The sequence below is a fragment of the Haliotis rubra genome, unplaced genomic scaffold (assembly GCF_003918875.1).
Source record: "Haliotis rubra isolate DU_JTF1 unplaced genomic scaffold, ASM391887v1 Scf221, whole genome shotgun sequence".
Taxonomy (NCBI): Eukaryota; Metazoa; Mollusca; class Gastropoda; order Lepetellida; family Haliotidae; genus Haliotis; species Haliotis rubra.
The window spans coordinates 239,369-383,547 of NW_025766237.1; the positions used below are offsets into that span (position 1 = coordinate 239,369).

The following is a 144,179-nucleotide window of genomic DNA, read 5'->3' on the forward strand; positions in this document are numbered from 1 at the left end:
ACGTTTTGAGAATGTAACGGTAAATGTAACTATTTCGTCAAGATTAAGAAAAAAATATGAAGCTGCTAAATATTGGACTATTTCTTTCATTTCCTTCTCGCTTCAGCAAAGTAAATTTAACAAGCATTAATCGACTTAATCAGTGGCAATAAAATAAGGTTGTTGTTTATTTATTTTATGCTCTCTGGCTTATTAATAATGTGTCAGTAATCTTACAGTGAAAACCCCTCCTTGTTTTCTTTATGGGGTTGAGCCTCTCTAGACGGGTCACAGTGATATTATGTTTGTATTTGTGCATACAGACACGAATTAGTGTTATTTATCCTTAGAAGGGACTGTATTGCAACAGAGACCATATAATAGATTGCAAGTAGCCCACCCGTCTCCAGAGTGTTTACACGTGAATATCGTTTAACGCCACTCTCAGCAACGCATCAAAATCAGGGTGGGATGCAGAAAATGAACCATGAATCTGGACAGGCGGGCAAGTGGTTGATAGCTTGAGCAAATGTCTAACGATGCTGTCGAGTTTGTAGTTTGTAAACCCAATAGAATAAATTGGAAAAGTGCCCAACTCAAGTATTGATTGCCCCAGCTGTAGCCCGAAATAAAGATCCCTATCTCTGGGACCCATTTGGATTTTAATTTATTTCATACATGTGTATATAGTTATATGTTTTTTAAATAAGATAACTTCATTTATGGGACTAAATGTCAGTCTCAATAGAGAATCCTCCTAGACCCTATCTTTTTGTAGCTTGAAGTGCTTGTTAGACTAAAGTCTCTGAACACATTTTACGAAGCTTCCAAGCATAGTTCTTGGGTGATGCTAAATTATTTGCATAAAAGATAATGTCCAATATAAACGTATGTAGTCTTCACTAGGACTTTAGAAAGCCTTTTCATCTTGACACATCTCGAGACTTGCATGGGCTGTTATTAAGTCTCTGAACACATTTTACGGTATTTTCATGGGTCTGTATGCAAGGGTCTGTATGCAAACAATCAGCTAATATCACCCTAAGGGACCGTTAATAAATTATGGCTATGTGTGTGTGTTGTGTGTTTGTGTGTGTGCGCGCGCGCGTGCGTGTGTGTGTGAGAGAGAGAGATGGTTTAAAGGGGTCACCCATTTTGTTTCTTGGGGGTAGGGGGTCAACAATTTGTACATAAAATATTTTTAAATTATGCTTAAAAAATTATGGGAAGGGGGGGTTCATTGATTTGGTACATGAAATATGCAGGGGGGGTCACTTACTTTGTATGTAATTTTTTAATTTTTTTATTATTATTTTTTTTATTTTGGGGGAGGGGGGGTGTCATTCATATTGCACAGGCTTCTGCATAAAAATCATCATCATCCCCCCTTGCCATAAATTATGAACGGTCCCTAATTAGTAACCATTCGAATCCGATAATGGTGGATGGACTATGCTTAACATCAACCATGTGTGTGACGGGTCGATGCACAACGTCATTTCAGAGGATATCATCATTGATAACTACAATTCGTAAACCGAATTACGTCACTCTCTCAGCCGTTTACCCATCCAAACACGACGTTCGTCCATAATTCTTCGCATTTCTGTAACCATAGAGACGTCTGTAGAGCGAGTCAAATAGGATTCCATGCATTTTATGGTCGACTCTTGAGAAAATCGTGGTGTGTTTCAGAAGAATTCTGATTTGTGATCTCCTCTGTTTTTGTAGTCAATTATGTATGCACGATTAATTTAATCCAAACGTGAATTCTAAAATGTAAATCCACATTAACGACACGTTCGACATAGCTGAAGCAGATAGCTGAAACATTCAACACATATTTGACCATCCAAACATTCAACAGAAACAATATCTTAATGTCGATAAATAGATGATATGGGTTTACTAACACACAATCTCCAAATATTCAACAGACATAAGAATGTATTTGTATAAGTATTTAAGATAAATAACCAGCTCTCAACACCTAGGGGTAGCCTAGTGGTTAAGGCGTTCGCTCGTCATGCCGAACACCCGGGTTCGATTCCCCACATCGGTACAATGTGTTAAGCCCATTTCTGGTGTTCCCCGGCGTGATATTGCTGGAATATTGCTAAAAGCGGCGTAAAACCAAACTCACTCACTCACTCACTCTCAAACACGTGCAGTTCACAAACATTCAACACAGGTAACATGTCGGAACACATGCAGCAATACTGATGATGTTAGTTACAACTCTTGTGTTGAGCAATGTTTGGGGTTTTTTTCAGTAAAAAATAGCGAAATCAATGTTTTTATCTTGCTGGTGCTGCTATATTTCGGAATAGTTTTCTGGTTTCCTTTGATGTTGGTTGGTTGGTTGTTTAATGCTGCACTCAGCAATATTCAAGCTATATACGGCTGTCCGTAAATAATCAGGTCTGGACTAGACAATCCAGTGATCACCAACATGAGCATAGCGATCTACGCAACTGGGATACGATGGCATGTGTTAACCAAATTCAGCGAACCTGACCACCCGATCCCGTCAGTCGCCTCTTACGACAAGCATGGGTTGCTGAAGACCAATTCAACTTGTGTGACCCGGATCTTCACCGTAAAAAATATTACAGAATTTACTCAACACGTTTCCCTGTATCGACAATCCTGTATAGTTATTTCCATAAATATATCTATTTAGTAATGCACGTTTTGTTTTGATAAAAGTTCTGACCATCCATTACAAAATAGTAATTTCAAATGTTGCCCTCTATATATCTCAAACCATCTTTGAAGGATGACTGACTCCTATATCACAACATTCTTCCAAGGTGACATCATCGCAGCGTTTGTCGACATCAGTTTGCTATAATATGCAGTTAAGGTATGAATTATACTTCTAAATGTCTATTAACCTAGTTGTTGGATGATACAGATGATAATGTAAATTTCACATCACAGTCTTGAAATAGACATGCTGCACATGCAAGCGTGACTTTCAACAACCAATAAAAACGTCGAAAAGCTAATATTGACCAATCAGAGTTTATATAGTTTTGGAGGAAAGACGATACGTCCTGAAATGGCGCAATTGACAAGCAAATAAACGCTATGTCTACCTGTTATTTTTGCACTGGGTGACACAATAAGAGTCATGGGGTGAGTAAATTGGATCTTTTCCCACGTGTATCCTTGTCGCTTCGTTGAAAATGTGTATATCATTTGCGACCTGACGCGCATTGTGTGGACATCACGCAGAGCGTCTGCAATGACTTAATGCAGTCATGTAATAGATATTCCATTGAGCATGAATATATTTTTTCATCTTTTATTGTCAGGGAAATTGTGATTGAGGATTGCTTTCGGCTGCTGTCAAAGAACTGTTTGTATTGTATGCGTCCCGAACTAGTCACTTTAATTCGCATGTCGAGCGCCACTCATCTGGAATATAACTGGTTTTGCTGTAAAATATTTTGATTTGACATTAGGTTATTATTGTGCGAACAAAAGGAGACTGTATCTGGAGAAATAGGCACGATTGTCATGGGTGGCATAACATCGCGTTCAATAAAGCGTATGTAATGCCCCGTGTTTCCTCTTATTCTCTTGTGTGGACCCCAATGTTGTCCCTCACCGTGATATTGTTGGAATATTGCTAAGAGCGGCGTAAAACTAAACTCACTCACTCTAATTCACCCCTGACCTCCAAATTGACGCTGTATTGATCTCTCTTTTAACAAATAGGTTTAAAATACAACGTAAAACTCATTTGCTCAAATACATTAAATAGTTTACGCTCTGAGACTACAACATTTAGCATTTTGAACATATTATAAACCAATGAACTCAGATAAATTGTTCCGTCTCTCATCTTAATCTTAATATTGAAAAATATATTTTTTTAGAAAACAGCACGAAAATCAATGGTCAATGGGAATGCCTTTGATTTCACCAATCCAGTTTTCATTATACCCACCCAACCCCGACAATCCGCTACATGTCCACTCCTCTTTCCTACACCATTATTATATATAGTTCTTTATATTTCAGTACAGTTTAGTCTACGAAATATAAAAGGGAGTCGCCAGTTTCTGTGTCGAATTTCAAGCATTTTTCGTTGTTGTCCGCCACACCTAGGAATATTCCAGCTATAAATAACCCGTGAAGGTCCGGTTAGAATGAACTTTGAGCAACCCATGCTTGTCGTAAGAGGCGACTAACGGGATCGGGTGGTCAGGCTCGCTGACTTGGTTGACACATGTCATCGGTTCCCAATTGCGCAGATCGATGTTCATGCTGTTGATCACTGGATTGTCTGGTACAGACTCGAATATTTACAGACCGCCGCCATGCATATAGCTGGAATATTACTGAGTGCGACGTAAAACTCAACTCACTCACTCCAGCTATAAATATAGATAATCACATGATTGACATAATGAGATTCGATCTACGCAAATGGAATACGATGACATGCGCCGCCCAATTCTGTTAGTCGCCTCTTGCAACAAGTACGGGTTGTGGGAGACCTACACTAACAACTAGTCTCTGAAATGAACATATTTTACAGGAAAAAAAGTTCAAAGTAAACAAAATAAAATATAATGAAAAGGAGCCCTGAGACTTAAATTTCTTCATCCTGAATCTGTGGAAATCTAGACTTGCCACATTTTCTAGACTTGCGTGGGCTTTCTTAGATATATTTGCTTCAGGGTCTACATGACAGACTATGGGAGGCCAAAAACCCACATCTTCAAAGGTTCAATGCCGATTGATGAAGAAATCTATTGGAAGAACAAGTTGTTGTTTTAGTGTCGTAAAACATTGAAGAAATGATTCTAATACAGAAACCATACGATGAATAGTTTGCCAGTTTATGGTGGATTTTCAGTAACAGCGATCCACGTCTCGTGGGTACGATTACCCGTAATTTTACCAAATCTGTCTGACCACACCATTAAGTTGGTTGGTTGGCTTGTTGGTTAATATTTAAGTTGGTTGCTTGGCTTGTTGGTTAATATTTAAGCAATATTCAAGCTACATGGCGGTGCTCTGACCACCATATAATCGAGTCTGGATCAGACAATCCAGTGATCAACTATCTTGTCGTAAGAGCGACTAACGGGATCGGGTGGCGTCGATCTACACAGTTGGGATACGATGACATGTGTCCAGACTCGATTATTTTACAACCAAGTCAGTGAGTCTGACCACCATGACCACCATGAAGCCATCAAGTCGTCTCTAACGACCGCATGGCTGCTGCTGTGTATTTCTATTATCACGGAATCCACCAGTCACGACCAACTCGGTTATCCAGGTTACCACCACAGGCCCTCGTGTCTTTGCCAGGATTAAAGATGTTTAAAAATTATAAAACATTTGAAACGAACCCCGACTCGAAATGCTTCACGGTACATATACATTATGACAAGGCCATCATAATGTATTGTACTGTATAGCATTTCGAGTCGGGGGTCATCTCAAAAAACTATTTTTTTAAATCTTAATCTTCGCAAAGTCACGAGGGCCTGTGATTACCACACGTTTCCTTTTCGTAACCTGTCCCGGAATAAGACGAGTGTGTCATGAGTGAAGTTTCCATTGATCTGTAAGTTAGAGTGAGTGAGTGAGTGAGTTTAGTTTTACGACGCTCTCAGCAATATTCCAGCTATATGGCGGCGGGTACCCGTGAAGGTTCGGGTTAGAATATTGATCATCAGTAACCCATGCTTGTCGTAAGAGGCGACTAACGGGATCGGGTGGTCAGGCTCGCTGACTTGGTTGACACATGTCATCGGTTCCCAATTGCGCAGATCGATGCTCATGCTGCTGATCACTGGATTGTCTGTTCCAGACTCGATTATTTCCAGACCGCCGCCATAAAGCTGGAATATTGCTGGATGCGGCGTAAATCTAAACTCACTCACTCAGTCACTGAAGATCAATATTCTAACCCGGTCCTTCACGGGTTCTGTAAGTTAGAGTTGACGGATACTTGAAATAATATTTGATAATCGATCAATAGGTATTGACACAACAAATCAACCACTTCATGTCTAGCATTATCCTCGCTTATCCCCTATATTAAATTCTCCTATGTTGTACAAACTCTGGGTCAATCCGCCACAGAGTTTCGTTTGGGATATGACGTCACTATTTCATTCGTAAGAAACTTCACACAGGATAGTTCTCGCTCATATGTTGAATTTGATTGGTCGGCATTACTCGAAGTTGACACAAAACGGGGCTATTGTGGTACATGAATCAGTGCAAGGAATTGTAAGCACATTGTCATGACGGAGTGGAGATTATTACTAAGCACTGGATTATTGTTATCAGGTCGAAGTTTGTTTCTCCAACATATGCATGTAGGTACCGTGACCCATCAGTAGGTTTATAACTGTAACAAACATAATATAATATACGTAGGTGTAAACTGCAATCTGTTTATGAAAATATAGGTGAGGTTAAGTGCAATGGAGTTTAACTGGACAAGTGCAATTTGAGGCATTCCCACTGACTATGGCATTCCAAACAACATAACAGCATGACAACATCCGTGCACACTACGGACAGCATGACAACATCCGCACACACTACGGACAGCATGACAACGTCCGTACATACTACGGACAGCATGACAACGTCCGTACACACTACGGACAGCATGACAACGTCCGTACATTCTACGGACTGCATGACAACATCCGTACACACTACGGACAGCATGACAACGTCCGTACACACAACGGACAACATTACAACGTCCGTACACACTACGGACAGCATGACAACGTCCGTACATACTACGGACTGCATGACAACATCCGTACACACTACGGACAGCATGACAACGTCCGTACACACTACGGACATGACAACATCCGTACCGACTACGGACAACATGGCAACATCCGTACCCACTCTGACACAGTGTACGGGGGCACTGGGGTAGCCTAGTAGTTAAAGCGTTCGCTCGTCACGCCAAAGACCCGGGTTCGAATCCCCACATGGGTATATGGGTACAATATGTGAAGCCCATCTCTGGTGTCCCCCCGCTGTGATATTGCTGAAATATTGCTACAAGCGGCGTTAAACTAAACTAACGAACTAACACAGTATACAGACTCAGAGACGATCAGTCCTTGTTTAACCCCCTTGATGCCAAGTACCGCCTTTTAACACATTTTGTATGACTCGTTTCGGGGATCGAATCACCGACCTACCGCTCTCTTGACAGACACTTTAGCTACTACACCGTAGAGGCGGTCGAAGTAAAGGTGAAAGGAGTGCAGGTATATATTTTTATGTTTTTTTTCAACACTTTATTTAAAAAACTATAACTATAGCAATCGAAATATACTTATCAATACAATCAATGGACGTCATATTTGTATTAAACGTTTTAGACGTTATGGGTGATTATCCACCAGCATATGAACCAATTATACCAAAACACAAAACTTTTGTCGGAAGTAATGACTTATTAATTAATATATGAAGGGGCGCCGAAATTAATCGGATGGATAATACAGGTGAGTTGGTTCAGTTATTGTGTAAGTGTGTTTGGTTTTCGCTGTCTTTTAACAATATTTCTGTAATATCACGGCATGGTAGATTAAAGTGGCCCAGGGATCATACATGTTTTACAAGTTTATCACTTTAACGCAAGCAAGGGTTATTCAGAAATGGAGACCAATTGATTCGGACACACATATGAGACGCGACCCGGCAAAACGAATCGTGTAACCCCCTCTGTTACCAATATACTCGCTCGTAATTTTCCTCGTAAAAAGGGGGCGAAAAAGATGAGATCACTGTTAACTACGAAACAGTCATTATATTTTACGAATGATTCATTCAATATCTGTATTCCGCGCCTTGTTCACATTCGCCACTTGACGTCGATGCATGGAGCCATCAGCAATAGACTGGTCCCATGCCTCTGTTGCGCAAGCTGGCTTTTATGATCGCTGTGAGACGAAGCAAGGACAGGGGCCAAGTCTACGGTACACCGGAACTTGATTTTAAAAAGGCCGCCATATTTATACAAGGTGCAAGGCAACGTGAGAAACTCAATCAACTACAAAAATGTCCACAGCATCAATTGATGATGTTACCAAACAGCTTGCCAAGACGTCTGTGGCCCCAATACACGAAGTGAGTTTCAAAGGAAGAGGTCTGAAATTAAACAAAGCTGAAGATGGTAAGTTTTCGTTTCTGAACTTCAACACAAAACATAACCTGGTCGACTTGGCAACTTGGACTCAGACGACTGTCTCAACACTATTGTATATGCTGGCTCATTTTCTTTGAGAATAAGAAGTCTATGCACAAGTAATTGTGATCATGAATAACGGATTACATGGGTTCCGTGAAGATCTACATGAAATAATGCGACGAAACGAAGCCATGAAACAATGGAAGCTGAAGGGGTCATTGTTGGCACAGGTACTACAGATATGTACCCCAGGATATACAGCAACGTACCCTAACCAAAATCAGAATGTAGAAACGTACTCATGGACGAGTGCATTCCGCATTTTTTCGTTTTCTTGATCGGAACTGTGATTTGTATGAGTAGCATTTGATTGCGTTATACAGGAAACGATCATGCTCAGTAACGAACATTTGGTGTTGCACTGTCACTCGCAATCAGGCGACCGGGAACAACTATATACGTTTTATGGTACCATGTACAGATGTAAGTTTCTGTATTTTGACTTTGTTTAGTGTACATTTCTGTATACAGAAACATACCTGGTGTACATATCTGTAGTACCTGTACAGACAATGACCACTTCAGCCAAATTTGAAAGATAATGATCATGATCATAGTAAGAATGTTGATTTACAATTTGACACTCCTCACTAAAAATAGCTATTCTTGGTGTAGCTCATGCGTGAGTTAATTTAGTTTTAAGCCGCATTCAGCAATATTCCAGCTATATATGGTGGTGGTCTGTAAATGATCGAGTCTGGACCAGACAATCCAGTGATCAACAGCATGAGCATCGATCGGCGCAATTGGGAACCAAGTCAGTGAGTCTGACCACCCAATCCTGTTAGTCGCCTCTTATGTCAAGCATGGGTTACGGAAGATCAGTATTCTAACCTGGACCTTCACGGGTGTATAGCTCATGAGTTTTCAAGTGGAAAGAGTTCCTTCCGTTTCCCCATATTATTTTTGTAACATTACTGTGCCTGGGGCCCTTATCATACAACATGGTTCACCCCTATATATTGTAATTATTTTTCGGGCTTGTAGTTATTTTTGTGAGTTCTCTAGTAATTGTTGTGTTAGGTTTTGTTAATAATTTCAGTATATATTAATTTATGCATATTGTTTGGGATGGGGGAATGGGAGGAACTCTTACTGTGGTGTTTATAAATACAGAACATATTTAGCGATGACAAGTATGCCAAACATCTTTGGTAAAATATTCTGTTTAGAAATATTAAAGTGTAAGCAGGGCAGTGGGGTAGATTGTGGTTAAAGCTTTCACTTGTCATGTCCCACATAGGTACAATGTGTGAAGCCCATTTCTGATGTCCCCGTCATGATAGTTCTGGAATATTGCTAAAAGCAGCGTAAAACCATACTCACTCACTAAAGTAAAGTGTAAGCAGTCATAACTGTTGTGAAAACTTTCATATAATTATGTACACCTAATATTGCACTGAAAGAGAACATTCAATGTGGATTCCTTCATACAGTAAGAGCAAATGAGTAAATGTCCCAGTATTTGTCAGTCTCAATGGAAACCAAGGAAAGCTAGACATGCAATGTTTGATGATATGTCTTTTGACATTTATTGTAATTATTTAAATTGGCAGCATAAACCTGCAGGGGAAGTGTAAGTGATCTCATACACAAATATGTTAACATTCTCAATGGTTCAGTTGCTGTAAACATGAATATAACTGTATGTTACTCATTAATGAGTGTGATACCAGGGATTTACCTTGAGGGTACCTGAGACTCATACTCTTTAATTTTCAGGGGTCCTGGACAACAAAGTGGGGGCCCCAGACACTTAAATATTATTATTAATACCATGTTGTAATATTCATCTAATTGAGTACCTGTTATTGTAGGGTTTTACATGACACGTGATTCCTGCGTATTTGACGCAACAATTTTGTTAATGACTCTCAAAATACTATCATACGAGTCAAGCTTGACGCAAGTTTTATAGGTGGCCCTCACAATTCAGTTCAATAAAATCGATTTGATAAGCAAAAAATTATATTGTTTGATGATAGTTTGACTTTTACAGAGCTGTCAGATTGTTCCAGAGAACTCAGAGGAGACAGTAATCCTGGCTGTTTGAACTGAACAATGCTGTAGTTTCATTTGGTGGTGTGACAAACAGTTACATACTGAGAATGATAAACACAAAGAAATATTAAATTTTCAAGACTCCAAAATATTGAAAATGACTCCCAAAAATTAATATTGTGAGTCACCATGACTCCCATTTTTAAAAGTCTGTGTAAAACTCTGTTTTGTATCATGATCATCTCATTGTTACAGTAATTAAATTGCAAAAGATACCAGAACCTGGCTAGTACTCAGTGACAACTTATTGTTACTTATTGTTCGAAATTTGTACAAAGAGTATTTGGACATTTTCTACGTCTCTGTGGACACGCTGATGTATTTTGTTGGGTCCATTGTCAATTTTTTATGGGTATAGGTCTCAGGAATTCGCGTTCCGTAAATTCCTGTGATACAAATATTGGACGATAAATTTTAATGATGAAAAGCATGCATTTCCATGATCTTGTTGATGTATGTGGTGTTTCACTGTTTCCATGGTAGTTCACTGTTTTCATATCTTGCAGCCAAAGAGATTGTGGAGGCAATTGAGAAGAGTGAACAGATGACATCTCTACAGATGATGGGTAACACAATGGGAGTTGAAGCTGCTGAAGTCATATCCAAAGCACTTGCCAAACATCCAGAGTTTGAGGTGAGCAGCATGGTTGAAGTTGAACCCTGTAAAGATAGAGATGCTTGAAAGTATAATAACAGGTGAAATGCTTATGTTCTTGGGTATCATGTAGGGCTGGACTGTGAGTTGAATATGAATTTATGATACATATCACAAATATTGGGAATGAATGAAATAACAACTTATCAGTTGATGTATTATTCATTATATTCAGTGAAACAATAACAAAATAAATTCCTTGACATGGCTTGACCATGTTCACTGTGTTAATTTATCATGATCAAATTAAATATAGAAGACTCTTGGCTATTATCATGTCTGGCTTGTATATATTTGATGTTGCATGTATCGCTTTCATAAATAACAAACAAGGTCAAGTGAAAACACTCTTTTTTACACTTTTTAAAAATGAATATTTGGTTCTTGTTGAATTGAATTCATGAAAGAGATTACAGTTGATTCACCGAATACAGGACTGAATCAGATTCATAACAACCCAAGTATCATGTATGGAAATTACTTCATTGTTTATTTTGTCTTGCAACTGCAAACTGGATAGTGTTTGCCATGGTTTATGTTTATTGGCAAAATGAAAGCTCACTGTGCCCTAACTAATCTTGACTAACACCAAACCAGCTAAAGAATAGATTGTTGTTAATATGAGAATGGTTTTCTGATTCAAGTTCTCTCTTAGGGTAACAAAGTTCCCATTTTTCATCAGTGTAGAAATAAGTGTATTTAAGTGATAGCACTGCACTAGTTGTCCCCCGCCGCAGCGCGGAACGGGGGACTATGTATTCAGCAGCGTCCATACGTATACGTCCATACGTACGTCCCGATTCTTGTTAATGCGATATCTCATGAACTGTTGTACCCAATGTCTTCAAATTTGGTGTCAGCCTACATTGTGGGATTACGCAGACACCAGTCGATTTGCGTGACCTTGACCTTATCTTCAAGGTCACCATGACACTTTGCATGCTTTTAACTCTTATTAACGCGATATTTCATGGACTGTTGTACCCAATGTCTTCAAATTTGGTGACAGCATACATTGGAGTATTACACAGACACCAGTTTATTTGGGTGACCTTGACCTTATCTTCATGGTCACCACGATACTTTGACCGCTTTTTAAAGCGGATATCTCATAAACCATTACCAAGTATGTTGACAGCTTACATTGGGTGATTATGCAGACACAAGTCATTTCAGGTATCTTGTATGTGACCCCAAAATAAAAAGTAGTAAATATAGATATTCCATTCTTTGGGGGGGACATTGCCATATCAGTGGCAAACACTTGTTGTACACAATTATTAGTGGACATGATAGCTTCTCTCTATCTATTTTCAGAGAGCCCGCTGGAGTGATATGTTTACAGGGAGATTAAAGTCTGAAATTCCCAAAGCACTGGTTTGTATTGAGTATTTTGTTTATGTAATATTGTATTCTGTAAATTTTCTTCAGCCTCTTCCCTTAGATCTGCTACATCTTTAGTTTTGTTGAATCACACATCTTGATGTATGTCATGACAGATCAAGATGGGGGTAATGTTTTTGTGTTTCAACATTATTAATTCATCACTGATTGGTATGACAACGGTAATTTTACAGCTAAAACATTCAAGTTTGCACCTGTTAACGTCCAGGTTAGAATTGGTTTTCAGCAATCCATGCTTGTTGTAAGAAGCGAGTAACAGGATTGGGTGGACTGGCTTGCTGGCATGGTTGATGCATGTCAGCCAACACCAGTTGCATAGATAGGTGCTCATAATGTCAATCACTGGATTGTTTGGTCCAGACTCGTTAATTTACAGACTGTCATGATACAGGTTGAAAACTGCATGCGTGGCAGACATACAAAAGACTACTTTCTCACTACTGTGTTTGTCCTGTGTGTAGAAACATCTGGGTGAAGGCATAATAGGAGCTGGAGCCCAGTTGGTGGAGCTGGACCTGAGTGACAATGCCTTTGGCCCCAATGGTGTGCAGGGCTTGGTGGACCTCATAAAGAGCAGCAGCTGTTACACACTACAGGAACTCCGTCTCAACAACAATGGCCTTGGCATCACAGGAGGGAAGGTGTGTAATGGGCTGTCTAGGAATCATTGATCAGTATAAATGTTGTCAACACTGTGTATTACTTATTACTTGGGGTAGCGTCGTGGTTGAAGTGTTCGCTCATCACGCAGAGACATGGGTTCGATTCCCCACATTTCTGGTGACTCCTGTCATGCTATTGCTGGAATATTGCTAAAAGTGGCGTAAAACTAAATTCTCTCACTTCATTAATTTTTCCTACTTGTGTCTCTTAAATGATTTTCATTAAAAAAAATGGTGTTTCAAATTATGATTTCAGGTCTAAAAAGTAAAGGTATAATGCGAATAGTTCATATATGGTAGCATCTCTTTCCTTCAGATGCTGGCGTCCAGCCTTCTTGATTGTCACAAGAGCAGCTGTGCAGCTGGCAGGCCACTTGCTCTGCGAGTCTTCATATCTGGTCGAAACCGGCTCGAGAATGAGGGAGCTACAAAACTTGCAGAGGTTTTCAAGGTAGTGTGAGCTTTTAGTCCTGAAGGAATTGAGAGCTAACATGTCCATAAGAAAACCATGTGTGAGTAATTGACTTGTCACCAACATAATTGTTGCATGATGAAAAGACTGTTCTGTTCCAAATTCAGACATTTTATTTGAAAATGGCTAAAAAAATCCCAATGTTGCAACAATGTGCATCCATATGCTTCGTCATGTGCATCCATATGCTTCGTCATGAGTTTTGCTAAGCCATGTTATGTGCAGTACCACAGTTCCATCCATGCAGATTCAGTACAACATCACTGTAAGACTAAAGTGAAGCTGCTTAAATACTTATCTTATCATCCTCATCTCAGTAGTGTAGGGGAGGTGGGGTAGCCTAGCCTAGTGGTTAAAGCGCTCGCTCGTCACATTGAAGACCTGGGTTCGATTCCCCACATGGGTACAATGTGTGAAGCCCATTTTCTGGTGTCCCCTGCCGTGAAATTGCTGGAATATTGCTAAAAGCGGCGTAAAACCTAACTCACTCACTCACTGATCTCAGTAGCAAAGTGTCAAATATTGAAGCAGGATTCAAGGTTTTGATATTTTGACGGTTGTATAGAAAATGTCAAATATAATATGTATGTGATGTGTATAATCATGTGTGTTATTCTGTCAGGCTATTGGCACACTGGAAGAACTGGCCATGCCCCAGAATGGAATCACCCACCCTGGTATATCAGCTCTTGCCGATGCAGTAGCGGTCAACAAACGTCTCAGAGTACTCAATCTTAACGATAATACGTTTACAGAAAGAGGTGCCAAAGCCATAGCAAAGGTATGTTCAATTTGGTTATTGATATGTATTATTATTTCATCATATCCGCTTTGAATTGGTCTTCAGCAAATCTATGCTTGTTGTAAGAGGCGACTAACGGGATTGAGTGGTCAGGCTTGCTGACTTAGTTGACACATGTGATTCTATCCCAATTGTGTAGATTGATGCTCATGCAGTTAATTACTGGATGGTCTGGTCCAGACTGGATTATCTACAGACAGACAAAAAGCTGGAATATTGCTGAGTGCAGCATTAAACAAGAAACAAATAAACGTTTCATGTTCAAGTGTTATCTATTTCTTTTACAGGCCCTACCTAAACTCGACAATTTAGAAGTAATTAACTTTGGTGACTGTTTACTACGAAATGAAGGTGCAAAAGCCATTGGCAAGGTTTTAAATGAAGGTCATAGAAAACTAAAGGTAAGTGGACTGGTCTATTTAATTTCATTGTATACCATGGTGAGATATATTGCCATATCGTGTATGATATATATATACTGCAAGCCTGTGCATGCTGTTTGAGGGTGTGGGTGTCCCAGCTGTCTGAGGCATCACAGTTAGCTTGCAGAGTTGTGTCCCATGGGCAAGCCAGAAATCTTTGTGTCTTTTTCAACACCATTTGCAACTACTTGTCCCTTTCCGTAGCCTGAAAGAATACTCGTACCCCTCTCGTAGCCATTTTACTGAACTTGACTCTGTATGAGCGCAAAAGCGCAGAGAGAAAGAAATTGTCGAGTTGCCAAACTATTTTCAAAGGCATGTAACTCTAGTTTACTTAGAAAACAAACATGGCATCCATGCCAAGGAAATTTACCTCAAAGGGTATGCTTAACATGCTTAAATACTTTCCTACGCCATAATGTTAATATATCCTGGTTATAAAAATTCAGGAAACCCAGGAGGACTATGCAATAACTAAAATATACTTGAAGTGTCTGGGGAAAATTATGCAAGTCGAAATGAAAATTATTTCAACTAACTATTTTGACCCAATTTCTTCTCTACATACACCCATTCTGATTGGCTGGGGGAATATTTCCCCCGAACATGGCCACGAGTAAGTGGGGTACATGTCTTCTTTCAGGTTACGGAAAGGGACGAGTAGTTACGAATGTGTCAACACTATACCAAAGTGTTCCTGCATCACACTGGGCTTTCCTCCCCCCAGTTGGCTGACCTGCCATAATATAACTGGAATACTGTTAACATTGGCATTAAACATAACTCACTTACTTGACAGTTTGCAGACTGTTTCATACAGAGTGGAAGTGTCCTTATTACCATAATACGTAGATATGACATGTCTCAGGGCTACAGATAAGGGGCATACAGGCGTAATGTACGCCTCAAAATCAATTAAGTACGACATAATATAAGATTTCAAGCGTATCGTGTATGCGCACATAAATACCTTTGTATGTCTAACATTTAATTTCCGTGCGTATCGTGCAAATGGAAATCTATTTCGGATAAATACTTGTCAAGTTTTTTTGCGAAACACGATTTGACACATGAGGAAACCCCGACAGTAGGAATCACTTGCGTTGCAATGCAACGATATGCATCACTATTTTTCGATTGGCTAAAACTACACTGTTCCTATTTATATCCAGTCGGACCTGACATTTCTCGCATCACACTGGTCGCTCAATTATTTCTCACGCGTCTTCAAATACAAATACATGGTTGGAAATAGTGATCGATGAAACGTCCAGACAAACCACATCACCAACTTGCTCACACAAAAACATGTCAGTACTCCTTCAAAATTCTCAGTACACCTCCACTTGCAATATGATGTGTAAGTACACTCGCACCCCCAAAAGTTATCTGGAGCCCTGTGTCTTATGAAATTTTGGGATAGAATAGTTTCCTAGCACCTGATACATGTTGTAAGATTAAAGTTGATGGATCAGGTGGTCAGGTTTTGTGACTGTGGATTGCCTGATAGCTGGGTTCATTCCTCATGTACCAATCACTGGATTGTCTGATCCCAGCTTATTATTGTCAGACCGCTATAATATTGCCAAGTGCAGCATTAAACACGAGAGAAACAAAGAGCAAGATATCTAATACCATCCCACATCCACTCTGTCATCATCTATGTGGTTCACTCAGTTTGTGGGTTCAGACATTGGAAACCGTGAAGGTCCGGGGTAGAATGAACCTTCAGTAACCCATGCTTGTCGTAAGAGGCGACTAACAGGATCGGGTGGTCAGGCTCGCTGACTTAGATGCCACATGTCATTGCGCAGATCGATGTTCATGCTGTTGATCACTGGATTGTCTGGTCCGGACTCGATTATTTCCAGACCGCTGCCATATAGCTGGAATATTTCTGAGTGTGGCATAAAACTTAACTCTCTCACTGACTCACTCAGACATTGGATCAGATGATCACAGACATGTTTAACATGCTTGATCTTAACAAAGTAATTTTGTTTTCAGGAGTTGATATTGTCCGGCAACGAGATTGGCAGTACAGGGGCAAGCAGTGTTGCAGAGAGTCTTGAAGACAAGAAGCATTTAGTGAAGTTAGACCTCAATGGTAAGTAAAAGAACACTAAGGTGATCATACTCAAACAACTACTCATGGGTTTCACGGTTGCCAACCTCAGTACACCACGGCCCTATCACTATTTTCTTCTTTATGGTAACACTATATTGATTTTCAATGAAAATGAACTTTCAACATGGTTTGTCAGCTTGAGTAAGTCCAAATAGTCGACAGTTCATTTATCATTCTGTTTCTGGCTTCTTTTTTTGTTCTATAGATTAATACATTTGAACTGAAAAGACACATTTGATTAAGTCTTAAGTGTGTTTATTTTTGACAGTTGGTGTTCAGATACTATGTTAAAAATGTTGAATCGGGTATGCTTGTAGAATTCAACTAAAGTGGATTAAGTATTTCGCTGGGTGACCATTGTTTGACGACTGATATGGGATGGTACTCATAGCATCAACCACTGTCTTTATAGCCAGACTCAAATTTCTTTTTCAAAAGAGATCCTCCTTGGGGTACTTATAAGCATTAAAATGTCCATTTTAAAATCCTACGACAGTTGTAATTATATTTTTCAATAAAATAATTACAAAACAAAAACTTGTTTTTGTCTTGTTGAGCCACCCCTACAGGCCCCCTGGGGGCCCCCAACAGCCAAGAGCAGGTACCTCTAAGCGTGAACCTCGTACCTCACTTTTCATGCTGTCATTCTTCATACAAGACGTGTGCATGTGTTCAGTGATATTTCCTACATTGGCTAAGGGGTGGTGGGGTAGCCTAGTGGTTAAAGTGTTGGCTTGTCATGCGGAAGACCCGGGTTCGATTCCCCACATGGGCACAATGTGTGAAGCCCATTTCTGGTGTTCCTGCCGTGATATTGCTGGAATATTGCTAAAAGCAGCGTAAAGCCACACTCACTCACTCACTCACTCACTCACTCACTCACTCACTCACTCACTCACTCACTCACTCACTCACTCCTACATGGCTGGGTGACCATTGTTTGAGCAACCACTGTCTATATAGCCAGACTCAAATATTTACATGCCCGCTGTGATATAGTTGGAGTAATGCGAACTACAACATTGAAGAACATTCACTCACTGACTCTTGTCACTTTCAGCCAACATGCTCGGGGAGGATGGCATTGAACTGGTGCAAGGAGCAAAGCAAGTTGTAGGCAAAGAGAATGTGCTTGCGTCTTTCAGGTAGGTAGACCGCTGAGATAATGAGACTAATTGTAGGCTTAACACCATGGGGACTTCTGGGTCCACTGCATGATGTGAGCATTAAGTCTCTAGTAGACCTGGTCTCCTGCATGCCGTGTGTCTTGTTGGAGCCGACTGGTGAAGATCTATCAATTGCTGTCTATTCAGGAATAGGAAATATGAATGTAGTAGAACACACATATAACGAAATTGGATATAGAGAACAAACAGAGAACATTGCAGTATCAGTACTATCATGGTATACTATCGTCATAATCAGTGTTTCATCTCTTGCTAAACTTGCTTTATGTTCATCTTCCCTGTATTTGACGTAATCTTGTGTGTGACACAAACATTACACATATAAATAGGGCAATTATTGTTTTGTTTAAGCTGAGATGGCAGACATTTCTGGGAGAAAATGTATATGTAAGGGACTGATTTCTCTAATTCCTTGAAGTTTGTTACATCCATGTTCACTGCAATTTGTTGTTAGTTCAATTTTTATCTTGATGAGGATGTAAATATACTGAACAACATTAGAAACACACCACCCATATAATACAAAAAAGTTTCCTTATCCTGACTCATGCTCTTTTGCTTGTCTTCTTCTTCTTGCGAACATAGTGGAACACTTGTATCTCCTTAATTGAAGCTCCCTTCAATGTAAAATCACTAATTAGTACTCACCAAGAGTTGCCTCCCTTTGCCCCTGCGCGGGAAAGGCGGCGCCACCTTCTGGCCTCATGCTTCACTCTCTCCTTCTTCGCCCAGTGAGCAGGATGTGAGAGCGCCTGTGTCTCCTTACACACTATATCCTTTGGTTATTCTTAGTTAGTTACCTCCTATAGGTTACTATAGAGGTGTAGCTAGTATCCTTCATTAATATGTATTGATAATTATTTGTATTTCTACTGTTTATTCACGAGATTTCGTGATTGTTCAGCTAGTTTACGTTGATGAGAATCTGTACTATTTGTAGATTACGTTTTTCTGCTGCTGACCCGCATGTAATATGCCCTAGCTGTACTACGCCTTGTGCGTTTGATTCACGTTGCAGTTACTGTATTAATCTATCTAATTCTGCTTTTAATAAATATCATCTTTGCGTCTTGAGACGTGCAGCAGATAGGTCACGCCAAACAAGGGTTAGACATGGCGATACGCCGGAACCCTAGCCAGTCAGCTGCTGTCGGACGACCCCCTCCCGTCTGGTGTTCCGCTAGAGTTTCCCTCGGAGGAGGGGCGTGGGATGCAGTCCGCCGCCTCCAAGAAGCGTCCTGCTTCCCCAGACATCCCGTCGTCGCAGCCAAAGTCTAAGAGGGCCTCGACATCTACTCAACAGACTCCTTTGACCCCCAGGGCAGCGCGTCTACCTCCAAGGGAAAGTCACGAAGTCGTCAAGAACCTTCTCAGACGAGATTGTTCCAGCCGCTGAACTGGGCCTCTACGATGACCAGCCGATCATCATCCCCGACCTACGCCACAAGAGACGACCGGTGTCGGCAACTGTGACGTCAGCGCAGATCACCATGCAGCCTGATGTATCTACACCGATGTCGGACGATCTTCCTGAGGGCCCCGTCGCTAACATCGCAGAGAGGGCACCAACTACATCGTCGTAGACCGTCCCAGACGACCTGATGCGGCAAATCATGATGATGATGGAGGACCGTTACAGACTGGAGAGACAACCAGCCCAGGACCTGAGCCTTAGCGAAAGCTCCAACGTAGACGACACCCCAGAGGGACCCCCCGTCAACGTAGCGGCCACGACGAAGCCACCTTCGCGAAGGAAGTCACAGACCACCTCGACGAAGGACCCAGATGTACAGCCTTCGCGAAGGCGGGATAGATCATCACCTACCTCGGCTTCATCCTTAGATGCGGACTCGGACCACCAGACTTCACGAAAGCCTTCGCGAAGGTCAAGTCATCGTTCCCCAGGACCGGACGCAGAGGAAGCTTCGCGAAGGCCTTCGCGAAGGGCACCTTTATCAGGCTCTAAATCATCGTCGTCCAGAAGGTCATCGAGGGATTCCACAAGAGCTTCGCGAAGCTATCAACATTCACCTCACAGATCTCCGCGAAGGTCAACCTATAGACGCAGATCATCAGGCCGTTCACCAAGACAATCCCCTCGCCATTCGCCATGCCGATCACCTCGCCGTTCACCGCGCCGATCTCCTCGTACATCACCACGTCGATCTCCACGCAGGTCACCACACAAGTCTTCACAGAAGTCCACAGTCAGGTCTCCTTTAACGTCACCTTGTACAGTGGTAGAAGCACAGAGTCCACCATCTGAAGAGCAGCAACCTCTTATCAGCGATCCCGTGGTAGAAGATGATGGAGGCATCATTTTCTCAGACGCTGAGATACGGTATTGGATGGTTAACAACCTAGACCTTTCTTCACCTTCCAAGAGTGGTAACTCGGCGCATACTTACCTGATGAAGGAGGACGATGCAGACGCCGTCACCTTACCTCCGATCGACCCGATTGCTGCGGTGCCACAGAATTTGGACACAGCCTTCCATAAAGCCCACGAAGTTCAAAGCGCCACACCTACCGCGACTTTCACGCTAAAGAAGTTTTCAACTCATAATATGGACCCCTTCCTCAAGGCACAAGACATCGATGATAATTACAAGATGATCAACGATGTCAAGAATAAGAACTATAAGATTGATGATCGCAAGCTGGTTCAGATAGAAACCATGACGAGACGTATGTTCTTTGGCCTTAATAGATCTAGAACGATCAATGAGACTCTTATCACCAGATTTCGTGACACGACTTCTGAAGATGATAGGATGATCTGCTCGGCCCTACTGATGCAAAAGAAGCAGTTCCTAACGGATCATCTCACATCAGTCTCAGCAGCGCTAACCTTAGCCGTCGTCAAGGCCTCCTCGCTTCCTGCAGCTGGGGTGAGCAGTTTACAGCTCCACTCTATACAGCCCCGTGGTCCTCACCATCCATCTTTGACGGAGGGATAGAGAAAGTCTCCAAGGAAGTCACTAAGGATTCTAGAGAAGTCCTTATGATAAAGTCGATGGACACGCTAGCCAGCGTCATCAGGCAGACTTCACAAAGATATTCAGGGATATCTAAATTCACTGGATTACAGAGAGCACAGGATAGGAAGATGGCCAGCTCCAGGGGAAAAGATTCTTTTCGTCGCCCATATGGCAACTACAGAGGAGGATCAGGAAGAGGCAGGGCACCCAGAGGTTCCCGCAACTATAAACGATGAAAAACAGGTTCGGAACGACTGGAGTCTTCCACCCCCAGCCGTTCCAGTACAACCGTCACAAGTGGGTGGACGCCTTCAACTACACTGGGAGAAATACAGACTCATTTACAACATGAGCATATTCAACAGAGATTATCTACGCAAACCGCCAACGTTTCGCATGATACATCTACCTCAATTACGACAACCTCGACGACAGGATACAAGTAGATCAAGATCCACAGCGTCTCAAACTACAGTTAAACTACATCATAAAGCTACTAACACAGCTAGGATGGTTAGTAAACTTACTCAAGTCGGACCTAGTACCCTCGCAAGATCTGCAATTTCTAGGCATTCGATTTATCACGACTCTCAACCGTATCGTTGTACCAGAAGACCGATGGCTCAAGATCCAACAGACCATTCCTCTAGCCCTACTCTCTCCGTTACCACTATGACAATGGCAGAGCCTGTTGGGTCTCCTCACGTCAGCTCAAGACATGACAGTCAGAGGCAGACTACAGTTACGTCCGTTACAGGTCTTCATCAATGCTCATCTCGACGACCTGCAACCATTCAGTCTACCGAAACACCTCAGACCTCATCTACTATGGTGGACCAGGAGGTCGAATGTCTGCGAAGGTATTTGTTTAACAGAGCAGGAATTCAAAACCCATCTATATGTAGACGCGTCGCTCCAGGGTTGGGGAGCTCATCTCGCCAACCGGACGGCTTCAGGGTTATGGAATCAGCAAGAAAGCAAGCTCCATATAAACATGTTAGAGATGAAAGCGGTAATCAACGCCATACTTCATTGGAGCACCATTCTACAAAAGGCGCATCTGATGATTCATACCGACAACTCGACAGTGGCGTTTTATGTGAACAAACAAGACTCAACGAGATCACTGAACCTATTGACTTAATGCTTTCAACTGTTCCATCTAATCGACGATCTCAACTTACATGTCAGAGCATGTCACATTCCCGGAGCCAAGAATGTACTAGCAGACGCACTCTCTCGGCCACATCTACCGTCACCCGACAGAATGGATGCTCCATACAGAAATTTTGCACAGATTATCAAGCAAATAGGAGCCGCTAGTAGATCTATTAAGCCACTTTCGCTTCAACAATCAGCTACCGACATTAAGTATCGCCAGTCCGGACCCACAAGCATGGGCAGCGGGCGCTCTAAGCATATCCTGGGAAGGCCTCAATGCGTGCAGCGTTTCGCGCCAGCGATAATCCCTCAAGTGTTACAGAAAATCAGACAAACACAGAGCCTCCAACTCACTTTGGTGCAGCCCTACTGGCCAGCCAGAGCGTGGTTTCCCATTCTAATTCAAGAAATCAGTCAACCAACACTAGAGCTACCAAAGCGCTCGAATCTATTAGTACATCCACACACCAAACAGGTGCACGGAAACCCAGAAGTATTCCAACTTCACGTATGGACTGTATTAAAATGTGTTTAAACAAGAGGATATTCAACCAGAGCGGCAAAAGCAGTCCGCGCGCTTTGCGCTATTCTACCGTAACTTGTAATGCGGCGACAAGTGGCACAGTTTCGAAAATTACGCAGCAAATAAGGGATTTACAGCGAGAGATGCTACACATCCACAAGTGGCAGATTATTTGTGTTACCTACGCCAAAACAAACATTTAAAAGGCTCGACACTGTCAACATATCTTGCCGCGCTTAGTTCTGTGATAACTATGAGAACGGGTGTCAAGCTAACCAAGATGCCAGAGTTACTGGCCTTACTACGTGCTTTCCGATTGGAAGATCAGAAGCGGAAGTTCCATGCCCCAGCTTGGGATCTGAATATAGTGCTCCAACACCTCACAAGTGAGGCTTATGAACCGTTGGAATCGACAACCTTTGAATTTCTCTCACAGAAAACATTATTCCTGTTATCTCTAGCGACGGCAGCCAGGATGTCAGAAATTCACGCACTAGATTATGAGAGGATACAGTTTGATGACAATCAAAACACAGTGCACTTGGGACTAAGATGGGATTTCATCGCCAAAAATCAATTGCCAGGTCAACCAGACAGATTATTCCATATTCCTGCACTCTCCTCGATTCTCGGATCTCAAGATACACTGGACTTATCTCTATGCCCAGTCAGAGCTCTCAAAATCTATTTACGACGTTCCAAAACAAGGCGACGACTTCTCAAACGATTATTCATCCCCTTATCGGCAACAACTCAGACAGAAGTCTCTCGTACCACCATATCTATATGGATAAGAACTGTCATACTTCGCGCCTACAAGGCTGCAGGACTAGACCTTCCAAAAGCATCAAATCCCCATGAGATCAGGGCATTGGCTTCCACACTCGCGCTACATGGTAACTGTTCCTTAAATACCATCATGGAAGGCTGCTTTTGGAAATCCGACATGGTGTTTGCTAATCACTATCTGAGAGATATCACCACCGAGGACGTCTCAGGTATTCACCATTTCGGTCCCATGGTCCTCGCACAGCAGTTGACAGTCCCTCGTAGACGTTAACACATAGTCTTACGAGATTATTATGTATATTTCATACCAGTATTATCTAGCTTATAACTCTACGGAGTTTTAGGGCTATTTATATACTTAGCTTAAGTCTACTCAGCCTTAAGCTTGTACTGATGATTATGTTCAGTTGGGTAGCTTCTCCATATGGGAGTCGGTTTGATATCTTTATTGCTATTATGATAGTATATTATTTTTGTAATACCCCATCTATGGCAGTGTATAAACTTATGGTTTATAGTAGCAGGAATTATCCTAAGTCAGTGCCATTATGAAGTTCCCGTTAGGGGGTTATTACAGTTATATATATATAAATCACTAATTAATTTTATAAATCCAAAGTATTCTGTTCTTTCCCACCTCCGTTTCGGTAAGGATTCTACAAACAAAAGAGCATGAGTCAGGATAAGGAAAAATATGTAATTTTTGAGTAAAATTGATATTTTATACTTATCCTGACTCATGAGGTAAGCCCTCCCATCCTCCCCACATAACACTTTGGATTTCCCTGTAAATTCAAGTGTTGGGCTCGCTATATCAGGAGAGAGTGAAGCATGAGGCCAGAAGGTGGCGCCGCCTTTCCCGCGCAGGGGCAAAGGGAGGAAACTCTTGGTGAGTACTAATTAGTGATTTTACATTGAAGGGAGCTTCAATTAAGGAGATACAAGTGTTCCACTATGTTCGCAAGAAGAAGAAGACAAGCAAAAGAGCATGAGTCAGGATAAGTATAAAATATCAATTTTACTCAAAAAATTACATTATCCCCGTCTGACTGAAATGTACCCATGATACCTGAGCATCGTCTGTGCATTTTAGTGTGGTGCGTTTCTAATGTTGTTGAGTATAGTTGTATGGTAAATGACATAAATGGTTGTTGAAATTTGTTGTGACTGTGTTCTAATTATTTCAGTGATGATGAAGGATGTGATGAGGAGGAGGATGAAGATGAGGAAGAGGAGGAAGAAGTAAGTGGATTTGCTCATGATAAAGCAGTAAACCTCAGAAAAGCTGCAACATTGATAAATTATTTGGCTCTAATTTTTAAGTTGTTTTTTTTGTTTGTTTTTTATTTATTTTATTTTATTTATTTTTTTATCTCAGTCAAATCAAGGTGTATATATAACGTTAGTGTTTATATATATTGTATCAGTTCAAGAAATTAAAAGAAATTTTTGAGGTTTTATTACATAGTATTATATTTTAGGGATCCATGATTAGCAGAATGACGTGCCTTCTTTCAAACACTGGATATATAACTTGATGACAGGGACTTTGTAGAAACTAAGTGCTCTTGGGACACAAATTTGGATGAGAAAAAGGGGTATTTAAACATTTCATTCAAAGCAAAACTGGAAGTATTACCATTATCATTGTTTATTAGTCATGTTACCTCTGACTCTGAGCAAAATCTACCCATAGACAATTTGACATATTTGGATATGCATCAAGTAGAGTATTTGACAGTGAAACCACTGATTTTAGACAGCAACCACATGTTTGATGGTCAGAGAAAGGAGCTGGTCAGCAGTTTTACATGAGGCTTCTGGGGGATTTACATTCAATGTAATTAAATATAAGCGAAAATATGTACTCTATTGTGAATGTTATCTCCAGTATTTGTATGAAAATAGCATAGTGAATAATCTGCTTGACACTCAAAATACTCTGTTGTGCCACAGCTGTAACACACTCAAAATACTCTCTGTAACACACTCAAAATACTCTGTTGTGCCACAGCTGTAACACACTCAAAATACTCTCTGTAACACTCAAAATACTGTTGTGCCACAGCTGTAACACACTCAAAATACTCTCTGTAACACACTCAAAATACTCTGTTGTTGTGCCACAGCTGTAACACACTGCTGTACCACAGCTGCTGTAACTCAAACACTCAAAATACTGTTGTGCCACAGCTGTAACACACTCAAAATACTCTGTTGTGCCACAGCTGTAACACACTCAAAATACTCTTGTGCCACAGCTGTAACACACTCAAAATACTGTTGTGCCACAGCTGTAAACACTCAAAATACACTGTTGTGCCACAGCTGTAACACACTCAAAATACTCTGTTGTGCCACAGCTGTAACACACTCAAAATACTCTGTTGTGCCACAGCTGTAACACACTCAAAATACTCTGTTGTGCCACAGCTGTAACAGCTCAAAAACTGTTGTGCTCAAAACACTCTTCTGTTGTGCCACAGCTGTAACACACTCAAAATACTCTGTTGTGCCACAGCTGTAACACTCAAAATACACTGTTGTGCCACAGCTGTAACACACTCAAAAATACTCTGTTGTGCCACAGCAAAACACTCAAAATACTGTTGTGCCACAGCTGCCTTGTGCCACAGCTGTAACACACTCAAAAAACTCTGTTGTGCCACAGCTGTAACACTGCTGTGCCACAATTGCCAGCTGTAACACACTCAAAATACTGTTGTTGTTCCACAGCTGTAACACTCAAAATACTCTGTTGTGCCACATAACACACTCAAAATATACTGTTGTGCCACAGCTGTAACACACTCAAAATACTCTGTTGTGCCACAGCTGTAAACACTCAAAATACTTTGTTGTGCCACAGCTGTAACACACTCAAAATACTGTTGTGCCACAGCTGTAACACACTCAAAATACTTGTTGTGCCACAGCTGTAACACACTCAAAATACTCTGTTGTGCCACAGCTGTAACACACTCAAAATACTCTGTTGTGCCACAGCTGTAACACAATCAAAATACTCTGTTGTGCCACAGCTGTAACACACTCAAAATACTCTGTAGTGCCACAGCTGTAACACTCAAAATCATCTGTTATGCCACAGCTGTAACACACTCAAAATACTCTGTTGTGCCTCAGCTGTAACACTCAAAATACTGTTGTACCACAGCTGTAACACTCAAAGTTGTGTAGCTGTAACACTCAAAATACTGTTGTTGTGCCACAGCTGTTGTGCCAACACTCAAAATACACTGTTGTGCCACAGCTGTAAACACTCAAAATACTTTGTTGTGCCACAGCTGTAACACTCAAAATACACTGTTGTGCCACAGCTGTAACACACTCAAAATACTGCTGTGCCACAGCTGTGCCACAGCTGTAACACAGCTGTCACTCAAAATACTTTGTTGTGCCACAGCTGTAACAAAATACTCAAAATACTGTTGTGCCACAGCTGTAACACTCAAAATCAAAATGCCACAGCTGTACACACTCAAAATACTCTGTTGTAACAGCTGTAACACAAAATACTCAAAAATGCCACAGCTGTAACACTCAAAATACTGTTGTGCCACAGCTGTAACACACTCAAAATACTTTGTTGTGCCACAGCTGTAACACACTCAAAATTCTGTTGTGCCACAGCTGTAACACACTCAAAATACTCTGTTGTGCCACAGCTGTAACACTCAAAATACTTTGTTGTGCCACAGCTGTAACACACTCAAAATACTCTGTTGTGCCACAGCTGTAACACACTCAAAATACTTTGTTGTGCCACAGCTGTAACACACTCAAAATACTCTGTTGTGCCACAGCTGTAACACACTCAAAATACATTGTTGTGCCACAGCTGTAACACACTCAAAATACTTTGTTGTGCCACAGCTGTTGTTGTGCCACAGCTGTAACACACTCAAAATACTTTGTTGTGCCACAGCTGTAACACACTCAAAATACACTGTTGTGCCACAGCTGTAACACACTCAAAATACTTTGTTGTGCCACAGCTGTAACACACTCAAAATACACTGTTGTGCCACAGCTGTAACACACTCAAAATACTCTGTTGTGCCACAGCTGTAACACACTCAAAATACTGTGTAGTGCCACAGCTGTAACACACTCAAAATACACTGTTGTACCACAGCTGTAACACACTCAAAATACTCTGTTGTGCCACAGCTATAACTCAAAATGCACTGTTGTGCCACAGCTGTAACACTCAAAATACTCTGTTGTGCCACAGCTGTAACACACTCAAAATACTCTGTTGTGCCACAGCTGTAACACTCAAAATACTCTGTTGTGCCACAGCTGTAACACACTCAAAATACTCTGTTGTGCCACAGCTGTAACATACTCAAAATACTCTGTTGTGCCACAGCTGTGAAAGTTGTATTTTCATGCCCTTCTTTCTAACAGAAAGAATCGCTCATGGGTGTGAGGAGATCATTTCAACAATTATTTTTGTAATTTTTTTCATTGTATCATTTTCATGGTTATTACAGGAAGCTGAGGATGATGAGGAAGGGGAACTAAATGAGGATCCTGGACTACAGGTCAAAGGTCAAGCAGTCACACCCGTCAAACAGGTGAGTAATTATATGTATCTGAGATGCATCATTCTACCACTGGACAGGGCCTGTTTAGTGGTGGTGTAGCCTTGTGCTTAAAGCATTCGCTTGCTTGGAAGACTCAGGTTCGATTGGGTACAATGTGTAAACCCCATGTCTGGTGTTCCCTGCCGTGATATTGCTGGAATATTGCTAAAAGCGGAGGAAAACTAAACTCCGGGTCCTCGGCATCATGAGCCTACGCTTTAACCACTAGGCTACCCCACCGTCCCTAAATCTGCTTTGTGGCATAATCTGTCCATGTGACCTGTTCATTGCTGAAGGTAAGTTCATGATAACCATCTATAATCAGGAAAATATTATTGTACTCTATATGTCATTAACCAATAGACTTTGTGGTGACTTCTCCCATAATGCAAATAGGCTGGAATTATAGATGATTTAATTCACGTTAATGGAGGAATTGATATCCTTCAGTGAACTAATACTGTCTCAATTAGTCTGAAACTGACAGACTGCCTTTCTGGTTTCAGGGAGAAGTTGCCACAAATGACTTGGCTGATGACTTGAAGACTCTCTCGATATCATGACAGATTTGTGCCTAGCGACAATCAGAAAAACGTCCACTTACACAATATAAGATTTCTCTTATAGTCAGTGACTTGCAAGTGATAGGTTTCTTTTCATTCCAAATCTGGGAACAGGCTGTAAACTCAGTCAGTCAAATGATTCATGTGTATGGTTTAGTGTGAAATGCTTTTTTCTAATTTTTACATGTTTAGAAGTTAGCTGACTTGTTTTCTGATGTTCTCAGATTCTTAAATGATTTCAGTATCTGAAGAATATATTCTTGTTTTAGAAGTGTTATTTGAGAATTAGACGTGGAAAGTAATGAATGTTGACCATTCCTTATTTTAATTTGAGAAAACTTGACTGTGATATTGCAAGGTTATGATGGTATGTTGTACTGGGATGAGTCAAAATTAACTTCCTGGTTCCCAGCCCTATCATGTAATCCTGCACAGATACCCACTGTAGGTCTCAAGAGTTGGGTGCAAAATGTCTGACTTGAAATTGTTTTATGGAGCCTGGCAAAGTTATGAAACGAATGAAATGATCGGATCCTGCGTTCATTGAAGTTGAAGATAACTATATCTTGACTCAAATGTCCTCATGTTATGGGTTTTTTGGCTGCTTTAGAACATCCTTTGTATTTTTGATTATCGAATGAAATTTATGAATGTGTCACTAAGTTATTGAACACAACTTAATTTTAAAACACAAGCCACCACCCAAGTAAAACTGTTTTGTTTTGCATATGATGGTGAATTTACAAATGAAGGAAAAAGAATGTACCTTTTCATGCTTTAAATAAACGTGTTAAATACAAGTGCTGGCGAATAAGCCGTGTCATCTTGGCTATATTTCTTATAGATGGCATACATAGTTATCACAAGACAGCAATTAAATTTAATTCTGATTTGCATCATTTTGTTTATAACATCAACTCTGTATGCCGTTACTCAACCCAAAATATAAGCAACTATGAAACAGGCATAGAGGCAATCAAGTACAATCCTTAATTCTGTATAATACTTTGTTATTTAAATTTTTGGACTTGCATCATGTCATCTCGAAGGAAGTATGTTTTAATGTGAATATGTTTACGTAATTACACAATAATATTATTGTACATGTTTTTTACGGCCTGTGAAGATCCGGGTTAGAATTGATTGTAAGAACTTATGCTTGTCGTAAGAGGTGGTTAGTGGGGTGGTTAGGCTCGCTGACCTGGTTGACACGTCATCGTATCCCAGTTGCATAGATCGATGCTCATACTGTTCATCACTGACTCAATTATTATACAGATCGCTGCCATATAGTTAATTATATCATTGCTGAGTGTGGCGTAAAACTAAACTCACTCACTGTTATGTTTTATACCTTGATTGCTCCAATCTGAGGGTAGAAAAGAAGAGAATATATACAAAATTGGCATGGACCATAAGGCCGGTTTTTTTAATAATTGGCTTACAGATTTTTTCCAAAATAACTAGGGTCGGTGGTGGAAATAAAAATAAAATTGAAAGTCTTCAATTTTTGTAAGTGTTTTTCTCAACATTTGAGTCGGTAGGATTAAAAAAAAATAATCCAAATTTTGATATTGTAAGAGAAGAGTAATTATTGTGAATCATAAGAGTGAATGACTGAGTTTTCGAACTCTGTAATAATGTCAAAAATATGTTGACATCACCTGTAGAATGCGGTACCTCACTATTACAATCAACCTGAAATCATTTAATAGTCGTTGCTTGGTGACAGTGCAACAATGGTATGGACAGTCTGGACATGCCTCTTTTCTATCTTTGAAGCATCGAATATATAGGATTAGTCATGTTTTCAGTGTAATATCTCTGCAAATATCAGCCTTTCTCCATTTAAGGTTTGCTGTCAAGATTAAAAGTAGTGTAAATCATGATTGAAGTTGTTTGAATAGTTTACATTGTACTTGCTGGATTTGTATGTATTCCCACAATATTTATAGCAGATTCCATTGTATCACTCTAACAGAAGGATCCTGGCCACAATATAAACATGACCAAGTTGTCCATATGATCCTGAAAGTTTGGTTATGCAGAACCAATTTACTGTCAGTTAACTATGCTTGAGTCTGTTTTCGACATTCCTTCCCGGTGGGGAAATGACAATTTTTAAAAGGGCCAAGTAGTTTCACCTCTAGTCTTATTTACATTTTAACAGAGGTTTGTTAAACATGTTAATGTGGCTTTATGTATCAGTTTGTCAACAAAGATAGGTTGACCATGTTGGCACATTTTTTATGATGATTTTTATCAATATTTACTCTACTGTCTGTCTCACTCACAATACTCATAGAAATTCTTCATGCCAAACCATTTATTTTCCATTTGTTTGATTATGTATTCATTTGAAGTATAAACATTTGACCACAATGAATGTGAAGAGGCTAAGTCATTAGTTCCCTCACTCACAACACACAGTGAATCATGTTTCCTTCAATAAGGTGATTGACCCACGTAGTTCCAGGTTAGAATTGGTCTTCAATAACCCATGATTGGCGTAAAAGGCAACGAACGGGATTGGGTAGTCAGGCTTGCTGACTTGGTTGACACATGTCATCGTATCCCAATTGCATAGATCAGTGCTCATGATGTTGATCATGGGATTGTCTGGTCCAGACTCTTATTATTTACAGACTGCTGCCATATAGCTGGAATATTGCTGAGTGCGGCGTTAAACAACAGAAGCAATCAATGAGGTGATAATGCAGGCATGAAGTCTTTTTTTGAAGATTTTATATTCCTGTCTTTTGACTTGAATTTGTGTTTTTAATGTTTCAAGGATTAGATGAATTTTTAATCGGAAACTATGCATCAATATTGTAGTGTATTTTTATTTTTGAACTCAAACCACATGAAAGTTCATTGAAAATGGTAATCAGTCGTGCAGAAGAGACGGTTGTCACCTGTATATGTCTAGTATCAGTATATTGCAGGGTTTAGTAGCCTAGCCTAATGGTTACAATATTGCTTGCTCATGCCAAATGTCCGCTTTTGGTTTTACACATGGGTACGCTGTGTGAATCTCTCATTTGGGGTCCTTTGCTGTGCTAATGTTGGAACATTACTAAAAGCATATATGTAGTACCCATCTGACTGTCACTCACTGCTGCTGCGAGCACTCCTAAATCATTATCATTATCATCAATAGGGTTCCTCAATGTTCCTTCGTCACCCATGTATACATGCCACCTGTGTGGTGTAGTAATGAATCTATTTTAGTTATGTAATGAAATGAGGCTGTGTATTATTTAAGTCAAATGAGACCAACTGTTTTAGAATTTTGTACCCTTACCTAATATTGGAGCAATGCCAAGAGTAGAAGGCCTCACACAAGAAGTATTAGTGATGTAATCAAAGTGCACGTTTGTCTGCTGAACCCAGCTGGGCCTTTGATTGAACCATTGGATATAAATAGTAGTAACTACCTGGTACACTACAAAGCAAATGAATTACTGTACTAGAACAGAGGGATAATCAGGCATGTGCATGTGTCATTTCGTTCATGGTTGTCTGGAAAGAATTGGTATTTTCAAAGGATCTGCACTTGAATTTCTTAGTTCTTGTAAGGCAATTCAAATTTCGTAATAATTTGGTTAGATAATTTTTGTTTTCATGAATATACCCTCTACATACTTTGGTGAAAAGCTTGTAATCAGTCAATTACTTTTTGGCAAATATGGTGAATACAGGAAAAACATAAAACTTCATAGAAACTACTTTGGTAATGATATATTTAGTAAAGTTTTTGTTAAGACTTTGTATTTGTATCTTTGTGAGATTTCTCTGCTTGCAATACCAATCATTGCTATTTGAAAAGTCTATTTAATAAATCTTTTGATTTCTATTGATTTTGTGTTTCAATTACTGCAACAACAAAAAAAAAAACAATTGTGATGTTCGATTTATGAAAACAGCTGTGAAGATGCAGTATGGAAGTTCTTGATACATTTTGTCCTGAGCTGTCCTTGTATTTTAGAAATACAAAAACTACAAGTATAACTTGTTGACTGTATACCTTAAAGAACCACTAAACTTTGTTTTTTGTTACTCTTTTAACCATTACATATGAAAGATTTGTGGTTAGTCTTATGCGGAACACCAAATTTATTCTTTAAAAACTTGTGGTTAATTAATACCGAGCGATTAAAAGTGGCCAAAAAGTCGCCTGTCTCCCTCTCGCCCGCCAACGAAACCACAGACAGGTTACGTAACTCTGTCGCCAGAGCACTGCAGTGACGTCATATGAGGAACGATTTTCAGTTAGTTGTATAGAAAATGTGTAGCACGCTCATCATTTTGATGATTTCTCGACATCAACGACGACATGCCGAATCGTTGCTTTCTCGTGAATTGCTCCTAGGGTCGGGCGATGGTGTCCCCATGCACAGATTTCCACAGGACCCGCAGTTCGTGCTAAATGGGTTATGTTTGTGAGTGCGGCTTAGCGCTGTGGAAGCCTGAAACGATATCTTACTTGTGTTCAGATCGCTTCACGGAAGTTAAAGAATCAAAACTACTTACTAATTCTAGTAAGATATGCATATGATTGATGACCATAAAGATTTTCTATGACACAACTTGTAACATAACGATTTCTTCCTCGAAGTGAGGTTGTGGTCGAAGTAACAATAATATTGTAAGTAGTATTATATTCACACCCACCTCGCTGCCATCGAGAGAAATTGTTATGTTATACGCCATGTCATGCAAAATCCTATTATTATCAATAAAATACATATTTTATTACTAGTAGAAAGTAGTTTTGATTTTTAGCTTCGGTGAAAACAAACCTAAATACCATTTATCCTCAGGCTGGCGGATTTTCCCGACAGGGCCGCCATTTTAAAAAAAAAAAAAATCTGTTAGAATTAATGAGATTATAGTTTGTTTTCATCAAGTTAGAAAATCAAAACTACTTTCTACTCAGAAGTTAAATATGTATTGGAATCATAACCAAACGGATTTTGCATGACACAACTTATAACATAACGATTTCTTCCACGGAAGCGAGGTGGGGGTCGAAGTCACAATACTGCGCGACAAATTCCTTCTACATTCCCATGGTTAATGTCCATCACCAGTATGTAGATACTAGTTAATGTGCGTCTGTATATTTGGTCTTATAATCCTAATTAGTTTATTATCATACTTGTATGCACTTTGAAACTAAATAAAAAGCAGACGATCTGCTGATACTTATAGTGAATTTATAACGGAACTGTAATGTCTAGACATTTGATAGTTTGCCAATGTGAATCATAATTCGCACACACACCCTAGTGCATGTTATCTGTCTCATTACACTTCACGGCGAAAACAATGATTCTGTTGAATGCTACGACAAATGAATAAAAACAAAATGCAAATATTAAAATTAAAACAGATTAAAGTTATAGGAACAATATCAGGCCATTACCTTGTTCGAGGAATGTATCCATCAATATCCACAAAACTGTTCCAAATGATGTGTCTTTTAACAGTTTAATATACGAAAAAGTGATAAATCTTTTCAGGTATTGGTGTATAGTCTCATTGGTCACCCAAGATAGCACACCTGGCAACTAATTGCATAATGTCCGCCTTTCTTTAAAAACAGTAATTTAGTTAGCCAATAATTGGCAATCAATCAATGTATTGCCGGTTAATCCTTTGAAAGAAGGACGTTGTTTTTACGCTAGACATTCCGACCACGACAGAGTGTATTCAGTATAGATTAGTAAATCTACATACATAAACACTACCTTTGACAATTCCGCTGTGTAAGATAAAAGTAATTAATCAATCAGCATGTTATCGGTTAATCCTTTGATCGATGTTTATAATGTTGAATATTTACTCCAGACACAAGAAATGCCAAATGGGAACCTTTGTCGGGTAATCTAAGTGTGTTACCAATAATTATACCTGTTATAAATTCATTAACTGACCATCAAGTGAATGATGACAAATAACATGTGTAGGTTTATACCACCTAACACAGGTAACAACAAGGGAGTATTAATTGCTGTATTGCATGTGAAAACTTATGGGCCGACACTGTTTTGAGAATACAAACAGATTTGTACATGACATGATTAATTATCGGGGTAAAATGGGATCAATTTGGATCAGTCATTATACAAATAGGGACTAACGACACCAATCGATTTTGACAGAATCGTCTATGAAAACAAGTTGTAACTCGAAACTAGGCAAAGCAGGAGACAAAATTAAATGACAGTAGATTGTGAGAACATATAGCTTTAATTTTCCACAACAATTGTCACGATTTCAGGTTTATACAAGCCTGTAAACAAGATAATTTAACCCCTAAAATGTAGATGAATTCTGCATCGGCCCCCAAAGCTATTCCTCATATGACGTCACAGATGCGCGCCGCTCTGATTGGTTGAAATTTCGTTCGCGGGTTAGAATTGTGCACTGTTGTCAAAAAGGTCGATTTAAGTCAATTAAAGGTCGAAATGAGTAGTTTAAATGACGGGGTTTCATTTATAACGATGCCAGTTAGTGATTTATGTATTTGTACCCCCTAGGGTTTATGTGACCTTTAAATACATGTAGTGACCCTCAGAGATTCTGGGTTATAATAAGGGGCGTTCTTTTGGCCTGGTGGTTAAGGTGTTCACTCACCATGCTGAAGGCCTGGGTTCGATTCCCCACATGGCTACAATGTGTGAAGCCAATGTCTGGTGTCCCCCACAGTGATGTTGCTGGAATATTGCTAAAAGCGGCGTATAACCATATTCGCTATCACTGGGTTATAATAGATCATAAAGAGATGATTAAAAGGATCAAGTAGTCAGGCCCAGTGGTGTGGCATATTTTGTATCAATGGGCCGACTGATCCAGTTTTTTCATGGGCCATTGATGTAGGTGGAATATTGCTGAGTGTGGTGTTACACAACAAGCAAACACAAACAAAAGATGGCCAGTTGTCGACAATGTGTTGTGGTCCAAAGTGAAGCATTGTGGGCTAGCCAAGTCGTTTCAATGCTTATTACCTTCACGGAAAAGATGGTCTCAATAAGATATAACATATCAGTGCTATTCAGTCTTTTATGGGGATGTGTGAGTTCAGTTATTTTCTTTCGAAAAAATTGCTGAACATTCCTGAGGTCCAATTCTAATACGGAAGAGATGCATCACCATGGACTGGAGTTCAACATTTGGTCACACAGAATGCAACACAGAAGTCAGAGTACTACCCGCTCCTTCATATAAATACAACTGATCTGCCATGGCAAATTAGCTACAGTAATATGGAAAAATTGGGTGTTCTTTAACTATTTAGGTAGTATAGTTAGTATGTTATTTCATTCAAACATCACATCATGCTTATATATGTTTCTGTTGTGCTGCTGAAATAATGGCAGCAGTGACACACATGATAGGGAAGGGAAGCAAGCCTTGTTACATACATCATTGAGTAAGGTTGAGGATCTGTGACAGTCCATTATTGGAATATTTAAGCATTGCTGCCCCAAACAGTAGTGAACTAAGTCAAACAACACCATGGCACCAAAAATGCCCAGTGCATGAAGCGAACATGGAGGGCTCACAATCTAAGAGTACATGGTCTATATAATATGAATGTACTAGGTGCAATTCATTGGTCACAAACCACAGCTTTGAAGTACAGTAAAATACCTTTATAACGAACACGGATATAACAAACTGACGGCTATAGCGAACTGTTTTAAAAGTCCCGAATAAACCTCTGTATATTATATAAAAAAAGTCGTGAATAACGAATTCTCTATAACGAACTTAGTGGCTATAGCGAACTGATTTGCAATCCCCGGGAGTCCCAGTTAACACTAATTAACGGTGTGAATAACGAACTGAGCGAACTCAATCAGTGTCACTGCCAATTGCTCACTTGAAATCTGACCTATAAGTTAGACGTCAATGGTGAAAAGTTCATCAGTCAACCCTGACCTCGTCAGTGATTGGTTAACTTCTCAGCTGCCTGTTTACCTCAAAGTACGAAGCAAGTGAAACGAATGTAACTGTCGTATGAATGAATGAATAAACTGAGTAGGAATGTGTTTAGGAGATAAACCTACTGTGTGGGAAAATCAGAGGTATATAACGAAATTATAATAGCTCTAAATTTCATTTAAAACCGAACGCGTGTGTACTAAAATAGTGCATTACCGTAAACCATGTATGATTGCGCACGGAAAACAGAGACCTGTATTACGTGATTATATACCTCTGAATGACTTTAATTAACCAATCACAATCCAGTGTTTACTGAAGTCATGGTAGAATTGTTCATTTAAAACCTCACGCTAGGCGTTCGGTTTTAAATGAAATTTAGAGCTATTATAATTTTGTTATATACCTCTGATTTTCCCACACAGTAGGTTTATCTCCATTCTACCATGACAATTTTATGAACAGTTTCACGTGGAGCTCTTTCTTTGGTTACGAGTCAATACGTGAAGCGGCCTCGCATTCCAATCTCAAGTGGCATCGCCCGAAACGGGGTGATTGGTGGCAAACTGTCAATGACTAACAAACTCCAGATTCAGTAATAACAAATCACGTTTTGTTTTTCAATGCATCAATCACCAATCATTAACTGATAAGTTGGAAAACATATATCAAATAAGTTTAAAAGCTTGGTTCACATTTGAAAATTCCAATCAGACCCTTACCCCACCAGAATAATGGCAGCAACCTCATGGCCTTGACCTTTCTCGGAAGTCATTGTTTACATTTACGTGCAAATTTGGAAAGATCGACAGGAGAGCCTCTGACAGTTTGTGCAAGGTTAACCTGATTGTATGACTGAGATAGTCTTTGATATCTAATTACTGGTACTGGTACAAAATTTAAGAGTAGAGGCGCTTTTGCTGTAACGAGAAGTCCGGGTTGTACCGAATTTAGATACTGTTGAATTTTAAGCCCTGTCAACTTGAAGCGATTTCACGCACCTCTCTCGCTCATGCGTCGACAGCTGTGGTGACTCTTACACACTCATGTGTGTACTTTTGTGCTCAAATTCGATTCTCACGGATATTATTTTCTACATTTTGGAAAGTGTTTTGTGTCCCAGTGGCTTCAAAGTGTAGTGAATTCAAATTGAATCGGATTCGCTGGCATGTTTGCGAGTCTGTTGACAAAGAGCCAGATTTGTGGTGATATTTCTGAAAGGATGGATCAGGACATGAGGGTGTACCTCTGGCATAAACACAGTAAGGTAATTAATTATACTTCAATAGACTACTTTAGATCAAGCGGTGTAATGGATAAGAGGGATCATGACTAAGCTAAATAACTTTTTCAACGATATTATACTTTTAGAAAAAAAATATGTTGGGCTAAACAGAATGGTTTGTAGATTCTGTAATTGTGTTTTACTACCGCTAAATTTGAAACAGTACAAATTTCAAAATATCATTTTGTTTGAATTGGATAACCCAACTGTTTATTTATGTGGACGGAAGGCATTAAAATTTCTTCGGCGTTCGATGTGAATACATCCTCCGTTACCGGATCAAGATCAGTGGCGATATTGTTGACATAGGCGCTTGACTCTGATATGTTTATAAGTATGACCTATATATATAAGATATAAGAAAGGTGTGTCAGTAAATCGAAACAAAATGGCGACCCGGCTCGGCTCGGCTGGATTTCGGTCTGACCAACGCTTCCATTATTCCCACCTCTTTTAACGTGCAACTATATTATCCAACATATCAGAGTCAAGCGCCTATGATCGTTGACGAAAGCTGATAATAAATTTAACACGGAAATTATGTAGCAGTCTATTGCTGGATCTATTCTGACGTAACATAGAATCAACGTAAACATATTTGTTTTTGCTGAATTTTTATTCGGAAAGCAGACGATGTTTTGATCTTGTTCGACTGAATATTTGTTTCCATGCTTTCGAAGTACTTTTGTATGTATAAACACCTATTGCTGTGATTTACGCAAGTAGTGAGTCGAGCCCGTCATCGCTAAATCCATCTTTAAAGACATATGTGTAATTTCCGACAGTAAAATCGCCGTAATTTATCGATGCATCGGTAGGTTGTTTGGTGTCCGCCATGTTAGTGGGCAGACAAAAATAGTGCATTACCGTAAACCATGTATGATTGCGCACGGAAAACAGAGACCTGTATAACGTGATTATATACCTCTAAATTACTTTAATTAACCAATCACAATCCCGTGTTTACTGAAGTCATGGTAGAATGTACAGTACAGTACACATGTATGTCTTTATTGTTCTTTAATGGAATTTCATGAATAGTGAACTGCGGATATAACGAACTAATTTCAGTGGTCGACTCCCTTGGAGTTCGTTATAAAGGTATTTTACTGTATTTCGAGGACTCCTCAAACTGACATCTCAAAGGACACACATTTAAGTGACCCCACCTCTGTCTGAGACTTTCGGGTTTTATTATTTTTCTTCTTTCCATTAATTCACATTCAGAGAGAGAAGATAGGGAACAATATATAATTAATTTTAAAGAAAGCTGTACTTTGTTACTGCTGAATATATTTTACCTTAATATGTTTAATTGTATGGCTTGACATAAGTTTACAAAATGCATTTGGACCCAAACTTGTCTTCCTGGAGATAGAGGTGGGGGTTAAAGTGTTAACTTGTCACCGACAGGCTTGAGTTAAATTCCCATCATGGTTACAATGTGTGAAGCCCATTTCTGGTGTACCATGCCATGATATTGCTGGAATATTGCTGAAAGCAGAAACACCCAACTATCTCATTCACTCACTCACTCGCTCACTTCCTGGAGATCTCACTCCAGCTATCTACAGACAGCAGTCTATGTTTAGCCACATCTCTTGTAAACAGACAATTTGGTGAACCTTGGATATAATCAGTGTGGGGGTGTTTACTGAATTTGTGCCTTTTGCCATTCAGGAATAGCATGGGGTTTTTTTTCTTTCTCTTGCTTGAAACTATTAGATGGCAATAATTGTTTTTGTTGTAGGTATCTGCTGCTGAGTTCCTGGCATTTCCATCACCGACAAAATTATTAGGCATGGGTCAGGCAAGAGCTGCAATAATGAAGCAACAGCTTGGGGTAGGTCACTAGACAAAAATAAAATGTCTTTGATACGTTAACTGCACTGCTTTATACATTTATGTTCCCCACATTTACATGTGATTTGATTCAACTCATAGTTACTTCAACTTCCTGTTTCAGTATGAAATCGAAGACGTTGAGAGGGTTGTGGAGACAGTGATGCGGGTCAGTATCCATGGTTACAGTTGCATGCATGTTCCAGTCCTCCATCAGTATGCTCTGGTAGTTGAAAACTAAACACACAGCAGTTTCCTTGTGCAATGAAAAGCTTCAAACTCTTTTCCACATTTCTGGATTCTGTTGAAAAGTAGTTCCTAACATGCACTCACTCGCACACAAAATATTTCAATGTGAAAGTCTCGGTTAATTTAATGTGTAATGCAGGGACGAGAATTCCTGCATCCTATATGCATAAAAATTGACAATGTACGCAACAAAATTTATTAGCGCATCCACAAGGACTCAAAAAAGTCAAAATACTTTTGTAAAAATTCCTATCAAGTGACAATAAGTTATCACAGAGTTTGCTACTAGCTGGGTTATGGTATATTTGCAATTTAATTACTGTAACAATGTGATGATCATGATACACAATACAATAACAGTACTACTAATAATATTTAAGTGTCTGGGACCCCCATTTTGTTGTCCAGGACCCCTCAAATACAGGACTCAAGGTAAATTCCTGGCAATGGAAAGCATTTGTACAGTTCTGATGAATAGAAGTAGAGTAGAGTAATCATTGGATGAATGAAGCCTAAAATATATGCTAAGCACACCATGTATCAGTATGTTTTCAGTCATAATGTATGGACAGTATATTCAGAGCTTGATTCACTCACATCAAATGATCAACTCCCACATAAAGAAGTATGTTTATTATGAATACACTTAACACAAACTAACAGATGCAAGGAACTGTTTTGGGTCCCAGCAATGAGTTCTATATTTTAGTTGAAATGGTTATAATGAACTGCGGTTGTAACAAAGCATTATTTGTGGTCCCTTTGAGTTCATTAGAACCGTAGTTTACTGTATCAGGCCCGTGATATGCACATTCTTCAGAGTAACAAAATGGCTTTGTTTGACTTATAAACTAAATTTAGCAATTAGTTTCTCTTCTTTGTTATATAGGGAGTGGTGGGGTAGCCTAGTGGTTAAAGCGTCCGCTTGTCTCATCAAAGGTCCCTCAGGGGTACAATGTGTGAAGCCCATTTCTGATGTCCCATGCCATGATATTGCTGGAATATTGCTAAAAGCAGTGTAAAACCATACTCACTCTCTCACTCACTTTCTTATGTATACCTTCTGGTTTTAGGTTGCTGCTGTGGTTCGACAGGACGATGACAAGACAAAAGATGCTGCAGTGGAGTGTGCTGGTAAGAATGTCTCCTTCTCCCACATGCCTCAACTAAATCACAAGCCTAGTGGTTAAAGTGTTTGCTTGTCGTGGCAAAGACCTGAGTTCGATTGCTCACATGGGTTCAATGTGTGAAGCTCTTTTCTGGTGTCTCTGCCAGAAGCGGCATAAAACAATTCTTTCTTAGTCTAGCAGAAGATTTCACAATGCCCAACGCTGGTTAAAAGACATATTGAGATTGGGACTTACGTCTGCAGTGGTAGGATGGGATGATGCACACTTTTCAGTGCACATTTCGAGCGTTCTGTACAACTTCCTATCATGGATTTCTGAGCAGTTCTGAACCAAAGGACCCCATGCTGCCTGTATGACTGTCAATTATTAATTCTTGAGTAGATCTTCTGTCTTCATATACTGAGATATAGCTGATGCCCTGATATAAACTCTTTCTTATGTTCCTCTCTGAAGACGCTGACATGATACACAATCATTAGGTTTTAAATCATTGGGTTTGTGGGCTGTGGAACCCCCCTGTTGTTCATGTCTTGCACTCCGCTATGGATTTTCTGGTCATGATTCAGTTAGGATCTGCCATTATAACTGTTGCTGATTGTTATAACACATGTTTACAAATCCCGAAATATTTGCCTATAAACAGTGAATGCACAATAATAAACAATGCATGAAAAACCTCTGCTAACAAACAAATTGATGGATTTATTGTAGATGCTCTTCTTGAGGGAGTGATGAAGCGGGCATATGCTGCCTCCCAGGTTGCCAATGCCATACTGGTGCAGCTTGGACTCATCAAGGTAAGGGAAAACAATTCCTTGTGATTCCTTTGGCAGTTTGACTGACAGATGTGGTGAAACTTTCAGTCAGAGTTATGGGTTCGATTATTTTATCATCATATTCTTAAGAGCCACCAAGATAATTCAAAAGTTTAGAAGCCCTAATTCATACTTTAAGTGGTTTATACAATACCTCATCCTCCAATTTTAGACCTTTTTAAGGCCATACTACCAAATTCAGGACCTGTGTGAATCTTGTATTTAGAAACTTGTTTATCAGCCTTGTGTAAAGTTTATATTAATAATGTCTATTCTGGCTGTATTCTTCTTGACCAATGCATTCAGCATTCTATTTTAAGTTAAGTAAACAATTATAAAGTTTTATGTCATATTCTGTCGCTTTTAAATAAAAACCTTACACATGGAAATCTATTCATTCATCCCCAACCTCTTCCTTTCTTTTAGGGGGTGGTTCCTAGTGGTTAAATATCAAAGACCCGGTTCGATTCCCACATGGGCACAATGTGTGAAGCCCATTTCTGGTGTTGATATTGCTGGAATATTGCCCGTGAAAACCTCAGTCAGTCAGTCTTTTTCAAAGGAGAAGACAAGAAGTTTAAGCCGATGACAGACATCTCTGGAGCTCTCATTGTCCTGGATCATGTTGTCCAGCAGTCCTACTTCCCTAAGCAAGCCCGTGAAATCCTGCAGGTGTTCATCAGCAAGTACGTTCACATTCACTGAACAGTTCCCCTTACACAACAAAAGAGTGAAGGTAGCATCCAAGCCACTTCCAATATATTTTAGGTGACTGTTGGATTCCGCGTAATATATGAGATTGACAAGACCTGTTTTGACACTATGATTATTTTTACAGCATCCAATTAATATGTGAATATGGTGGTTAGAATATGAGATTAGTCGTCCAACTAGCAGTGTTTCCAAAACATCTGCGCCTCACAGTATTAACACTGGAGTATTCTGTTTCAGACCTGGCCGACAGTTCGAGAAGTGTTCCCAAGCCCAGCACAAGCTGCTTCAGACTCTCTACGCATTCTGAACTTGACCCGTCATTGTTGTTAAACTCATCATTCAGGGTTCCCACAGGCATGGCAGGCCAAAATTCCCTGACTTTTCCCTGACAAGTATACATTTTTCCCTGACCATTTAAGTGTAATAACTGGCCTCCTTCCTCCCTTTCAGTCAGTCCTAACCACCGTGTTAAGATATTTCCTTCACACATATCATAAATACACACAGTATTTGTTAATTTATTACATTAACCAAAACATTGATATTTGTGATGAAGAAAAATTTCCTTGACTCTCCTGCCACAATGTTACATAATACTATTAGATACATTTGACCGTGACCATCAAATATATATTCTCAGGTGAAGTCAGTAATATATCATCTGAAAACTTTGTATTTTATATTAAAGGCTTTTGACAAAGAGCATAAATGTGAAACTAATGATTTAATTGAATTGTTTCATTCAAAGTCAGGAACACATTTCTTCATTATCACAAAATGTTGTAATTATCAACGGCGTATTTGGAAAGAATAAACATGCAAGATGTAACTTTACATACAGTTCAGAAATAACAAGAGTGTTATAAATCTGAAATCACATGCTAAGATGGCTCTTATCAAATTTATGTCAGTTTCCCAGAATTTTGGAATTTTAACCCGGAAAATATGTTTCATATTGTTTGATTCACAAATTCAACCGATTGTGCTTCATAGAAGAATGTCTGTTATGTAACCCGTCTGTAGAAGATGAAATTCACATTATGCTGATTTAAGAAAACAATACATGCCAAATAATTATCTGTAAAAATATCCTTCAAGTGACTTTGTTTCCATTCTATCCTCCAGAAATGAAAATGTAATATGTAATCTAGGGCTTTATGTAAAACATGCTGTTATGCTTAAAAGCAATCTCTGACCTGAACTGTAATTTATTTCATGAAATGTCTGTAACGTGTGCTGCATCTTTGACTTTGACTACTACCATACCTGATTAGCGACATTCTGAGTCTTGTTTTTCCCTGACCAAACCCCTAAATTTCCCTGACTTAACCCCCAAATTCCCTGACTTTTGAAAACATATCAAAATTCCCTGACTTTCAGAGAAATGCCAAATTTCCCTGACTTTTCCCTGACCTGTGGGAGCCCTGTCATTGTTAACCTGTAAAATGTACAAATAAAATTGTAAATATATACTTTAAAGATCCATGGTCTGTTGTTCTGGAGACTGAAGCCTACTTTATCAATAAAATATGCTCAATCCCTAATGCTCACATTGGGAGCCTTGCTCTGAAAGATGAATGCGTAAAGGAGAAACACACTTAATGAAAGCTAACTATAGGCCTGCTTCATGACTTCCTGAGTCTATAGACTCTATCACAGAAAAGATGAGGGAGCAGCACATGGTTCTCTCTGGATGGATGGGATCAAGCAAGGGCTGTGTGATATTACATTCAGCAGTTGGTGGTAGTTGTGTCCCTCGGCCATGTCATGATCCTATGATCATGGGTTTAAATCCCGGAGTCATTTACTATGATGATCAGTTTTTCAGCATTATTAGTGTGCTTGTAATTTTCACCCAACTGTTACATCCCAGGACATGCAAATCTTTAGATGTTGCTCCCAGATTAAGGTAAAACATATTGTGATATTACTGAAATACTGATCAAATAGCTCATTTAACAGAATTTCACCCAGAACTTCAAAACACTGTCCGAGTATCTGTATTTTCATGTAACTCTTTCCTCAACAAACCAAGAGGCAAAGTATTCCTGATGAAATGCTGAGCATTTAACAATTATACAGTTACAAACTACAACACATAATCTGATATTTTATTTACAATTGAGTCGAACACATAGGGAGCATATTGTCACCAGAACTGTTCCCAGTCTTGTCAATCTGTACAAATGAAACCATTTAATGTTCAGCTTATCTGTTTGAAAATATCCATTTAAGATATCTGGGCATCAGCTAGCGTTGGAGCCTTGACGATTCCCTTGCCCTCGATTTTAAAAGGTGCACCCTTATAGTTGGCTACTTTGTTGTTGTCAGTGCGGATGTCTGGTTTCAGCGTCTCCCAAATTTTCTTTTTGGGGTTCAGCTGGGCATCTGGGTCACCTGAAAGTTGTTTACGATATTCAGAGAAACCAGTCTATTTTGCAATTATTCTTCAGCAATTTACATGCAGTCAATTACCATGAACTTCTAAATCCTACCAATATAATGAATACAGTAATCATCTAAAACATGCTTGTTCAGAACACCAAAAATTCTGTGAAGGCACAGTACCTTACTCCCAGTGAGGGGTGTTTGTGTTAAGCTACGTTGAGTTTAGGATAACTGTTAGAATCAAAATGGTCTTGACTCCAAAATATGTCAGTGTTTTGGGCATAATGGCACACTCTGATGTTATGTTCTACTATTAGATAACTGTCATCTCTATGAGGGTCAGGAGTGTTCTAGGTCTACACCCACAACAGGTGGGATGAAGAGAGTCCACTCTGTCTGACACAGATTTCACCATCTAACACAATACCATATCGTACACAATAGCTCAGTTTGTTGACTAAATAAATAAGAGATACAAACAAAGCACTAATTTGGAAGCAGACCGGAATTAAACAGGTTATACACATTTTGAGATTCCTGGAATGGCTTGTCACAGTGTTACATGACCGGAATTAATCAGTTCCTTGGCACTGTGGTGAGACTGTTACAAGTTACGGTTTATCACAATTACAACATTTCTTTTTACATCTGCAAGAATAACTGTTGCTCACCAGGATAGCCTTCAAAGGTGACCCTGTCCCCTGGCTGCACTCCGGGGGGTGGCTCCAGGATCTCCACCTTGTCTGCAGAACTGGCACACATGATCATCCCTTGCGACAGGACCCCCCGCATCTTGGCCGGCTTCAGATTGCACATGAACACAGCGATACGATTCTGCATCTGAGGAAAGTCAGAAATATGAATGTAAATTACTAGTAATTTTTTAGAGAAAATGATGCCTGCAGTAATTATCATCTTTGTAAACTCTTTCCGTCCATTGAGCATGGAATTGAGGGAATTCTGGGTAAACATAGGTTAATAATATATGTTTGCCTCAACAAAGGATCGTAATTGTGATGGATCATAATCGGTGAATCCTGGCATGGATGAGAAATGCAACTCAGCAATGCAAGTTCAAGTGGATAACACCACAGGGTCACCTGTGATCCTGAAGATAAACTGCCCCCACCCTGTCGATACTAAATAAGGCTTCTAATAGACAATGTGTAAGTACCTGTTCTAGGGGAATATGCTTGACAAGGCCAGACACCACAGTCCGGGTCTTTTCCTCGCCCACATCCACATCCTCCACGTAAAGAGAGTCTGCGTCAGGGTGCTTCTCAGCAGACAGGATCTTGCCAACTCTCAGGTCCAGTCTTGAGACGTCCATCTTCTCAGGCTCTGTTTCAGCTGCTCCCTTCCCCTTCTTCCCCTTAGCCTCACCTGCATAGAAGACAGTGGGTAGTCACTCTGAAAGATCACTGATAGGATTCCTCACACGTTATTGTTTAACATTCATAGCAAACAGTGCTGGGATTCCTCGCACATGTAGCCACTTTACCATTCACATCATACTTGTTTGATTCATACTTAGCTCAGTTACATCTACATTAACAGCAATCACACAGAAAGAATGTATTACATAATCTATATTATACAGTTTTACAGTAGAACATGGTTATAGCGAACACGGATATAGCGTACAAACGGATATAGCGTACAAATTTAAAAGTCCCGTCAACAGTCCTTTATAATATCATTAAAATTATACGTGAATAACGAACTCGTGAGTAGCGAATTAGCGGCTATAGCGAACTGATTTACTACCCCCAAGACCCAATTTACGATGTGATTAGCGAACTCACTCCGTGTCAGCTCAGCCACTTAGCAGTACAGTATACAGTGAAGCCTTGTTAATCCGGACGGTTGCGTTTCTCAGCAAATTCGTCCGGATTGCGAATAGTCCGGACTACCGAATCAAGACCCAAGTTGCTTCCCTTACTATTACAAAAACGACACGAATCTGGATAAAACAAATAAGCATTTAATGTAAAGCTTATTGAATTCATCACATCAATAATTTTACCGAGTGACATCAGCATGTTGATCCGACGTATCTGATCACGTCCTTCCTCAGCACAGGTGAGGTAATGTCTAACAAGCGATCTATTGTAGTATGCCTTGAATGTCCGAATTATTCCTGCATCCATCGGTTGAATATGATAAGCGGTATTTGGTCACATTTCGCAAAGTTAGCGAAGCACACTTGTGACTTGTTGCGTCACAGGGTTGTCGTAAAGCAAAATCACTTTAAGTCCACGTGACCGCATCTGTCTGTCAAAGTACATTAACCAATCACAAAACAGCTCACTTATCATCCACGCCTTTGTATTGTGGTGTCAATCAAAATGTAAATGTACAGCATCTTGAGTCGGGAGCTTTTAATGTCTTATTAAAACAACAACCCAGTTGGCCAGTTCGCCGGGAGGTGTTGTTATGGTTCGTGAACACGACTTACAGCGTCCGGACTGTGAAGCAATTTACTGTTTATTTTACTAATTGGTGACAGCTACTTACCGTCCGGTTCCAGAAACCGAATTTCCGGATTATCGAGGCAAATTATCTAGGCATAGATTGGTAACAAGCTAAAATCGTCCGGGAGACGAGACATCCGGATTATCGGAGTCCGGACTAACGGGGCTTCACTGTACATCAATCTTGTTGGCGGTGAATCAACATTGTTTGATGGTCATTAATTAATTAACAAAACAAACATATCGTGTTTAACCCATTCAACACCGCAGGCCGAATAATCGGCCACGTTATGAAAAAAGAAAGTTTTCGTTGACGAGGACGGTACCCATTGCCGTAGTTTGATTGGCTGCCTTAGGTCACGTGTCTGATTTTGACCAATCACGATCCTTATAGCAGACTGTGGCGAAAAAGCATCATTAGAAACCAATCTTTATCCAATAAAATCGCTTTTTACAACTGTGAAAATACTACTCGGCAAGGGTACAGTGATATTGTTGATGTTCCAGAGCTGTCGAGCGATACCACACACCACGATTCGCCCTCGCATGTTATTCATCTGAGAAGCCAAAGCGGAGGTATTTCCGTTGTTGTGTCATGTTAGCGAGCGGAAAGCCTAATTACATAAAAATGAAAATATAAAAGAAAAAGGCACGGGCATGTTATGACATGTCACAAATGGAAAAAAAATCGCCACAGTTTTTGCTTCTTTCGTGGTTTATCTGGACATTATAAATGTAAGCTTGCATTTTCATAAAAAAATAAATTTATTTAAGTTGTAGTTGTATTATTTCAATTTTATTATCAAAATAAACTTCATATTTATCAACATGATATAGGTAATGTCTGTGAATGTCTACATCTCTACAATCCAAGATGGCGGTGAATAACGAACAACGGATATAGCGAACTAAATTTCTTGGTCCCTTGGAGTTCGGTATATCCGTGTTCTACTGTATATAGGCGGATCCAGTGGGGGGGTGCACAACACACACACACACACACACACACACACACACACACACACACCTCGTCCTGAAAGTTTATTAAATGACACATGAAAACGGATGAAAATGAAGTGTACACCCTCCCTTTCTCAAGAGTTTGCACCCCCCCATTTCTCAAAGAGCTGTATTCGCAGCTGGTTTTACCATCTTGGGAGTGAGTGAGTGACTTTGGTTTTACGCCACTTTTAGCAATATTCCAGCAATATCACAGAGGGACATCAGAAATGGGCTTCACACTTTGTACCCATGTGGGGAATCGAACCAAGGTCTTTGTTGTACAAGCAAACGCTTTAACCACTTGGCTACCCAACCACCCTAACCATCATGGAACTTGTTCACACAATAACACTGCCATCATTGAATCACACTTGAATCATTCATGATTTAAAACGTGGACCCACCTTCTTTCTTTTCTGGTTTCTTCTTCTCTAGTTTCTCACCCTTCTTCACCTTTGCTGGGCCAGGGGCAGGGGCAGATGCTGGTTCAGCAGCAGGGGTTGCTGATGGGGGTGGGGCACTATTACCCTCCCCTGCACTTGTTGACATTGCTCTCTTTGGGGGGAGGGCAACTTGTCTCACTGTATGTTGGCAACAGGACAATTTATACTCAGAAAAACTTAAACATTTCTTCAATAACAAGCATGATGAAACATTTTACCATAAAAGATATATAGTTGTGTTTTAGTTAATAGTTATTTACTAATAAAACTAAAAAAATCATTAACATAACAAACCTCCATTTCTTATTTCTGCCATGACAAGCTGGGTCTTGATCTGATTTATTTCATTTTTCAACTTCTCATTTTGTTCTCTCAGGATATCTTCCTCTCCTTTGCATGACTGGGACACTGTAATGTAGATACCATCATTTACAGAGCTGCCTTTAATGTGTGTTTGTGTTACTTTAATAAATTTGGACTGGGCTAAATATATTCTTACTACCAAATATGCAGATTAAAAAGTGGTAAGGCATACATGCATATGTTTAGGCATTAACATCAACTAAGAACATATGGCATTCTCTCTTTCTGTAAACAAAGGTTGGTGGAAAAAATGTTCTATTTGTACACTGAAAACTAGAAGGAATTATCAGTCTGGGATCAATTTTTCAGCTTAGAACGGTTAAGAGCTGGTAGAATATTTGGCAAATGATCCTTGGATTAAGTTGGACACAAAGAGGTATCAAAATATCACTGTCAAAGTTGAACGACTTTCTAAGTTAGTTCTCCAACTTGAAGTCATTGATATATACCTGCAGCTGCCTTGAGGAGGTTGATCTGATTCCGCAGCTGTATGAGGATGGTGTCAGCTTGGTCGCCGAGCTTTCATTAAGCTGAATAGCCGGGGAGACAAGGGCGAGGCCATCCTGAAAACACAGGCAAAAACTGTATTTGATTATGCCTCATAAGCTTATCTTTGTAAAATCCAGTCCAATACAGCTTTGCATTTTAATTTCATCAATTTTACTTGAGCTATAAATAATTCTTGTTAATCAAAAAACAATTCAAAACTGATTGGCAAGCACAGAGAATGTAATTTTGTTTAATCTGAGTGAATTAGAAGATTATAAATCTACAAACAAAATAACGCTGAATATAAAAACATGTGTAACTGAGCCACATACAAGATGATACAAATTTATGCATGACAGGAGGCCATGAAGGACATAGTGTACAAAAATTGGTAAGAGTTCCGCCCGTAACCCCTGCTTGATATGTATTCTATTTATTATGATTATTTCAAGGGGTTAGGGTTTAGGGTTTAGATTTAGCACTGTGTAAGGTTTAGGGTAGGCCTTCTATAAAAAACCCATCTATTCTTACTATGAATCTTAGGCATAGAATGAAAAAAATATCTGGGTGTTACGGGCGGAAATCTTTCCCAAAAATTGAAGCACTCTTCATTACTGTGTTTAGAAATAAAGTTTTAAAAAAATACTTTAAATTTTGGGTCAATTTTGAGAGTCCTTGTCATGAGAAACAAAGTTATTCAACTTGCCCATTACAAAACATAATGGATTGACAATGTCTGTATGTCATTAGGGCACGAAGTTAACTGTAATGACATTTGAACACAAACTTCGGTCCACACACTTTTTGAGATGAATGGTGATCAACTGTCAAACAAATTTGATTCTGACAGAGATCCAACGCTATCGATTACTGGTAACATTCAAGGAAGTTTAAAAACTACAATTGTGAACAAGGCCATCACATTTTCTGTCCTCTGCGACAGTGACAGTATACATATCGTGATATTTCGTCACCCAGTACGGTACGGATTCATGACTGTATACATTTTCACTATGCAATATCTCAGACACTACAAGACATGTCAGCGCAATATTTGTTTATGATTAGTTTGTATCGCCCTTTATTATTACGAATAAACTTCACATTACTTCAACAAAAGCTGTCGCATGAAATAGCTGTGCACAACCTGAACTGCCAACGTGCGTTTTTTAACAGGAAGTAACGCTTTGTTTAGATTTTCCATCAAAGAGGCATTCAGGGGAGATAACTTAGTTCCGGGAAAGGGGTGTGAAATTTTGTGTCTGCGTTGAAATGTGTGCATTTGAGCACATTTACTCTTGTAAGATATCACAATTGTCTTCCTTTACTTTCGCAGAGTGGTACTATGTTTTAGTGCAAATATGTCAGTTTTTAAACATTGCAGAAAGTGTTGTTTTTAAATATTGTTTCATCGCTAGTGTTGAGAATCAGCATTTGCTAAAATCAGCTGATCCCGGTCATAGTCCGGATATGTTATCCATGTTGTTGTTTATTTCTACATTGTTGTCAAACATTTCAAATTGTTCAGCTCACCATCGGTATTTATCATTTTCAGAAACCTTGATAGACCTAACTGTCAGTACCTGGGTATCTAGTACTTTTGACTCTTTTCTTTCAGTAAAAGTTTTTGATGTTATAGAAAGTGAATGTTCAGATTCTTAAATGAAACCAAATTCTGAAAATATCAATATTTAGACTGAATGTTATTGCTCATATTTCAGGTGTTAGTCATTCACAAGAGCCGTAAAAGCCGTAACAGTTCTATTAACGCTGAAGGGGGTCGTTTTTTGGCACGGGTACTACAGATGTGTACCCCAGGTACGTCCCTGTATACAGATATGTACCCTAGCCAAAATCAGAATACAGAAACGTACCCTTGGACGATTCCATTCTGCATTGTGGAGTTTTCTGTCATACTGTTAGATGCATTTGATTGCGTTATATAAGAACATACACAGTAACGAATATTTCACGGTGCACAGCGTACACCACTCGCAATCAGCTGAACAGGAACAACTACATACGCTTTTGGTTTTGGGTTGCAGAATATGGACGCGTCCGTCGTTTAGGGTACCGGGTACGTTTCTGTAGTTTGACTTTGTTTAGGGTACATGTGTATACAGAAACGTACCTGGGGTACATATCTGTAGTACCTGTGCTGACAATAACCCCTTCAGCTCTATTAACTTCCATTGCAGGTTATGCCAGGAGCAACAAGCATTTCATAACATAATACAACCATGAGTAGGTTAGGGAAAGCAGAATATGGAGTTTCAACATTCTTTGCGGCAAGTTATCCCAATGACAAATGTGGTGCCAATGGTCTGCCGCTCACACCAAACTCCATAAAAGTCCTGGGACGCTACCAGTACCTGAAAACATTTGAGCATCCTGCTGTTTGCAAGTATCTGGATATAGTTAAAACCAAAAATGGTAGGTGGATGTAGAATTCCATGTTGTTAGTACTTCTACATGCATTCACGGTTTCACTAATGACAAAATTGATAGTATGAAAGAATGCATTAGCTATGCTGTGAGTAAGAATACTTTACAACACAGGGTTACTCATAGAACATAATTTTCATCAAAACAAATAATTTGTTTTAAATTGAAAAGGAGCCCCAGTGAGATGGGAGATTTAGAACCTGATGAAATCTAGACTTGCTTCTTTTGGGGTAACAGCATTGTAGAAAGGACTTGACGTAAGGGGAAATAATGCAGTTTAGGAAGTGTGAGACTAGGTTCCTCAGTCTTTGGAACCTTTACATACAGGTCCACATTGGTACAATACTGAAGCCTGTTAGTGTATTTTAAGCGAACGTGCTATGATATTAGTGGAATATTGCTTGCAATGTAAAACTCATTCTCTTCCCACAGAGGTTACTCCTGTCATATCTTCCTACGTAACCTCTGTTCTAATCGAACGCGTTGAGACTTCGTGATTGCAATCAGATTTTAGTGCAAATATTGTTTCAAAAGTGATCATGCAATGTATGCTTCGAGAAAAACTAAATTTCTTCCCCTGCGTGATGCGCCAAAGCGTTTCTTCTAGACAGAACTCAGTCATGATTCAGGGCCATTAAATGTTTAATGATATTGCCTATTTAGTCAAGTTGAATCTTATGACGTGTTCTGATTGGATAGAAAGAAGGGAGATAATTAGGTGTTGCGAGGTAAATAATACGAGAACGGGAAAATCCCCAAAGTCTAAGTAACTTTGGTGGGAAGAAAGAATGTGTAAAAGTCATGATTCAGGGTTTTTAATGTATTCCTATGTGATTGCATGATTTATTATAGTAAATAAATAAAATCCCCAAAGTCTAAACTTTGATGCGATCAATGATACAGTATTGTGATGCAGTAGTGTAATGATGCGATCATGATACAATGCATCATATATTGCTTCAGAAGTTGATGTTCTTTCATTTTGCGTTTGAAACAAAACCTTGATTCCTTTGTTTTTAAATTCAGAAATTGAAGATCATATTTTATTAGGAAGAAACATATTGGCTTGATGGCATTGTGACTGTTATGCTATTTATAGCCAACCGAGAACTACTAGACAATTTACAATACCTAGTGGTTCCTATTATTATGGTATTTCTTTTACACCAGTATTATTTGCAATGTGATGTATTATGTGTGTGCGGATTTAAGTGTTGTAAATGAATGTATTATACATCACTGAACTGCTTTATCAGAACACTGTGAAAATGTATATTGATTAAATGTGTTTGTTCCAGAGAGACTGATTGTGGTATCAGAACACTACACAGAAAATTTATCCAAAGTCTACCAAACTGGGAAATTTTCCAGGTAAGATATCAACTCGAGAAAAATGAAAACAAGATCTGAAAAGCTCAATAGTTTCAGTACTCCTGTGGCGGTGTGTGGTACACCAGGTCACAAATCAGGTGAAGTTCAGCAGCGTTGGCCACAGAGAGTCCTTGGATGGGTGACCGTGTATGGCAGCTTGATTCCTCAGAGTTTCTTAGACCTGTCTTGTCCCAAAATGAAGCACCTATGTGGTCTCACCTTAGGCAAGTGAGTTTTTGTTCGAAATTGCCTCTGTACACCCAGCAGAAAATGGGTACCCGGTAGGATAAGTCATATTACTATTAACCTAGCGCCTCACAGGCAGCTTGGGTTATCCGGGGTAATAATGTCCATTATGTTGTATGCGCTTAGAGCATGTCCCTGTGTTGTGGATTTCAGTGCTATATAAGTGGCCATATCATTATTTGTATTAATTCTAACTAACTTGTTCATCAGGCAGTATGTTACGTTGAAAGGCTAGGGAGACATAATGAACAGCACATTTGGCAACATATTAAAATATGATGAACTATAATAAAGGTATCACATGTCTTTTATAAAATCCATATCTTTTGAAAAATATATGTATCAACCAAAAAAGAAAAAGCCCAACTATACTCAACCCATGTTTGATATATTTTTGTTGCTATTTTATGTTATTTGGTTTGTTTTTGTAAATGAAATCTGGATGGGTATAGAGCACAATTACTGTGTTCCTCCCTTGCCAGATATATATTTGATGGCTATAACAGTAGGGATTGTATTTTGTTTTAAACATATTTGTATTTTGTAAATGATCTAAAGCTGTGTATAGAGCAAACTATTGCTTTTATTAAAACCTCTTCGGGCAGACAAAAGAATAAATTAATCTGTAACTAAGGACAAAGGTATCCAATTGTATCCAACAGAATACAGCATCACTAACTCAGTATTCAGTTCAACCATGAGTAGGTGTTTGGTTTGGTATGGTTGTTGCTTAAGGCTGCACTCAGCAATATTCCAGCCATAAGGCGCGGTCTGCTAAAAATCAAATCTGGACCAGACAATCCAGTGATCAACAGCATGAGCATCGATCTACGCAATTGGGATATGTGTCAACCAAGTCAGCGAGCCTGACCACCCAATCCTGTTAGTTGCCATGAGTAGGTTATTGATGTGTTGTATATTTTATTATTTTGACATACGATATCTTCTGATTAATTACCATGTTGAAGCAGGGATGGAAATAACCCATTGCCCGACGTCCGAGTCCAGTGTTTTTTTCTGTCGGGCATGCAAATTTGTATATCATGCTGTACCGGTGTCCAGTTGACTTTCCAATGTTAATAATGTTGTTTATTTAAAAAATCAACAAGAAAACGGCCGGTATAGTGGAAAAATGATCAGGGCAAGTGATTTACATGTGCCACTGTACCGGAGTACACTAGCAGTTTTAAAGTTATTTCCACCCCTGTTGAAGTACTAAATAAGTACTGAAGTACTGAAGTACTAAATGAGTTGTAAACTGATTTTAATTTATGCTTATGTAAGTTATGCTTCACAATACTGCATGCAGCTCCTCTGACATTGCAAACATATCTCATGAAGATTTCACGTGGCATCTGTGGCCCATATTGGTCTTCTGAAGACAGTATGGGTTGACTTTGAGTATTCTATGTATATGGCCTTTTTCTTTCAGTGAAACCACCCTCTTGCCACTAATATTTGAAATTCTACAAGGGTTGGAGTATCTGAACGGTCGGGAGTGACACATCATAACCTCTCTCTACACAACATCCTTTTTACATCTGAAGTAAGTGGCAGTCATAGGTTATTAGGGCTGAGACGATTCACCTATGCATCGATGCATCGCGATACATTTAAGTTTGATACAGCTATCGTATCGTGGACTGGTGTATCGATACAAAACGTTACACAACTTTTTTTCAAAACAGTATTATCTTAAACGTGTTACAGTACTTTATTTAGAGAAAAATACGCAAGTATGATGGAGTTACTTGTTTGTTTATTACAATAGTGTTATTGTTAAACACAAATATCTTGAAATATATCATTTTAAATCTTGATACCGTGTCATTCTTTCAAGGTGTATGTATCGTGATACGTATCGTATCACAGGTAAAATATCGCGATATGTATCGTATCGTGATTTAGTGTATCGTCCCAGCCCTATAGGTTATAGTTACCCAACAACATGTTATTGATAATTCTATTGATAAATCCTTAAATCAAATGTAAATTATCAGTTCATTATCACTCTAGTGCAGTTTCAGAGTGGGGTGAACTCCCCGCATTTTTCAGATACTTCAATGTCAACCAATCTTTTATTTTTATTACACTTAGTAATGTAGGTGTGCTCCATATTTCAAAACTGGATCTTCGTTTGTTATTTTGTCATGTGGAATATGTGATCTTAGTTCTCATTATTATTCTGCATTCCCAGAACGTGATGATAGGGGTTGTTTTCTTTAATCAAAAAGGAAGAATCAGTATTGTTACGATGATTACTTTTCTTCTAATTATCATTTAATTGGTACCGTTGTTTGTCTGTCCTGCAGGGGAAGGTGAAGCTGTCTGAATATGGAATGTACTATATGACAGATGCTGGTAGCTCAGTGTCATTCCCCATCGGGTAAGAGATCATGCTTCATTAGCCTTAGCCTATACAATAGGTCTCTCTCTCCCTCTCTCTCTCCAAACCAGTGGTCGATGGCATACATGACTATGTAGCCAGTGGTCGATGGCATACATGACTCTGTAGCCAGTGGTCGATGGCATACATGATCACCAAACCAATGGTCGATGGCATACATGACTATGTAGCCAGTGGTCGATGGCATGCAAGATCACCAAACCAATGGTCGATGGCATACATGACTATGTAGCCAGTGGTCGATGGCATGTAAGATCACCAAACCAATGGTTGATGGCATACATGACTATGTAGCCAGTGGTCGATGGCATGTACGATCACCAAACCAATGGTCGATGGCATACATGACTATGTAGCCAGTGGTCGATGGCATGTAAGATCACCAAACCAATGGTTGATGGCATGTACGATCACCAAACCAATGGTCGATGGCATGTATGACGATCACCAAACCAGTGGTGTCGATGGCAATTGTGATACGATCACCAAACCATTGGTCAATGTCATGTACGATCACCAAACCAATGGTCGATGGCATGTACGATCACCAAACCAATGGTCGATGGCATACATGACTATGTAGCCAGTGGTCGATGGCATGTACGATCACCAAACCAATGGTCGATGGCATACATGACTATGTAGCCACTGGTCGATGGCATGTACGATCACCAAACCAATGGTCGATGGCATACATGACTATGTAGCCAGTGGTCGATGGCATGTACGATCACCAAACCAATGGTTGATGGCATACATGACTATGTAGCCAGTGGTCGATGGCATGTACGATCACCAAACCAATGGTCGATGGCATACCTGACTATGTAGCCAGTGGTCGATGGCATGTAAGATCACCAAACCAGTGGTCGATGGCATGTACGATCACCAAACCATTGGTCTATGTCATGTACGATCACCAAACCAATGGTCGATGGCATGTATGATCACCAAACCTGTGATCAATGGCACGCATGACCACCAAACCAGTGGACAATGGCATGTATGATTACCAAACTCATCGTCTATGGCACGCATGACCTCCAAACCAGTGGTCGATGGCAGGCATGACTACCAAACCAATGGTCGATGGCATGCAAGACCACCAAACCAGTGGTCGATGGCATGCAAGACCACCAAACCAGTGGTCGATGGCATGCAAGACCACCAAACCAGTGGTCGATGGCATGCAAGACCACCAAACCAGTGGTCGATGGCATGCAAGACCACCAAACCAGTGGTCAATGGCATGTGTGACCACCAAATCTTGCTAGGTACACAGATCCACCTACTTAAAAATGTGAAGTTCAGAAAAATGGAATCAGAGAGACAAGGGTGTTTCCACTGGTTGAAATATTGTTTTAATCAATGAAAACAGCCCAAGGGATTGGTGTCAGAGGTTCACACAATTTTTTCCAGTGATGAAAAATATTTCTTTCATTTTTCAACATGGTATTGACCCAAATCAAATTTCAGAATGGTGATAAAATCTTGTACAATGCTTCAATATAAATATTTACACATAAATATTCAAAACAAAACACAATCACTGTAAAAGGGGATATGGGCTATTATATTTTATCATATTAAAAAGTCCCTGCATTGCCTCCAGACATTTTTTGGGAACCTACAGATAGCAAAACATTTGGTTGGTATGTGAAAAATAAATATATAGAATTTATGTTTTTATTCCAATCAGAACGATTGTTCTTTAATTCTATTCCCATAATTTTGCCATTTAGTCACCCAAAGTACATGGCCCCTGAGGTACTGTGTGGAGGCCCCACAGAACTGGACGACACATATGAGACAAATGTCCAGCCTGTACCCTGCTTCAAGGTTGACACATGGTCACTAGGTATCATCGTCATGGAAGCCTTCACGGTAGGGTGATGATGATGATGATGATGATGATGATGATGATGATGATGATGATGATATAGTTATGTCTTTGATATCCATAATAAAGATAACGGGTATTATAAGTATCTACATAAATATCAATTTTTTCTAACTTCTAAGTCGCAAGTTTGTGATAAGCAAGGTTTTGAGTGGCACTGTCTAAATAGCTAAGCTTTAAGTAGCAACATTCTAAACTGCTAAATAGCATGTTTCTGAATATCAAGATTCTAAGCATCCTCGATAATCTCCAGGGTATATGTTACGATAAATCTCCACACTACCCTGGATGCATCTAGGTAATAAAATCATCGGGCCGAGCCGTAGATGCATCCAGGGTATAGTGGAGATTTATCGTAACATATACCCTGAAGATTATCAAGGATGGATTCTAAGTACCAAGTTTCTAAATAGCCAGTTTATTATTAACTAGTTTTCAAATATGCAAGTTTGTAAGTAACAAGTTTTAAATAGTAATGTCAGAGAGGTATAAGATTTATTTTTAAAACTATTTCTTGTTATTGGCAAGACAAATTACTGTTGTGTGGGGTTTAAGAGACTCACTGATATCCAAGAAACTTGCTATTTAGAAAATTACCTTTCTTATTTAATCTAAAACCATGTCTGCTATTTTCAATTTTGATGCTTTTTTTCTGAAAGTCATTATTCGTCTTTCAGGGAAAAGAGTTATGGGAAAACTTACCACTGGAACACATTTTTGAGAAGGTGATGAAGCTTCTAGATTCTGGTAAGTACACTTGTGCATGATTTCCTGATGTTGAACTTTCCTACCTTAATACTGAAATACAATTCAAAATGTAATTTATCCAAGAGAGTTGAGTTGAGCTGCTTCATGATTAAAAGAATTTTTAAAAATTAGTTAATTTTCAGAAATACAATGATATCGGTTTCTCCATATTTGACCTTCACTTTGTGTGATTACGATGGAGTTTGACTTTATCGAGTGCGGACTGAACTGTGTGAACAATGAAGCAAGTTAGCTTCTAGGAGTTTGTATAGCTCTTTCTTGTATGATTTTCCCTCAATTTTATACAGTATGTCTTATTTCAAGTATACTCAGGAACACAACAACTACAGTCCGTTTGAGTCAGAAACGGACCGATGAATAGCAAATTTTATCATTGTACAAAATTGCCACATAAATATAAATAGTATGTATCCTCTCATTTAAGAACTGCAGTAAATAATTATATTTTCTTTTGGGACACCACCAAAATGGATTTCTTTAAAAAAATGTCATCATTATATTACTTTTCAGGGGAAGAGTGCAGAGAAAGGGACAGCCATCTTTATTGATTCATTGCTGTGCCGTCTCCATCCTTTCTACCTGGCTGTCCCTTTCTCTTTAATGAAGTTAATTACTGTTCAAGACTTGGAAAAAGCCAACATGAAGGATGTGAGGGAGAGATTTCAATGTGCTGTGTCTTGATATGACCTTTTCCAAGATATTTGAAAACCAAGACTAAAAAATGAAAGTGTCCAAATAAATTAAACAAATGTTATTACATTATTCCTGCCTGGTTTTTCCCAGGGATGTAGGAACCCTGATGTGTTTACATCTGGACAGCAATCTCAAGAAAAACATGTGAACATCAAAGTAAACTTTTCATACAATTGTGAATCATGACGTCTCATTAAACCACTCTATCATCCTGTCAGATATGATGAAATATTTCTGTCATTGCTTGCATGTTTTTGATGTGTTATTGTATCAGAATCTACATTAACTTTAAAACTGTCAATTTTCAGACATGGATCCTCTGGATGTGATATCACAAGACCAGGGCATCGAGAAACAGCTTCATGTGAGTACAGAGGGTACATACCCCTTCCAGTAACATCATGGGGTGACGTACAAATCTGGGGCTGTTGGGTAGCTCAGTGGTTACAGTGTTTTCTCGTCACGCCGAAGACCTGGGATCAATTCCCCACATGGGTATAATGAGTGAACCCCATTTCTGGTGTCCCCTGCCGTGATATTGCTCGAATATTGCTAACAATGGCGTAAAATCCAACTGACTCACTCCCTTGCATACAAATCAGGTCAACTTTGCCTATCCATAAAGGAAAAAGTGGGGTTTCTAGGTTAGCTTTCATAGTCATGATATGGTTGAATTACTGCCGATGTGACTATAAATTTTAACTCACTCACACTCCCGGCTAAAAGGCCCTGAGGAACTTATGCTTGTCATAAGAGGCAACTAAGTGGATGCAGTGGTCAAGCTTTGTGAAATGGTTGACTGTACATCATGTTATTGTTTCCCAGTTACATGAATTGATATCAATATTTTAGTTGGCCAACAGGCAATATATACTTAGAATATTGCTGAGTGTGGCAAACAAACAGGTGATAAAAAGATGCATCAATCCCCACTTATCTCAGGTTCAATATGCCACTATTGTGTTATGAAAGATTACAGATTGGGCTGGGCGACTAACGGGATCGGATGGTCAGGCTCACTGACTTGGTTGACACATGTCATTGGTTCCCAATTGCGCAGATCGATGCTCATGTTGTTGATCACTGGATTGTCTGGTCCAGCCTCGATTATTTCTAGATGACTGCCATATAGCTGGAATATTGCTGAATGAGGTGTAAAACTAAACTCACTCACTCACTCACAGATTGGGTGACCACAATAATTATCATCATACTCTGATTCCGTGATATGTTCACAAACTCCACACATAAAGGTTTCAGGCAATTTGCTCGTTGTTGAATTAATTCTGACAATTAACCTGAGCAGGGAGAAGAGTGTAGTGATACAGACATTCCCAGTGCAGAACTGCTTTCATTTGGCATGGCAGGATGCTTTCTGTTTACGGATTGAAACATTCACCCTAATTTCGAGCCTTGGTTTCTCTGTGTTCATGGAGGGGCGGTGGGGTAGTCTGGTGGTTAAAGTGTTTGCTCAGGTTCGATTCCCTACAGCGGTACAATGTGTGAAGCCCATTTCTGGTGTCTCCTGCCATGATATTGCTGGAATATTGCTAAAAGTGGTGTAAAACCATACTCACTCACTCACTGTGGTACGCAGTGGAAATTAAACTAAAATACCTATGTTTTGCAGTGGAAGTTAAACTAAACTGCCTAAATTTTGACTTACCTTTCAATCAACTAAGCGTGAAATCCCCTTTGATCAACTAAACGTGAAATCCCCTTTTGATCAACTAAGCGTGAAATCCCTTTTGATCAACTGAAACGCTGAAATCCCTTTTGATCAACTAAACGTGGAATCCCCTTTTGATCAACTGATCAACGCGTGAAATCCCCTTTTGATCAACCCCTTTTGATCAACTAAACGTGAAATCCCTTTTGATCAACTAAACGTGAAATCCCTTTTGATCAACTAAATGTGAAATCCTTTTATTCAACTAAATGTGAAATCCCTTTTGATCAACTAAACGTGAAATCCCTTTGATCAACTAAACGTGAAATCCCCTTTTGATCAACTAAATGTGAAATCCCCTTTTGATCAACTAAACGTGAAATCCCCTTTTGATCAACTAAATGTGAAATCCTCTTTTGATCAACTAAACGTGAAATCCCCTTTTGATCAACTAAACATGAAATCCCCTTTTGATCAACTAAACGTGAAATCCCCTTTTGATCAACTAAATGTGAAATCCCCTTTTAATCAACTAAACGTGAAATCCCCTTTTTAACACACTGAGAAATGTAAAATAAACTAATAAATAATGAAGATTGAACTTGATATGAAGAAACTGTCTTTCTAGTAAATGTTGAATGGTAATGGATAATTCTCCCAACTATGTGTATTTCTATTTCTATTTAATCTATACTATTCTAGTTGAAAACCTATCACTTGGAGCGAGCTACCCATCAACAACCTGTCACCAGCGCCTAAAAACTGAAAGTTTTACATCTGTTAACCGTACGCAGTCTAACTTCGCACAGAATCTCGTGCAGCATGAAAAGCTAATGTCCTTGCCACGCTTCAGGTGTATTCGTGCTATAGCAAGCACTGTGTCCGAGAACATCAGTTCTTCACGGACCCTTCAGAACACACTGTGTTCATGAAAAATATCTGCATCACTTTCACCTGTTTCTCACACTGCTAAGAAGCAGTGATAGAACTGAAACACTGCTCATTGCAGATATAACCTTTCTCACTTGCTCTCAGCAGCCCCATGTATATCTAAGACAGCAGGGCATCATTGATTTGTGGTTTATATGATGCGATTCCTGTCAGGTTAACAGTACTATAAGTATGTTGTATTTTCCTACTTTGAAGTGATTGATGACATATGTTGAAATCCCAGATGGGACTAAATCCTCCAAAACTTCTAGAATCTGTACTTTAGACTCTAGTGTAATCCCAAATATAACACATGCCACATTTGACCACTTCCTAAATGACATTGTATATTCATACATATATATTTGTTTCAATTTCAGGAACTTTCCAAAGATGGTTTAGACTTTCTTCGCCTATGTTTGACTCGGTTGCCATCTAAACGGTGAGAATTCCTCAATGCCTGAAACCAATTCCATGTCTGTTAAGAAACTTGTCTTGCCAAGCTGCCAGCTCTAAATGGTATGTTAATTCTTTTGGTGCCGAAGATATGATTATATTTTATCTTTCTGTGTGAATGTGTACAGCGTGTGAGTAACTTTGATGGTTTTTTCCTTTGTTTGAGACCAACTCCAGCAGTGAGAATATCTCAATGAGAAAGCATCCATTCTTGTTAAGAAACTGCCAAGCGTTTAAAAAAGAGGTGATTATCCACGCCAGGTGTCTGACTGATGAATTATCCACGACTGATGAAGCATTTTTATCATATCAGTTCCCGTTAGTGTGAGACACATTTCAGGCAGTAACAGGAGTGGTGGGATAGCCTAGTGGTTAAAGCATTCGCTCGTCATATCCAAAACGATGGGTACAACGTGTGAAGCCCATTCCTTGTGTACCCCACCGTGAAATTGCTGGAATATTGCTAAAAGCGGAGTAAAACCCAACTCACTCATTCACTCTCACTCACTCACTCACTCACCAACCACATCTTCTTAAATGATTATTTTGTGGCATGAAGATAAAACTCCAGTTATTCAAATGGTCAAGATTAGAGAAATATTATTTTTCCTTATCCTGACTCATGCTTGTCTTTTTCTTCTTGCGAACATAGTGGAACACTTGTATCTCCCTAATTGAAGTTTCCTTCAATTCAAAATCACTAATCAATACTCACCAAGAGTTGCCTCTCTTTGCCCCTTTTGGCGGGAAAGGTGGCGCCACCACAACCCACATGCTTCACTCTCTCCTTCTTCGCCCAGTGAGCAGGATGTGAGAGCGCCTGTGTCTCCCTACGGCACTATATCCTTTGATTATTCTTACTTAGTTACCTCTACAAGTCTCTTATAGAGGTTTAGCTAGTATCCTTCAACAATATGGTTTGATATTTATTCGTATTTACTCGTATTTACTGCTGTTTATTCGCGGTTTACGCCGTGATTGTTCAGTAGATTACGTTGATGAAAATCTGTACTGTTTGCAAGTTATGTTTTTTCTGCTGCTGATCCGCATTTAATATGCCCTAGCTGTACTGTACCATGTGCTTTCAGTTCACGTTGCAGTTTCTGTATTAATTTATCTAATTCTGCTTTTAACAAATATTTACTTTGCGTCCTGAGACGCGCAGCAGATAGGTCACGTAAACAGAGTCTAGGCATGGCTAATGCTACTGAACCCCTTGCAAGTGAACTGCTGTCGGACGACCCCCTCCCATCTGGTGTTCCGCTGGAGTTACCCTCAGAGGAGAGGCGTGGGATGCAGTCCGCCGTCTCCAAGAAGCGTCCTGCATCACTAGACCTCCCGTCGTCGCAGCCTAAGACTAAGAGGGCATCTACGTCACAACGCAGACTCCGCACCCCAGGGCAGCGTCTACTACCAAGGGGAAAACAACGCAGTCAGCAAGAACTTTCTCAGCCGAGATTGTTCCCGCCGCAGAACAGGGCCTGTATGATGAGCAGCCGCTCATCATACCTGATGTTCATCGCAAGAAACGACCGGTGTCAGCTACAGTGACGTCAGCGCAGATCCTCAATCAGCCCGATGTATCAACGCTGAGGACTAGACGAACTTCCCATGGGTCCCGTCGCTACCAACGCAGATAGGGCAGCTACTACAACTTCGCAGACCGTCCCGGGCGACCTGGTTCAACAAATTAAGAAGTTGATGGAAGACCGCTACGGACTGGAGAAGAAACAACCAGCCCAGGACCTGAGCCTTCGCGAAGGACTCCAGTTACAGACTCCAAGTCATCTTCGTCTAGAAGGTCATCGAGGGATTCCCCAAGAGCTTCGCGAGGCTATCGTCGTTCACCACAACGTAGATCTCCGCAAAGGTTACCTTACAGACGCAGCTCGTCAGGGCGTTCTCCACGTCGATCTCCTCGCCGTTCTCCACGTCGATCGCCTCGCCGTTCACCTCGTTGATCGCCTCATACGCGAAAGTCTCCAGTCAGGTCTCCTCATACGTCGCCATGCACAGTTCTTCAAGTATACAGAACTCCACCTCAGTCACCATCGGAAGAGTATCATCGGCCTCTTACCAACGCTCCGGATACCGAAGATGATGGAGGCATCATATTCTCCGACGCAGAGATACGCTACTGGATGGCCAACAACCTGGACCTGGCTTCGCCGTCTAAAGACAACAACCTGGCTCACACCTATCTCATGAGGGAGGACGACACAGACACGATCACCCTACCTCCGATTGACCCTATAGCAACGGTTCCACAGAACTTGGATACAGCTTTCCAAACAGCCACTAAAGCTCAGGCGCCGCACTTACCTCAGTTCAACGCCAAGAAGTTCTTTGCTCATACATGGACCCATTCTACAAAGCTCAAGAAATCGACGATAACTTTAAAGTCATCAACGATGCCAAGGCCAAGACGTACAAGATCGAGGATCGCAAGCTGGCTCAAGTCGAAACTATGACCAGAAGAATGTTTTTCGGCCTCAACAGATCCAGAACTATTAATGAAACTCTCATCACTAGATTCCGAGATTCTACATCAGAAGACGACAGAATGATATACTCGGCCCTCCTTATACAGAAGAAGGACCAGCAATTCTTGACGGATCACCTTTCATCCATCTCAGCAGCTCTTACTCAGGCTCGTCGTCAAGGTCACCTCACCACCTGTAGTTGGGGTGAACAGTTCACAGCACCTCTATTCACAGCCCCATGGTCAACGCCTTCCATCTTCGCTGGAGGAATTGATAAAGTCTCTAAAGAAGTCATCAAGGATTCAAGAGAAGTCCTCATGATTAAATCGATTGACACTCTGACTAGCGTCATCAAGCAGACATCACAGAGATACTCCTCGAAGATCGAAGTTCACTGGTTTACAGAGAGCACGGGACAGGAAGATGGCCAGATCCAGAGGTGGAAAGGACTCTTTTCGCCGCCCATTTGGCAACTACAGGGGAGGATCTGGAAGAGGCAGGGCACCCAGAGGCTCCCACAACTATCGACGATGAAAGACGGGTTCGAAAAGGACTGGAGTCTTCCACCCCCAGCCGTTCCTGTAGAACCTTCACAAGTGGGTGGACGCCTTCAACTGCACTGGGAGAACTGGGGAATACTACAAGATCCATATGTCTCCAACATCCTTCAACACGGATATCGAATCCAACTACAGGCCACACCTCCGCTTACAGTCAACCCTTACAAGTTCGACTTCCAGGCACAACAACTACTAAAGTTACGAGAAGCTGTTTCATCTCTCCTAACCAAGTAGGCCATAGAAATCGTGGATCAAGTAAACATCGAGCCAGGTTTCTACTCCCCAGTTTTCCTAGTGCCCAAGAAAAATTCCAAGGAAAAGTTCCGACTCATCTACAACATGAGCACGTTCAACAGGGATTATCTACGCAAACCGCCAGCGTTTCACATGATACATCTACCTCATCTACTGCACCTCGTTCGTCCGATGGACTACATGGCCAGTATAGATCTACAGGATGCCTACCTGCATATCCCGATACATCCCGACTTGAGGAAGTACCTACGGTTTACTCTAGATGGGCTACATTACCAATGGAAGGTACTACCATTTGGAATATCATCGGCCCCCTGGTTGTTCACAAGAGTAACGAAACCCATCGTCACTTACCTACATCGTCAAGGGCTACGCAGTGCGTTCTACCTCAACGACGGGATTCAAGTAGATCAAGATCCAGAGCGTCTCAAACTACAACTGAATTTCACCATCAAGCTACTAACACAGCTAGGATGGTTAGTGAATCTACTCAAGTCGGACCTAGAACCTACGCAAGACCTGCAATTTCTAGGCATTCGATTCCTCACGACACAGAATCATATCGTCGTACCAGAGGACCGATGGCTCAAGATCCAACAGACCATTCCACAAGCCTAACTCTCTCCGTTACCACTACGACAGTGGCAGAGTCTGTTGGGTCTCCTCACGTCAGCACAAGACATGACAGCCAGAAGCAAACTACAGTTACGCCCGTTACAGGTCCTCATCAATTACCTCAGACCTCATCTACTTTGGTGGACCAGGAGGTCGAATGTTTGCGAAGGCATCTATTGAACAGAGCCGGAGTTCAAAACCCATCTCTATGTAGACGCGTCGCTCCAAGGTTGGGGAGCTCATCTCGCCAACCGGACGGCATCAGGGTTATGGAACCAAGAAGAGAGCAAACTGCACATAAACAGGCTCGAAATGAAAGCAGTAATCAACGCCCTACTTCATTGGAGCACCATTCTACAGAATGCGCACCTAATGATCCACACCGACAACTCAACAGTGGCGTTTTATATAAACAAACAAGGTTCAACGAGATCATTGAACCTATTGACTCTATGCTTCCAACTGTTCGATCTGATCGACGATCTAAACATTCATGTCAGAGCATGCCACATTCCCGGAGCCAAGAATGTACTAGCAGACACACTCTCTCGGCCATATCTACTGTCACCAACGGAATCGAAACTCCACCCAGAAATCTTCGCTCAGATTATCATGGAAATAGGAGCTCCATTAATAGACCTATTCACCACTCGCTTCAACAATCAGCTAACAACATTCGTCTCACCAGTCCCGGATCCACAAGCGTGGGTCACGGACTCTCTAAGCATATCCTGGGAAGGCCTCAACGCGTATGCGTTTCCGGCGCCAGCGCTAATACCAAGGGTGTTACAGAAAATCAGACAAACTCAGAGCCTTCAACTGATTTTGGTCGCGCCCTACTGGCCAGCGAGAACGTGGTTTCCCATTCTAATTCAAGAAATCGGACAACCAATACTACAACTACCAAAGCGCTCGAATCTACTTGTACACCCTCACACAAAACAAGCGCACGAAAACCCAGGAGCATTCCAACTTCACGTATGGACTGTATTAAAGTGTGTTTAAACAAGAGAGGTTATTCAGCCAGAGCGGCAAAAGCAGTCACGCTTGCTTTGCGCAACTCTACGCGCAACTTGTATGATGACAAGTGGCACAGTTTTGAGACATACGCTGCAAAAAAGGGATTTACAGCTAGAAATGCTACACACCCTCAAGTGGCAGACTACCTTTGTCACCTACGACAAACCAAACGTCTAAAAGGCTCGACACTATCTACGTATCTCGCAGTGATAACTATGAGAACGGGTGTCAAGGTAACGAAAACGCCTGAGTTACTGGCCTTGCTACGTTCATTCCGATTGGAGGATCAGAAACAGAGATTTTGCGCTCCAGCATGGGATCTAAATATAGTGCTCCAACACCTCACAAGTGAGGCTTATGAACCACTGAAATCAACATCGTTCGAATTTCTGATGCAGAAAACACTGTTCCTGCTATCCCTAGCAACGGCAGCCAGAGTATCAGAAATCCATGCTCTAGACTACGAGAGAACACGTTTTGATGAGAATCAAAACACAGTGCATATGGGACTGCGATGGGACTTTATCGCCAAGAATCAAATGCCAGGTCAACCAGACAGATTATTCCACGTCCCTGCACTTTCCTCGATACTCGGACCTCATGATACGCTTGATCTATCATTATGCCCAGTGAGAGCACTCAAAGTTTATTTACAACGATCCAAAACGAGGCGAAGAAAACTCAAGCGGTTATTCATCCCTCTATCTACAGCGACTGAGACCGAAGTCTCACGTACCACGATATCGATATGGATCAGAACTGTCATACTTCGAGCCTACAAGGCTGCAGGACTCCAGGAGCATCTAATCCTCACGAAATCAGAGCACTGGCTTGACACTCGTTCTACATGGAAATTGCTCGTTGAATACCATTATGGAGGGCTGCTTTTGGAAATCTAGTCCTACATTAGTCTTAAAACCCAGTACCTATGTTACATGTACTATTGGGTCGCTTCTCCACTTTGGAGTCGCTTATTCCTATATTATTTTAATATTGTAGTACCCCCATCTATGGCAGCTGGTGGAACTTATGTATGATAGCAGCAGAAATTAATTTAATTACAGTGCCATTATGAAGTTCCCGTAGGGGGTTATTACATCTAAATCACTAATTAAAATCCAAAGTATCTGTTCCCACCTCGGATTCCGTCGGATTCTACAAGCAAAAAAGAGCATGAGTCAGGATAAGGAAAAATATGTAATTTTCTGAATAAAATTGATATTTTATACTTATCCTGACTCATGAGGTAAGCCCTCCCATCCTCCCAACATGACACTTTTGGATTTCCCTGAAAATTCAAGTGTCGGGCTCGTTAAACAGGAGAGAGTGAAGCATGTGGGATGTGGAGGCGCCACTTTTCCCGCCAAAAGGGGCAAAGAGAGGCAACTCTTGGTGAGTATTGATTAGTGATTTTGAATTGAAGGGAGCTTCAATTAGGGAGATACAAGTGTTCCACTATGTTCGCAAGAAGAAGAAGACAAGCAAAAAAGAGCATGAGTCAGGATAAGTATTAAATATCAATTTTATTCAGAAAATTACATATTTCCTACAGGAAAAGAGCTTACAATTCAATATAAAATATAAGGACCACAGGATACTGTTCTTGTGCATGATTTGTGTTGTGCTGACTACAGATCCCGTACAAGAATGGATACCCTCTCTTCTCTGCCCACCTGCGATGTGCCGACCTTGAGTTGCCAGTTCTCAATGAAGATGCCAACATCAATGGTCAGGATTACACTTTTGTTTTCCAGGATTTGTTAATTTTAGAAAAAACGTCAGGAAATATGTCCAAGATGTCTAAATGGCTTAAGCCACTGGTCATCGTCAATGATAACCTTATTTTGTTGTGGACAGTTCAGTGTATTTGTTTTGATATTCCAAATATTATGCATTATCATTTGATGATAGCTTATTTTCAAGTAAGCTGGATAATGATGCATGTTTCTGATATCGTGATTGCATATTCATATATGTCCTTATTTTTATACAAAATGAGAAATGATGTATCGTGTAGCCCATCAAATGTAACGAGTATTAGAATGTTTCCTTTTGTCTCAATCCTCAAGATCTATGTGAAGACCATTTGTCGGAAAGAAGCATGGAAGAAGTTTATTACTTGTGGAGACTCGCTGGTGGTGACCTGGAGACGGCGCTGCGGAAAGCTGGCCTCATTAAGACCAACCCTCCCATAACACTACTGCCAAGGTAAGAAACACAAAGACCTACTACGGGATATGAGGAGACAATATGTTTAGTGTAATGACAAGAGACATTGTTGTGAATTATTTGCAAAATGTATGTCAAGCTATAAGTTGGATGTAAAATTTATGAATAATTCTTTGTCATCATATATTCTTAAGGATTTGTATTGTGCAGGTAATAATAAATCCTGCAAACATCACAAAGAAGTGATAGAACATGCCAATTGTTTGCACAAAACAAACCTAATTCATTGAATCATAGGGCAATAGGCTACACTTGAAGTGTCAAGAATCAAAGTGCAGATCCATCCAGATGTGACATCACGTCAGACACAATGACATCATGATGTCTCTTCTCTTCAGCTACCAGTATGTTATGGCTTTTACAGTGATTGGACAATAAGAAAGCGAAATTTTATTATTAGTAATTATAATTTGTATTCCTCTCTGCATTAAGCTACGTGAGTCCCGAAGCGGAAGTGTACGGCAAGCCGAGGGACGATGCAGAACTCCTGGAAAATACTGTTGTCATCTTGTCACAGGAACAGCTCCGAAATGTAGGTGATATTAGTGGAAAAGATATCATTCAAATGCATACATGTAGATAATAATGTAAGGGAGATAACTCATAAGTGTATGTTAGTGTAAGGGAGATTATTCAGGAATATATATGCGATAATGATAAAGGGACACAAGCTGAGTTACAAGGGAAAGGGACAGTTGTTATTCTTCAAATGTGTAAAATTTCTTGCAAGTTCTACCAAGGTTTGTAAATGAGGGATTAGGGAATTCCAAGACAAAATACACCTGTTGCTATTGAATGGTTTTACATAAAATATAATTCTAGCATCAGAGTTTATTTCTTTGACAGAGACTGAAGGACATTGAGGAGACAGCATATTACCCTCTGCTGGAAGATGAGTAAGTTGTCTTCTGCACCACTGTATGCTGATCATTGTGAAGATTTGTTATAGTTTTAACCTGGTACAGTATCATGGTGATTACTGTGATAGACATGACAGGAGAACTTCACAGAGTGCTTATAGTGCTTTTACAATAAGTGAATAAAACAAAAAAGCAGATTGTGGTATATCAGGTCAGATGTTTATTCAATCTCCTAGCAACATCATACCAAAAGACAGTACTTACTATTCCTTGTTTGTCATTCAGAAGTATCCTCATGTCATTTGTTTGGGATGCATAAGAACATCCATTATTTTTTCTTATCCTGACTCATGCTTATTGCTTGTCTTCTTCTTCTTTGCGAACATAGTGGAACACGTGTATTTCCCTATTGAAGTTCCCTTCAATAAAAAATCACTAATTAGAACTCACCACGAGTTACCTCCCTTCCACAAGCGCGGGAACGAGGGCGCCAACTCCACCTATGTGCCTCACACTCTCCTTCTTTGCCCAGTGAGCAAGACGTGAGAGCACCTGTGTCTCCCTGCACACTATATCCTTTATTTATATTTAGTTTGTTACCTCTTATATTCATCTATAGAGGTGTAATTAGTATCCTTATTCAACATGCATTGATAATTATTCGTGTTTCTGCTGCTTGATTCACGGTTCGCCGTGTTTGCTCAGCAGTTTGCGTTAATAAAAAATCTGCACTGTTTGTAAATTACGTTACTCTGCAACCGATCCGCAATTAAAATGCCCTAGTTGCATATCTCCATGCTCTATTGTTTCACGCTGTAAATTATGTATTAATTTGTCTAATTCTGCCTTTGATAAATATTTATATTCCGTCTTGTGACGGATGGCAGATAGATCTCGGAAACAATCTTCAGTCATGGCTAATAGATCAGAGTCAGATATATCCTGAGTTACCTTCGGAGATAAGTTGGGACGAGTCCGCTATATCCTAGAAGCGACCTGCATCCCAGGATGTTCCTTCATCACAATCTAAGACTAGAAGAGCTTCCACGCTCGCCTCAACGTGCGCATTCAACCCCCAGGTCTACAGCCGTCTAAAAGGGAAATCCACGAAGGCTACTAAAAAACTTTGCTTCTGATATTCAGAATTATGTTTATATGATGATGACATTCCGATTATCATTCCAGATGTACGTTATCAGAAGTGACCGGTATCGGCTACCGTCACTTCAGCGCAGATCAACATGCAACCAGAGATGCCTACGCTGACGCCGGAGATTATAACTGAGGGTCCCGTCACTATCACAGAGAGGACACCCTCAACGCCAGCGCAGACCATCCCAGACGACCTGGTCAACCAAATCATGAGACTGATGGAGGACCGTTACGGTTTACAGAGGCCCAAGAGCCACGGGCCCCAGAGCCCAACCCATAATAAGTCATACAGGGCCCCAGAGCCCGCCTTGGCTTCGCGTAGGGCCCCAGAGCCCACAAACACGCCTCCGCGAAGGGCAATCCAGCCCATAGCGAACACTTCGCTAAGGAAGTCCCAGGCCGCCTCCGCGAAGGAGCTAGAGCCTCACCAGTTGCGAGGGACATCGCGGAGGAGGAGCGCTTCGCCTAGCCCACACCCTGTAGAACACAGAGGTCGTTCGCGAAGCAAGCGCTCATATATTGAACCTCCGCGAAGGAGCTAGAGCCTCACCAGTTGCGAGGGACATCGCGGAGGAGGAGCGCTCCGCCGAGCCCACACCCTGTAGAACACAGAGGTCTTTCGCGAAGCAAGCGCTCATATATTGATCGGACTCTAGACACTTCGCTAAGGAAGTCCCAGGCCGCCTCCGCGAAGGAGCTAGAGCCTCACCAGTTGCGAGGGACATCGCGGAGAGGAGCGCTTCGCCGAGCCCACACCCTGTAGAACACAGAGGTCGTTCGCGAAGCAAGAGCTCATATATTGATCGGACTCTGACTAGATACTTTCGCGAAGGTCGCGAAAGGCTAAGTGGCTCCAAGTCTACTTCACCCAGAAGATCTAGAAGGGATACTTCGAGAGCTTCACGAAGTCCCCGGCGTTCGCCGAGGAAGTCTCCTCCAAGGTCTCCATATACTAGCCACTCGTCATATATTTACAACACAGAACGTCGCTGTATTATTTTATCAACAGATGAAGAGCCTAATTAAGGATCTTCAAGCCGACTACCTACACCATGGCATCAACGACGTTTCGTAGATCTTCACAGGAATCAACTTTTCCGTATAGATTGCTAGGTATGCAATCCCGGACTACGATACGATTATCTACATGTGTGACCATTACGCAGATCTGCAGACAATTCAATAACGAAATTGAACAGCAGCCTTGTTACAGCGAGTATAACTCATAATCGTCAACGATTTCTGAGAAGAAATATGTACAAGTTCAGCTTTAATTCTACATTTATGACGATACATTCATGTATACAGTCTACAAGCTGACAATTTGCAAGTTTTATTGGACCTTTATATAAGGAAGTCGGAATTATCTTCAAGACTGAAGTTACTTTCACGACAGCCAGGAAAATAACCTACCCAGCATTAATATTACAGAGCGAGGTATTTCGCTCCGGAGGTTCGCGCGTTTACCATTAACCCTTGAAACACGTGGTCACTCGGGTAACTTCGGGAAGCTACGGTGAAGACCGACGATTGTTCTAATATCAACGACGGCACTATATTATACAAGGTTCCTTTTCCTGCTACACCGGTGACATCACAGCGCGGGTACTCTACAGAATCAAAATGCCTTGTTCTGATTGGACCGCGATGGACAAAGCCCTACGCAGAGGTCGATCATAGTTCACAGTTCAAGACTTAGGTTGCAAGTGACAACAATATATCAGTGAACGAGCAAGCCTCCTTACAGTCCAGCTAATCTGAACCTTCATGATTGGGCTGCCTTCTTGAGTTTAGAGACCTCCCCTGTCAAGTAAGGACGAGGGCACGGCAGTCAGGCGATTTCAACGATGGCAGTCAAACCTGGTTGTGCACCTACATCGTCAAGGACTTCGCAGCGAATTTACCTAGACGACGGGATACAAGTGGATCCAAATCCACAGCATCTCAGACTACAGTTGAATTTCATCATCAAGCTACTAACACAACTAGATGGTTAGTAAACCTACCTAAGTTGGACCTAGAACCTTCGCAAGATCTGCTAATTCTAGGTTTTTGATTTGTAACGGCGCAGAATCGTATAAATGTACCGGAGGACCATGGATCAAGATCCAACAGTCAATTCCACAAGCCTTACTCTCTCCGCTACCACTACGACAGTGGCAGAGCCTGTTGGGGTTACGCACTTCAGCTCAGGCAGAGGCGGAGGAGGCAGACTACAATTACATCCGTTACAAGTCATCATCAATTCGCATCTAGGCTAATCTCTATCGTTCAATTTACCGGTTCAGGTCAAACCTCATCTACTATGGTGGACCAAGAGATCGAATGTTTGAATAGGCCTCGTTAATAGAGCTGGAATCGATAACACTTCTCTACGTAGATGTGTCGCTACAAGGTTGGGGAGCCCATCTTGCCAACAGGATGGCATCAGGGCTATGAGCAATCAAGAGAGCAAATTACACATAAATCTGCTAGAGATGCAAGCAGTGTTAAACGCCTTAATGCACTGGAGCAACTTACTACAGTATACCCAGTGGATGATTCACACAGTCAATTCGACAGTGGCGTTTTTATGTGAACAAACTAAGCTCAACCAGGTCCCCGAACCTATCGACTCTATGTTTTCAATTGTTCGATTTAATCGACAATCTCAACATACATGTCAGAGCATATCACATTCCAGGAGCAAAGAATGTGATAGCAGACGCTCTCCCTCAGCCACACATACCATCGCCGACAGAATGAATGCTCCTTACAGAGATATTCATTCAAATTATCAAGGAAATAGGAACTCCACTAATAGACCTATTTACCACTCGATTCAACAAACAACTGACACATTCGTATCGCCAGTTCCAGACCCACTAGCATTGGCAACAGACGCACTAAGCATATCATGGGAAGGACTCAACGCGTACGCTTTTCCGCCACCAGCGTTAATCTCGCAAGTTTACTCTAAATCAGTCAAACGCAGAGCCTCCATCTGAATTTGGTCGCGGCCTACTGACCAGCGAGAACGTGGTTTCCAACTCTTATTCAAGAAATCGGACAACCAATACTACATCTTACAGAGTGCTCGAATCTGTTAATACATCCGCACGGAAAGCCAGAAATATTCCAACTTCACGAGGGATTGTATCAAAGCGTGTCTGAATAACAAGTTATTCAGCCAGAGCTGCAAAGCAGTCTAGCTTGCCCTGCATGTAACTCAACTTGCAACTTATAACGATGACAAATGGCACAGTTTTGTCAATTATGCTGCAAAGAAAGGATTTACAGCTAGATATGCTACTCATCCTCAAGTGGCTGACTACTTATGTTATCTACATCAGACTAAGATTTTAAAAGGCTCAACTTGTCCACCTATCTTGCAGCAATAGCTCTGTCATAACTGAGAAGCGGTCAAGTTAACCTTAACCCAGTTACTCGCGCCTTGCTACACGAGCTTTCCAATTGGAGGATTAAAACGGAAGTTTCACGCTCCAACTTGGGATCTGAATATAGTGCTCCAACACCTCACAAGTGAAGTTTATGAACACGCTTTGATGATATACTTGGACCCCATGATACGATGAATCTATCACGATGGCCAGTAAGAGCACTGAAAATATATCTCCACCGAGCCAAACAGGAGGGAAAAATTCAAGAGATTTATTTCCTCTATCAACAAGCTACGCAGACTGAAGTCTCACGTACTACTATCTCCTTTGGATCAGAACTGTCATACTACGTGCCTACAAGACTGCAGGACTCGACCCTCCAAGAGCTTCTAATCCTCATGATATTAGAGCGCTAACATCTACACTTGATCTACACGGCAAGTGCTATTGAAATACCATAATGGAGGGTTATTTCTGGAGATCCGATATGGTGTTTGCCAACCACTATCTGAGAGATATCACCACCGAGGATGTCTCAGGTATCCACCAATTCGGTCCCATGGTCCTCGCACAACAGTTGACAGTTCCTCGGAGAAGATAAGTCAATCTTACAGATTTCTACTTATCTTATAACAGTACTAAATAGCTACATGCTATATATATTTTGCTTAAGTTCTTTTATTATCTTAAGCTCAGTACTATGGTTATTATATCATACAATATATAAGCTAACAACTCTACGGAGTTTGTTATTATATATTTAGCTTAAGTTAATCATATCTTAAGCTCAGTACTATGGTTACATTATAAATGTATTAGCTAACAAACTCTACAGAGTTTTTGCTGTTATATATGTAGCTTAAGTTAATTATATCTTAAGCACAGTATCCTTGTGTATTCGGTTTTCGGTCATGTAAGGATTGTCGACCAACGTAACATTAAGTGCATAAATAAATCGATAATAAACAAACCTACCTCGTTTGTTTGTTATTTATTTATGATATTCAAATATCTGACGGATTAACCTCGTGTTTCACCCGCACAGCAGGCCTCGTAGTTCGCTACACAAAGATCCTGAATGCGGAAATGACGTCATCTGTTTTCGTTCACTTCATTGGTTCTCCGTAAAACACGAATCTAATAACAGTATTCGTGCTATGCTGATATTTTTATAATATAAAGTTAATAAACATCCAGTCCAAAAGAATATTTGTAATAATTCCAATAATAATTATTAGAAACTATGGTCGTAATAATTTCATGTCAAAGTTAATCATGATAAGACTTCAGCTAGTTACATCACATGTCCAGGCATGTTTCACTCCTCCGGTTCGTGCTGACAAGGGCACCAAAACTCATCAGAAGATCTCACTACACATACGGAGATGCACAGCTTGAGGTGGACCCAATGACAGCATGCAGGATGACTACACTGGGCCCATGACACAGAAATATATTAACTGCAGTTTGAAAATTAAATGAGTATTTGGAAAATCGTAATAAGAGATGACCCTATCTAGTTTCCATATATTTTTTACGATGGCAACGCCAACGTGATATGTCATGGGATAATAATACGTCATACTATAAGCAAGCAGACGACGCTATACTGAAAAGGTGGAGCTGACGATATTTTAGATATAGCATTTTGATTACATGAAAATTTATGCATTAGTAAACTTGGTTCTAAAACGTAACATTTACGTGTGTTTGCAATCATGTACCTTACTAAATTTCACACGAAGCATTTTGTTAGTCAGAGCTGAAGCAGTCGACCTCCTGCTAAAAATAACCTGTCAGGTGACGTAAAATCTCGCTAATAACCGCGAGAAATGAACACGCAAACGGCCGACCGAAAACAGATGTTGAACGAAAACAGATGACTCGAGGATACTATACTCATATCATAAAAATATATTAGCTAACAAACTCTACGGAGTTTTTGCTATTATATATGTAGCTTAAGTTTATTCATATCTTAAGCTCAGTACTATGTTTATATCATATAAGTATATTAGCTAACAAACTCTAAAGAGTTTTTTGCTATTATATATTTAGCTTCAGTTTCATCATATCTTAAGCATTATGGTTACATTATAAAATGTATTAGCTAACAAACTCTACGGAGTTTTGCTATTATATACATAGCTTAAGTTTAACCATATCTTAAGCTCAGTACTATGTTTATATCATATAAGTATATTAGCTAACAAACTCTAAGGAGTTTTTGCTATTTTATATTTAGCTTAAGTTTAATCATATCTTAAGCTCAGTACTATGTTTATATCATAAAAGTATTTTAGCTAACAAACTCTAAGGAGTTTATGCTATCATATTAACAAGCTTAAGTCTATTAGTCTTAAGCATTGTATTAATGTTATATATACTTTTATCATAATAAGTAAATTGTAATAACCTTTATATGGCAGCTGATAAGTTAGCAGCAGGAATTCATCAGTTCAGTGCCTTTATGAAGTTCCCATAGGGTTATTACAATCATCACAGTTCAAATTACTAATTAATAAAATCCAAAGTATTATATATTCCCACCTCCTTTTCCGTCGGATTCTACAAGCAATATGCATGAGTCAGGATAAGGAAAAATATGTAATTTTTAGAGTAAAATTGATATTTTATACTTATCCTGACTCATGAGGTAAGCCCTCCCATCCTCCCCACATAACACTTTGGATTTCCCTGAAAATTCAAATGTTGGGCTCAGTATATGAGGAGAGAGTGAGGCACATGGGTGGAGGTGGCGCCCTCGTTCCCGCGCTTGTGGAAGGGAGGTAACTCGTGGTGAGTTCTAATTAGTGATTTTTTATTGAAGGGAACTTCAATAGGGAAATACACGTGTTCCACTATGTTCGCAAAGAAGACGAAGACAAGCAATAAGCATGAGTCAGGATAAGTATAAAATATCAATTTTACTCTAAAAATTACATGTTTCTTGATTATTGCATGAACAATTGTGAAAGATGTCACTTACTTGTCAGAAACAACTTCATCTTAAAGACAAGCCATCATCCGAGTATTTGCAATGTCTGTGTGAAGCAACCCACCTTGTTCTGGCATGAGTAAACACTGCCCTCCAAAAATGTATAATGTTCGAAAACATACAGTTGAATAATATTTGGAGAAAATAAAGTGTGGGAGCCAGTAAACTATGTCTGATTTGGGTATCTATGTTAAACCAGGGCATGTTAGTAATGTAGCATTATAAAAGCAGTGAAAGTCCAGACTGGTACAAACAGCGACACTTGTGTACATGTACATTGCTGTGTGGGGGAAGTAATAATGATCATGGCTTCAAAACCTGTTCCGCTCGAGCTACCATAACACATGGAACCATTTTCTCAGGTCCAGCACAACATCTGCTGGGTTGCCAACGTCTCCGAGCAGCGGCGACCTGACCGACACCGCCAGCCTCCCCCTTGTCATCCGTGAGAAGGATGTAGAGTACCAGGTGATTCCTCTTGCCATTTTCTTAAGCATCATGTTTACAGTTTGGAAATGGATCAATGATGTACTTTGAAGGAAAGGGTGTTCAAAGTGTTGTCATTGTTTTATTAGTTAAACCCTAAATGGGCCCCATGCTTAATTGGGCCTTGACCAAGGTCAGTAAAGGGGAAATATCTCCCACTCCCTTGTTGCTAAGTTGAAGTAATGTCGCCAACCAATTTCCTGTGCACAGCAACATTTTGGATTGCTGAATTTTGTTCATGAACTTACATATTTTTAACATTTAATTCCATTTATATAAGACTCTCTCTTGTTACGTTCACTGAGTTATTTGTGTTTTGATGCAGAGATTCATGACAATATCACATCAATATTTTACCGTGAGTGGCATGGCCAAAAAAGAGAAGATATACAGTGAAGCCCCGTTAGTCCGGACTCCGATAACCCGGATGTCTTGCTCCCAGGCGATTTCAGCTTGTTACCAATCTATGCCTATATAATTTGCCTCGATAATCCGGAAATTCGGTTTCGCGAACCGGACGGTAAGTAGCTGTCACCAATCAGTAAAATAAACAGTAAATTGCTTCACAGTCCGGACATGGTAAGTTGTGTTCACGAACCGTAACAACACCTCCCGGCGATGTTTACTTAATTAACTGGCCAACTGGGTAGTTGTTTTAATTAGACATTAAAAGCTCCCGACTGAAGATACTGTACATTTACACTTTGATTGACACCACTATACAAAGGCGTGGATGACAAGTGAGCTGTTTTGTGATTGGTTAATGTACTTTGACAGACAGATGCGGTCACGTGGACTTAAAGTGATTTTGCTTTACGACAATGCAGCAAGTCACAAGTATGCTTCGCTAACTTTGAGAAATGTGACTAAATACCACGTCTCATATTCAACCGATGGATGCAGGAATAATTCGGACATTCAAGGCATACTACAATAGATCGCTTGTTAGACATTACCTCACCTGTGCTGAGGAAGGACGTGATCAGACACGTCGGATCAACATGCGGATGTCACTCGGTAAAATTATTGATGTGATGAATTCAATAAGCTTTACATTAAATGCTTATTTGTTTTATCTAGATTCGTGTCGTTTTTTGTAATAGTTAGGGAAGCATCTTGGGTCTTGATTCAGTAGTCCGGACTATTCGCAATCCGGACGAATTTACTGAGAAACGCAACCGTCCGGATTAACGAGGCTTCACTTATATTCTTCCAAGTTGAACTATTATATTCCTTAGTGACTGAAGTTAGGACAAATAAGGTTTACGTAAGACAAAGATAATTTGATACATATTTATTGATCATTGTTTGAGCTGAGTTATAAATGATGCTCTCCAGTTCCATCGCATCATCCTGTACGAGAGGCTGCTAAAAGCGTACCCATACAAGCGACCACACATCTGGCAGGAGGCACGGGTAGACATTCCTCCTCTAGTCCGTGCTCACGTCTGGGCTGCTCTCCTGGAGGTGGAGGTAGGAAGCTAAGCAGATCATATATTCCACAAAACTATTAGATACATGGATATGTGCGCTATATATATATCCTATTATATATAATTATAACTATCTGTATAAGTTAACAAAAGTAATGAGTAGACATTCCTCCTCTAGTCCGTGCTCATGTCTGGGCCACTCTTCTGGAGGTGGAGGTAGGAAACTGAATAGATCATATATTCCACAAAACCATCTGTATAAGTTAATGAAAGTACTGAGTGGACATCCCTCCTCTAGTACGTGCACATGTCTTGGCCACTCTCCTGGAGGTGGAGGTAGGAAAGTATGCTGATCATATATTCCACAGAACTATCTGTTTAAGTAATCAAATGTAATCAAGGTATAAACTGAGTAGTTGATTTTAAAGTAAGGACTTCAGGGGCATACATAAGTTCAGACTAGTAGAAGCAGCCATATCCTTTCACGCCGCTGTAAAGGCAAAATATTTTTGATTGAAATGTTAAACCGTGACCTCATGTGATCCTGTTTACATGCTGTAACTCCTCTTATGTGCCCACCCAGGGTGACATCGAGGCTCTATATGACTCCATCGACAAAGAAACCCCAACAGCCACAGACAGACAGGTGAGTTATGACACACATCAGCACTGTTAACTTGGGAGGTTCAGAGGGGAGACAGACTTTGTACTGTTGGCAGACTCACTCACTCTGATCCAACAACTTTGATTCAAGTTATTCAAATCATGTGTATTTATCTGTTGAATTCTATGATGTATTTCAAACTAGATATTACATCAATGGAGGTTCACACATTCATTTCTTCCACAGTCCCGGTTCACATTTGTTTCTTTTCATCCACAGATCGAGGTTGACATTCCTCGCTGTCACCAGTACCATGAACTCCTGTCCTCACCAGCAGCTCACACCAAGTTCCGCCGCATCCTCAAGGCATGGGTTGTTAGTCATCCGGAGTATGTCTACTGGCAGGGGCTGGACTCCCTGTGTGCCCCATTCCTGGCCCTCAACTTCAACAATGAAGGTAAACACCCCTCTCAGTGGGGATCCTAGTTAGATCTGCTTCCTCGTAACCCATGCTGGTTGTAACCAGTAGCTTAAGGCATTGGGTGGTCAAACTCAGTGACAGTGTTGATTGCAAAATAGATTTTAAGCATTTGTGTAAAATGACCTACATGGTCCATATTCCATAGTTCATTTACACCCGGGAGATATAAAAGATGAAATCCATCATTTAGTTCAAATCTTTGAAGGGCATTTAGAAGTGGAATGCACAAGAAAAGCAAGATCTTAGGAAGTCAACTTTTTTATTGTGAATAACATGATATTTCAGAATGTATGCTGATGAATTAGCAAGCATACACTCCTAAACGCCATGCTATTCACAATAAAGAAGTTGACATCCATAAATCTTGCTTTTCTCATCATTTGATTGTCTAGTCCAGTCTCAAGGTCACCATCCTTTAGCTAGAATGTTGCACAAACATCTCACCATAGTAACTCACGTTCCCAAACTGCCTCAGTCCTCTTTGTATGTACTGCTGTTTATCTCCCTTTATCTTTATGAAAACAAGCAGGAAATGTGACTTCATGTGTTTCTAATTTTAATATCTATTCAGTATTGTGGTCAGTTTTACAGGTAATCGTCATATAGCTGAAATATTGCTGAATTTCAACATAAAATCACATACAAACAAAGAACTGTCCACGGGCAATTCATTTTTGTTCTAGGACTTTCTGTCTTGTCATATATTACTGTTTGTCGATTTTTATCTTTATGAAAATGGTCAAGCAGTCTGATTACTTCTGCTTTCTCATTTTGATTTATTTTCAATATTATGCCAGTTTGAAATGTCAGTAATGAGTCTTGTTGACTTGTAGTATTTTTAATTGCTGATGATTTTGTTATTCCAGCATTAGCATTCTCCTGCCTGTCTTCGTTCATCCCCAAGTATCTGCACAAGTTCTTCCTCAAGGACAACTCAGCTGTGATCCAGGGTAAGAGTCTCCAGGCACAGTTAACAGAGTGTGCTTATCACCATCTTCAGTTTGAAGAAAGTCCTACTATGTAAATAAGACTCACACTAAAATGGTATGAAGGAGTTGGATATATTATAGTCATTGACTGTATCCACTTACACTGGCATCACAGAATCAAACAGATGTTGAAGACAGAGTATGTACAAGGTCAGTGGGACAAATTTGCATCATGGCTGACTGATGTGTAGAAGTTGCCTGCACTCTCTATAAAAAGCAAGAACAAATTATTTTAATATAACATTTCCTTGTGACTTGGTGTGTGGAGGAGATAAAGGAGACACAAAGTTACATAGTAATTTCCTATCTGTAAAAGACACCTATCTTTTCTTTATTATTACCTGTCATTTGATTGGCTGTCCACAGAGTATCTGGCAGTCTTCACCCACCTCATCTCATTCCATGATCCGGAGCTGGGCAACCACCTGGATGGCATTGGTTTCATCCCTGATGTAAGTATTTCATCCCTGATGTAGGTATTTCATCCCTGATGTAGGTATTTCATCCCTGATGTAAGTATTTCATCCCTGATGTAGGTATTTCATCCCTGATGTAAGTATTTCATCCCTGATGTAAGTATTTCATCCCTGATGTAGGTATTTCATCCCTGATGTAAGTATTTCATCCCTGATGTAAGTATTTCATCCCTGATGTAAGTATTTCATCCCTGATGTAGGTATTGTGGTCTGTACATACATGGATACAGCGGAACGGATGGATTTGGGCAGGGTTTTTAATTTAAAACAACAATTAAGTTTGTTTCAGTTGAAGAATGTGAACTATTTTTCAAATAAATGTACTGGTATCTTTTTAAGGTAAAGGCAGTGCTGTACTTGGGCAGTCTGTCATTTTGACATGTAGTTGTTGCTAGGGTAACCTGTCATGTAGATCTATAGCTGTTGCTAGGGTAACTGTTATGTAGATCTATAGCTGTTTTTAGGGTAGGCTGGCATGAAGGTCTATAGCTGTTGCCAGGATAACCATGTATATAGGTCTGTAGCTGTTACCATGGTAACCTGGTTTGTTGGTCTATTAACTGTCGCCAGTGTAGCCTGGTATTAAGGCATATGGTGGATCTCAGAACATACTGTCCATGCATTGATTTAGGCATATTACATCAAGCATCAAGACATATGGCTGTATTAGTTTCCCTATTCTGGTTGTCCCCCTGCCACAACGCGCAATGGGGCAGTATGTATTCAGAGACGCCTGTTTGTCCGTACGCCCCAATTCTTGTTAACACGATATCTCATGGACTGTTGTACCCAATGTCTTCAAATTTGGTGACAGCCTACATTGGGGGATTACACAGACACCAGTCAATTTGGGTGACCTTGACTTTATTTGCAAGGTCAACACAACACTTTGACCACTTTTCAAACTCTTGTTAACACGATATCTCATGAACTGTTGTACCCAATGTCTTCAAATTTGGTGAAAGTCTACATTGGGGGATTACCCAGACACCAGTCAATTTGGGTGACTTTGACCTTATCTTCAAGGTCACCACAACTCTTTGACTGCTTTTCAAACTTTGTTTAAACGCGATATCTCATAAAATATTGCACTCAATGTTTTCAATTACATTGACAGCCTACATTTCGTGATTATGCAGACACCAGTCATTTCAAGCTTCTTGTATGAGACCAAAAATAAAAAGTAGTAAATATAGATATTCCATTCTTTAGCGACGGGGCACATTGCCATATCAGTGGCAAACACTTGTTCTTGTTGATTTGATTTGTTTACTTTTTCTGTTCCAGCTCTATGCCATTCCGTGGTTCCTTACAATGTATGCCCGTAAGTAGCACTGTTTGAAAAGGCTGGAGGTTAACAGTAATATGTGAGGTGTAATGGATGCAGATATGCTGGACTGGGAATATGTCTGCTTTGCTCAGGCACATCCTGCTGCCATGTCTTGTTGTAAACAGGGATGAACAGTTTCAGAAAATTGTTCTGAGATCAGACTTGCACCAAACAGAAGTCTTGATGATGAGAATGATAATGATGAAGACGACACTGACGATGATTACTTCATGTGACTTTTAAGATGTCTTGACATGGATTTCTTGTACTTGTAGATGTATTTCCACTTCACAAGATCATGCACCTGTGGGACACACTGTTGCTAGGCAACTCATCACTCCCTCTATGCATTGGTGTAGCTATCCTTCAGCAGCTGAGGGATCGTCTTCTCTCGTTCGGGTTCAATGAGTGCATCCTGCTTTTTTCTGATATGCCAGGTAAGTTGTAATGTGTTGTGTGTGTTGTAATATCAGTTGTATCCCAGCAGCCTCTTCACTAATTCTGGACTAGCAAATCAGTGTTTGAATATAATCCACACCATTATGTACTATAACAGGCTCACTGAAAGATTTCTACTTTGAAAGGACACCTCAGCGTGAACAAACTTTCACCATCCAATGAAAACAAAGGATGGTTTCTTCAGCCAATCAGATATCTGCTTTCTCAAACAAACCCGCTTCGTTTCTTTGCCACCTCAATTCAACCATGAAAATTCATAGAATGATGCTCATGACGTCAAGCACTGGATTGTCAAAACCAAACTCGATTAATTACAGATTGCCATGATATATCTAAATGTTTGCTGAGTGTGGCATTGAACACCAAACACACAAAAACTTTGTACTTCTTTTGCTAGAACCGGGGCGGTGGGGTAGCCTAGTGGTTAAAGCGTTAGCTCGTCATGCCGAAGACTTGGGTTCGATTCCCCACATGGGCACAATGTGTGAAGCCCATTTCTGGTGTCCCCCGCTGTGATATTGCTGGAATATTGCTAAAAGCGGCGTAAAACTAAACTCAGTCAGTCAGTCTTGCTAGAACCATCAGGTACATATGTAGATGTTGACAGATTGTTTGGAAATGTTTGTCCATATCTTCCTTGTTATATGGAGTTAAATAACCTAATATATCTGATTCTGTGTCTCCAGAGATTGACATCGAGCGATGTGTTAAAGATTCAGTAAAGATCTTCTGTACTACGCCAAAGAGTGCTACATACCGCCACCATGCACGGCCTGCACGGCCAAGGACGTCTGCTTCTCGTCCTAAACTGTCCTACTACAGCCAGGATTACAATGAATCACCACAGAATGACCTGGTCAGAAAAAGCAATCTTAGCTCTTCACAGTATGATTAGATCACAAGTAATAAGTTTCATATTAGATTTTGATTATATCTTTAAGTCTTAATTTCCTCCTGTAATATGGCACATAAAGTGTTATCCTCAATCGAGAAAGAATCTAACTCTTTGATTCATCTGTCACTATCTTGGAAAAGGGTGGTGGGGTAGCCTAGTGGTTAAAGCATTCGCTCATCACACCGAAGACCCGGGTTCGATTCCCCACATGGGTACAATGTGTGAAGCCCATTTCTGGTGTCCGCCGTCGTAATATTGCTGGAATATTGGTAAAAGCGGCATCAAGCCAATCTCACTCACTCTTGGAAAAAAAGACATACAAGTCTGTTGGCCAGCCTGTTTCTGATATCAGGACATTATAACATTACTTATTTGTCACAATGATTACCGTGTTTGAATAGTTATCATGCTGAGGATTTGATGCCAAACCTCAAAAACACCAGTACATCTAATTGTTATGCCCAAATATTAACTGAAAAATAAGCCTTTGTAATTTGAGAACTCAGCTCATGAAATCCAATACAACCCATGGTGTTGACACAGATCTCTTACTGTGTAGACCCTTGTAGAATGCTGGCTCCTCTCACCGTAGACTCAGTGTTGTCACTGATCTTCTAATTCTTCCTGATTCTGCCTACAGTCTATGGAGGCACTGACATTGGAGGAGCTGAAGTCAGAGAAGGCACCACGGATATCGGCGGAAGACCTGATTGAGCTGGGGGAGCTGATGGGTTCCGCCCCGACACGGAGCCCCACCAAGAAGAAGCAGAACAGCAAGCCCATGATCCTGGTGGTAGATGTGAGAAGTGTGGAGGAGTATCCTTTCTGTCTGGGAGGAAATGTCTTGGGAGGTTTCAGGCAGCAAATTATAACACAGCACTGCTGTCCTGAAACTTAACTCATAGATTTATACACTAATACACCCATGTTAACAGTTTTCATGCTAGGTCCTGTTCCACAGAGTGGTCTTAGTTACAAGTTATCGCAGCTCTTTTACTTAAATATAGGTTTATGATCACTGTAGTGTTGAGACTGATTTCCGTAGAGGAAGCCTGTCGAGTTGCAGCGATATTCTTAGGCCACAGTAAGATTAGTGATGTATCATTTATTAAGGGCAAAATTTGGTTGAACAACCTGCTGTATGATGTGGTCTGTTCAATGTGAGACAGAACAAGAATGCCAGGTATGGGCATGTGAATGACACTGTTGAAAATCCAGGTGTTAAACGACCCTGGTTGTAAGAGACATGTGATCCTGCTTTATGACTTTGTGGATTAAGATTCATCATACCTGAAGGTGTGTATTGTTGTTATTCTTATTTATAGCTAAAATACATGGAATTATCATGAAACGGCCCTCCTATTATCAGAAATTTGCGGGCCGCTGCAAATGATATTGGACCGCTAAACCTTAACGACGGGCCACTATCAGTTCTGTTGTCAAGTGACATCATAGTGGGTGCGTGGGCTTACAGTTCATTCGACTTTGGCTTTGGACTGGCAGATATTCTGGGGCAAACAAGTCAAAGCAACCCGAATTCCCGCTTTAGCGGTAATATTGGCTTTCTTGCTGGTGCTAACCTTAACAATTGCACTATTAACGTTGTTGTTGGACCAAAACCGAACACTGAAAACTGACGTTGTGTCTGACATAGTTTGACATGTTGCAGGCCATGGTCTTGTCAAAGGCCAAGGTCGAATATCGTCACGTTCTGTTTTGATGTCAGTTGAATTGTTCGATGACGTAATTGCATTCGGTCAGTCAAGCCCGTCAGAAGTTGGTTTTGAGTAAACTTACAGTCAAATTCCTTCATTGTTTCCTTTGTCTTTTCAAAACAAATTCCATGTATTTTAGCAATACTAACGGTAATGCTATTTTTGAGGGCATTATCATTTGCAGAAGCCCTCGGTCTTTTTCAACTGCCCTCCTTCGTCGGGCAGTTAATGGAAGACCAAGGGCTTCTGCAAATGATAATGCCCTCAAAAATAGCATTACCCTTATAATATAGGTTATAATTTACATATTACAGTTATAGCTGGAATATTGCTGGATGAGACATTGAACAATAAACACACACATAACACACTGGGTGATCAGGATGATCCCACTTTGCCAAAAGCCAGTGGATGACCACAAGCTGGAGGCAACTGTGTTGCACCATCACAGGGTGGGACTCACTCCTAGGGTGACTGTTAGCCTGTGTAGAAGGGAATCAATGTGATATGACCTTGACCTTGCCCAGATACAAAAGAGGGACTGTCCCCAACAGTATCAACATTCCCTTCCATACGGCCTTCTCCCCTGAAGGTGACCTTGTCATGTGTCCGGCTGTACAGGCCCTCAACGCCAGCAGAGGTCAAGTCAGGGTCATCATTGGCAACAGAGGCAGAAATGCTGCAAATGTAAGTGTTAGGGACCAGTCATTAATACTCAGGAGATATGTTCGGTCAAATGCTTTTGAAAAATTGAATTGTCTTTGTCAGTATTTTTTAGGAACAGAATTGTTTTTCCTTGATAAGTATAGATGTGCTCTTAAGATATTAGAAGTTGAAAATATTTTCTTAGAATGCCAAGTGACACTATAATAATAAGTTATATTTTACTTTTTAGATGACTGTACAGTCCATTGCATATTTGCTGCCAAGCACTTTGTTGTTTTTCATTTGATGTACTTATCGTTTAATTCTAAGCTGCATCACTGCAGCGTAAGTGAAGAATTATAACTTTGTCAAGATGTGCTGATAGCAGGAGAATGACAGTTTGAATAGCCTAGGACACAAAACATAAGTCTCCAGACATCCTTATAATTTGGTTATTTCATGACGGCCTGAGCTCCATTAACACCCATATTTTCACTTAAATCACCTGGGGTGGTGGGGTAGCCTAGTGGTTAAAGCGTTTGCTCGTCAAGCCGAAGACCCGTGTTCGATTCCCCATTTTGGATTGTGTGTCCCAATGTGTTTCCCCCGCCGTGATATTGCTGGAATATCACTAAAAGTGGTGTTAGACTAAACTCACTCACTTATATCATGCTATGCCAAAGCAAATCATTAATATTTATTTATGTGAAAAATGCTACATTTGTAATGATTAACTAACTACTGATGAATGATAGGTCTCAACCACAACATTGACAAGTGGTTTAACCCTGTCATTGAACAGTGTTTCTTCAACATCACAGCATGTCAACTTAGTGTAATGGGAAATTAATGTAGATCATACATGTTTACCAATGTGTTGAAACCCATAAGCGTGGATGTGTTGTGCTGACAAATTAAGTGAGTGAGTGAGTTTAGTTTTACGCTGCACTCAGCAATATTCCTACTATATGGCGGTGGTCTGTAAATAATCGAGTCTGGACCAGACAATCCAGTGATCAACAGCATGAGCATCGATCTGTACAATTGGGAACCGATGACATTTGTCAACCAAGTCAGCGAGTCTGACCATCCGATACCGTTAGTTGCCTCTTACGACAAGCATGGGTTACGGAAGATCAATTCTAACCCGGATCTAAAAGTGACAAATAAAGGATCATACATGTAGATAACTGATTCATTGTACGGCATATGAGTGTGTGATGAATCTTGTTACAGTTTGCTGCGGAGCTGATTCGACTGGGCTACTCACGGACGTGTGTGCTGCACAAAGGTGTGGATGTGTTCCGACAGACAGGACTGCTGACTGTTCCCCCGGCAGACTTGTGAACAGCTGCAGACGCCGGGTTTTGTAAAGTTGGGGGTGCACGTGAATTGACTTGACACAGTGTGCAGATAACATGTAAGGTGTATAGAAAAGGTTGCTCACTTGTGCAAACCCAATATGGGTTGAGCTGTTTGTGAACAACAGTGGACATTTGTATAATGAGAAACCGAGATCAAACTACCGTATTTCCTCTAATAAGCCCCTGGCACTTATTTTTTCAACGGACCTCGAAACCCGGCGCTTATTAGAGGCCCGGCACTTATTAAAATACCCTGTATTTTTAAAAGCGGGGATGAGTATTTTTAGACCAAGGGAGAATACATTTGCGAAAAAATGCAAAGGTCTATACCGGGGCTTCATTAGACACCCGGCACTTATTGGAGGCCCGGCTCTTATTTCTTAAAGCACTGCTTTATCCCCGGCAGTTATTAAAAGCCCGGCGCTTAATAGAGGAAATACGGTATTCATGTCATGTCATCTATTCCAGTATAATTTCAGTGAGGCAGATCCATGTTTTGTAAAGTTGGGGTGTGGAGGGTTGGGGGGTCATACAATACTGAGGTCATGAAGCAGCTCAGCCCAGTTCACATCTATGACCTAAAACCTCACACCCGCAATCTGACTATGCTAGTGAGCTGTTCAAGGGCAGCAATGGGCACTGGTATTGTATAAAACTGAGATCATCTATTCATTTCATCTATTTATTTGTAATGATAGGTTTGCAATCCTTCATGAAGGTCAGGTTGATCCATGTACACAGAGTGGTGGGGTAACCTCGTGGGGTAACCTAGTGGTTAAAACATTCACACTCCAGGTCTGATTCCCCACATGAGTTCGTTATCAGCGATTTCCAAAATGAGGCAACTTAGATTTTGATCCCCTCAAAATGCAAGCAAGTTGCATCTTAACTTGTATTTTTTAATCTTTTGTTTAAACACAAATTATGCAGCGAATATGCCTTCATTAACTATTGATGTGATTCACATGACATTGTTGACAGCTTTCTATGCCATAAGGTGGGAACAATGTCATGCTAGAAATAATGTTACAGCCGAAGATTGCTGAGGTCATTTGTCAGTTGTGTTTTTCTAAGATAGCAGTGTATTTTCCTCAAGGGAAGCGTAAAGGATTCAGAAATAATTGGTAATACAGAAATTATTACACTCAAATGCTTGTCATACTGATCTTACAAAACTCTTGTAAGAGTGAGTGGATTTACTTTTACGCTGCACTCACTCTTGTAAGAATTGTTGTATTAGCGTCACTCTTGCTCAGGAAATACAAGAATGTGGATACCGGTACTCGCTTTGTAAAATCAGTGCTGGTATAGTATTCGGTTTATTTCCTACCTACCAGCCAAAGATATGTTTGTTGGCCTTGTTATTATGACTTTGTCAGTGTCCATGTCCATGCATTGTTTCAGCAACTGTCGTACTGTTAATGTTACGGGAATCATGAAAATATTCTCCCCTGCTTCAAGATGGTGTGACAGGGGGATCATGACTACAACATTGGTAAATCAAACCGTATGCTTGTATCAGCCTTTATCATGCAAGTGCAATATTTTGTGTACATCATTTTTGTTCTGTAACCATAGTAACAAATGCCGTTTGATGATGTGAAAGTCTGAGTGAAACGTTGGTGATGTGAGTGATCTGCTGTTTCATTGACAATCTGATCTATCTACTACCTACTCTCACGTGTGAAGAGATACTATAAGCTTTAAACACATGACAAGGGAGTATTGTCAGCTTGAAAATTTCATGACAGTTCTATATTTTTTCAAGAATTTTAAGAAGTACAAACATTAGGGACTGGTTATATATTATAGGGATAAGGAAACTGTGAACAAATGTTACATGTATTTGGGGAACATGACAAATATGCAATCATATCATGTGGGTAGGAGGTATTCTACCACTCAAATGTTGTCAGAGTTTGCCTTCCACTTAAATTCCTCTGGGATTGAATGTGCATCCTAGATGGAACTTTAAAACAAGCCATCCTTTTGGTGATCTCTAAAAGTATTATATATTTTTTGGTTTCAGTCGGTATCAGATTTGGCACATACGGGTAGATTTGTGTACTTCATAGGATTTTAAACTTCCAAGTATTTTAAGAAGAAAAATTCAAGATATTTCTATTGATTGAATATGTGTCCTTGGATGTTGATAGGTTATGGCCACCATGATGACTAATGGCTGACTTTGGTGGGCAGGACAGTGTGTATGTGAAGAGTGTGGATGTATTGAATATTTTCTTGGTCACATCAGTCCATATTTGCCTTAATGTTGTAGGTAAATAACAATCAGGTGAGCTACAGAGACACATTGATCCATTTCTTAATTCTCCCAAAAATATAAAAGGCGTGATTGCGCATTTTCAATGACCTTTCATTGGTGCAAAAACAGAGACTGGAGTTTGGTTTGTTGGTGAAGAACTGGCTAGAATGTCAGCCTTTATATGGTACGCCAAAATAATGAATTGATGTACATTTCCTATTGAAGGTAATAATTGTGATTATTGTGTTGTAAATAAATGTATCTCAATGGTTTTATTTCTCCTATGTTACATATTGGTGACAAGGGTGGCCCATTTGTATTGTACTTTAGAATTGTGTCCCTCAGGTGGGCTAGAGATCAGATGATCTTTATAGTTAAAAACCCAGATTATGTTCTTGGTTTGTCAGTTATTGTATAAAGAATATATAAGTAAATTAATCTCTTTTCGTGAGATACAGGTTGCAGAAGTCTTAATTTGTCATCAAAATATGACTATGGTCCTGTTATCTTTTGAAAAGTAGTATTGATTTACCTGTTGTTTGGTCTTAGGACTGCTATCAGGTTATACAAAGCAAACACTGTTGCAAGTTTATACGAAGCAAACTGTGTTGGGAGATTATATCAAGCACAGTGTTGGGAGGTTTTACGTTGCAACATGATTTCAGTTTGTAAGTGAAAAAATGTCAAGCAATATGATCTCAAGAGAGAAGGTGCTGACATACTGGTGACAGCCAAAACCTGGTCATGTGTGCTGGTGATCGGTCTATACTGTTCACACAAAACTGCCATTTTGTACATCTATAATGACCCTCCTGAAGCTTTGGTATCACCAAACATGGTTACCAGACACAACAGGAAAATAATAATAATATTGTTTTATTTGTTCTTTATAACAGTCTGTGAAATGTGCAGGAATGTTTGGAACAATTTCACATTTAATCAATGCATAAGCGGTTGAAAGAAAGTAGTACAACTCAACTGAAATTCAAAAATCAAAATAAACTAATGATACAGGACACATTTTACAAATCCCATTAGATATACTGAAAACGAAAGAAAAGGGTCATAGTATTGTGATGTACAAGTAAAGGATAATGCAGACATTTCAAATAAAGTTGTTAAGCAAACAGCAAAATTCTACACATTTTGATTTCCTGCTTGGAGATGAGAGATTATGATTGATGTGTACAAAACAATGTAATGCTGAAACAGGTTATCTATGATTGTAATGCTGATACGGTAAAGGTATCCAAATGATTTCACAGGTTGTAATTTTCTATACAGGTCTTTTGCGATAGTCAGTCCCACACATTTTCCAACATTTCTTTGAATAAAGAACAATAAAATGACTATCTCAACCATCCCTCTGACAGAGATGATCAGAGACATGAGGTCACCATGGGCTATGCATTTGGCAAAATATGCAAAAACATGGACTCGAGCTGCTGTCAGAATCAAGTACATAAACCACTATAGTCTGTTTGCAGTGAAAACGTACCGATGAATTTCACTTTAAACAAAAAAGTAAATCAAATAAAGTGAAATTAAGATTGCGAATCCTCATAATTTTACCTTGCCAATTGAACATTTAAATCTCAAAATTTTATTCAAATTAGGATAAAAGTTGTTTAACAAACGATCATAGATTCAAATCGCTATTACTGGTTTGTATTACAATGGGGTAAGCGCAGTAGTTGGAACAGTGAAAAAATGCACGTGCGGTATGTGAAGAGCGTTAACCTATAACAGCCCTTTGTCGTTTTTGGTGTTTCATTTGATGTGCATACCCCCTTGTAATACAAACCAATAATAGCCATGTGAAACTATGATCGTTTGTTAAACAACTTTTATCCTAAGTCGAATAAAATTCTGAGATTTAAATGTTCAATTGGCAAGGTAAAATCATGAGGATTCGCAGTCTTAATTTCACTTTATTTGTTTTACTTTTTGGTTTAAAGTGACATTCATCGGTATGTTTTCACTGCAAACAGACTATAGTGCCTGTAGCTAGCACTAAAGATTGTGGCTTAACCATGTTGAGAGTTGGCATCACAACTATCTGGGGAAATCCTCAAATATCACAGACGTCTTCAAAACAGAACAAGCAAACACAGAAACCACAATACTCCAGTTTCTGTCAGAGGTTCTGTTTGCCTCGCCAAAACAAATACTGCAACTTTGAGGATTCCTGGACTGGGAAAAGTAACACCTCCAGGATGGCAGATAAGTAATCTCCAATCTAACTGCTGCATCCCAGTTGCTTGGACTACTGTAAATAATGTAAATATATTATTGTAGTAACAACATGTCAATCTATCCTAAATATGGTGCAGCTGATAATCATAAACTCGTCAGATCCTAACATATACAACATTGTACAGGGCTCCAGATAAGGGCCGTATTTGCATATGTACGGATATAAAATGTGCACGATACGGTAGGAAATAATTTAGAAAACATAGCAGATACGCACCACAGCAATGGTGTACGGTCTTAGAATCATTTACAGACATATTTATCTGAAAAAGTATTGTTTTATTGTTTATTGACCTGTTTACACAAGAGTAGCAATGTTGTGGTGCATATATGAAATGAAACACAAGATTACTGATACTCCATTAAATTCCATTAAGTACTCTAAATGTACTCTTAAGGTTTTCCAGTACTCCTATATTGAAAAAATAAGGAGTACGAACTCCTGATGTTGAAAATTTATCTGGAGCCCTGATTGTATGTAAAACAGTGTGAATTACTTTCAATTGCAAACAAGTTGTATATTATTTCTGGGCAAAGATGTGTAGGACATACATGGTTAATGACTTTGATGACCAACATTTTAAATAATTGACACTAATCTTTACCTCCCTCTAGACCTTTTCCATTATTCTTTGGTCACACAGCAATAGCACCAACAGATAAATACTGCAATGAAATCTACTTTAGGGAAACATTTTTATCATGCTTATACAATAATGGAGTCATGTTTAAACTATTATCATAATCAAATAGATAAAATTCTGAAAATCACAGCACCATAGGCTCTCTGGCTCACATGAACATTTTAATTATGAATGATTAAGTCATACATTTATTTAAACCAAAATCATATGGTCACATATGATAATAAAATGATTTTACAAAATTGGTCCTGAACTGATATGTTCATTGACAAAATGATTCATAAATATGTGGCTAAGTACTAATTCAAAGTTGTCATTGTGTTTAAATGCTATAAAACATTAAGGTATATGCTGACAAACAAAGGGTCAGGGCAATTCCGAGTCTCGAACCCTTGATCAGAAGATCCTATCACACTCAAGGGATGCAACTCCGTTCAGTAAACAGCTCTTTCAACTTTTCTAACCGTAGACTTTACTCCTAAAATAATCCCTGAAACATTCATTATGGCATGATGGGTACCATTACTGGGTCATACATGATGAATTTTGAAAAATATTTTGAAGATGGCATTATGGTAGTTAAAAGGTCAAACATCATAAGAGATGGACAACAGATGATATGCCATGGTACAAGCTCACATGACCTGTGTCAGTCGAGCTAAATAACAACATCAAACATAATATACATTGGTCCCTCAGGACACTAAGTTGATCACAGATGCTTCTGTTTGTTCAGTACCACCGACCTCGTGTTTGTCAACCCGGAGACGACAGTAATCCACCTGTCATGATTTTCAATATTCACACCATTCTGCTTGGCTTCAATCAGCTGTAGACATGTTCCACTAACTTCCACTTCTTTGACGACATGAGACAAATAAAAGACACTACTGCACACATTATCCTGCAAGAATTCTTCAACACCATGTCAAGTAAACTGTCTGACCTAAAGGGAAAGTGAATCAACTGTCCTGAAGCATGGTTTTCAAGTAAATCAATAATCAAGCTTACAAGGCTCAAGGGTAGGGTTAAATCACTTAATCTGAAGTAGGAACTGACAGGCCAAATGCAAGAATTCTGGCAAGGAAAGTCATTGGTTTTATATGACCTTAGCATGTGCATATTGCAATCTTGGCTTTGACAAACACTTGCTTCTTATCAAATCGATTGGTAATTAGTATTTTGTTACTTAAATGTAAGAAAATCACTAAAGCTTTCTTATCAGTTTGCCAATAATAAAGAACATGATGGAAGCCAGTTTGTAATGTGGGTTTGTTGCCTTTGCTGTGCAGAGCTCTTTTGGTTGAGAACTGAATCGGGCAGGAACTATGGATGTGATGTCACATTTGGATAAAAACAACCTCCGGAACCGTTCACATACCGTCCCTTCAATGACTTCAATTGAGTCACAACATTTCCTAAGGACAAGTAAACCTTGTTCAAATAGCTGCTGTAATGTTTTGGTAAAAGCTGATCTTGACTATCCACAAGATGCCATAATGATACACTAGTACTATTGTGAACAATAGTCGATGTGTGTATCTAACTGTTAAAACTAGTAAACAGATTATCAACACATTCCAAGTTGTTCCGATCGATCACCACTGAATCTGTTTTTGTCACTTCTGCTTCAAATCATGGCTGCCACCTGATGATGGTGATTGTTTCATCATCAGCTGCTATGGCAACAACAGGACTCTTGCCATCGTCTCCAAGGGATATAGATGTGATTGTGTTTTTCTCAGTCCTCACAACACTATGTGGATGTTTGAACTCAAGCGTTTCATACGATTTGTTGTCTGGTATACTGTAGAGGAACACGCCGCCTGGTGGTAGAAAATAAAATCAGTAATGTCAGCAAAATTTGTTAGTGAAGAACTCAGCCAGTAAATCAGTTGAACCATAGCATGCCAGCTTAATGTGGGAGTGGGGGTTGATGCAGGACACACAAGCATGAATGAGTGTACCCATGAAGATCCGGGTTAGAATTGCTCTTCAGCAACCATGCTTGTCGTAAGACGTAAGAGGCGAATGACGGGATTGAGTGGTCACTCTCGCTTACTTGGTTGACTCGTCATCATATCCCAATTGTGTAGTGAGTGAGTGAATGAGTTTAGTTTTACGCCACACTCAGCAATATGGCGGTGGTCTGTAAATAATCGAGTCTGGACCAGACAATCCAGTGATCAACAGCATGAGCATCGATCTGCGCAATTGGGAACCGATGACATGTGTCAACCAAGTTAGCGAAACTGACCACCCGATTCCGTTAGTCGCCTCTTACGACAAGCATAGTCGCCTTTATGGCAAGCACATGGGTTGCTGAAGACCTATTCTACCCCGGATCTTCACGGGTCCCCAATTGTGTAGATCGGTGCTCATGATGTCAACCCTTGGATTGTCTGGTCCAGACTCGATTATGTACAGACCGCTGTCATATAGATGCAAATTGCCAAGTGCAAAATAAGAATGAATCTAAAACTAACTATACACAGCGATCTAGTTGTATCCCTGTGAGTCAGATCATTGTTTGAGGAACGCCAATTAGATTTTAATCATTTACTGAACTCATGACAATAGGACACAATGAGTGAGTTTTACAATACACCAGTTCATAATTTTGATTTAATGCTACTTTGAACAGTAATCCAGTTATATCCTCATCAATGTGTCAGTAAAGCCTGAATTGATCCCTGTTTCATTTAACACTCTTAACACTTCAGTGAAACCCACATATAGGAACATAATCGAGTTCAACACAAATTTGAACACATGATCAGAGGTTCCGGTGTGGGACAAAACTCTGCATCACAAATTGAGGCACCTTAAATGATAGGTCCACTTCAATAGCTTGAAAGGAGTTTATGAGAAATGGGGTTTAAAATTGATTATTAATCAAGATTATTTTACTTACAAAAGTATATTTCACATAGTTAGTAAAATGCAGGTGTGGCTGACTGTCAGTAAACTAATGTTTAGCCCACAGAGATACCATGCCTCAGTTTAACATGGACACCCAACTGAAAGTGAGTGAGAACACCAACGCTGAAATGGCCAGTCATTGTTATGTCCTCTAATGTATCGCAATAGTAGACACATGTCCTACCCATAGTTGTAGCAACTGCTAATATTGTCCCTCTCAATGACAGACACTTTGCAGTTCCCTGGTACGTCTCGAACAAATCCTCTGCCAACCATTGGGTGAATTTTGAGTCACGGCGTACACACAGGCTACCATCATCTAAATGTTAAGAGAAAGCATGTCTAGAGAACAGTTCCTCCTATACCCATGGTAGTCAGCAAGTGAAAGATAAAATACTAATACAAGGTGTACAATGACACACACTGTCATGCTGTGTGACGACACATACAAATTCATCCACGATGACACTTCAATTCATGCAGTGCAATCATAAAACCAATGATACAGTACAAAGACACCTAACTCATAGGGCTGTGCAATATAACCGGTTTACCAGTATTTACCGGTTCAGACATGAAAACGATACGTATTGCGATACGCTGATCGAAAACCGGTATTTTGACTTGCATTCGGAAAACTTTGTAACACTCTCTTCGGATATGTCCTTGTTTTGTTTGTGCCAAATAATATTCACATTTTTATTTTATCATGATTAAAAGTTGTTATTAAAGCTTAATCAAACATAGTGGTTTTGTTGTGTTTTTGCTCTATAAATCAAGCATTAACTCGACTATAATTAGTTTTTGTTTAACTTCATGCAATATATTGCAATACATATCGCAATACATGCTTTCGCATCGCAATATATTGCAATATGAAGTTCTCTGCAATACCCACCCCTACTAACTCATGCAGTATGACACATACTCATTCATGCTGTACAATGACACTCTGTAATTCAAGGCGTATGATGACACACAATCCATCATTCAGTACAAGGATGTGGCTGAGGCATGATAACATACGATCACTAAGATTTTAGTCACATTCATGAAAAGCAGGGCTAACAGATGACTGTTTTTCAACCAGAAATCCTGATTTCCTGTTGACAGTAAACTGTCCATCAAATTTTACAAAGTTTCATATATTGCAATGAATTCTAAATCTTAATAAGACCCATTTAAAGAAAACAAAAGGAACATATTTTGATATTGAATTCAATGTTTCACATATTCTTCAACGTCTACATGAAGTATCGGGTATATCAAACATAGCTATTCTGCCTCAAGCACAGCAACAGGATACTACTCACCTAGAAGGCAAACCAGACGCTCCCCTTGTAGACAGATCTGCTTGACACTACTGGAAAACTTGTGTATGACTTCCGGCTTCCCTGTCACTCAGCTCATCTACACCACTGTCCCACATCATCAGGTTGCCCATAACGTCCCCGGACACAACCTGCAGAGCATTATGTCTCTAGAGATCACCCCAGATACAACATGCTCAACACCAAGTCAGTATAGATCACCCCAGACACAACCTGCCCAACACCCTACTGGCTAGTGAACAGCTATCGCCGCGTAACAGTTATCGCCAATACATCAGTATCACACGTGCACAGTTCCGGTCAATTACAATTCCGGTATTTTTCCCCCACGGTATTTGACAACAACAAAGGACAGCAAAAGAAAATTCTTCACAGTAAGTAACATAAGAGAAAAACTAAAGATAAATTTATTTGCCCTAGAATTTTTTTTGAACTTAGTCGGGGGGATGTCCCATGACCTATGTAACAGCAAGATCAAGTTCACAAGTCATTAATTATTTCATTCCCTATCAATCTACTGTAAAAGAAACACTCAAATAGTCACACAATCAATTATTCGAGGTTACTGTATGATATAAATATATATATTATTTCACGACTGGCATGAGAAATTCTAAATGGCGATAACTGTTACAGTTAGTGGTGAGAAAACATCCATATATACTGCCATGATTCCCTTCAGTCGTGTTATATAAAAACACGATCTGCGGCAGTGAACGAGCTGGACACATTGGTAAATAGCTAATTAAGCATCATAATCAATTCTGTTTAATTAATTTAAGGAACGGCCGAGTAATTTAGTAAATAACGCTAAAATATGGCGATAACTGTTCGGTAGCCAGTACAGATAAGCCCAGATACAAAAAGCAATACACCATTCAAAGCAGCCCAGACATAACCTGCCCAACATTAGATCAACAGATCAACCACCAACACTGTGTCCAGTCCACTATTAAAACAGGGAATACACAGAGTAGTCAACATGATACTAGACTTCAAGAGGATTTTTCTATTTGTAAAACAGCACTGTTGTATAAGATATTTCTTCAGGTTGTGTTTTTCAATGTGCGGTCTTAACACCTCTCTTAACAGCTATCACTGAAACAGTTGTGTAAAGTTGCAATACACCATTCAAAGTAGCCCAGACATAACCTGCCCGACATTAGATCAACAGATCAACCACCAACACTGTGTCCAGTCCACTATTAAAACAGAGAATGCACAGAGTTGTCAACATGATACTAGACTTCAAGAGGATTTTTCTATTTGTAAAACAGCACTGTTGTATAAGATATTTCTTCAGGTTGTGTTTTTCAATGTACGGTCTTAACACCTCTCTTAACAGCTATCACTGAAACAGTTGTGTAAAGTTGCTGCCAGATCCATTCAATATCAAATACAGTTAAGAAATCATTTGGACTTCTATATGTCCACTGTGGCCCTTTTGTAGATATGACCCATGAAGGTCCGGGTTAGAATACTGATCTTCAGTAACCCATGCTTGTCGTAAGAGGTGACTAACGGGATCGGGTGGTAAGGCTCGCTGACTTGGTCGACACATGTCATCGGTTCCCAATTGCGCAGATCGATGCTCATGCTGTTGATCACTGGATTGTCTGGTCTAGACTTGATTATTTACAGACCACCGCCATATAGCTGGAATATTGCTGAGTGCAGCATAAAACTAAACTCACTCACTTTTGCAGATATGAGTGTTTCAAAAGCAAAGTGAAAGTATACCATTTATAGAAGTTAAAAACATCATTTTTTCAAATCTTTATAGTTCATCCTTTCATGCTTTTCAAAAACTTCATACATATTTACCGTTCCAAATGTCATGGCAACAGCTGTGACATTGGATGTCCTTTGTCCCCAAAGCTGATCTGTCTGTTCCAAGTTCAATGGTCGGGAGGATGACACCCGCCACACAGGCTGCCCGTGAAGCACAGAAGACTTGGCTGCTGCTACGAAATACTCGCCACAAACACTGAAATGAAGTTCTACAGACTGGCAACAGCATCTAGCATGGTTCACTAACTACGCTGTTCTGCTGATCCGGTGGTATTTACTCTTTGACCCCTTCAAGCGGTTTATTGATAAAAATCACCATTTTAGTGCATTTCAAGACAAGACAGAGAGAGTTGTGTTTAAGATGACCCGAAATGGGGCTTTCTAGATTATGCATGTATTTGCATGTTTGTGGTTACCATTTGAACTAGTGAGGACTAAAGCTAGTTTTAATGCCAAATGCTAGCCCACTGAGATACCATGCAGTAATTAAACATGAATATCCCAACTATAGTTTCATGACTCAGTGCCAACAAGTCCTTGTTTTATCCCCTGCAGAGTGTCAGGCAGGGTAACACCAATACCATTTATGGGAAAAATGTAGTCAAACACCTGACCTTCCTCCATCCTCTAGACAACAGAGGCTAGTGTTGGGAATTGGTTAAAATCTCATAATTGATGATTGGTTCATTACAACCGATCAATCATCGAAAATAATTGGTTAGCGTCATTTATGAAATTTGTTAATGCACATAAAAATAAGGAGTAAAAACCCATATAGTTCTTTTGGGGCTTTTTGGCAAAATTTCACATCTTCAAAGGATAACTAGTATGTTAGGAACATAAATTTCTTGGAGCCTTTAAGATAAATTCAATCATGACTTGAAACAAGCTTGTAGTGCTTACGAAATGTAACAGACAAAACCAACCATGTGAAAAATATTGTTAATGAAAACAAGTGTTCCAAAATTGATTGTGTTCGATTATGAGAAATTATGATCGATTGCTTGGTCATTTAGTCACTACGACCAATCTTCAATTATTTCAATTAATCGGACCACCACTAACAGAGGCACTTGAATTATGTGGAATCCCCTTTGGAAAATATTTCAGTTACATTACATAAAACATCCATGTGGATCTGGGATTCGAACCTATGATCATGAGATTGTGGCACAACCAAGATCTGCAACTCTACACAGGCAATTGCAATGATTTAGATGACTGAGCTACCTTTGCCTATGGTTTTGATGACTTTACCTACCGGTACCCAACCTTCCAAACAGAGTTCCCACACTAACCTGAGATGGTTGACTTGCTGTGAAAAGTGTGCAATATGATGTGTGTCTGTGCCTCGAATCGTTGACACATTGATGACACAATCTCGAGATGATGATGCAACACAAGGACAGGCTTCTTCCATTTGAGCAGTTCCCAGATCCTTCCAACTCCTTTCTGTAATCATATCAATGATTATCATGATCATCAAAATGAATTCATTTACCAAATACTTAACAGAATTAACAGAGTGTAGAATCTATGTTTTTTATTTTATATGATGAGAATTTAGGACTGGTAAACTGTCATTATGGCAGGAGAGACAAAATCCATGGAAAATATCCAGATAGTCTAGCAAAGTGAGTGAGTGAGTTTAGTTTTATGCAGCACTCAGCAATATCCCAGTTATATGGCGGCGGTCTGTAAACAATCGAGTCTGGACCAGACAATCCAGTGATCAACAGCATGAGCATCGATATTCGCAGTTGAGATACGAAAACACGTGTTAACCAAGTCAGCGAGCCTGACCACCCGATCCTGTGAGTCGCCTCTTACGACAAGCATGGGTTACTGAAGATCAATTCTAACCCGGATCTTCAAGGGTATAGTCTAACAAAGAGGCACTGAGGTAACTGTTGGTGACAGTGTCCCACCTGATGCCAGCACCCGGACACAGGACACATGTTGGTGGTGTTTATGTACCAGCCCCATGGTGAGGGCATCCGTCTCCTTCAGGTTCTCCCATACCAGCACGTTGCCAGTGGTGTGGCCAGACACCAGGTACCCCTCTGTAGATCAGCACAAGTGTTCAAACATTCTGAATGAGGTAACTCAACAAAATGCAAAGGTAACATTAAAATGCATAATATATGTATAATACTGATTATTTGAACAACAATGCAAGCTTTTACTGTATATAAAGATGCAAGCACACAACAGAATTTGAAAGATCTTATTCAAATTTGCCAAGACTGTGAATTGGTCACAGCTGAACCTTTAAAGGATCTACACCTCATCAGTTAGATAGTCTGCTTTTAATTCAGGGAAGGTTATGAAATAACATTGTGCATGATAACCTACACATGACTTTAAAATTATCTTGTTTCAAAGGGAGTAAGTTTCATTACATTACAACAATCTAGGGAATGAATATAGCATGAAAAATATAATACAAAAGTGCCAACCAATTTCCAAACTCAATGCACCATCATAACAGTGAGTGAGTGTGGTTTTATGTCATGTTTAGCAATATTCCAGCAATATCATGGCAGGGGGCACCAGAAATGGGCTTTACACTTTGTACCCATAAGGGGAATCAAATCTGTTTTTCGGCATGACAAGCCCACACTTTAACCACAAAACTACCCTACCATCCCTATGACCATAATATGACACTATGTTAAAACAAGAAACAACAAAAGCATTACCCCCTAGATCAATGGATGTTGCCTTCCCGTACATGAAGGGAATGGTTATCTCCATACTGGTGTCCCGCCATTGAGTCAGCAGCTTGTCTCGTTGGTATTCTCGATACAGGTCTCGCCAAAACTCCCAACCAATACGATTACACACATCTGCAGTTATCTCCCCTTGTTCAATAAATCTGCACATTCCTGTGAGTTGTACCAAAATGTAGGATGGTATTTCTTTTAAACAACATCTCAACCAAATATTAAAAGATGATTCTAGATGTCCCACAATTTCTTGCCATGATCGACAAACACACTGAACATGGCCTAAGGCCACACCATCCAGCTTTGCCAGAATAAAGTACTGTAGTTCGCGCGGGAATTCTAGGATATGCATCCCTGGAGGAGATTATGCCTGAAATAGATGAGAACAATTACAACGGGACTAGATTCATAGTTTTGTTACAACTACATCTGGGTTTAAATAATGCAGTCCATTGAAAATTAACAGGGTGCTTCTGTACAAGAGCGATCTTGGCGCTAAGATGATCATAACTCTCATACCGTAACATAGACTTAGTCTTGTAGGAACAGTCATGACAATCTTAGTACTATGGTTGTTTTGTACAATGGCACCCTGGCCTAGATTTTCAAATCTCTCTTAGCGCTAAGATAGTCGTAAGTGCCATACATTAGCATTAACTTACATCAATCTTAGCACTAAGAGAGCTTCGAAAATCTAGGCCCTGGGTTCTATTGAGGTTCATCAAATTTTACTCTTACCTCAGTTCCTTTACCAGAGATGATTAAAATTCAAATACATGTATACTTGCCAATGCTGTATTCAGGGGGACTCATCTCAAGCCATTTCAGCCATAACATATAACATTTATACCATCTTGTTTCAGTGGTTGGACTGAACTTGACTTGTGTGATGCCTAGCCCTAACCTGGCTTAAAGTTATTTTAACTGAAATCCAAGATTCCAGCTATATGGCGGGGTAACTATTCATCTAGTCCAGATGTTTTCACTTCCTTGACATGCATGACACAGTTGGAATGTTCCTGATGCAGCATTTGCAACATACACTCACAGTCTCTCACAAAAATTACACAGGTTTTGTGAAGTTCTTATTTCATAAGATCACAATTAATCAAACTAAACCAGAAGTGTTTAGTTTCAAGAACGAAATATGGTATATTTTGTTAGCTTTTCAATTTCTTGTATCATCATCAAATCTCTGTGACAATGCCTTAACATGCTAAACGATGCAACTAATTTTTTACAATGACTAACCCTCAGACGATGCCCCGTCTGCAGCTTTGTTAATAGCCTGTAGAAGTTTAGTTGAGTTGTCCTTAATTCGATCTTGCCGCTCTCAATGCTGCTACAACAGCATTCGGTCTTTGTCCTGGGTTTACCTGAATCATCATTACTACCAGCAAGAAATCTTTTCACAGCACAGGAATTACTATCCTCACTTACACGTGTCCCACACAGTCTGTCAATGAATGTCTGTTTAGTTAAGCACGGTGACAAAAAGTCACAGGCAGATGTCGGTGCGTGAGCAGCCACACAATAACAGAACAAGAGTTATCTCCCTTCAAGGTTCTCGTAACATGTTCATTCGACTTCATTAATCCGTTTAAATACTGTCTTCGTATATTTGTATTCATACATTTTAAGTTTGTTTTCATACATCATTTTAAGACAGTGTCATTAGATCCAATTGTTAAAACAGACACCTCTTTTTCTTCTAGTCCTTGCTTCACCAGCGAAGACTGCTAAACTGGCCATTTGTGTTGACTGCACTTCAATACGGAATCTAGTCATCGCATTATGAAGTTAATATTTGTTTTGTTTTTAAAGTGAAAGGTAATGTTCTACATAAATCGTGCTTGAAAACCTATGAGAGAGAAAGAGAGAGAGAGAGAGTATGTTAACACTCCTTCTCATTTGTCACATATATTGGAGAAATAAAACTAAAAAAATCATTAGTGATTTTGGTTTTATGCATGGTATACTAGTAGCTGTTTAGTTTACTAATTGATAGGATATTCTGGACTGTCATTTTGTTTTAGAAAACCATCTCCTCACCTTTTAATTGTTTCATTGTCTCAGGGCTCTGTTTTAAGTGACAGGTTTTCCACTACTACAACCTGAATAATAAACAAATTACTAATAACTATAAATGGGAGCCAAGGGTCCCAATTAAAAGTTGAATTAAGTATGTAATTTTTATTTGAGGCCATCGTCTCCAAAACATTGGACCATTTTCATAATCATTTGGGTGTATTTTCTCCATATTGTCTGGGACCATTTTTGCATGGGACTATTTTTCTTATAACAGTTACTAATCTGATCCATATCTCATCAATGTGATAACATTGATAATAGAACACAAATCAATGTCTTTCAATTTGTAAAAAAATTATATAAAAATTTATTAATCCCCATGAAGAAATATCAGAAAATAATTCAATGCATAAGAAGAATGGAATTCATACTACTTTGAAATAATATATCAGGCATTAGGAAAGAAAAGTAAATTTCTTGTAGCATGTGTCCTGATAAACTACTAAAAAATCTTTTAACTCTTCATATTGAAGTTAGAATGACACATGTACTGGTTGATACAAAAAGCTGAAATAGGAAATTCCACACACTGTAATTGACAATAAACAAGGAATTCAGGACTACATATTTTATTTTACAACATAGCTGATCAATGTATGTAGAGAAGTAAATAAATAATATACAATATATGCATATGAATGTAAAATTCTGTAAGTATCGGTTAATATGATATCACAACCAATCTATCACTGTTAGTTAGTATCTTGACTCTTTCAGTAACTCATCTTTATGCACCATAATGGACCAACCACTAATATTGTTTTCAATGTTTTTATGTCAGAAAGGCCAAACCTTCACATATTTTTGTTGTTCTGTCTAAACAATTAGTTTCACCAGATATGACAATTCCCTCTAGTCTAAGAAACACAGGTAAAAGAACCAAGATACGAAAGAATAATTCATATAAGGTCACGTGTACATCATATAACCCTACATACAGTACCTGTTAAAAGCAATATATGCATAACCTTCAAAATTAACAACTGAATATATTCTTTTAGTAAGATGGAATAGGATAATTTAATATCAGACTTTACAATCGATAGTTCAATGTCAGCAAGAACACTGTTATCCTATACATGAATCTCATTCCATATCTCCAGGGTTTGCGGTTTGTAAAATCAACACTGACCCACAGCTTCTTTCCAGTGGTTCTCCTGACCTCAAATTCCCTGCCCTTGATTTTCATAAATTTGTATAATCCGATGCACTACTCAGCCTTATCAAACAATCTGAACACAAGCTACATATCTGTCTCAATTTTAGGTTGGCAATATTTAAATGATGCCAAGTCCCACAGATCATGATTGAATTGGAAAGAACTTCCACTGACAGACACACTGATGTCTTTTATCTAATAGAAAGTCACTTAGCTACCATACATTCCCTGTTAATTAGTGGTGGTCCGATTAATTGAAATAATCGAAGATTGGTCGTAGTGACTAAACGACCAAGCAATCGATCATGTTTTCTCATAATCGAACACAAACAATTCTGGAACACTTCTTTTCAGTAACAGTAATTTTCACTAGGTTGGTTTTGTCTGTTACATTTCATAAGCACTACAAGCTCCTTCCGAGTCATGATTGAATTTATCTTAAAGACTCTAAGAAATCCATGTTCCTAACATACTAGTCATCCTTTAAAGATGTGAAATTTTGCCCCAAAACCCAAAGAACTACATGTTTTTCCCGTATTTTTTTGTGTATTAACAAATTTCATAAATGTTGCTAACCAATTATTTTCGATGATTGATTGGTTGTAATGAACCAATACTACTGTTAATATACCCATCTCCATAATCTTGGTAACTGATATGTTGGTAAAATATTAATGAAAGTCAAGGTAATATAAGATCCAGGAGTTACCCTGGAGATAGAGAGGATGACATGGCTCTGTTTCCTCTGTTATATCGTGCTGGCCTACTCACTATAACTCTCTATGTAACTATGACATACCCCTACTCATATATGGTTTATACACCTAGTGATATAATAAAGACAAGTATTTTGCATTGTACAACTAGGGTTCATGTGTCATACACGGCATGAGAAGACAAGTGGACGGATGTTTGAATTATTGGTCATCTCCTCATGAGCTGGAAATGCCATACACTTTGGACAACTTTGTGTTGCCCCCTCCAGCATTCTTCTTTTTAAGCTTGCCCGCCCAGCTTGGTGAACCCTGCATTGTCTGAAACAGGAGGACGGGCTGATGAACATATTATTTTCCAAGCAAACATTGATCCCATTCCCAGTCATCAATTGGCACCATATCTTATGGAATGAATGGTATCAGCTATGTTGTCTTGAGCACATTTTGACTAGAAAACCTACAGTGCACCTGTTAGAAAAGTACTCTGTATGTGCTCATGCATTACCAAATTTAAACATTCATGTGACCAGAGTAAGCTTATAAGATAAAGCAGTCTGGTGAAAGATATGCAGATCTGATCGGTCTATGTTTCAGAATGGGTCATAACATTAGTCCCCTTTAAGTTTTGCAGAGTGATTTCTAATATAAACACTGAACTTTGAGGCATCTAAAAATCACCTATAGCCGAACATAACTTACTGGTACAAAGAGACACCATGTATATAACATATATTACGTCAAACCAAAAGATAACTGGACATGAGAATACTATATCCTTAGTTTAGTATTATTAGGTGAAAAATCATGGTTGGAGGAGGGAAAAAATATATAAGAAACATCTTTTAACATGTACAAATCTGTTGATTATTTATTCAAAATGTTATGTAACTATGGTGCCAATGATCTTACCAATGAAATTGACCCAGGTCGGTCAATATTAGGGTCATCTGTCATGTCAAAACTGTTATAGGACATGGACTTTGGTTTAACAGGCTCTCTTGTGTGTTGCTTCTTGTCACCATGACGACGGGTCGATAGATTCATCACAACTTGTTTCATCACAGCCATTTCCTTCGAAGAAAAATGTTAACATTACATATGGTGAGTGAGCAACTTTGTTTAATGCTATTTTGAACAGTAATTTAAGGTGTAACAGTGTCAGCTTGATGTGAAGGAAAGCCTCTATTTTGATTATTTTAATCTTTAACACAAACTTCCATTATACTGAGCCAGAACTGCCTGAAACCAGTTAATTGATGATTGATTCAAACTTCAAGTTATAAGCTACATTGATTAACTCAGGTTTTTGTACTTACCTCCTTCTGATTGAGCAGCCTCTCCAAGTCCAGGGACATCTGGTTCTTGGTGCGAACCATTTCAGCGGCTCCACGTTCTGTTTTCCTGGAATGAACGAGCACATACACAGCTAGAGCAGAAGACACCATCGATCATATCCAATTTATGTCAAGCTCATTTCTAGCAAGTGTTTCATCTAAATAAGAAGATTTTAGTACAAAACAACTGGTGCCCCATGTTTTCACTTCTTGCTTGGACTAACTGACACCACCTTGACTGGGAGGACTGACCTGAGTTCCAAACACACTCTGTGTTAGTCTTCCCTAAACTGTGCTAAACTACATGACATAGATACAGCACAACTTCCAGATTGCATGATTATCTCATCAAACATAAATCTCACATTATCTTTCATTTACATGTATTGTTTTGTGACAGATTCAAAGACTCCCCACACTCTATTCACGCTATATCAAGACAGCTAGTAAATAATGCAGTCAACCTGACCAGACAAACCTGTGGTTACTATAATGAGCATGTCCCAGTCAGTCTTTAATTTACCAAATTATGAAGTATGGCAGGTAATCAACAACAAACAGGGCATAAGGGGCCAGTCATTAACACAGACCCTGAAAGGATCAATGTGACAAGTCTCACCTAGGTCCTCCTCCAGCCTAGCTGTGTGATCTTTCAGCTTCTTCATCTGATCATCACGGACTCGGATACTGTCTATAAGATAGTTGTATGGCTGCTGGGACTGGTCTAGGAGAGAGTTGGCATTCCTCACCTGGAGGAGGCAACAGGATAATGTCAAACTTAAACAGTCTGTTTCAAAATGAATTAGAACTGACACATCTAAGGACATACAAGACACAAAATGAACAAATACAGCTCAAGTCCACACTTTGTCATTGGCACTCCATTTATTACATTTATTCATTAGATACATGGTAAATGCTTCGATAAAAAATGTTAAGGTGATGTGAAGCAGATGTGTTTCAGGACTGAACTTAAGATGAATTTGGTTGTACCCTGCTTTTGATATCAGAACAGCTAACAATCAGCATAACACATGTTTTTAATCATTTTGTTAATCAAAAGCTTGGTGTTTGACAAGCTAGTTAGTGGCTGGATAGTAATGTGTACAAGATTGTTTGTTTGTTGTTTGACGCCGCACTCAGGGATATTCCAGCTATATGGTCTTTAAATAATCGAGTCTGGACCAGGCAATTCAGAGATCAACTTCATGAACATCGCTCTACACAACTGGCATATGATGACACATGTCAACCAAGTCAGCGAGCCTGACCACATGATCCCAATAGTCGCCTCTTATAACAAGCATGGGTTGCTGAAGACCAATTATAACCCAGATCTTCACGGGTATGTACAAGACTGACTAGGCTTAACACATCCACAGCATTACAGACCTCCTCTGCCAGCTGGGAAGTTTTCTGTTTCTCCCTCTCTATCTCATGTCGTAATGATGTGTTGGCCTTCTCCAGTTGCAACGTCCGTCGTGCAAGGTGGACACTGGTCAAACAAACACCACAGAATTAGAATCCTTCAACATTAGATCACTGCCCTAGATTGTAATAGTTAAGTTATCATGGAAAAGAACCATAATGTTTACATATTGAGACCATCTGATATTTTTGGAGTAAGTATAGGAGAAACAGCCTACCTCTGCTGCAGCCTTCTCTTGGATGTACTGGGAACATTAGCTCCGTATCCATAGGAGAACAACACACGCTCTGCATCCTCTTCATTATCAACTGGAATATGACAAACAACAGCTGATCATGTCAATGTATTGTTGTGTGGTGAGTGTTGGGGAAACCGAGCTTAGCTGGATATACTGAGTGAGTAAGTGAGTGAGTTTAGTTTTACGCCCCACTCAGCAATATTCCAGCTATATGGCGGCGGTCTGTAAATAATCGAGTCTGGACCAGACAATCCAGTGATCAACAGCATGAACATCAATCTGTGCAATTGGGAACCGATGACGTGTCAACCAAGTCAGCGAGCCTGACCACCCGATCCCTCTTAATCGCCTCTTACGACAGGCATAGTCGCCTTTTGTGGCAAGCATGGGTTGCTGAAGACCTATTCTACCCTGGATCTTCACGGGTCAGGATACACTAAGCGTACATAAGCACTTTCACTCACCCTCAGCAGCCTGCATGACAACATCGTCCAGTTCCTTTTCCATCCTCTCATAAGTCTCCAGCTTCATGGCCCTCTGAGACATGCCAGTCTCCAGCTCTGACACCCTCTTCTCCATTGTCATCTCCAGGGTGTGGTACTCCTTGATCAAAACCTGCGTAACACACATGTAGTGTTTGTTCATAAATTCTTACTTACTTTTCACAACAAACCAGCGTTTGCTTGCTTGATTGTTAAACTACATTCAGCAATTATCCAGCTATACTATATGACCATAGCCTGAAAATCGGCACTGTTCAGTGACCCAGTCGACCATGTCACCAACACTGATCAACTGATCCATCTTGTCTCCTCTAAACACCAGCATAGGATGCTGTGGATCAAATTCTATCCTGCAACCCACAAGGGGAACAAACAGTGACTGACCTATGTAACATCACGGTACCCTGATAAGGATTCATCCTTGTCACCAGGTCTGACCACCCAAACCATTTAGTCACCTTTTAAGACACCATATTTGCCACCTGTGAAGATCACATGCGATGCGCCATACTTAATCCCAAATCACATGCTGAGTGCGCGGCGTATTAACTAAACTCACTCAGCAATATTCCAGCTATATGGCGCTATAAATGGCCTGACAGGTTATAAATGTCGAGTCTGGACCAGACAATCCAGTGATCAACAGCATGAGCGTCGATCCATATGTTACATCTGCTAATTGGGAACCGATGACATGTGTCAACCAAGTCAGCAAAACTGACCACCCGATCCCGTTAGTCGCCTCTTACGACAAGATAGTCGCTTTTTATGGCAAGCACATGGGTTGCTGAAGACCTATTCTACCCCGGATCTTCACGGGTCTTATAGTTAAAGGAAAGGTGTACAAATTTTCAATATTTTGACAGTGTATCATGTGCTCCAAGCCAAGCAGCAAGCACTGAAACATAGCACTGACACAGGCTCACTCTAAATTTAGGAACAAACAAGTAGACATGGTCATCAATATCCCCCGCCAGCATTCTGTTCCTATTTTGATTTTGACAACTATTCATTCTTCCTACAAATAGCGATACATAAGCTGTAAAATGAGAAATTGGTTTCCATTGGAGATAAGTCAGGAAACGCATGACAAGGGCCATTGTAAATGCTTCGATAAAAAATGTTAAGGTGATGTGAAGCAGATGTGTTTCAGGACATGGACAAAAGTCCCTGAACTTGAGAGACATTTGTGTCCTGAAAACACATACCACATTTGGTTTCCCAATCTGTAACTTTTTTTTAGAAAATCTGTCCCCATTGGGGATACCATGCATTAAGTCAAGAAATGTAGGACAAGGGCCATAACTCTACAACAAATTGTAACATTGGTTTCCGTTTTCAAAATGTGTGCCCATCTTCTCAGATGGACAGAAGGATGGACAGCGCTGAAACCTATATCCCCCTCAAATTGTGTGTATGGGGCGTGTGTGTGTGGGGGGAGAGAGAGAGAGAGAGAGAGTAATCTTTTAACATTCATATCAGATCACATAACTTACCTAAGATATACCAAGTGCAGTCCTCTGCTGCATCCTTTAACAACTACTAGAGTCAGCAACAGTATAAGCTACTGTACAAAACCTGAATGTGATTCATCTTGGATTTAGATAAAATCTGTAACAAAATTCCTTGGATTTAGTCATTTACATTGTCCCAAAGGTATGTCTCACCTCTGCTTTCTTCTGCAGTTTTTCCACCTCCATCTCACTCTGACGCAGATTCTTCACAGTCTCCTCATGGACCATCTGCGTCCGCTCTGCTTCAAATGTCTTCAACTTCAAATCATTCTGAATATCACTAACACGGGTGTCACCACACGTTTGCATCTTGCGGTACCTGTTTCACATCAGAACATAGTCATTGGAATGATATAAAGCATCAGCTGCAGCAGTAACATGGTCAACCCTTTCCTGAGACAACTACCATATATTACAGTCGATAAGCCAGTATTTGAAGATAAAAACACAAACAGCCTGTAGAAGGGGGTCGGCATACCTATGGGTAACACTTTCGTCAAACCTTTTTTCTGGTGACCAGTAAGAGAACAACATTGTATCATTTCGCATGAACTATATTATTTGTTAACGATAATATCGACCTATATAATTTCACAATCTTTGCAGATCTTAAGCAGGGTTAAAAGCATGCAGGGTTAAAACTAAATGATTACTTTCCAAATTCAAAGGCATCATTGCATTTCAGATCTCAACTGTAAGTATGTTGAACATATTACTTCACAGTAGGTCTAGGGTATCACGTGTTACTCACTCATTAAGCAGTTGTTCATATTTAGTATTCATCTCCCTCTCTCCAGCTTGACATTTCTCCCGCTCCGATATCGCCATGTCACGAGCCTCTCGCAGGTTCCTTAGAAAAATAATTCAGATAGATATGAATCATCCCTTACAAGATGTTGTCACCGTCAGCCCTTCACAATCCCAATAGGCAGAATCAGTGACACTTAAGCAGTTTCATTGTACATGTTGCAAGAGTGAATGAACTAAAATTTAACATCATCGTTGACTATATTTCAGGGAAATTGTGATAAGTCTATTTATGCATTAGCTGTTGTACTAATATTCATAAAGTCACAACACATCTGCTAAGAAGATAAAGTGAAAAAATATTTGTGACTAACCTGTTTTCCCGCTCGTACATCTCTTTGGTGGAAGTTCGAAGACGATCAATCTCGGCATTGGTGCGTACACGGATCTGCTCCAACTCATCCCTCAACTTTGCCTCGTACTCAGACTTGTACTGGTCTCTGTTACACAAACAAGAAGAGGTGTCAAAGCTGTCTTATATATTAATACTTAATCCTCACAATTTTAGTTTAACATTGCACAGTGATGTTCCAGTTATATGACACCTCATGTCTCATAAAGGCTGTTTCCAGTGAACATTTATTAAACTTATGCAAGCAGATTTAGTTTCTGTTTTATGAAAGGCAGAATAGTAACACTAACATATTTATTAAGAAGGACAAAGAATTGTGAAACTTTGTACTTCTGAAATTTGATAGATGAGAAAAACACCAATCTACACAATCTACAGTTATGGACAAATCTAATGTGAAGTAGAGAACAGCCCTGACTCCAAACAAAATAATCACATGAGCACTTGTCTGTTTTGAAACCTAAGAGTAACATTACAAAAGCATCTGCTAGGTGACAACAGCCCTTCACCAGACAACTTTCTAATTATCGGTACTATTTAATCTACAGTAATCTAAATTTATTACAAACATGTTTCTAAAGAACAAACTGTTGTGTGGTTGTTTCCATCACTTGCTATATACTTTATTTGAAATATGTATAACAAACTGCAGTTATTTGAGTTTGTTATAACTGTACAGTCCGTTTGAGACAAACTGATACCGATGAATTGCAATCAAACACAAAAACAAATAGACATAAAAGAATCAAACCAACACGGACTGCAATAAAAACAAAAGACCAACTCTAGAAAAAAATTGCATAATTTTTTGTCACAAAAATAGAAAAATTGTTTAAGAAACTGCCATCATGTATTTGTCCGTTTTCCAAGTTTGTTACAAGGGCGCATTGGCAACTAAAGGAACAGTGCGAGAAGCGAGATGCATGTGCGTTAACGGGTGCTCAACAAATTTTTGAGCTGGCGAGATGACACGTGCTCCAGCTGTACAGGCAGTGCGCTGTATGTACTTAGTAATTGCATACTTGGGTCACCCCTTGTCATTTTCATCCTTGAAGAAATCATAGACTGTAATTTATAGACTTTCATTTTCTCTCACTTTGTCAATCAAAAGTAATCACATGTCTGTGACGTCACTAATGCACATGCATATCGCTTTTCGCTCTGTTCCTTTAGTTGCCAATGTGCCCTTGTAACAAACTTGGAAAACGCACAAATAAATGACAGTTTCTTAAACAACTTTTTTATTTTTGTGACAAAAATTATGCAATTTTGTTCTAGAGTTGGTCTGTTGTTTTTATTGCAGTCCGTGTTGGTTTGATATTTGTTTTTGTGTTCAATTGCAATTCATCGGTATCATTTTGTCACAAACGGACTGTAGTTTACAGTATTTTGCACTAAAAAGGGAGATAACCTGAGGTCCAAGCTGATAAGACTGTTCCACTAATAAGTCAGAAAAACTTTTCTACAGATAATTTGTGCTTACCTTGAGGCTACATATTTCTCATACATCTCCTCCCTTGCTCGTTTGGCATCCTCTAGCTGCCTGCCAATCTGCTGTATCTTTTCCTCAGAGAAGGAACTCTTGTTGGAAACTTCAGATACTTGGCGGGTGAGGTAGTCCTTATCCTGCTTCAGCAATGCCAGGGACTGCTTGGTGGAGGACAGCTATGACGAAGATGATACAACACATTATGCTCTGGGAAGCCAACAAGCATGGGTAAGTTGAGGACAAATCAGAGGGCAACATTAGGAGGACTCAACCTTCAACGATACTGTGCCATTATCCTTGGATAACGGGATACAACCCTGCATAGTTAATGGTGGTGTCCTCAACCTATCAGACACCCTGACCCAGCAGTGTCAGACAAAAACATCCAACATATCTGCATCACCTAATCACCTATTTTCTGCCATTAAAATTACTTCCAAGACAAAGACAGGGCTTAAGATAGCAAGAAAATCATGTCAATCATCAGGTATTTGACACCAAGGGATGCTCAATAATATTTTTCAATTTCTGTATCCAAAAATGTCAGCGTTGATATGACTCTTATGAGTGAGTGAATGTAGTTTTAGCAATATTCCAGCAATATCATGGCAGGGGACACCAGAAATGGGCTTCACACATTTTAGTGATTGTACCCATGTGGGGAAATGAACCTGGATCTTCAGCATGACGAGCGGATGCTTTAACCACGAGGCTACCCCACAACCCCTGTTGATATGAAAATACTTCTCAAGCTGATATTCAATGGTAGTCACACACCTCTCTGCTGAGATCATCCCGTTCCTTCTGCAGATTAGAGTGAGCTGCTTCCAACACTGACAGCTGTCGGTGCACATCCAGACTGTCATGCTCCAGATTATCTCTCTCACTGGAAGCAAACCCATTCCACTTGAAAATATTAACCATTATTATGATCATAGCTCATCTATTTGTACATCGATATTCCAAAATAGGCCTGTACACCCAATTTTCAAATGTTTAGGCCAACATGGTTAAAGAACCATAGTCATTTTTATCCAAGACAAGCAGTGGTCAGGATAAAGGATCAAGGTTGCAGGGTCCTTGTTACAATCATGATAACCTAATGTTAAAGTGAAACATATCAGGGGTCATAGATGAAGACTAACCTGAAACAGCAAACATCTCCCTTATGGCACTTAACTTTTAACACCTCACAAGGTAATATACAGGCAACATTTACATGAACTGATTTAGTATTCACATACATTACTCTGCCAATGTTACTCTACCAGAAAATTCAATGATTGATATTATGAGCAATAATCTATGTCCCAGGGGTATGCTGATATACCTTCAACCAAATGACCAAACCAGACCACCCAACTATTGAAGTCGCTGATTACTATTAGCGAAAGCTGTACATTCCAATCCATTTTTAACCAAGAACCCACAGGGTCCTCAAATTGCAATATGATGAAATCTTACCCTTTAATTCTGTCATAGTTTTCAACTCTATAATTGTCATGTTTAACTTTATCTTTAACATCTGCATAGCTGAAAGCCATTTTCTGGAACTCAACACGAAGTTCGCCATGGCCTTGTCTTTCTTCGTCGAGTTCCTGCAAACACGATCAAGTTTATTCATTATAATACAGACGAAATTACTAAAAGAGTTCATTAGATACATGATAGACACCCTGATAATTGCTTCATGTGCTCTTACCACATCATTTGGTAGAAAAACAATCAAAGTATGATGAATCTATTTCATACAATGTTCCTAATACCGTGACTGAATACCATACATGATCACAAACAAACACTGCAGGTGAAGACACTAACAGCTATAAGCGCAATGATGTATATCCAAATATTCCAGAGTTTATTTTTCCATGGATCATAATCAAGGAGCAAACCTACCTTCTGTAATTGAAGAATGTCCTTAGCTGATGTCTGTGTCTCTTCCTCCAGGGTCTGCTTGCTCATACGTAACTGGTCAACTTCAGTCTGTAGTGGTTTCACTGCTTCAAACAGACGCATCTGAAAAGAAAAACATTTATAATTGAAACAAAGCTTCATGGTAGATGCCTTTCGGAAGCTGATGCAAAAATGGGGATTCAATAGCTAAGCAAGACACATAAATACATAGATGCTCCAAATGTCTGTAATATTTAGTATCTTTAGCAAAACTCCACCATGTCTTCTGGTCCGTAAAGAGTAGGGATGAAACCATACACTGGTGCAACATGAGTTATCATGCAGCAGTAGTATACAGGACGTTTCTACTAGGGCTGCAACAAATACACTATGAGTTGAATGCAACATGTATCTTAACTAAAGGGTAATGAATACAAAGTTCTCTTCATGAATACAATATCAAGTCAGCATTTGATGTTTTGTTTAATAAATTTATGAAAACAGTAACAAATATATTATTTGACATGGTTTGACCATTATGACTGTGTTGGGGATTAATATGCACATGGTATTTATCACAATGACGACATATAAACTGAATAATTGAAGCTGGACAGATGTGAACAATGTGATGGTTGTAACTTTATGTGAGTACTGACAAGATACATGCACATGTATCTGTGCCATTAACAACCATAAAACCTCACTTTGGTATAATCATGATAATAGCTGTTCACTCATGCAGCTTAACTAGAGATGAGTATAATTAAAAGAATGATCAGAACGGTTCTTACAGCGACATAATCTCTCAGGGACAGATCTTCCTCAGTCAGTGTTTTCAGATGAAAATATTTCTCTTCAGACAGTGACAAGTCTTTCAGTGTTCGCCGCACGTCACCAGCCTTTTCATGGAGTCTTTCATTGGTACCTTCCAATTGTTGCTGTCTCCGCCGAACTGCCTCCAGTTCTTGCTTGACAAGATCCTGGCGCCTCTTCGATTCTGTCTCCTGTATTTGCAGCTGAGATTCTAGCCTTGCTGTCAGAATTTGTTTTTGATGAAGAGCATCGTTTAGTTTCTCTTCCAACTCCTCAACCCGTGATAAACTTTCAGCTTTCATGTTTTCTATTGTCAGATTTTTCTGTGACAATTCAATTTTCATCACTTGTATGTCGTGTACAAGCTGCTTTCGTTCAATCAACTGTTTTGTGATATGTCTTTTCTTCGTTAACCCCTCCCCATCGCTATGGTCTGGGGACATAGTCAAATCAGTTGGAACTGACGTCTCATAGCTGATGTCCTCCGATTCGAACTCCTCAAAAGTTTTAGACAGATCTCGAGCTGCCATTATGCTTTATGTTGTCTGTTCACACACACTAATATTCAAAATGTACCTCGATTTTTTCAACAAAAACGTTTAGTTAAGTTTTGAAAACTGAGCCATCTTGTAGCGTACATCCGGGCGACTCGGGAGTTAGGAGCTCTCCTGGAAAAGAGGAAGGGAGTAATCATTGCGGTGAAAATAACCGTGAAATGTATTAATGACAGGTGCTTGTTCATTCGGATCTCAATGTGATTTTAAGTGGTATGTCAGTCAGTGTGCCAAATAGTTTCCAAATTTTGCTAGCCTGTCGGGCTAGCTATGCCTGAAAGTTACTAGCCCACAAAATAATTCACTAGGCCAAAATTTGAATGTAGTCCACTAGAAACTAAGCAAAAGATTAAAAAAATAGATGAGAATAAGATATTGTCGGCATGACACGGGTTTCATCATAAGCTGCTAATATGATGAGCATTTTTATCCGGCGATAATATTGCATGATTTAAATGTGTATTATAGCTTAACAAGTCGGAGAGAGCGATATATTTACAAAATTACCAAATGAAAATTCACTAGCCAGTCGGGCCAGTGACTGTGGAGGTTTTCTGGCCCGACTGGATTTTTACTAGCCACGGGCTAGCGGGTCAGTGGCTATTTCGACACTGATGTCAGTGTGAACATCCTTCAGGGAAATTCATGTCTGCAGTTTTGAAGATATATTTATAAATATAATACAAATATTAATTTTAAGAGAATACAAGTTATAATAGTCCCATAAAAGACACATTGAGAATTGTCGAACGTAAGTAACTTGAAGTAGAATTTATTTGAACAGTAATATGATCTAGAATACTACTGACTATATATGAGAAACGCCAGAAAATTACTTGTAAACACTATACCTAGAACTTATAGTGCAAAAGGCCCAGGACCCATCTAATACATACAAAACACATTCCATTATCCGCTTATTGTCTTAACTGTCATACTTAATGCGAATGCAGCTTACCGGCAAGTGGACACACACGCACAAACAATACCAACACGCGTATCAGTTTTGAACGAATGAATATGTATAATACTGAACGTCGATAAGGTATCAAAACCGAAATACATGTGTAGTCTACAGAAAAAGATGGCGTAAAGGAGGGCAGAATATAGGGACTTATTGTTTCTTGTTTGTGTGATACATCGTGTGGTTTGCAGCGGTGGGGTAGTCTGGTGGTTAAAGCGTTGGCTCGTCACGCCGAAGACCCGGGTTCGAATCCCCACATGGGTACAATGTGTAAAGCCCATTTCTGGTGTCCCCGCCGTGATGTAGCTGGAATATTGCTAAAAGCGGCGTAAAACCAAACTCAGGCAGGCAGGTTTGCAGCATGTTGACAGACGTTTCTGTGTTGTGGTGGTGGATTTGAGTTGCCTTCCCCCCTTGTCCTCAATGATAAAATCCTAACAATCACCACACAAGCGCGATGGATGACATGAGGCATAAGTTTCGCTAAAACGTTTGCATTCAAATATGCACTTTAAAAAAGTAGGGGAACATCATTTTAATTTACGATTGAAAAAATTGGGAGATATATCGGAGTCAATCAATGATGATATGATAATAATGAATGTTTCGAGAGTGCATCACCACGTGCACTTCCTTATGACCATAGTTGTTTGTACAGTAATCGCTCTTCAAAGATGATTGGTGTATGACGTGAAATTTGCATGTGTACGATTTTCATTTTACAAAACAACAACAAACACATCTAGAAACAAACACTTACAACTGTGCGGGGCAAGAAAATTGTCAAACTTAATGGGCTACAGTGATTTATTGAACTTCTTGAAAACCGCCAAAATCAAGAATGACATCCCATGCACGTGTATGGGGTTACTGCGTTGTGCACGTGCATCCATGCGTTGTGTTTAGGGGTGGTCATAAAGAGAAATGGTCGTGCGTTCATAAAATGTCAGTCTTTGAAAAGTTTGTTAACGCTCATACTTCCTAGTTCATTTTCCCCTACTTTTTTTAAAGAGTATATATGGCAAGGTCTAGGATTTAAGGCTAGCTAGGTGCTCTGGCTCACCACAGCCGCTGCCACTATGCTGCCACTGTGCTATAATGAGAAGCTTAACTTATCTGCAGAGAGCAAAAGTCTTGTCATCCGCAAACGTGTTTTTGTTTAAATGTGTTGTTTTACGCGGCACACAGCAGTATTAAAACTATATGGCGGCGGTCTGTAAATAATCGAGTTTGGACCAGACAATCCAGTGATCAACATCATGAGCATCGATCTACGCAGTTGGGATACGATGACATGTGTCAACCAAGATCCTGACCACCCGATCCTGTTAGTCGCCTCATACTACAAGCATGGGTTGCTGAAGACCAATTCTAACATGGATCTTAACGGGTAATCAGTCAAGCCAAACAATTTTGATTCATGGTTATCACCCCAATATAGTAATGAAATCAATGAAACATCCACTGTGCCATATAATTACATTCAGTGATTGACACTAAATGTCTTTGACACTCGCGGATTACACTAGTGATTGGCTCTAAATGTGGTCACTCAAAACCATTCTGCTATCTCCCGCCATAATTACGTCACTTACAAATGACGTCATGTATTATTCGCGCGCCGATTACGTCACTTTCTGAATGTCATTCGCACCGATATCATCGTGCTGTACACACAAATCAGTAAAATATCTGTACTTTCTTTATCGATTTCGTCATGCCTAGAAAGAGGAAGGTTGCAATTAATCACCGGCCTGTGAGGGCGGGGAAGGATCCTAAGCAGCCGAAGAGGACGCCAGGTGTTGCCGTGGTTCCAGGCGGTAATATTTCGGAGAACGGTGAGTTTTGCAATTTTAATCAATAGTCACCATCCACAGGCCCTCGTGTCTTTGCGAGGATTAAAGATTTTTTAAAAATATATAAAAATTTGAGATGACCCCCGACTCGAAATGCTTCACAGTACAATACATAATGACAAGGCCGGACACTTCGGTGTACCCCACCCACCTGCTTTGCCGATCGCTACGCTACCATCGCATGCAATCGTTTAAAACTTAATGTAAACATAATCATGGATGATTGGCCTATCGAGCACCGCTCATGACACCTACCAATTTTTATTGTTATTTCTGCAAGTCGATTGAAACCCGATTTTGACTCTTAACTAAACGATCTTGACACAAATGGATGACGATATAGCCGCACAAAACGGGTGTGTGGTCGAAGCAAGCCCTCTGGTTGGTTGAAGTGTTTCTAAGTCAAGTGATGGTTTTACGATTTGTTCATAAGGTATATTTACCATAATCATTAGTACAGACTTGCATACATGGGCGCAATATGACTAAGTTAATCTGTTCTTACAGACAGTTGAAGTCAGGTTGCCATGTTGAAACTGGTCAGCGCGAATTTTCTGTAAAATCATATTCATTAAGAGAACCATGTTCTAGTACAAGTTGTCAAGTACAATAATCACACAAGACGAAAGACTCTGCGACATGTATTACTGGAACTTTCTATGTCTCCTTATTACTGCTGTTTATCTACTACTTGTACAAAGGGAATCCATGACACAAGGTCTATGTTCATGCTACTACTACTACTACTACTACTACTACTACTTTAACCCTGCAGTTCATTGTACCAAGGGGAATTCATGACACAAGGTCTATTTTTATGCTACTGCTACTGCTACTACTACAACTACTACTACTACTACTACTACTACTACTACTACTATAACCCTGCAGTTCATTGTACCAAGGGAATTCATGACACAAGGTCTATGTTCATGCTACTGCTACTACTACAACTACTAACCCTGCGTAGTTCACTAAGGGAATTCTATGACTACATGTTCATGCTACTACTACTACTACAACTACTACTTTAACCCTGCAGTTCATTGTACCAAGGGGAATTCATGACACAAGGTCTATGTTCATGCTACTACTACTACTACTACTACAACTACTACTTTAACCCTGCAGTTCATTGTACCAAGGGGAATTCCTGACACAAGGTCTATGTTCATGCTACTACTACTACTACTACTACTACTACTACAACTACTACTTTAACCCTGCAGTTCATTGTACCAAGGGGAATTCATGACACAAGGTCTATGTTCATACTACTACAACTACTACTTTAACCCTGCAGTTCTTGTACCAAGGGAATTCATGACTACTACTACTACTACTACTACTACTACAACTACTACTTTAACCCTGCAGTTCATTGTACCAAGGGGAATTCATGACACAAGGTCTATGTTCATGCTACTGCTACTGCTACTGCTACTACTACTACTACTACTACTACTACTTTTAACCCTGCAGTTCATTGTACCAAGGGAAATCCCTGACACAAGGTCTATGTTCATGCTACTACTACTACTATATGTTCATGTCAAGCTTACAATTTGAATATTTTAATGATTTGTTCATTCAGGAGGAAGACAGTGATACTGGAGGATGTAAAACTGCTTAAAACATAGTATGTAATGATAGATTATCCCAGGCACTGAAGTAGGTTCCAAGATGATGCAAAGATTAATAGTATTGTGCTCTGAATGTTAAGTTGCCTGGTTAAAAGATCAGCATATCCTCATACTTTAATTATAATAATTCAGGGCAAAAGTATTGTTTATTGCACCATGCATGTTGATTGTCCAAACTGTACTTTTGTCAGTTATATGTAGTAAAGTTACTGAAAATTAGTTTAAATGCAATTGTACCAAACTGTTAGGACATTTGGCAATGGAATTTAGAAACTTCCATTTTTTGTTATTATTATTTTCATTTAACAGACACCGAAGTTACATGAAATGTGGAACTGAAATATTTTGAAAACTTTACTTGAATAAATTTAATGCCACATTGTATGCTACAGTACTACAATTACAACAATAGTATGATAATATTGCACGTGAAACACGTGAAATTTGATATGCAATGTCAGTAGGTGGCACGATTCCTTTGTAAAACGGACAAAGCAACACTTTAGAATTATTAGATATATTGATAATATTATTTGATGTAACAAAAATGCAGATTTTAAAATTAGTTTTGGTAGTCATATGCAGAAAAACAGAGACAATATAACTGTAATTTTGAATGCACCTGATCACATAGACAGCTCTCATGACTCCTTTCAACTGAAAACAGTCCCCCAGTTCATGTGCATATGCGTATCAAGTAGACATTATATAGTTGACCATGTAGTTTGAATTGGACTTTGTTTTAAGCTGGATATAGTCCTCATATTTGTGATCATATTTGGAGCGGTGGGTAGCCTAGTGGTTAAAGCATTGGCTCGTCACACGGAAGACCCGGGTTCGAATCCCCACATGGGTACAATGTGTGAAGCCCATTTCTGGTGTCCCCAGTCGTGATGTTAAAAAGCGGCGTAAAACCAAACTCAGTGTGATTATATTTGCATGTGTAGCTGGGTGGAGAATGAACCCCACGTTCCAAACTATTTGTCTTTTGGATCTTATCCAACATGCACTGCTATTGTACTTTTTACAGTACAATGTTTATACGATTTTCATTCACAGAAACCTCACAGATTCTGCATTTACTGAAAAACTAGAAGATTGTGATGGATGGAAAATGAAAACGTCACATGCAGCGACACCACAAAATAGAAGATGACTTGAAAGATATGCTCTTAAAAGGAGCAGACAAAAAATATGCCAGAAAGAAAATCAAAGATGTGCTATGTGTTGATAAGATGTGTACTTCTTGAAAGACGTTTTTGTCAAACAGAACATTTTAGAAATACCGAGAAAAGTGCACCAAAACTGTTGCTCACCATATATCTCCAGAGTTCCGGTATTTAGTGGCAACTGATCTACATAAAGATTCCACCTTTCCAGACCAAATTATGGTGAAAGTTAGAGAAACAGAAGCAGGCGAACTCTGGGTCTGGCTTGCTGTTAAAACGAGTTGGCTATCGCCACCTCTGTTAAAAGTCACGTGCCTGTCTTTACAGTGGACATGTTTAGTTTTTTTTGTTTTGTAAAATCTATCAAGCATGCGTGAGGCTATTCATATGCATGCAAAGAAGTAGGAAAAAGTCCAAGAAAAACATGACTTGAAATTAAACTTAAATGCCATAACTCAAAGAACAATCAAGCGTCTGAAGGGCTTTTATACAAAAAGTATGCAAGATGAAAAGTTCAATGGATTCGGAAAATTCCAATGGGCATATAGGTTTCGTGCCCAAGGAATGTTTGGCTTGCAAATTCACTGGACAAAGCCAGGAGGCCCAGTCATCTTATTTATTTATTGCCATTCCATATAGCTGGAATAGTGCCCAGTGTGGCCTTAAACAACCAGCCAACCATCCTTTGAAACGGGATCTTTAAAAGCTAGTCCCGGTTGATGCTGAAAATGGAATAATATGAACGTTCTGTGAACTTAAAGTGAGTGTTTGAGTCAGGGGTTACTATTTAAGGCCCCGATGTTTTTTTCCCCCGACGCCACAACAGTGTTAAGATGTTTATTCCTTTGGGTAAGAAGAGCAATCTGGGGCTGAGGTGTAGCCTAGTGGTTAAAGAGTTCGCTTGCCACGCCGAAGACCCTTCAAGACAACCTTTTCTGTTTTCACCTTATCATAATTTGATCTTTGCTTACCGTTTCACTCCCTAACTGATCCCTAGCACTGTTCCAGTGCTCTTGAGGCCTTTTACAATTTATTTCAATATTTTCAAATCACAAGAATTACATCAGAAACTTCATTTTCCAGAAGAGGAGTGACTAAACGAACATTTTTATCATATAAAAGGAACTTTGAATGTCTCGAGAAGATACTGGCATCAAGGTATACTGTATATACTGTCACTGACGGGGTCTTAACACTATATACCTTGATGCCAGCTTTAAGCGTCACAAGCCCCAGTGTTTCCAGGTACTGTGGTGGCATCTAACATAGTCACTATGGTGGCGTCATACCTGCTAGGCACAGTGAACAATAACAAACATCATACATAATTATGAGATGGTAGCAACGTCGTCCTAGGGTCCACAAGACCATGCATGTTCTTTAGGCTATACACACTCATCTACTGAAGTAGCACTGAAAACTAAATTTTGTCATTTATGACGTGCAACATTATTAAAACTTTTAAATCATAATTAGGTTAACATTTCTAAGTATGTATTGGGCTAAGCCTTTTGCGGATGTTCCATAACAACATGATGTAAATTATTAACTTCATGTGACCAAAGATGATACCTTAAAGATTTATGGACTTGTCTTTGGTTATCAATTAGTGTTAACTGTGTCGATACTATTGAAAGGAGAGACGCTGTTTAATAGATTTTGAGAGGAAAGACAAAGGGACTTTCTAAAGCAATATGTGATAAGTGAAAAGCATTAGATCTGATCTGCTAGAACTGTAGCCCACACTAGATGGATATTAGGCAGAGTTTGACAGATGGAAAAGGAAACTCGTACAACCCTATGGGCATTTTGAGGCACCATAACAGCTACTACTACACAATGTGATAATCTGAATGACCTGAAAAGAGCAGGATTACGGTCATTCATTAAAGAAGATTTTGCTGACTCAAACTATACTTATATGGACTGAATTTATTTCAGTGGATCATCTTACAGATTGGGTCATTGAGTATGTACTCGCTTGTGTTCATCTTAATTGGGTATCCTAATTTTCCTTTGAGTAACCAAATATATTTTACCCACCTCACTCAAACGCAATTGGGTATTTTGCCATTTTCCATTAATTGTAAAAATATATCAAAGTTTAAATGTTGGTTTACGTGTTTGTTATTTATATTTGATCTGTTATATGAGAAACGATAAGAAAGACTGCAAGTTGCCAAGTCCAGGTGCTGAAATAGAAACTCTCAATATACCTCAGTTATTTTATCTATTTTGTTTGTACGCATGTAACATCAAATCTATTGAGTATTTACAAAAAATGAAGCGTACTTGTACGCAATGGAATTGAGTTTTCACATAAATGTTTGCGTAATTTACGCAGATACGCGGCCTATCTGTACCTCTGTGTAATACATTATTTTTATTACGAGGATATTCTGAATAACACTTTTAATACTATTATCCATTTTTCCAGCTAGTACTGAGTTTTGGTTGGTTAGTTTGTTGTTTAACGCCGCACTCAGCAATATTCAAGCTATACTAGCCACATAAAGAAACTGTGCATTGTCAAAATATTATCCCACTTAATAGGTACGATAACAATGTCAAAGGTACATATAAACTTTAATGGAGGGATCATGAGACCATAACAAGTCGGGAGAATTTCAATTGAAAAGTCAATCACAATGACGGCACGAGTCCACAAGCGAGTCCACGAGTCCACATGTCACAAGCTCAATAACGGGTATGTCCACCATCGGCATTGAGAACAGCAGTGCATCGACGACGCATAGAGCCTATCAAACGTGCAAGGAAGGCTTGTGGGATGTCACACCAGATTCTCCCAAGTTCTGTTGCAAGGTCAAGGACGTTATCTGGCGGATGAGGAAGACGGCGTAGACGTCGATCCATCTCGTCCCAAACATGCTCTATCGGGGAGAGATACCGGTGAATTTGCAGGCCAAGGCAGTAAGTCAACGTTGTGGTGTCTGTGGACATGATTTCGGCACCACATTCGGCGAGCTTGTCGATGACGTTGTGTCAGGATAGGCCGTATGGCGGGACGTCGTGGTCTGATCCCGTGATGACGTAAACGTTGTCGAACTGTGTTGGGTTGGATACGGCGAAGTCCTGGGAAGGTTCGGGTAGTCATCACTGCAGTCTGAAACCTGTGGCGAAGATGGTGTTCCGGTGGCAGTGGAAATGTGCAGCCATTTGTCGTTAAGACATTCCCCCACGGACCATCCCAATGGCCTCATGACGTTGTGCAGACGTGAGCCTTGGCATGCTATGCGTTTCAATAGCCGTTTCATTTTTTTGAACGATCGCAAGGGCAGGGGTTGAGCTTTCCAAAGTGACAGTATTGTGTGGCATTCATTTGCTCTGTTTCTCTTTCCCGGAATGCATGTGCAACAACGTATTGCACGTCTCAAGGACGAACCCACTGACGTCACGGAACGTGGCACGTGCATGCATGTTGGATCCATGTCACTAATCTCTGAGTTTAAATCCTTATGTGTCTACACAGGTTTGATAAATTTAGATTTTAAATTTTTGTATGCAGTTTCTTTATGTGCCTAGTATATATGGCGGCGGTATGTAAATACTAACGGCGACTAACGGGGCCTCTGATTTGGTTGATGCTTTCATTCTTTCCCATTTGCGTAAATAGATGCTCATGATCAATAGCCGATTATTTACACACGGTTGTCATACAGAAAGAACACTGAGTGTGAAGTTAAACAACAGACAGAAACAGTATGTTTTTCACAAACTTTTGAAAGTGTGACGTATTCTTGTTATATTATGTAATGATCGGTATATCATTGCGTCAGTCGCGGCATGAGCTGTGTAAGTAGCCAGTGACATTATCCTTGTTGGAAGGAGCAACAGGTCTACCTTTCTCCCCATCCGGTGTGTTTTCCTTATCTTTGCACATTGTTTCCCTGTGTGTTTCAGTCATCTTTTGACTCCCAGGCTAGTTAAGGAGTGACATCATCATCAAGGATGGGTTTACCGACCTTAATCTTCCATGATGGTTGAACCGTGTCCACGTTGACATTCTCGTCCATCCGTGCAAAATGTCGTTTCCGGAACATCTCTTGAAAACCGTACTATAGTTCCTTAACAAAATTGGTACATGGATAGGAATTGTGGTGAACTTTGATAGAATTAATTTTGATAGTTCAGGATTATCAAAACAAAAAACAAATTCGAGTTTCCATGGCAACAATTTAATTTCATGGCATTGGCGTGTTGTGCTTGTTTCTGGAGAAGATGTTGAAAACATACAATATTTCTTCACCGAAGATGGCACATGAGTAGTTTAGTGGTGAACTGGTGCCCTTTGACAGTTAGTTTCTTTTTTAACAACTTCTTTCTGCGTTTTATGTATCTATTCACGACGAATATTTACGCTTGCGTGTGATAATAGCGAGAGCTGACAAAAGGTCATGCTGTCCGTGGGTTAAACATAGCAATGTTTTGCTACTCAATATGTAAACAAATACCGAGCGATCCAACAATACAGTGGATATAACATCATCTCTTTAAATATGACTATTGTACTCGTTACCGCTGACTACAGATCTGAAGCTATCCTACAACGGGTCAGAATATAGGTTTAACCGACCAATCAGAGCGTCGCTTACCAGATCTGGAAAGTGACAGTGAGGTTGTGATTTCTGCTCATGTAAGCTCAGTTTAACACCGGCTAAAGAAGTTACAGGCTGAAGCCACTGAACGACCTGCTGTGACTGATTCTTTCAAAAGCATCTTGCTTCAGTTGGATAAACATTTGGAACAGATGACAGAATAGATCTAAGTTTATGAGTCTGGCGCAACACCATACAGGATTTGACATGACCAAGCGATATTCACACACACACACACACACACACACACTTTCAGGGTCAGAACTATTGTGTAATAGTCACGTGAACTAGTGAAACTATGAGTTGAGTTCTTATAGTCAACGGCATTGCATTGGAAAGTACATGTAACTAGCTAATTATGTATATACCCAGTGATGAGTATTTTCTAACAAGCATCTAGCATTATTGGTGTCTTTGAGGTTCCGGTGTTATTGTAAAAGAGGCGTTATATCTACCCCAAGCTGATTGTTGAAGTCGCAGAACAAGAACCAGTTCATTGGTTTCCATCAGATGACAGTCAAATGACGTCACCGTGAATGACTCACTCCAGGGCGAGGACGCAATGTCCACCGACGGCCATCGCAACTTCCCGTACTTGCAGTAGTCGCGGACCCTCCTCAGTGCCTGTTTGAAGAACGCCGTCTCCTGGAACAACTCCCTCCCCTCCGACTCCACCTGACGCCAGAACCGGGCACGGAAATGCTCAAAGATGGCGACGTCCGCCATTTGCCACTTCCTCAACAACTTCCGGTCATCCTCACTCAAAGCGAAATCCACTTTATTTTTCCCACTGTTACTTCTGAGGTAAACCATGTCCTTCATGCTCCAGCACAGCTTGCGACGCAGAAGCATCAGAGATTCGTCAAAATAGTCCATGAGTAAAACAAAGTCGAAATCGGAGTCAAGTGATCGAATATACTCGTCGACCGCACTTCCGTTATAGAATATCCTTCGGGGAAGCCCGAAGTCATATGCAACATGGTTATTCACTTCCATGCTAACGCCATACTTCCATGGGTTCTTCAACCACTGTGAAAATATATATTTTGTAGAGTTGATACCAGGAACCACTCGCTTTAATTTACGCACAAGACCGTAATAGAAGGCGGCAGAAACAAACCTTTCTTCCGGTTCTCGAACGATGGCTATATAGAATGATCCTTTGGGCAGTAATTTCCTGAACATTGTTCTATTATACACAACATGGTTGCATAGTATGTTATAAGTCTCATTGCCAGGAATCGGAATAACTGATTCCATGGTAAAATTCCGACCATAACCAAGGTAATTGAAGCCATATGAGCCTTTCTTCTTGTTTGGAAGAACCACGTTGAGCTGGTTCCTGATGGCGAAACGTTGTAAGATGTTTGTTACTGTTGTGCTACCGCACTTGTGTACCTTCAGAAATGCGATGTTGTTCACTTTGGAACATTGTTCAGATGCACTATAGGGTGTTAATTTGTTGTTGTGTTTTGTCGTCAGTGAAACCTTCCCGCATGCGTTTGTATCTCGTGTCAGACGGTTGCCTGGCAACGAGCGGGGCGACGTCAGAAGGCTGACGAAAAGGGTGGATAAAGCGACGGTAGTTAGCAACCTGAGAAGGGAAACCGAAAAATATTATTTCACAAGAAAGACGAAGTGGATAGAGTTCATCGACGATTTGGACAATATTTGATTTATGAGACAGACTGTCAGCTGAATGCAGAATGAATATCACTGAAATGATACAGGTCTACCACGGGTACGTATACCACTTTCAGAAAAACAGAAAGGTTATAGTCATAACACGTCCAAGGGACGCAACTCTGCACAGTGACGTACTGTTCATATACAATTCAGTCTAGCCTTGCTCCAAGGCTGTACTAAAGGCAAAGCCCATGGATGTATAGTAATTCTATCCTTTTGAGATGCAAGTCTAGGTAAGCGGGCAGTACCAGTCTGTTAGAGGGATTTTATATTTTTTAGAAATTATCATTTAAACCATTAATTTTTACCTTAGAGACTTGTGCAAGTCTTAACTCAGCCATAAGTGCATCAATAGTGAGTGAGTGAGTTTAATTTTACGCAGCTTTCAGCAATATACAAGTAATATCACGGCGGAGACACCAGAAATGGGCTTCACACTGTGTACCCATGTGGGGAATCGAACCCGGGTCTTCAGCGTGACGAGCGAACGCCGTAACCACTAGGCTACCCGACCCCCTTACACCAAGAGTGAATCAGCACTACTGACATTAGTGAGTAAACGAGTATGGTTTCACACCGCTTTTAGCAATATCAGGGCAGGGACACCGGAAATGGGCTTCACGCATTGGTTCCATGTGGGGAATGGAACCCGGGCCTTGGCGTGACGAGCGAACGCTGTGACCACTCGGCTATCCCACCGCCCCCCAACTGACGTTAGGTCAAGTTGGTGTTTTAATGGTTTTTGGCTTTCTCCACACACGCTGTGTTAGAGACAGCAAACGTCTGTTTAGTGTGTAAGTACAAGCACTAGGAGATAAGATGTAAACATGTATATGATAATAAGAACTATATTGGACCAGTAGGGTGTTCAAAGTGATGAGCGGCGGTGGGGTAGCCTAGTGGTTAAAGCGTTTGCTCGTCACGCCGAAGACCCGGGTTCGATTCCCAACCGTGATATTGCTAAAAGCGGTGTAAAACCATACACAGTCTTGATGACTGAATGCTGCGCTGTTTTCCACTACTGCCGATGACGTCAGTTCCATGAGACATGCAATTTTTATCATGGCCGATATGTATTATCAACAGACTTAACGTTCATGCATTCCCTGAAGATCAGTAAGAATATGGACCTCATTACAAAAAACACAGATGCGACGTTAACTCCGTCACTCACTCATCCAAACTGCATCGATCATGTGTGAGAAATGAGTCTTTACGTACATGCATATGGATTTCCAACAGCGGCGGCGCATATCGATCTGAATACCAGTATTGATGGGAAGACTAGAAGGTATAAGTAGTATCCCACGTTAATATTTCTCTGTGGACTATCAGATAAGACATTTATATGTGACGACTCGAAGTTTGGCAGATACCATATGTTAATCTCACGACCAAGAACCACGTGACTGACCGTGTTCTTATAAGTCACACATGTCTCATTCACCGTTAGTGTGGACTGGTCACGTGTTGTCCCAGAACGCCGACAATATTTACAGTTTTCAGAGAAAGCTGAGAGAAATAGAATTTGTGGTGCATTGTGTTTAGTTTTTATGTCCTAACTATTTACGAGTGTAATCCTTTACATATAGTTTGGTTTGGTTGTTGTTTAATACCGCACTCAGCAATATGGCGGCCGTCCGTAAATAACAGAATCTGGATCAGACAATCCAGTGACCAACATCATGAGCTTGTAGTAAGAGACGCTAACGTGATCGGGTGACCTGGTTGATGTAGAGTCGGTTATAAACAAAAATGTTCTAGAACTACCTGACAGAAAGCCTATTAGTAGACATAATATTTTCACTGACATGAGGAACAAGATAGAGTTTTTTACTCAAAATCAATATGCAGAACATTACAATACATTTGACCAGGCGACCCCAAAAATGACCAACCAGGTCTTTGTAACAAACGCAATTAATTAAGGTAGATAGAATTGAATCGATATTCTCTCAAGAAACAAATAACATATTTACTGCACATGTAACTGATGACAATGTGAATGATATCACATGTTTTAATGACAAAAGGCAATAACAGCTGAGTCATTGTTATGGCCAAAACAACACACGAAGAGAAAGCGTACTTCCATATCTGTCTCAGCTTGGCTATTTCCGAACTTGGTAGAAATTTCCTAACACCCACTATTGGCCGACAATCTGTAGTAGAAACATTCGGCAAAAATCAACGTCCACCAAATCCACACGGACATCAAACAAGACTTATTTCTATAGACTAAGCACTGATGGGGACGATTTATCATGGATTGAATTCTTGTCCTCTCTGAACATTGCACTATCAATTATCTAGCTGTACTCACAGGTCGTCGTGTCTTTGCGAAGATTAAAGATTAAAAAAAAATTTTTTTGAGCTGACCCCCGACTCGAAATGCTACACAGTACAATACATTATGACAAGGCCTTGTCCTAATGTATTGTACTGTGAAGCATTTCCAGTCGGGGGTCAGCTCAAATGTTATATCTTTATTAACATCTTTAATCCTCGCAAAGACACGAGGGCCTGTGGCTGTACTATGTAGTTCAATTAAGATCTTGTCAATGAAGCGTTATATTTAGCCCAAGCGGATTTCTGAAGCATGGCAACAAACTCAAGCTCCCCAGTTTCCATCTGTTTACAGTCCTCCACAGTGACGTTGAAGGACTCACTCCAGGACGAGGACGCAATGTCCACCGACGGCCATCGCAACTTCCCGTACTTGCAGTAGTCGCGGACCCTCCTCAGGATCTGTTTGAAGAACGCCGTTTCCTGGAACAACTCCCTCCCCTCCGACTCCACCTGACGCCAGAACCGGGCACGGAAATGCTCAAAGATGGCGACGTCCGCCATTTGCCACTTCCTCAACAGCTTCCGGTCATCCTCACTCAAAGCGAAATCCACTTTATTTTTTCCACTGTTACTTCTGAGGTAAACCATGTCCTTCATGCTCCAGCACAGCTTGCGACGCAGAAGCATCAGAGATTCGTCAAAATAGTCCATGAGTAACACAAAGTCGAAATCGGAGTCAAGTGATCGAATATACTCGTCGACATAACTACTGTTATGGAAATACATCTCCGAAATGCCAAAATCATACGCCATATGATTACTAGTTTCTATAGCACTTGTATACTTCCGTGGATTTTTTAACCATTCAGTAAATATGTAGTTTGTCCTGTTAAAACCTTTAACCTTCCTTTTAAGATCCTTCACAAGTTGATAGTAGAACGCAGCGGAAACAAACCTTTCTTCCGGGTCTCGAACAATGGCGAAAAATGGTGCATCCTCTGGTAGAAGCTTTTTGAACATAGTCCTGTTGTACTCGACATGATGGCATATAACGTTATACGTCTCGTTCCGAGGAATCGGAATCACCGACTTCATTGTGAAATTCCGATTAATCCCCAGGTGATTGAAACCATATGACCACGTGTCCTTGTTGGGAAGAACTACATTAAGTTGGTTCCTCGTGACAAAGCGTTGTAAGATATTGGCTATTGTTGAGCCGCCACATTTGTGTACTTTCAGGAAGGCGAGGTTTCTCACCTTGGAACATTTGTTGGAGGGCGCTTCATTGCTTGGTAACGCCGGTATTTTCTGGTTTGATTTCATAGCCACAATATCACATGTATGTGCTGTATCCAAAACTTGTTTCCTCGGAAACAAGCGAGGGAAAGCAATGAGGACCAGGAAGACGCAACAGATGTTGATGGCGGCGAGTAACCTGGGAACGAGAAAAAAAATCAGAAGTCAGGAAGAGCTTATTCTAATCATCCCTTTTGTTTTTTCTCATCACCGTAAACATGTATAGTGTTCCTCACCATATGGCGAAAGTAATGCCGATGCACTAATATATTCCAGGTATGTGGCGTTGGTCTGTAAATAATCGATCTGGATCAGACAATCCAGTGATCAACAGCATGAGCATCGATCTATGCAATTAGGATACGATGACATGTGTCAGCCAAGTCAGTGAACCTGACCACCCAATCCCGTTAGTCGCCTCTTGCGACAAGCATGAGGTGCTGAAGATTCATTCTAATCCGGGTCTTCAGAACCAGTTATATATAGACATAGGCGGTTCCAGGATCCAGGAGGGGTGGGTGGTTCTGTAGCAGGGACGCGCACCCCCCACCCACCTTTTTGTCCTGAAAGTTTATTAAAGGTCACATGCAACCAAAAAATCAAACATAATTAAAACACAATTATCACTTCTTCATGACATAATATACGTTGCTGGTTATGAAAAAAACATATAAACAAAATAATAAGCGTACAATCGCAAATCGAAATTGCAATATTGTGTACTTGGGTTTACTTCCCAAGAAACGAAGCAGCCGGGATTCCAAACCCAGTCAGAGCGGGTGGGTGTGCACTCAAGTGTAACGGCTGGTTCATTTGCAGATGCCCTCACGGCTCATTGTGTGTGTATAAATAGAGATGTTGGGTTTTGTAAATACATGCTCAATTTTTGTGTATAACATTTTGCAATCAACAGACATCATAACATGTCATGTGTTCAAGTATCACACCTGCCTGTCTGTGTAATTACATAATGTGACAGAGACCGAACTCGGGCCATAAATCAATGCGTTTTGTTTATGGTGTATAGCCTGATTGGTGTTAAGTTCAAATTGCATGTGGTCAGTGATAGCAGCTGTGTATTGAATATTGTCATTAGCAGACAGGCAGGCAGACACACTGGTGTCAATAAAACAAGACATTGAGTTTTGTCTGTGACAACGACATATCTATATCACAGTTAGAAATTCTGTCAACGCTAAATAATGACATTGCTTTTAGGTATCGAACTGAGAAAGTGACTCGGTAAGAAGAACGTGTGGTGAAATAGACAAATGAAATTATATAAACAGTTTATTTACTGTCATAACATATAAAAAAGCTCGCGCCTGTGAGATATCAACAAAACATTAGGAAAATAGCTCACACCAAAGCCTTCACCGAGTATTCACCGGACAGCCCGCTTCCAAGTTGCGCGAACCTATTTCACTGCGCACGTGCTATGAGCGCAGCCCAGCTGTTGAAACCAGTTTTCCCCCCGAAACGTCGGGGGAAAATTAGTGAATCGTTTGAACTCCGATTTCGCGCGGTTTTTTTCATCGCGTTAATTTTCAACTTTATAAGTTGAATTTGCATTTCTGATGATTTGTTTCGGTAAGTCCATACCGAAAGGTATCAGAATCTGCAAAGTTGTGTTTTACGTTGCATGTGACCTTTAAATGGCCATTGAAAATGAAGTGTGCACTCCCCCTTTCTTCTCCCCCCGCAAAAAAACCCAACCCAAACAAACAACAACAACAAAACAAAAAAACCAACAACAAAAAAAAAAACCAAACACACACACACTCTCAAATAGCTGTATCCACCCCTGATAGATGAGCGCAACGGGTTATTCCCACTTGTCCTGCAGGCTGAGGGGATTAAGAGTTATGGGTGAATGGTTGTGCAAAGTTTGTTGATCCCTATGAAAAAAGGTCCCCCCCTCGTCCAGCCGGCTGCAATATGCAATATGAAAAATGAATGATGATGTGTGCAATAGATGTATGCATGTAAAAGTGCTCATGAAATGTGTAAAATATTTGTGTAACTGTGTGAGATTTTCTTCCTTTTTGTACTTAAAGTCATCATTAAATATTGGGTAACCCAATATTCTCTGACTTGCTTGGGTGACCAAATATCACAGACCGACAGGGGAGCAAAATACGAAGTTCACCTTGTGTTCTCAGGGATTATCGCGCTCCACTGATCTAGAATCTTTAAACAATAGGTGCCGGACAAGTGGGAAGACCCCGAGCGCAACGTCTCACGCCGCCGGGTTACAATGACGTCCAAGTCACGGTGCCCGACCACCCAAACCTCTCACCTGTAGGCACAGGTGACCTCGAAGCTATAATCACATGTACGTACGCGCTTATGGATTTTCTACATCCGCAGCCCATGTCCACGAGAATCCCAACGTTTCTGAAACAATTGTAGCATTACAATGAGGCAACACAATCACTTTTAAATGTATTTATTTAGATAAATCTTAAGTTGAGAGGTGGGAAATTGGCGGTTAAGGAAAACTGGCTTTGTAATGGGAGAAACATTGAAACGGTAAACAGCTACAAATATCTAGCTTTTGTGTTCACGTGGAATTGTAGTCTTAGACAAGCGGTCTCAGAAGTTGCAGCTCGTAGTAAGAAGGCTTTAATGGAATTAATTAAAAACTTAGGAAATTAGGACAAATACCTTTTAAAAATATTTGACAGTCCAATTCAGCCAATATATTTGTACGGGTCAGAAGTTTGGAGGGTTAAAAGATAAAATAGCATTGAAAATTTCACTTACAAGCATATAAATATTTTTAAATGTCGGTCCACAGACACCAAATGCAATAGTATAAGGAGAATGTGTGCGGTTTCCATTATATATTAATTCCTACGTTCGAACGATGAAATAATTAGTGGTAACACCACTTAGATTACCCGACAAAGGTACCCATTTGGCATTTCTTGTGTCTGGAGTAAATACTCAACATTATAAACATCGATCAAAGGATTAACCGATAACACCCTGATTGATTAATTACTTTTATCTTACACAGCGGATTTGTCAAAAGGTAGTGTTTATGTATGTAGATTTACTAATATAAACTGAATATACTCTGTCGTGTCTGTGTCTGCGTAAAAACAACGCTCTTCTTTCAAAGGATTAACCGCCAATACTAGTACATTGATTGAGTGCTCATTATTGGCTAACTAAATTACTTTATTTAAAGAATGGCGGACATTATGCAATTAGTTGCCAGGTGTGCTATCTTGGGTGACAAATGAGACTATACACCAATGTGAAATACCTGAAACGATATATCACTTTTTCGTATATTAGACTGTTAAAAGACACATCACAATTGGAACAGCTGCAGATGAATGGCATATCACTCGTTTTTGTGGATATTGATGGATACATTCCTCGAACAAGGTAATAGCCTGACATTGGTCCTATAACTTTAATCTGTTTTAATTTTAATATTTGCATTTTGTTTTTATTCATTTGTCGTAGCATTCAACAGAATCATTGTTTTCTCCGTGAAGTGTAATGAGACAGACAACATACACTAGGGCGTGTGTGTGAATTATGATTCACATTGGCAACTATAAACTGTCTAGATATTACAGTCCTGTTATACATTCACTATAAGTATCAGCGGATTGTCTGCTTTTTATTTAGTTTAAAAATGCATACAAGTATAATAATAAACTAATTAGGATTATAAGACTAAATATAAAGACGTGCATTGACTAGTATCTACATACTGGTGAGTGGACGTTAACCACGTGAATGTAGCAAGAAATTTATCGCGCAGTATTGTCACTTCGACCCTCACCTCGCTTCCGTGGAAGAAATCGTTATGTTACAAGTTGTGTCATGCAAAATCCTTTTGGTCATGATTCAAATACATATGTAACTATGCGTAGACAGTAGTTTTGATTTTCTAACTTGATGCAAACAAACCATAATCTCATTAATTCTAACAGACTTTAGCCCGTGACTTTTCCAAAATGGCGGCGCCCTGTCGCGAAAATCCGCCAGTCTGAGGATGATCCGCCAGTCTTTATTTTTACTTTCAGTGAAGCGATCTGAACACAAGTACGATATCGTTTCAGGCTTCAGCAACGCTCGCTTCGCACTCACAAACATAACCCATTTAGCACGAACTGCGGGGTCCTGTGGAAATCTGTGCATGGTGACACCATCGCCCAACCCCTATACTAGGAGCAATTGACGACAACGCAACGATTCGGCATGTCTTCGTTACCTCTTCGTTGATGTCGAGAAATCATCAACATGACGAGCTTGCTACCAATTTATATACAACTAACTGAAAATCCTTCCTCATATGACGTCACTGCAGTGCTCTGGTGAGGTATTAATAAACCACAAGTTTTTTAAGAATGGATTTGGTGTTCCGCATAAGACTAACCACAAATCTTTCGTATGAAATGGTTAAAAGAGTACAAAAAAACAAAGTACATTTGTTCTTTAAGTTAACGACATGCATGATGGATGAATTACTAAAACGGCATATGATATGTTGTATTACCCACAGGGGCGTGTCACGCTTAGAAACAGCGTTAGAAAGACATATAGGTGTATAGACCCTACCCTAGTACTATCTAAAAGGAAAGGGATGTAACGACGGAACCACCCCCTCCTCAATCTAAGTTAGATTTCACCACGTAAACTATTTTTAAGGCCCCGTCGAGGCCTACGGATCAAAAGCGAGATGATTTCCCTACAAAATGGTCACAATCGGATCATTATTTCAAAAGTTATACGCCACAACTCACCGAAAACAGCTACCTCCGCAATTCCAAGCCAAAATCATGGATCATCCAAGACACAGTTTTGTCGTGATGGCCTACTTTACACAGTTGACCTGTATAAAGGATGAGCTAGTTTCGACATTAGAACTGGTCTTTAATTTCTGCTTGCATCAGCTGACACACAAACATATACATGTACTTAACATTGTCATCGACTGTCATGGCCAGAGAGGAGCGAATACAATTAACTACTAAACAAATTGCAGTACGCCTTTACATATATATGTTACTGATTTTTTTCACTAGGGTGTAAGATAATCTATGCAGGTAGACAGGTAAATGCTATGAATTTTTAATAAATTGTTTCCTCTTTTCGTTCACGCCTTCATACCTGTTTAGAATATGTATATCAATATGTATATGGGCCTGTGGCCTTCCTACGTAATACAGATTTGATGATGATGTCGCAAATGTGCGTACACAACTCTGTCGTTACAGAGTTACATTACCTATAATACGGTGACATATTGTTTTCGTTAAGAACGTGCACATAATACTTTGGTCATGCACAAGACGCGCGATGCTAACGTCGTTCATAACAGTTACGTTAGCACAATGGACGTCAATGACGGTATGCACAATAAGCCTGCATAGTAGTTTCATCAAGCGTACAAGTACTCATTAGTTTCATTAGTATATAACAATAATCGAGCTTAGTACTGTACAACTAGAATAACTCTCCTACCTAAGTTGGGGCGGTCGGGTAGCCCAGTGGTTAAAACGTTTGCTCGTCACGCCGAAGACCCGGGTTCGATTCCCAACCGTGTGAAGCTCGTTTCTGTTGTTCCCCGCCGTGATATTGCTGGAATATTGCTAAAAGCGGCGTAAAACCCAACTCACTCACTCATTCACTCCTACCTTAGTTGTACCTTAATATAGCGTCACTTTTGCTGCAATGTTTGTTGAACGAGATGCCGGTGTATCCTCTATAGTGTCCTCAGGAATATGAACACAAACTGTAGTATTACCTCTGACTGGTGAAAATGATTTCTTGATTTTCTTATTTCCTGTTTACGTCCTACAAGTCCTAACTCACATTTACAAGCGCATGATCTGAACCTAAATCTCTGACAAATACCTTGTATTGAGATGGTTAAGAATGACTATTGATAAGTCACTGGTAATCAATCGATGTATTCAACCGTTTCATCACTTTTTCCCATATGCGTACACAAACAAACTTTTAATCACCAAGGAGTAATCAATAACGGTAGTACTGTTTATAGACAAAAACAGGAAACCATTCACAATAAGTCGTTATTGGCTGGTTGGCCAAACCACGCGGTCATTTGTTTTCATCACGTAGAGAGTTGACGGACAAAATATTATGTATCTTTTAAAAATATTTGAGCAAAACAAATCGGAGGCAATAGCCTCATCACGTTTTTGTAAACTGATGTCAACACTGATTAAGATATTGACTCTGACAGGTTTAGGGATTATGCGTTTCATCTCTAATCCTGACTTTTGAGGCCACTGACATGTAGCTTACTGGTACTTATTAACTTAAGTATGCATTAAACATATGTGAAACAAATTCAATGCATTAAATGGGGCGGTGGTGTAGCCCAATGGTTAAAGCGTTCGCTCGTCACGTCGAAGACCCGGATTTGATTCCCCACAATGTGTGAAGCCCATTTCTAGTGACCCTCGCCGTGATATTGCTGGAATATTGCTAAAAGCGGCGTAAAACGAAACTCATTCAATCATTCCATACATTATATAGCTGGGAAGTGGTATAAAACAACATTCATCCAATATCATTCAACATCAAATATCACTAACTTGCAAAGGTCAGATTTCACGGTGGCTGATTATGCAGTTTTTCTGAGGTTTTAGGTACACGTAGAACACTCACTCACTCCATACATTATATAGTTGGGGAATTACATGAAAAAACATTCACCTCCTCCTCAAATAGCATCAACTGCCAAATTCTTGGTAGCCCACCATGCAGCTTTTCTGGGGTTTTAGGCAGAACAGTCCACGTCCTCTGATGTCTATTCATATGTTATCTTGTGTGATCAACGTTATAAACTTGTCAATGCAATCGCTAGCAACTAGAGGGTTGGTGTAAATCCTGGTTGGAGTCGTGCATGAAGCAGGTGTATTGTCCGTACGGTCCTCAATTACGGTGGCCTAACTTTGATTGCCGGCAATTTATAGCCCAATTTTGTATAGTGTTGTTGAATAATTCAACATTACATTTTATATTGATCTCAGATTAGTTTCAATTATAATATTTGTTTATTTAGTTGTTGTATACTTCGACGACCGGTATTTATAAAGTAGAAAAAGATTTATTATTATTGTATGACCTTTCTCACGATATGGTTGAAATATTGCCAAAGTAATCGTAAACTCGCTCAGTATCTATGTCAGTGATGCAATCAGTTTGCCGATGAATGCAATTTAACGAATCTATGTATCACAGCGGAATAAAACGATTCCAGCAATGCTTGGCTGTTTTACAGGAGATGACTCTGTCGATTGATACGCAATACAATGTCGCCCATTCGTTAGTCTCACAAATGCTCGCCATAATTCGGTAGATTTACAAAGTACCGTTTTAATAAAACCGCTCTCATTCGCATTCGATGGGAGTGTCTGACGGTCACAGAGTCTCTTGAATCACCACGAACGAGTGAGTGACTATGGTTTTACGCCGCTTTTAGCAATATTCCATCAATATCACGGCGGGGAACACCAGAAATAGGCATCACACATTGTAACCATGTGGGGAATCGAACCCGGGTCTTCGGCGTGACGAGCGTACGCTTTACCCATTGGGCTACCCCACAGCCCCGAATCACCACGAGACATTGATAAATAGAATACCACCAGAGAAATGTAATATACAGTGGCACCAGAGACACTGGTTAAGCAAGCTGTATGAAATTTACATTTGTACCCTCATGTTTAAAAAAGGTTTAGAACTGTCGGATTCCATGCACATAGATAACATCACCTGCAGGAAATGATGTTATTATTTTCTCTCCTTTGAAAATGCCCACCACATACAGAAAATATGAAAAAAGAAGAAACAATAACTGTATATTTGTTACAATGAAATTGTTAGAAATGTAACATGGCAGGCTATTAGAAGTGAAGAAGTGGATGACAAGCCCTCGTCAGGTTAACGTTGGTGCCACAAGGGTTCGAATCACTGTTTGGACAATATTTAATAAAATTAAAATCTAGACTTTTGCAATCGTATATTGTTTATATACGTTATGATGAACCTATATTTTTAATTTGAACGAGATCGATGAAGAAATTAAATTTTAAGAACATTCTACCGGAAAAATCAGTGTATTTTATGTAATGAGTGTAGCGGTAGAATTTTCTCAAAAATTCATTTCTTCACCAATCTCGTTTAAATTTGAAATATAGGTAAATGATAACGCATATAAACAATATACGATTGCAAAAGTCTAGATTTTTACATTTAAAAAATATTGTCCAAACTCTGTGTGTGTGTGTGTGTGTGCGCGCGCACACACCTCTCCCCCGAATTATTTTTCCTGGGTATCACTTCCCCCTACCTTTGCCTTTGGGCTTTATGATTTATGTGCAGAACCATAAATATTACCCATAATCCTTTACACCATTAAAGAAATTAACAAAAAATATGTTAAAAAATGTGGTTAAATTAAAAGCATATTTAAGTGCGGCTGACTAATAGCTACATGTATTGTGTTTTATTGTAGTTGCTCAGTAGTGCGTTTTATTGAGCTAGTGAAGGTTTTGCCCCCTGTAGTTTTATCAATATATTTTAGTCACAACACAGATCTATCTGCAGTAAACATCAGGACATTTTCCGTACGATCTATCTGTTCTGCTGTCATTGGACGTGAGAAGGCGCCTGTTACTCTGGTATAAAAAATGCTTTTGTCCCATTATATTGAGAGTGCGTTACATACGACCAACCAACCGACGCGGACTTTCCAAATGCGCGCATATTTTTCTGAACCAAGACAAACCCATGAAGCATGTTGACTGGTAAAGCAAGAGCCGTCTCTCAGGCAAGTGAGGCAAGCTGACGACGACGAACTATATTCAAACGAGTATGAATTTCATTGAGAGAGCCACAACTAAGCTCATCCCATGTGGGGATCAACAAGGAAAGTTGCCAATGTAAGGATTGATGTAGTCACTGTGTGTAAATTATTCTTGCTAGTACTTGTACCTCATGACCAACCCTAGTGACTCGTGTCCAAGTTTGTAAAACAATCGTTATGCCACCCACAGCTATTCCATTTGAATATCTACAAAGTGATATGTAGTGCATTCTGAATAAATGACAGCAGTGTATGGATCCTGAAGACACGAAAAAGTGGAAGAACGCGAAACAAGTACATTTTGGTAAATAACATCATGCGTCCATTCCTTAAGAATGGTGTGACACCCAATATCGTGCATAGATATAATGTTAAACATCACTAATGCCGTTCCACTGTCGGTCAGTCAAGATACCGGTCATGATCCACTACGACCTATAGTGATATGATCTTATAGTTTGTGTTATTTATAATATGGATTTATTGAAGATGAAGAGCATGTTTCATTACAGTGTCCTTTACATGATGATTTTAGAATAACATCTTTGAGTGGCAGTTGGAAGTCAGATAGAACAAGTATATACGGATGACAACTTCTTTAATTCTATAGCACGAAGTTTCGATACAGGTTCATACTTGAAAACGATACAAGAACCTGTATCGAAACGTCGTGCTCTGGAATTTAAGAAGTTGTCATCCGTATATACATGTTCTATCTGATTTTAGAATAGCTCTTTTGACAAGTGTCCAACCTTTTAACTTTACCAAACCACGAAAAGTTATGTGTCTTTTTAAACACAAGGTCTATCTTACTGCCTAAACCTGTTTCTCAATAACAAGCTATCAGCTGAAATACTGTTCTGTGTGGTGTTATATTGTATTATACACAGGGGTTCGAATCACTGTTTGGACAATAATTTTTTAAAATAAAAATCTAGATTTTTGCAACCGTATTTTCTTTTTTAAGTAAATTAAATTCTCCCGCTAAACTCATAACATAAAATACACGTTTTTTTATGTAATGAGTTTAGCGGGAGAATTTTCTAAAAAAAAATCCATTTCTTCACCGATTTTCATAACATATAAAAAACAATATACGGTTGCACAAATCTAGATTTTTATTTTTAAAAATTATTGTCCAAACAGTGATTCGAACCCGTGTATAATACAATAAAACACCACACAGAACAGTTTTTCAGCTGATAGCTTGTTGCCAGATTTACGAGTACAGACACATTTTATTTGCGTCTCACCGCCATACATCTTAAAAAGAATATACATGTATATACAGACTAGCACTTGGTATACAGTAAGAATATGGTACAGTAAGAATATGGCAAGATTTCTATTTTTAAAATTATTGTCCAAACAGTGATTCGAGCCCCTTTGGTATTATATATACAACACACGTATCACACTCTCGGGGCTAATCTGTGCACCTTGGGTTTGCAGTCAAATGAGTGAGTGAGTAAGTATTGTTTTACGCCGCTGTTAGCAATATTACAGTTATATCATGGCATCAGACATTAATATTGTACCCATGTGGAGAATCGAACCCGGGTCCTCGGCGTGACTAGCGAACGATTCAACCACTACACTACCCCACCACCCGTTTTGGGGTGAGTAATGCTTGCAATTGCAGAGAGTAAAGCTTGCTATTGTAGTGCTCCGGTGCAGATGCCAACCATTTCTTTTTAAAATGTCAAAAATTTGTCGGCTGCCGACCGTTTTGATCTGAAGCAAGACCTTGAACTATCAAAGTTCACTTAGACATTGATACCATAGTAAAAGGAGAGAGGCCCTTCTCTCCCCACCCCCCCCTTGATCCGCCCCT

At 39.8% G+C, this 144,179-nt stretch overlaps 7 protein-coding genes across 8 annotated transcripts in view; 2 read left to right on the forward strand and 5 right to left on the reverse strand.

Moving 5' to 3' along the window:
• Positions 1-7,973: 7,973 nt before the first annotated feature.
• On the forward strand, positions 7,974-43,192 carry LOC124277398 (ran GTPase-activating protein 1-like). The gene is made up of 17 exons (XM_046713081.1): positions 7,974-8,170; positions 10,813-10,940; positions 12,279-12,338; positions 12,827-13,006; positions 13,344-13,478; positions 14,122-14,280; positions 14,589-14,702; positions 16,731-16,830; positions 17,912-17,996; positions 24,680-24,734; positions 28,010-28,093; positions 39,654-39,746; positions 39,870-39,914; positions 41,068-41,128; positions 41,836-41,921; positions 42,501-42,625; positions 42,891-43,192. Exons 1-17 carry the CDS (start codon positions 8,056-8,058, stop codon positions 42,958-42,960), a joined length of 1,695 nt encoding a protein of 564 aa, XP_046569037.1. The 5' UTR covers positions 7,974-8,055; the 3' UTR covers positions 42,961-43,192.
• On the reverse strand, positions 37,174-51,012 carry LOC124277399 (aminoacyl tRNA synthase complex-interacting multifunctional protein 1-like). 2 transcript variants are annotated; one of them, XR_006898816.1, is made up of 8 exons: positions 50,922-51,012; positions 49,773-49,886; positions 49,255-49,368; positions 48,922-49,098; positions 46,216-46,424; positions 45,713-45,881; positions 44,813-45,050; positions 37,174-37,184 (listed from the first exon to the last, which is right to left on the reverse strand). XR_006898816.1 is itself a non-coding variant. In XM_046713083.1 (7 exons), the coding sequence occupies exons 3-7, from the start codon at positions 49,274-49,276 to the stop codon at positions 44,884-44,886; spliced, it is 744 nt and encodes a 247-aa protein (XP_046569039.1). In that variant the 5' UTR covers positions 49,277-49,368; positions 49,773-49,886; positions 50,922-51,012; the 3' UTR covers positions 44,751-44,883. The 2 variants fall into 2 exon arrangements, 1 of the variants encoding a protein (XP_046569039.1); XM_046713083.1 differs by lacking the exon at positions 37,174-37,184 and having other exon boundaries at positions 44,751-45,050.
• An 11-nt stretch (positions 51,013-51,023) lies between these two features.
• Positions 51,024-89,988, forward strand: LOC124277435 (TBC domain-containing protein kinase-like protein). The gene is given in 30 exon segments (XM_046713134.1): positions 51,024-51,112; positions 52,011-52,245; positions 53,556-53,628; positions 55,307-55,362; positions 55,365-55,420; positions 56,187-56,260; positions 58,024-58,165; positions 58,859-58,928; positions 59,951-60,006; positions 62,622-62,683; positions 62,864-62,876; positions 64,360-64,687; positions 64,825-65,006; positions 65,527-65,721; positions 69,265-69,358; positions 69,700-69,838; positions 70,292-70,391; positions 70,706-70,755; positions 78,612-78,717; positions 80,074-80,208; positions 80,752-80,814; positions 81,052-81,229; positions 82,120-82,203; positions 82,609-82,694; positions 84,006-84,042; positions 84,324-84,485; positions 85,194-85,363; positions 86,043-86,218; positions 87,645-87,804; positions 88,999-89,988. Coding segments are annotated over 29 exon segments (3,351 nt in total). The 5' UTR covers positions 51,024-51,112; positions 52,011-52,052; the 3' UTR covers positions 89,110-89,988.
• A 4,219-nt stretch (positions 89,989-94,207) lies between these two features.
• LOC124277436 lies at positions 94,208-104,594 on the reverse strand. The gene is made up of 8 exons (XM_046713135.1): positions 104,314-104,594; positions 103,036-103,432; positions 102,262-102,396; positions 101,632-101,785; positions 100,367-100,529; positions 98,595-98,673; positions 97,396-97,530; positions 94,208-96,115 (listed from the first exon to the last, which is right to left on the reverse strand). The coding sequence occupies exons 2-8, from the start codon at positions 103,412-103,414 to the stop codon at positions 95,925-95,927; spliced, it is 1,236 nt and encodes a 411-aa protein (XP_046569091.1). The 5' UTR covers positions 103,415-103,432; positions 104,314-104,594; the 3' UTR covers positions 94,208-95,924.
• A 2,237-nt stretch (positions 104,595-106,831) lies between these two features.
• Positions 106,832-118,061, reverse strand: LOC124277400 (progesterone-induced-blocking factor 1-like). The gene is made up of 15 exons (XM_046713084.1): positions 117,385-118,061; positions 116,594-116,713; positions 116,159-116,292; positions 115,472-115,580; positions 114,689-114,870; positions 113,168-113,293; positions 112,798-112,896; positions 112,200-112,365; positions 110,494-110,644; positions 110,009-110,099; positions 109,755-109,857; positions 108,983-109,111; positions 108,345-108,431; positions 107,938-108,099; positions 106,832-107,346 (listed from the first exon to the last, which is right to left on the reverse strand). The coding sequence occupies exons 1-15, from the start codon at positions 117,934-117,936 to the stop codon at positions 107,245-107,247; spliced, it is 2,313 nt and encodes a 770-aa protein (XP_046569040.1). The 5' UTR covers positions 117,937-118,061; the 3' UTR covers positions 106,832-107,244.
• A 9,475-nt stretch (positions 118,062-127,536) lies between these two features.
• On the reverse strand, positions 127,537-129,204 carry LOC124277437 (galactosylceramide sulfotransferase-like). The gene is made up of 2 exons (XM_046713136.1): positions 128,754-129,204; positions 127,537-127,655 (listed from the first exon to the last, which is right to left on the reverse strand). Exons 1-2 carry the CDS (start codon positions 129,202-129,204, stop codon positions 127,537-127,539), a joined length of 570 nt encoding a protein of 189 aa, XP_046569092.1.
• Positions 129,205-131,899: 2,695 nt separating this feature from the next.
• The window catches only part of LOC124277391 (galactosylceramide sulfotransferase-like), a 12,948-nt gene continuing 668 nt past the window's right edge, over positions 131,900-144,179 (reverse strand). The window contains exons 2-3 of the mRNA XM_046713071.1: positions 135,823-135,876; positions 131,900-133,618 (exon numbers count right to left, since the gene is read on the reverse strand). Coding sequence (XP_046569027.1) covers positions 132,442-133,618; positions 135,823-135,854 — 1,209 coding nt within the window. The 5' untranslated portion in view covers positions 135,855-135,876 and the 3' untranslated portion in view covers positions 131,900-132,441. The remainder of the gene's footprint in view (positions 133,619-135,822; positions 135,877-144,179) is intronic.

Excerpts from the sequence above, each read along its gene's own strand:
- LOC124277398 (XM_046713081.1), top strand. The coding sequence starts at position 8,056 with ATGTCCACAGCATCAATTGATGATGTTACCAAACAGCTTGCCAAGACG. Across the intron at positions 8,171-10,812 it reads ATTAAACAAAGCTGAAGATG|CCAAAGAGATTGTGGAGGCA; the intron begins GTAAGTTTTCGT and ends CATATCTTGCAG. Across the intron at positions 16,831-17,911 it reads AGTGAAGTTAGACCTCAATG|CCAACATGCTCGGGGAGGAT; the intron begins GTAAGTAAAAGA and ends TGTCACTTTCAG.
- LOC124277399 (XM_046713083.1), bottom strand. The coding sequence starts at position 49,276 with ATGGCAGAAATAAGAAATGGAG. Across the intron at positions 49,099-49,254 it reads GGCAGAAATAAGAAATGGAG|TGAGACAAGTTGCCCTCCCC; the intron begins GTTTGTTATGTT and ends GCCAACATACAG. Across the intron at positions 46,425-48,921 it reads GAAACCAGAAAAGAAAGAAG|GTGAGGCTAAGGGGAAGAAG; the intron begins GTGGGTCCACGT and ends TCTTCTATGCAG.
- LOC124277436 (XM_046713135.1), bottom strand. The coding sequence starts at position 103,414 with ATGCATATCCTAGAATTCCCGCGCGAACTACAGTACTTTATTCTGGCA. Across the intron at positions 100,530-101,631 it reads CAGCAAGTCAACCATCTCAG|TGTTTGTGGCGAGTATTTCG; the intron begins GTTAGTGTGGGA and ends ACTTCATTTCAG. Across the intron at positions 98,674-100,366 it reads TTGCCATGACATTTGGAACG|GTTGTGTCCGGGGACGTTAT; the intron begins GTAAATATGTAT and ends AATGCTCTGCAG.
- LOC124277400 (XM_046713084.1), bottom strand. The coding sequence starts at position 117,936 with ATGGCAGCTCGAGATCTGTCTAAAACTTTTGAGGAGTTCGAATCGGAG. Across the intron at positions 112,897-113,167 it reads ATGTACGAGCGGGAAAACAG|GAACCTGCGAGAGGCTCGTG; the intron begins GTTAGTCACAAA and ends TATTTTTCTAAG. Across the intron at positions 108,432-108,982 it reads CTAGGCTGGAGGAGGACCTA|AGGAAAACAGAACGTGGAGC; the intron begins GGTGAGACTTGT and ends CTCGTTCATTCC.
- LOC124277437 (XM_046713136.1), bottom strand. The coding sequence starts at position 129,204 with ATGGAAGTGAATAACCATGTTGCATATGACTTCGGGCTTCCCCGAAGG. Across the intron at positions 127,656-128,753 it reads CATTGCGTCCTCGCCCTGGA|AGATGTTCCGGAAACGACAT; the intron begins GTGAGTCATTCA and ends ACGGTTTTCAAG.